This window comes from Nerophis ophidion, linkage group LG22 (genome assembly GCF_033978795.1).
Source record: "Nerophis ophidion isolate RoL-2023_Sa linkage group LG22, RoL_Noph_v1.0, whole genome shotgun sequence".
Taxonomy (NCBI): domain Eukaryota; kingdom Metazoa; phylum Chordata; class Actinopteri; order Syngnathiformes; family Syngnathidae; genus Nerophis; species Nerophis ophidion.
In genome coordinates this window covers 38,417,408-38,561,586 of record NC_084632.1, presented here as the reverse complement: position 1 = coordinate 38,561,586, position 144,179 = coordinate 38,417,408, and positions in this window count along the sequence as shown.

Genomic DNA, 144,179 nt, shown 5'->3' with positions numbered 1-144,179 from the left:
TTTGCAAAAAAAAAAGATGTTTATCAGTTTGAACATCAAATATGTTGTCTTTGTAGCATATTCAACTGAATATCAATCAATCAATCAATCAATGTTTATTTATATAGCCCCAAATCACAAATGTCTCAAAGGACTGCACAAATCATTACGACTACAACATCCTCGGAAGAACCCACAAAAGGGCAAGGAAAACTCACACCCCAAATATGTGTTGAAAATGATTTGTCAATCATTGTATTCCGTTTATATTTACATCTAACACAATTTCCCATCTCATATGGAAACGGGTTTGTATATAAATCCCTAATGGAAGTGTTTGGATGTTTTTTAAGCGTTTTTAGGCAGAATAAAACAACTCCTGTAGGCTCCATTGTAAGCAACTTTTGATCACGTTTGTTTTACTAGTAAACAAACAAGTGTATGTCTATTTTAAAAATTCCCCTTTAAATGTGGGCAATCCCAGTCAAATGTGTGTTTACGCAAATTTTCCCATTGACTTAAATTCTTCTGCTTATACGCGCCTATGAGGAAGGTAAAACATTACATTGCACTTGAAGTTTTGGATGCAGTGTACGCCACACATAGTAAAACAATCACGTAAACCTCAGAAAACAATCACATCTATTCTGATTGCATCAATTTGAGACGCCTGGTAAAATCCTTTGAGATGAGTATAAAAAGGACCATATTGCCACTCTGAATTAGCTATCAGAATGCACATGTGTTGTCATGGCTGCTGGAGGGAAGAAGAGTGTGATCACATCAGAAAGGGTCCGGGCGTATGGGCCATGTTTGTGTGGTGTTCGGGTCTGTGGGACCCGTTTTTCATTTTTTATTAAAATAAAACTGATACAATGAATTAATTTTTCAAACATACTCACTGACTTTGGCTCATTTTCTGTGAAGAACATGTATCACAATACATATTTAATGACCACACACAATACACAAAACATCAGAGGGTCAAATGTGCGAGAAATAGAGAGCAGACAGTGTTGACAAACAATGTTGCAACTTTGTGTGGGAACCGCAGGTGCAGAAAAACAAAAGAATAATTCCTGTGGGATGTAGAAACTGGCAGATAAATTTTCCGTGCAAGGTTCATATTGTTGTTACTCAGCCAGCGTTTGCGGGTCGGATGGACCCGTCAAATTTTGTGGCTTTTAATGCCTCACAATCAAACACTTTTATGTTAAAATACCGAATAGAGGTTTATTGGGATAAGGTAAAACGTTTGTTCAGTATTTTAACATATATGTAGTACAGGCCTAGACAGGAGGAGGACAGAGTGTAGGTACATAGAACATCAGAGGATCAAATGTGCGAGAAATAGAGAGCAGACAGTGTTGAAAAACAATGTTGCGACCTTGTGTGGGAACCGCAGGTGCAGATACACAAAAGAAGAATCCCTGTGGGATGCAGAAAACTGGCAGGGAAATTTTCCCTGCAACGTTCATATTGTTGTTACTCAGCCAGTGTTTGTGGGTCGGATGGACCCGTCGCATTTTGTGGCTTTTAATGCCTTACTATCAAACACTTTTATGTTCAAATACTGAATAGAGGTTTATTGGGATAAGGTAAACGTCTGTTCAGTATTTTAACATAAAAGTATTACAGGCCTAGACAGAAGGAGGACAGAGTTTAGGTACACAGAACACCAGGAGGTCAAATGTGCGAGAAATAGAGAGCAGACAGTGTTGACAAACAATGTTGCGACCTTGTGTGGGAACCACAGGTGCAGAAACACAAAAGAATCATTGCTGTGGGATGCAGAAACTGGTAGATAAATTTTCCGTGCAAGGTTCATATTGTTGTTATTCAGCAAGCGTTTGCGGGTCGGATGGACCCGTCGCATTTTGTGGCTTTTAATGCCTTACAATCAAACACTTTTATGTTAAAATACTGAATAGAGGTTTATTGGGATAAGGTAAACGTCTGTTCAGTATTTTAACATACAGGTAGTATAGGCCTAGACAGGAGGAGGACAGAGTGTAGGTACATAGAACATCAGAGGATGAAATGTGCGAGAAATAGAGAGCATACAGTGTTGAAAAACAATGTTGTGACCTTGTGTGGGAACCGCAGGTGCAGAAACACAAAAGAATAATTCCTGTGGGATGCAGAAACTGGCAGAGAAATTTTCCGTGTAAGGTTCATATTGTTGTTACTCAGCCAGCATTTGCGGGTCGGATGGACCCGTCAAATTTTGTGGCTTTTAATGCCTCACAATCAAACACTTTTCTGTTAAAATACTGAATAGAGGTTTATTGGGATAAGGTAAACGTTTGTTCAGTTTTTTAACATAAAAGCAGTACAGGCCTAGACAGGAGGAGGACAGAGTTTAAGTACACAGAACATCAGAAGGTCAAATGTGCGAGAAATAGAGAGCAGACAGTGTTGGCAAACAATGTTGCGACCTTGTGTGGGAACCGCAGGTGCAGAAACAATATGAACATTACACAAGGATTAACGGACTTTCAATACAAACAAAGATTTCATCCATCACACTGAACTACCTGACAATTTCATTGAAAATGCTTGAAAAATGAAACATCTATCCGTCGATTCCTTTTGTCTTTGACTGACAAAAAAGCTGCAGGCACACGCAAGATCGCCATGACACTTGTGCACATGACAAGTGTTGCCTGGATTGATGCAACCTTTTCACATTATCATTGGATTTCAATGACATTCTCAAGGGTTCGTCTTGAGTCCCCCCTTCATTCCAGACTTATGCACTTAAGCCTCACTCATGTACTGTAGGGTGGGCTGCATAGGAGAATATGAATAAGAGAGTGCGTAAAGGAGAAATATTTAGGCAAAACCATTTTTTTTTACCTGTTTTTGTGTACCGTATTTATATATGCGCCACGCTGTGAACCCACACCAAACAAGAATGAAAAAACACATTTCGGGAGAACATCCACACCGTAACACAACATAAACACATACCTAGAACCCCTTGCAGCACTAATTATTCAGGGACGCCACAATATACAACCCCGCTACCACCAAACCCTGCGCCCCCCAACCCTGTCCGCCTCAACCCCGCCCTCCCATCTCCCAAATTCATAGGTCTCTAGGTTAGCAAGTATGCCATAGGGCTTACAGGATTATAAGGCGCAATGTCTATGTTTTATCTGTTTTCATATATTAGACGCACCGGATTAAAGGAGTTGTATTATTATCCATCCATCCATTTTCTAACGCTTATTCCCTTTTGGGGTCGCGGGGGGCGCTGGCGCCTATCTCAGCTGCAATCGGGCGGAAGGCGGGGTACACCCTGGACAAGTTGCCACCTTATTATTATTATTATTATTATTATTTGATTAAAGGAGTCATGTTATCATTATTATTATTATTATTATCTTTATCTTTATCTTTCTGTCTTGCCTCTGGTGAGGGCAGTCACATTTTTGTCCGCACCCTCCTTTCCCAGCTTGCTCTCTTCATTTTTGTCTCGTCTGAACTATTTTGAAGCCTCTTTCTTTGTGCTGTCCTCAAATCTAAACATCAGACATGGATATGATCAGCCGGACTCTCGATGCAATCGAGAAAGTATTTTCTACGAGGAACCATTGCTACGTGAGAGACTCTTGGGATAAATGGAGAATCCTGTGCCTCTCAGTCCTTTCCATCGAGGACTTGGAAGACATCTACCTATTTGGAAACGTGATCGCGGGGCACCTGCTGATTGGGCTGGGCATTGCTCTGGTGTATCGTCAAATTTGTAGGACGATGGCAGCCACTCTAGGAGTCCAAAGGCTGTGGGTTTGGGCAGGGCTGTGGGACCTCACACTGTGGTGATTTCTGAACTAAATCGCAAGATGGATCACGTCATGGAGAAGTTTGATGAGAAGGAAGATTGTATTGAATTTGAGAGAGCCGGCATGGACTAAGAACAGACAAGCCAATGTTTTGTATGTTCGTGAAAAACCAACATCCTGAGCTACGATTTGATTCCTTCGAATGGCCTTGAGGACCAGGCTGTTCTAAAAAAAACCCCCCGAGGACACCTCAATGATGGACGCTTCTGACATCCCTCCCTTTTCAACGACACCTGGAGTCGAACTTTTTCATTTTGGCCTTAGTCTACAACAACATTACACCATCACACCCAAGACAATTGGGCACACACACACACACCTCCCCTCCCCCACCCCATGCCTTCACCACCACTTGTTTTTCCCCTCCGGGCCTTCCAGGGCTCCAACTTCCTCCCCACCCCCCTGTGCGAGTTGTCGTGATTAAATGTAATGTGTTTTTGTGTGCATTGCAAATGAGTTTTTTTTCCCTTGGCCCCCCCTCCCGAGGGTCCAGCCTTTGACTGATATATTTGTACTCTTCCCCCCTTTCCCGATATCATCTTTTTCCCACCTTTTTTAAGGAGCGCCGTAAAAATGGCTGATCCGTTGGCGGTCCCGTCTTGTCTCCCTGTAACGTATGTCTGCTCTTAGTGGGACTGTGCCGAAAATTTACTTTTCAGTTCTTAAGTGTCTTGTGCATGTGAAGAATTGACAATAAATCATTTCTATTTCCATTCCATTTTCCAATTTTATTTAACTGTTTTAATATCGTTCATGTCAGGTTCAAACGCCGATGACATCTTTTAAACAAGACAAAAGACAAGGAATCAAACAGAGACAGACTTAAATTTGGACTCAGATTCGACGAGAGACATGGCCTCTGTAGACGCTGTACAGGTTCTAACGCTGATGACATTTTTTAAACACGACAAAAGGCAAGGAATCAAACAGAGACAGACTTAAATTTGGACTCAGATCTGAGGAGAGACATAGCCTCTGTACAGTCCTGCACCAAGCTCTGACGAAAAGGGTTTACGTCTCCTCTTTTATTTAGATATTCAAAGTTTACGCAACAACACATGTCAAAACAGAAATGGGGTGTATGTAAACAGTCATTGTTTTCGGTCACATTGAAGACAAAAGAAGAAGATGCCTCAGGCTTGGGCTTGTCCTGGATTCAGCTTCGGCAGGTGTTTGAGGACAAAAGAAAACCCCTCCCGTGTAATTCCAACGTATACAGCGGAACTAGGACAGCTCTCATCTGATCAATGGAAACTCAGAGAGGAAATTTTTTTTTTGATGATTTACACACAATTTTTCTAACAATTCAGACTATACTTCAATTAATAACGGAGCAGCGTCTCCTCATCCGTAAACAACCACAACGGAAATGTGTCCTGTGGAAAAAACATTCGACAGGAACGTTCTAATAGGATAGGATAGGTCCTTTTTGTCATTGCACAAGTACAATAAAACTTTGTTTTCAGCACAAACCTGTTCAAGATTAGACAAACAAACAGTTTACAGGGTTACAGAACAGGAACGCTGATGGGTCGCCACAGTCGTAAAAAATGGGGAAAAAGGTTAAAGTGCATTTTAAAAATCCATCCGGCGCCATGTCTTTTACAACGATTGTGGACGATTATTATAAAAGACGTTCCCCATAACTTGCAGTTCCCTTCTAAGTTATGACGCATAATCTCTGTTTTGGTTCATATTTCCTAACATACTGCTTGCAATGATGTGATGAAACATTCTAAATCGTTAACTTTGTTTAGTGCAGACACATAGGAGAGGAGACGGAATGAAGAGAAAGCCTTCAAAAGATCCTTTGAGATGCCCGCGAATGGGAAAATAAAGAAGAGGATGTTGAATTGTGTTTGTATTGATCAATGCACCTAGTCTTTTATTTGGTGATGCTGTATGGGCACTATTTCAAAAAGTGAATCTTGTCCATTAAAAGTAATAAGGGAAATGGCACACACACACACACACACACACACACACACACACACACACTGGTTATCATCTGTAATGGGGACCAACTTGTTGATCATGACTTGTGGGGACCACCCTTTCTACAGGTTTGGAGGCATTAAAAAATGAGGTAACATTTCCACTGCCCAGTTATCTCATACACGTCTTTAAATCTCTGGATTGATGAAGTAGTGAGCTGATCATTCTTACTGGGGACCCTGGGGAAAAAGAGTTAATATGGTTCATGGAGACAAAATTTAAATAATGTTGCATAATTCACACAAATTTGTACGGGCCTGCAGTACCAACTACAGCCCCATGAGGGGGATCCTGTGCAAATGTCTCACACGCAAACTAACCAGTAAACATGTTTTATGGGCCAAAGCTTAAAAATCTCTTAGGCATCTTCAGAATGGATCTGTCTATCATTTAAAATGATTTTCCATTAGGGGACCATTTTTTTTTTGTCCCCATACCGTCAGAGGTACTCTAAAGGCATACTTGCCAACCCTCCCGATTTTCTCGGGAGACTACCGAATTTCAGTGCCCCTCCGGAAAATCTCCCCGGGAAACCATTCTCCCGAATTTCTCCCGATTTCCAACCGAACAACAATTTCGGGGGCGCACCTTAAAGGGGAACATTATCACAATTTGAAAAAGGGTTAAAAACAATAAAAATCAGTTCCAAGTGGCTTGTTTTATTTTTCCAAGTTTTTTTCAAAATTTTACTCCTCCCGGAATATCCCTAAAAAAAGCTTTAAAGTTCTTGATTTTCGCTATTTGCGATGCGACTATCCATTTCCCTGTGACGTCATACAGGGCTGCCAATACAAACAACATGGCGGTTACCACAGCAAAATATAGCGACATTAGCTCGGATTCAGACTCGGATTTTAGCGGCTTAAGCGATTCAACAGAATACGCATGTATTGAAACAGATGGTCGGAGTATGGAGGCAGATAGCGAAAACGAAATTGAAGAAGAAATTGAAGCTATTGAGCGAATAGCTGTTGACGCTATACGGCCATAGCATGGGTGTACCTAATGAAGTGGCCCATAGCATGGCTGCCTTATTAGCATCGCCGGTAAAATGTGCGGACCAAACGATCAGGACTTTCACAACTTGTGACACTGGAGCAACTTAAATCCGTCGATTGGTAAGTGTTTGTTTCGCATTAAATGTGGGTATCTAGTTTCAAATGTACATACAGCTAGCGTGAATAGCATGTTAACATCGATTAGCGTAGCATGTTAGCATCGATTAGCTGGCAGTCATGCCGTGACCAAATATGTCTGATTAGCACATAAGTCAACAATATCAACAAAACTCACCTTTGTGATTTAGTTGACTTAATCGTTGCAAATGCACCTGCAGGTTATCCATACATCTCTGTGCCATGTCTGTCTTAGCATCGCCGGAAAAATGTGAAGACACTCTGGCACGTTCAATGGGGGTCTGGCGACAGATTTCTTGCCAGTGGTGCAACTTGAATCCCTCCCTGCTAGTGTTGTTACACCCTCCGACAACACACCGACGAGGCATGATGTCTCCAAAGTTCCAAAAAATAGTCGAAAAGACGGAAAATAACAGAGCTGAGACCCGGTGTTTGTAATGTGAAAATAAAAATGGCGGCTGTATTACCTCGGTGACGTCACATTCTGACGTCATCGCTAAAAGAGCCATAAACAGAAAGGCGTTTAATTTGCCAAAATTCACCCATTTAGATTTCGGAAATCGGTTAAAAAAATATATGGTCTTTTTTCTGCACCATCAAGGTATATATTGACGTTTGCATAGGTTTGGTGATAATGTTCCCCTCTAAAGGCACTGCCTTTAGCGTCCTCGACAACCTATAGTCACATCCGCTTTTCCTCCATTCAAACAGCGTGCCGAGCCCATCACATAATATATGCGGCTTTAACACACACACACATGTGAGAGCATTTTATACTTGATCAACAGCCGTAGAGGTCACAACGAGGGTGGCCGTGTAAACAACTTTAACACTGTTACAAATATGCGCCACACTGTGAACCCACACCAAACAGGAACGACAAACAAGTTCTGGGAGAACATCCACCCCACAAAACAACATAAACACAACAGAACAAACTCTTCCAGGACGCTACAATATACAACACACGCTACCACCCAACCCCGCCAACCTCACCCCCCTCACCCCCCACACACACACCTCAAATCCCCCCCATCTCCCGAATTCGAAGGTCTCATGTTTGACAAGTATGCCTAAAGGTGACGGTGTAAACTGAGCGATGTCCCCATTAAGTCAGAACACTCACACACACACACTGGTTATATTTTTGAATGGGAACCAAGTTGTTGATCATGACTTGTGGGGACCACCCTTTCTACAGGTTGTGGAGGCATAAAACAAAATTGGTATAATGTCCACAGCCCAGTTAGCTCATACACATCTTTAAATCGCTGGATTGATGAAGTAATGTGCTAATCATACTTACTGAGGACCCTGGGGAAGAAGAGTCCTCAGTAAAAAAACAGCATGCCGGCCTAATCACATAATATATGCGAATTTAACACACACACACATGCGAATGCAATGCATACTTGATTAGGGTGGCCGTATAAACAACTTTAACACTTTTACAAATATGCGCCACACTGTGAACCCACACCAAACAAGAAACGACAAACACATTTTGGGAGAACATCCACACCATAACACGACATGAACACAACAGAAAAAATACCCGGAACCCCTTGCAGCACTAACTATTCCGGGACGCTACAATATAAACCCTCCGCCCCCACATACACACCATAACCCCCCTCCACCCGTCTCTCAAATTCAAAGGTCTCAAGGTTGGTAAGTATGCCTGAATGTGACTGTGTAAACAGAACGATGTCCCCATTAAGTCAGAGCACACACACACACACACACACACACACACACACACACACACACACACACACACACACACACACACACACAGGTTATCATTTGGAATGGGAACCAAGTTGTTGATTATGACTTGTGGGGACCACCCTTTCTACAGGTTGTGGAGGCATAACAAAAAATTGGTAAAATGTCCACTCCCCAGTTAGCTCAATACACTGTCTTTAAATCTCTGGATTGATGAAGTAATGATATCGTGTGCAACCCCATTGATCGTATAGTACTGCAAAAGCTAAAAAAGGGCCCCTAAAAGTTCTACTTACTTGTTTACAGAAGCAACCAAAGCTCTTAAACTATCAGGTAGAAACCTGGAACACAAATGGCATGCAAATCAAGCATGAAGTGATAGTTTAATAACTTATAAACATGCGCTTACCTTTGCTAAAACTAATTACTACTCCAATCGTATCTGCCTCAATAAAAACAATCCTAAATATTTGTTTAGTACAGTAGCATAGCAAACCCAACACGGGACTCACCCGAGTAGCTCCATCCACTCGGCTGATGACCTTATGAAATTCTTTACTAAGAAAAATGAACTCATTAGAAAGGAGATTAAAGATAATGTGTCCCAGCTCCAACTGGGTTCTATCAACGCAGATACAAATATATGTACGACGGATATTGCCCTCCAAAAAAATCTCTCTCTTGTTGATGAAATAACATTAAAAGGGACTCCTGCGACATGTAAATGGGACAAAAAAAACAATATGTTTACTTGACTCACTTCCTGGGAAACTTATCAAGGAGCTGTATGTAATATTAGGACCATCTGTGATAAATATTATAAACTTATCACCTTCCTCTGGCACTGTTCCCCGATCATTCAAAGAAGCGATTATTCATCCTCTGCTCAAAAGACCTAACCCCATATCATCCCATTTTGTCCACCAGCGACACTGAGATCATTATTCATGCGTTTGTTACGCCTCATCTTGATTCCTGTAACCTATTATTTTCAGGTCTCCCTATGTCTAGCATTATATGATTAGAGTTGGTACAAAATGTGGCTGCTAGATGTTAGACAAGAACAGACAAAGTTTGATCATATTAGGCCTATACTGGCTCACCTGCACTGGCTTCCTGCGCACTTAAGATTCGACTTTAAGGTTTTACTACTTACGTATAAAATACTACACAGTTTAACTACATCCTATATTGCTTATTGTATTGTACAATATGTCCCGGCAAGAAATCTGCATTCAAAGCACTCCAGCTTATTAGTGATACCCAGAGCCCAAAAAAAGTCTACGTGCTTCAGAGTGTTTTCTATTCGGGCTCCAGTGCTCTGGAATGCCACACCGGTAACAGTTTAAAATGCTGCATCAGTAGAAACATTCAAGTCCCATCTTAAAACTCATTTGTATACTCTAGCCTTTAAATAGAGCCCATTTTTAGACCGGTTGATCTGCTGTCTCTCGTTTCTGCTCTGCCCCCTTCTCCTGGGTGGAGAAAGTATTAGGTGACCACAGATCACCCACCACGGAGGACGCGCTAGCTGTTCCAAGTCGTAACCCGGGATAGACCAATCCTCTTTGCATCAATTGGTGTCCTCTCTGTGCTGCTGACTTGTCTCCATTCAAGATGATCCACTGCTGGCTTCTCAATGGACTGGACTTTCACAGCATGAAGTCAGGACCAAAGGTGGATCACTCCTTATGCATCAGTCGTATCCACTCGGCATCAATTGCACCGGTCACCCAGGGTTAGGGTCCCCACATCTGCGGCCCCTTCCAAGGTTTCTTGTTGTTCCCATTGATTTGACTTTTTTCTAGCTCTGATGTGGGATCTTAGGGTTTGGAGGAGCAGCGGCTTTACTCTGAGCTCCTCCCGGTTGACAGAGCTCTATCTCTAAGGGAGTGACCTTCCTCCCGGCGGAGGAAACTAATTTCGGCCGCTTGTACCCCTGATCTTGTCCTTTCGGTCATAACCCAAAACTTATGACCATAGGTGAGGATGGAAAAGTAAATCGACCGGTAAATTGAGAGCCTGGCCTTCCGGCTCTTCACTACAACGGATCGATACAGCGTCCGCATTACTGAAGACGCCGCACCGATCCGCCTGTCTATGTCACGATCCAGTCTTTCCCCACTCGTGAGCAAGACTCTGAGGTACGTGAACTCCTCCACTTGCGGCGAGATCTCCTCCCCAACTTGGAGATGGCACTCCACCCTTTCCCGGGTGAGAACCATGGACTCCGACTTGGAGGTGCCGATTTCAATCCCAGTCGCTTCACACTCGGCTGCAAACGGATCCTGTGAAAGCTGAAGATCTTGGCCAGATGAAGCCGCACCCACTCGTGATCAAGACACCTAGGTACTTGAACTCCTCCACTTGGGGCGAAAGCTCCTCCACAACTTGGAGATGGCACTCCACCCTTTCCCAGGCGAGAACCATGGACTCAGACTTTGAGGCGCTGATTCTCATCCCTGTCGCTTCACACTCTGCTGCGAGCAGATCCAGTGAGAGCTGAAGATCTTGGCAGGATGAAGCCGCACCCACTCGTGAGCAAGACTTCTAGGTACTTGAACTCCTCCACTTGGGGAAAGATCTCCTTCCCAACTTGGAGATGGCACTCCACCCTTTCCTTGGGATAGAACCATGGACTTGGACTTGGAGGCGCTGATTCCCATTCCAGTCGCTTCACACTCGGTTGCAAACAGATCCTGTGAGAACTGAAGAGCTTGGCCAGATGAAGCCGCAACCACTCATGAGCAAGACGCCTAGATACTTGAACTCCTCCACTTGGGGCGAGATCTCCTCCCCAACTTGGAGATGGCACTCCACCCTTTCCCGGGTGAGAACCTTGGACTCGGACTTGGAGGCACTGATTCTCATCCCTGTCGCTTCACACTCTGCTGCGAGCAGATCCAGTGAGAGCTGAAGATCTTGGCCGGAAGACGCCGCACCCACTCGTGAGCAAGACTCCTAGGTACTTGAACTCCTCCACTTGATGCAAGATCTCCTGCCCAACTTTGAGTTGGCACTCCACCCTTTCCCGGACGAGAACCATGGACTCAGACTTGGAGGCACTGATTCTCATCTGTGTCGCTTCACACTCGGCTGCGAGCAGATCCAGTGAGAGCTGAAGATCTTGGCCGGATGAAGCCGCACCCACTCGTGAGCAAGACTCCTAGGTACTTGAACTCCTCCACTTGGGGCGAGATCTCCTCCCCAACTTGGAGATGGCACTCCACCCTTTCCCGGGTGAGAACCATTGACTCGGACTTGGAGGCACTGATTCCCATTCCAGTCGCTTCACACTCGGCTGCGAGCAGATCCAGTGAGAGCTGAAGATCTTGGCCGGATGAAGCCGCACCCACTCGTGAGCAAGACTCCTAGGTACTTGAACTCCTCCACTTGATGCAAGATCTCCTGCCCAACTTTGAGTTGGCACTCCACCCTTTCCCGGACAAGAACCATGGACTCAGACTTGGAGGCACTGATTCTCATCTGTGTCGCTTCACACTCGGCTGCGAGCAGATCCAGTGAGAGCTGAAGATCTTGGCCGGATGAAGCCGCACCCACTCGTGAGCAAGACTCCTAGGTACGTGAACTCCTCCACTTGATACAAGATCTCCTGCCCAACTTGGAGATGGCACTCCACCCTTTCCCGAGTGAGAACCATGGACTCGGACTTGGAGGCACTGATTCTCATCCCTGTCGCTTCACACTCTGCTGCGAGCAGATCCAGTGAGAGCTGAAGATCTTGGCCGGATGAAGCCGCACCCACTCGTGAGCAAGACTCCTAGGTACTTGAACTCCTCCACTTGATGCAAGATCTCCTGCCCAACTTTGAGTTGGCACTCCACCCTTTCCCGGACGAGAACCATGGACTCAGACTTGGAGGCACTGATTCTCATCTGTGTCGCTTCACACTCGGCTGCGAGCAGATCCAGTGAGAGCTGAAGATCTTGGCCGGATGAAGCCGCACCCACTCGTGAGCAAGACTCCTAGGTACGTGAACTCCTCCACTTGATACAAGATCTCCTGCCCAACTTGGAGATGGCACTCCACCCTTTCCCGAGTGAGAACCATGGACTCGGACTTGGAGGCACTGATTCTCATCCCTGTCGCTTCACACTCTGCTGCGAGCAGATCCAGTGAGAGCTGAAGATCTTGGCCGGATGAAGCCGCACCCACTCGTGAGCAAGACTCCTGGGTACTTGAACTCCTCCATTTGATGCAAGATCTCCTGCCCAACTTTGAGTTGGCACTCCACCCTTTCCCGGACGAGAACCATGGACTCGGATGTGCCAAATTTTGCTGCAAACAGATCCAGTGAGAACTGAAGATCTTGGCCAGATAAATCCGAACCGATCCGCCTGTCGATCTCACGATCCACTCTTCCCTCACTCGTGAACAAGACTCTGAGGTACTTGGGGCGAGATCTCCTCCCCAACTTTGAGATGGCACTACACCCTTCCCCGGGGGAGGGGAACCATGGACTCGGACATGCATGAGCCCGTTTCATTTGAATCCAATGTTCTTATTTTGTATTTCCTGTTAATTTTTGCTTCAGGTGAACTTATTAAAGTTGTTTAAAAGTCATCCATCTAGAGGTACACACAGCAAGTCTTTCCCAGTACTACATATGGAGAAGAGATAGGATTTATAGATTTATACTTTATAATCAGGACATTTTTCCGTAATTTAAGTTGTTAATAAGGATGTCAGAGACATGACTGTGATAATAGTTTTATTTTTACCCAAAGAATGTGCCAGTTTTTGGATTCCTCTTTCGTAATACCCATTAGGCAAACACTGCGTACAGCTGGTGGTACTCCAGGGGGTTTGTCTTCACCTTAAGCACAGCATGCTCGCTGCCTGCTACAAATGAGGCAGCCACACAGGAATATTCCCTGACATCCTTAAGACCGGGGTAAACAAACAACCTGCATACATTATGGCACCGGCATCTTCTTTTCAGTGCAGCAATTTTGCCCGGTATAGGCTTGTTCGCAGACCGCAATAAAACTCATGTTTATTGCAATAAAGATTACATACTGTGTATTATTAATGTGGGCCTCTTGTCAAGATATACAAGTCATAAATAGTAATGAATTCCATCTCGACCTAAATGGATATAAGTACGTAATTTCAGACGAATGAGGACTCTGACCTTTTGTTGAATAACTGCAGATCCAGTCGTCGATCCATTTTCTAGAGCAGACATTCACAAGGAATCCTGGCTTACGTTTCTGACTTGGGTCTCTTTTCTGAGGTAAATTCACGAGCTTGAGAATACATTTTTTTCGGTTACCATGTACTGCTTGTCTGTGTATCGGTTGGGGGCATCTCTGCGCTGCTGATCCGCCTCCGCTTGGGATGGTTTCCTGCTGGCTCCGCTGTGAACGGGACTCTCGTTGCTGTGTTGGATCCCCGCTTTGGACTGGACTCTCGCGGCTGTGTTGGATCCATTATGGATTGAACTTTCACAGTATTATGTTAGACCCGCTAGACATCCATTGCTTTCGTCCTCTCCAAGGTTCTCATAGTAATCATTGTCACCGACGTCCCACTGGGTGTGAGTTTTCCTTGCCCTTATGTGGGCCTACCGAGGATGTCGTAGTGGTTTGTGTTGTGGTTTGTGCAGCCCTTTGAGACACTAGTGATTTAGGGCTATATGAGTAAACATTGATTGATTGATACACTATATTGCCGAAAGTATTTGGCCACCTATCCATAAAATCAGAATCAGGTGTCCTAATCACTTGGCCCGGCCACAGGTGTATAAAATCAAGCACTTAAGCATGGAGACTGTTTCTACAAACATTTGTGAATGAATGGGCCGCTCTCAGTGATTTCCAGCATGGAACTATCATAGGATGCCACCTGTGCAACAAATCCAGTCATGAAATTCCCTCATTCCTATATATACCAAAGTCACCTGTTGGCTTTATTATAACAACATTTTGGGAACAACAGCAACTCAGCCACAAAGTAGTAGGCCACTGTAAAAGTCCCACGCTGCCGCGTGGGTTCCCAGGACCACCAAGGAAGGACATGTCTTTGAGCAGTTTGACTTTGTTTATTTTTTCAATAAAAACCTCCTATTCTCCGCTCGCTCGTCGTCTGTCTTCGGCTCTCATCCTCTCTCGCTCTGCGTCAGCTGCACTCTTGCTCCTTCCAGTCTCTCCGCCTCTCTCTCTGACATTCACAGCTTTCGCCCTTTTAAACAGTTTGGGAGCATTATTGGATTGTCCCCAGGTGCGCGATCCACGCACCTGATCTTGACTGAAGCTTCGCTCCCGGTGTGCCCCGCCTTGCCACTCGCTCCCCGTCGCCGCCTCCTTGCCGCCATCTTGGGCAGGGCTCCGGGGTGCCCTGCCTCTCTGTCGGACTGCCGGCTCCACCTCTCCACACTCACGTAAACTGAAAAAGAGTTCGCCGACTTTCTGCACAGTCAGTTGCTACAGAGCTCCAAACTTCATGTGACCTTCCAATTAGCCCACGAACAGTACGCAGAGAGCTTCATGGAATGGGTTTCCATGGCCGGGCAGCTGAATCTAAGCCATACATTACCAAGTCCAATGCAAAGCGTCGAATGCAGCGGCGTAAAGCACGACGCCACTGGACTCTAGAGTAGTGGAGACACGTTCACTGTGGTGATGAATCCCGCTTTTCCATCTAACGAATCTGGGTTTGGAGGTTACCACGAGAACGGAACATTTCGGACTACATTGTGCCGAGTGTGAAATTTGGTGGAAGAAGGATCCATTTTTATATTATATTCCAAAGTCAACTGTTGGCTTTATTATAAGAACATTTTGGGAACAACAGCAACTCAGCCACAAAGTGGGAGGCCACGCAAACTGACAAAAAGGAGTCAGCTGAGGAATTATGGTGTGGGGTTTTTTTTTTTCAGGAGTCGGGCTCGGCCCCTTCGTTCCAGTGTAAGGACTTTGAATGCTCCAGGATACCTAAACATTTTGGACAATTCCATGCTCCCAAACTTGTGGGAACCGTTTGGAGCGGGCCCTTTTCTCTTCCAACATGACTGTGCACCAGTGCACAAAGCAAGGTCCATGAAGACATGGATGACAGAGTCTGGTGTGAATGAACTTGACTGGCCTGCACAGAGTCCTGACCTGAACCCGATAGAACACCTTTGGGATGAATTAGAACGGAAACTGAGAGCCAGGCAGATGTGCTTCTGGAAGAATGGTGGAAAATTCCCAAAAACACACTTCACAACCTTGTGGACAGCCTTTTCCAGAAGAGTTGAAGCTGTAATTGCTGTAAAAGGTGGACTCGCATCATGTTGGAAATGGGATGGCACTTCAAGTTCAAGGCAGGGGGCCAAATACTTTTGTTAATATAGTGTATGTTAACAATTATGGTTTAAAAGACCAAATTTAACAGTTTAAACTTTTTAAACATTCCCAATCCTTATGTCAGACAAAAACACAGAGTTTACATTTATATGACTTCTAAATCGTAAATAAACATTAGCAAGAGGTGGCCCACAATCCAGGTAATGGTGATTCAATCTATTTTACAAAACCTTATATTTGTGAGTCTGGATATGAGAATGAGTTACAAGAATCGATACGATTTTTTTTAAGCTCCTATTCCACTTTTTGATTCTGCTTTAACGATCCAGTTTCTTAATGGGTCTCTTATTATTATATTTTATTTGGAGGAAAAAAAAGGTGGATTGATTTGGTTTGGTTTAGAGGTAACATGACCTTACAAAGTCTACAGCGAGGCTTTAAGACACATGCGTAGTTGTGAAAGTCGCAGATTTAACAAAGTTTTAATGTTTTTCCACAAGACATTTCAAAAATGTCTTTCAGCATGCCGTGACTTGTCCGTCACTCCCAATCTTCTCTCCTGGCCGCTTCCTGTTAAAGACAACAGATGATTAGATTAACACGTACAACCTGTGAAATCTAATCACCCGCCAGCTGTGTCTCGCCGTCAGCTCATGCCCAGCCCCTGCTCGCTGGTGCTCGTCCTCAGTACCATGGACAGCGGCGGTGACTTTTCCTCCTACAGGCAGTCCTGACTATACTTTCCCTCCACAGTAGTATGGATCCATCCATCCATTTTCTACCGCTTATTCCCTCTCGGGGACTCAGGGGGCGCTGGCGCCTATCTCAGCTACAATCGGCCGGAAGGCGAGGTACACCCTGGACAAGTCGCCATCTCATCGCAGGGCCCAGTAGTATGGACGAAAACAAAAAAAAGTGGATTAAACGAAATTAATATTCTTCTGTAGAATTTAATTGTGTGCAAATTACACAAGGATGCAACATTTAGTAACATGTCATATTAAATATTTACATGCAAACTGATATAGGTCAAGTCTTTATTGGTTACCATTTTGATGATTTATGTCTGTGTCTCCTCTACTGAACAGCCATCAAAAGATTTGAAACTGTCAGGCTTGCCCCTGACAGTTTGTGTGTGTTTTAGTTTCTCCTCTGTGTGTAGTGTTTCCTGCCAGCGCTCTTATTTTGTCTGTTTCCTGTTTTTTTTTCTTCCCCTGAGCGCTGTTTCCCCTCAGCTGCGGCTGATCGGTACCTGGCCACACCTGGTGTCAATCAGCCCGCTCGTATATGAACCTGTTTTGTCCTCCAGTCGAGTGTTGGATTATTGTCATGTATTGTCGCTTCTTGTCGTGTCGTACCGTGTCGTGTCGTCGCAGCGTAGCGGTAAACTATATTCGTTGGATGTTTGTAACTTACTGTTTTTTGTTCCCTGCTTCCAGTTTGTTTTCTTATTACATGTATGACTTATCCGCGATGAGGTGGCCACTTGTCCAGGGTGTACGCCGCCTTCCGCCCGATTGTAGCTGAGATAGGCGCCATCGCCCCCCGCGACCCCAAAAGGGAATAGTGAAGTGAAGTGAATTATATTTATATAGCGCTTTTCTCTAGTGACTCAAAGCGCTTTATATATCTAAGTTACATTTAAAACCAGTGTGGGTGGCACTGGGAGCAGGTGGGTAAAGTGTCTTGCCCAAGGACACAACGGCAGTGACTAGGATGGCGGTAGCGGGAATCGAACCTGCAACCCTCGCTCGGTAATAAGCGGTAGAAAATGGATGGATGGAAGTACGACTTATGTTTTCCTGCTCGCTACCCGCTAGCTTCCATGCTAGGCCCTTTGTGTTCATGCTAGCCTCCATGCTAAGCCCTATTTGTTTTCTAGCTCTCATGCTAGCTAATTAGTTTGTTATCCAACTCGTGTGCGCCTTTGGTAGTACCCCTTTGTTTTATTCTCGTTTCTGTATCTTTATTAAATTATGCTTTCCTATCCAATGCCTGCCTCCATCTCTGCATCTTGGGGTTTGTCACAAACTAACTGACAGAAATCTCCCAAAAATATTACATTATTTATATATCAGTGACTTGTGGTGAGGTTTATGGCTGGTGAGGCACCGACGTACTCAGAGTCAGATTTACAAAAATACAGTATGCGCTCTGCGCAGGTTATTTGCCATTTGATTGGCAGCAGTTTACGGGTTATGTTTTATTTCTGCATTCTTTACTCATACAAAATGTCGCCCACAAAATGTGTGTTTCATTAAAAAACTAAACAAAAATAATATTATCGCCATCTTACCTTAAAAATGAAGTCCATGCGCCGGTCCTTCTGGAGAGCGAGTAACTTTCTGCTGATTGAAACAAACCATTCAGCCCCGGCTTTGGTTTTCTTTTAGTAATTATCTCCTGCTTCGCTTGAAAGTCCACTTTAGAAAACGGTATAAGTGCGGAATCGTTGCAGGTCGGGGTGCACGAGAAGGAAAAAAATCAGTCGTATGTCCGGGATCATGAGCGCACCGCCCCTATCGTGAGGCAGGAGAACTGTTTGCCTCACCTCAGCCTTTTTTCTCTGCCGTTTTGATGGCTCAACCAACGCACAAAACATGTTACTCACTGCGGCACTTGACTCGCTTACGCCACCGTAAGTCTCTGATCATAAGCACCTCCGACTTTTTTCTCTGCCGTTTTGAAGGCTCAGCAACACACCGGACAAGAACGCGCTTTGGCCGCACGGTGTCACCACCTGCTGCCACCTAGTGGTTTGTATTCAGTTTTCCTTTGTTTGATGCAGTTCTCTTTCCCCTGCAGTTCCTGTCTTTCTCTCGTGGGTGGAGCTGCGAGACGTGCACAGCTGTTTCCAATTCTGTTTGAGGATATTCAACCTGCACCTGGGCAGCTGGATGGCACTCGGAGATTCAACCCTTTGTCCACACTCCGAGATCTTCCATGTACTTTGCTACGCGTATTCCCGATTGCTCCTGGTGCCATCCAGCCTGCGTCTTAGTTTAATAGTTGCACGTCTTGCAAACGCCAGCCTAAGTTCAGTTCGAATTTGATGGCTTTTTGTTGTTCTTGTCACGAAGCCCTTTTCGAGTTTACCTTTTGCTTCGTCGTCCTTAGTTCTCTCCTTTATGGAGCACCCTTAGTTGTAGGTACGTTCTGCTGAGTAAAGAGACTGTTCTACTCACCTTTTGTTTGTCTGCATCCTTGGGTTCCTCGCAATATTTATTGCACCAAGCCGTGACACACGGCAAACAGAGAAGTTTAGAAGGGATTGCGAAAATTCAGCGATTTTGAATAAAAAAAAAAGATCCAAATTAAATTAAAGCTGCAAGCAGCGTTGGTCGGGTCCGCCGTTGGCCGCCGCCGCCGTGTCCCGGGTCCCGATCTTAGTCAAACCAACATAGAGGTTTTTATTTCATGTCTCTTCGACGTTTCTAACAGAAGTTACATGCAGTTTTGTCTGGGTTTTTTCCTAGGGGGCGCTAAGCGCAATTTAGATTTTTGGGGTTTGGTTTTTTATTAGATGGCAGTTTTTGCCAGTCCTGATATGTGTGCAAAATTTGGTGAGTTTTGAAGCATGTTAAGGGGGTGAAATTACAGATCGGCGATTCTGGATGTTGTTGATAAATGGCTTTCGGTCTGCATAACAGAGCTTTAACTTGCACTTTGAAGCATTTTAAGTGGGTCAAATTACAGCTCAAAGAGGCAAAAACGTCTTTTTTTAGGAAAATTTGCGCAGGGGTTTTTTGAAGGCGCGTAAAATCAAAACCTGAAAACTTATCAAAACTTTGATCTATACTTTTAATCAGAAGGGTTCAAACTCTCTCCTGTGCGAGCACTGGGAGAAGTGTCGATTTGAAAAAGGTGACGGGTTTTTACAAAACTTTTATTTTGAAGGGGTAATTGCCAACTTCCTGTTGATTTTTTCTGCTAGCTGTCAATTATTAAAATGTAGGTCTAAGTGAGACCTACATAGAAGTTTTTGTTTCATGTCTTTCCGGCATTCCTACCGGAAGTTACAAGCAGTTTTGTCCGTGGTTTCTTCCTGGAAGCAGTTTTTTCTGTGTTTTATTGAAAAATTGCGCTGGAGCGCAATTTTGAGTTTTATTTTTTTTTTTTTCATTAGATTGCAATTTCTGCCAGTCCTGATGTGTCCGCCAAGTTTGGTGAGTTTTGAAGCATTTTAAGGGGGTCAAATTACAGCTCAAAGAGGCAAAAATTGCATTTTTGTGAAAATTTTGCTTTGAATGGGTTTTTGCAAAATGTCCGTAAATTTTTGCCCCAGAAGATACGATTATGAAATTTAGGTCGAAGTCAGACCTACATAGAGGTTTTTGTTTCATGTCTCTACGACATTCCTAACGGAAGTTACAAGCAGTCTCTTTTTTTTTTCTTCCTAGGGGGCGCTATTGCGCAATTTTTATTTTTATGATTTGGCTGCCTAATATGTTGGGAAGGCATGAAAGACCGACGTGTGTGTCAAATTTGGTGAGTTTTGAAATATGTTAAGAGGGTGAAATTGGGGCGCGACGGTGCGGAAGAAAGAAAGAAAGAAAGAATAAAACGCAGCAGATTCAATAGGGTCCTTGCCTATGGCAAAGGACTCCTGTGGAGTCCTTTGCCATAGGCAGGGCGGACCCTAATGAAAATTGAAAACTAACAATTACAATTATTTTATCATTATATATACATTTTTTTTGCATGATAACAGGTGAGGCACTGCCTTCCCTGCCTCCTTTGACTGTACATCACTGCTATATATACAGATCCATTCATACATTATAATACTTTAATTCATTTAAGGTTTTACTACTTACGTATAAAATACTATACGGTCTAGCTCCATCCTATCTTGCCGATTGTATTGTACCATATGTCCCGGCAAGAAATCTGCGTTCAAAAGACTCCGGCTTATTAGTGATTCCTAAAGCCCAAAAAAAGTCTGCGGGCAAAAGAGCGTTTTCCGTTCGGGCTCCAGTACTCTGGAATATCCTCCCGATAACAGTTCCAGATGCTACCTCAGTAGAAGCATTCAAGTCTCACCTTAAAACTCATCTCTATACTCTAGCCTTTAAATAGACCTCCTTTTTAGACCAATTGATCTGCCGCTTCTTTTCTTTTTTCTCCTATATCCCCCCCTCCCTTGTGGAGGGGGTCCGCTCCGATGACCATGGATAAAGTATTGGCTGTCCAGAGTCGAGACCCAGGATGGACCGCTCGTTGGGACCCAGGATGGACCGCTCGCCTGTGTATCGGTTGGGGACATCTCTACGATGCCGATCCGCCTCCGCTTGGGATGGTTTCCTCTGGACGGGACTCTCGCTCTTGTCTTGGATCCACTTGGAACTGAACTCTCGCGGCTGTGTTGTAGCCACTATGGATTGAACTTTCACAGTATCATGTTAGACCCGCCCGACATCCATTGCTTTCGGTCCCCTAGAGGAGGGGGGGTCGCCCACATCTGAGGTCCTCTCCAAGGTTTCTCATAGTCAGCATTGTCACTGGCGTCCCACTGGATGTGAATTCTCCCTGCCCACTGGGTGTGAGTTTTCCTTGCCCTTTTGTGGGTTCTTCCGAGGATGTCGTAGTCGTAATGGTTTGTACAGTCCTTTGAGACATTTGTGATTTAGGGCTATATAAATAAACATTGATTGATTGATTGATTTTCACCTAAAAAAAACAACCAATTTTTAAGGTCTGGCGACTTTTATTTTAATTAATAGTAGCAGAGACTTCCTCCCGGTCCACTTCCTTTGTTTTCACTTTATCGCACTGGGCATGCAGTCGAGGCCACGTTGGCGCCTGTGCGCGTTTACACTGGCGTCCGATAAAAATCACATTTTACTGGCGGAGTAAACAGTCGGCTGGGAAAAAAAAAAATTCTGATTCGGGGCCACTTTGGCCTGCAGTGTAAACATCATTTTAGAGCGGCCAAGGAGCCCTTCCCCAGGTGCATGTCTTTGGAGGTCAGAGGAAGCCGGAGAAAACCCACGCAGACATGGGCATCAAATGCAAACTCCACATAAAAAAACCTTGAGCCGTCATACATTTTTACAGCACCGCATTTAGAGATGTCCGATAATATCGGACTGCCGCCGATAAATGCTTTAAAATGTGATTTCGGAAATTATCGGTATCTGTTCCAAAAAGTAAAATTTATTTTTAAACTGCCTCTGTACGGAGTGGTACACGGACGTAGGGAGAAGTACAGAGCACCAATAAACCTTAAAGGCACTGCCCAGTCACATAATATCTACGGTTTCTCACACACACAAGTGAATGCAAAGCATACTTGGTTAACAGCCATACAGGTCACACTGAGGGTGGCCATATAAAAACGTTCTCAGCGTTGCTACGCAGCCTTACGTATAAGTTTATGTGTAGTCTGAAATTACCAACCGTATTTCCTCGAATTGCCGCCAGGTATATAGTATGCGCCTGCTTAGAATTACTGCCGGGTCAAATTCGTTTGGCAAAATAATTAGCGCATACTTAGCATTACCTTAAACTCGTTTCGCAAAATATTATTTTTATTAGCGCATGTCTAGAATTTCCACCGGGTCAAACTCGTTCCGCCAAATAATTAGCATATGCCTAGAATTTCCACTGGGTCAAACTCGTCACGTCAAAAGTGACACTTCACCCGTCATCATTTTCAAAATGGAGGAGGCTGATGTCAATAATTTGAAATCGCATAAAGGGAAGAAGATTAAGAGCTATTCAGTAGGATTTAAGGTCCGAGCTATTGAATATGCTAAAAAGAACAGTAAGCGGCTATGTTTTATTAATATACCGTAGCTGCGTGTGTCAAATATGAGTCATTAAATGACTCCCGCCTCCTGGTGGTAGAGGGCGCTAGTGATCCTTCTTGCGACTAGTCGGCTGCAGAAGAAGTGACAACAAGCAGCAAGAGTGAGCAGCGTGTGTTTATTTGTTCCTCTCGCTTGCACTTTTAACATGGAGGATTACATATCTAAAATAAAACCGTTTTCTAAACTGGACTTTCAATCGAAGCAGGAGGTAATAAAGAGACGGAGAGACTTTTAAAACTGAAGAAAGATAAGGAAGACTTCTATAAACAAGGTATCGATGCTTTTGATCAGACGGAGCTGCGCATGGACTTCATTTATAAGTAAAGGTAAGACCATAATAACGTTTTTTTTAATTAAATGTGCTTTTCGTGATGGTATCCTTACATCACACTCAAATTTTTAAGGGCAGGCCTAAATTTACCGCATGCCTTTGGTAAGCGCCGGAGTGAGAATATGTTTTAAATTAATTAGCGCCCCGGCAGCAATTCAAGGAAATACGGTAATCACTGTGTCAACGAACCCTGGCCGCAGTTCTGTTAGGTACTTATCTGGACCCTGGAACCATTGGCACACATAATTGTACGTCAGGAATTGACATTTGGGCTTCATGTTTTATTGTTTTTATTTTTAATGTTTTGTATTGTGTTTGTATATGGCTCATGGATCTTAAGGTCTGCAATAAAGATTGATGATGATTAAACAAACTACTTTTTAGCAGAAATAGTAACAGTGGAGACTGAATGACCATAACAAGAAGATAGAGAAAAAGACAAAGATCATCGATGACGGACTACAAAGACGGAAGAGCGTAATTTTTCAGGATTCACGCAGATCCCATATACACACCATCAGGCACAAGAAGGTAGGCAAAGTTTCTTTTGAAAATTTTCTGAAACAAAACGCCAAACATTATGTCTTACCTTGCACACACCCCATTATAATACTCGTATGTTTAATGCGCCGACAATCCATTAAGCGGTGCGGCTTCATAGCTTACCAAAGTCGTACTAGAACATTTTCATAGATTTTTTTACCCCCTTGTGTAATGTTCTATATTTTTAAAGGAACATTTAAAATGTTGGTGTTGTTTACTTGAGACCCATCATAGTGAAGTCTCCACGTATCTCTTGTGTTTGACTGCCATCTACTGATCACACTTATCGTTACACTATGGACCAAATAAAATAGCCTCGAGGTGGGTAAGCTCAACCAAAATGATTCCTCACATTAGGCACACCGGGTTATGAGGCGCACTGTCGAGTTTTGAGAAAAAAAATAGATTTAAGCGTGGCTTATAGTCTGGAAAATATGGTATATTTGCAAAAAGTATCAGATCCGTATTGGTGATGTGAAGTGAAGTGAATTATATTCCTATAGCGCTTTTTCTCTCGTGACTCAAAGCGCTTTTACATTATATAATTTTTACATTTAAACCAGTGTGGGTGGCACTGAGAGCAGGTGGGTAAAGTGTCTTGCCCAAGGACACAACGGCAGTGACTAGGATGGCGCGAACGGGGATCGAACCAGCAAACCTCAAGTTGCTATCACGACCGCTCTACCAACCGAGCTATACCGCCCCATTGATAGCTTTTTGAGCGCTGTGTGTAATGTTCTATATTCTCAACGGAACATGTATATGTTGTCCGTCAATCTGTGTTGACCCTGTGATGAGTGGCGACTTGTCCAGGGTGTATCCCGCCTTCTGAGATAGGCTCCAGTACGCCCCGCAACCCCAAAAAGGACACGCGGTAGAAACAAAATGAATGGATATAAAATGTTGGTGTTCTTTACTTCAGTCATATCGCCATCATAGTTCATCCTACGCTTATCTCTTATGTTTGACTGCCATCTACTGGTCACACTTATAATTACACCATGTAGCAAATAAAATAGCCTCGAGGTGGGTAAGCTCAACCAAAATGATTCCTTACATTAGGCGCACCGGGTTATGAGGCGCACTGTCGAGTTTTGAGAAAAAAAATAGATTTAAGTGTGCCTTATAGTCTGGAAAATACGGGATATTTGCACATAGTATCAGATCCATATCGGTGATGTGAATTATATTTATATAGCGCTTTTTCTCTCGTAACTCAAAGCGATTTTACATAGTGAAACCCAATATGTAATTTTTACATTTAAACCAGTGTGGGTGGCACTGAGAGCAGGTGGGTAAAGTGTCTTGCCCAAGGACAAAACGGCAGTGACTAGGATGGCGCAAACGGGGATCGGACCTACAACCCTCAAGTTGCTATCACGACCGCTCTACCAACCGAGCTATACCGCCCCATTGATAGCTTTTTGAGCGCTGTGTGTAATGTTTTATATTCTCAACGGAACATGTATATGTTGTCCGTCAACCTGTGTTGACCGTGTGATCAGGGGGCGACTTGTCCAGGGTGTATCCCGCCTTCCGCCCGAATACATCTGAGATAGGCTCCAGTACGCCCCGCTACCCCAAAAAGGACACGCGGTAGAAACAAAATGAATGGATATAAAATGTTGGTGTTCTTTACTTCAGTCATATCGCCATCATAGTTCATCCTACGCTTATCTCTTATGTTTGACTGCCATCTACTGGTCACACTTATAATTACACCATGTAGCAAATAAAATAGCCTCGAGGTGGGTAAGCTCAACCAAAATGATTCCTTACATTAGGCGCACCGGGTTATGAGGCGCACTGTCGAGTTTTGAGAAAAAAAATAGATTTAAGTGTGCCTTATAGTCTGGAAAATACGTGATATTTGCACATAGTATCAGATCCATATCGGTGATGTGAATTATATTTATATAGCGCTTTTTCTCTCGTAACTCAAAGCGATTTTACATAGTGAAACCCAATATCTAATTGTTATAATTAAACCAGTGTGGGTGGCACTGAGAGCAGGTGGGTAAAGTGTCTTGCCCAAGGACACAGCGGCAGTGAATAGGATAGCGCAAGCGAGGATCAAACCTGCAACCCTCAAGTTGCTATCACGACCGCTCTACCAACCGAGCTATACCGCCCCATTGACAGATTTTTGAGCACCGTGTGGATTGTTCTATACCCTCAATGAAACATGTATAAGTTGTCCGTCAATCTGTGTTGACCCTGCGATCAGGGGGCGACTTGTCCAGGGTGCATCCCGCCTTCCGCCTGAATGCATCTGAAATAGGCTCCAGTACGCCCCGCAACCCCAAAAAGGACACGCGGTAGACAATAAATGAATGGATATAGAATGTTGGTGTTGTTTACTTCAGTCATATCGCCATCATAGTGCAGTGTACACTTATCTCTTATGTTTGACTGCCATCTACTGACACTATGGTTCAAATGAAATAGCTTCGAGGTGGGTAAGCTCAAGTAAAATGTTTTATTAAATTAGGCACACCGGGTTATAGGGCGCACTGTCGAGTTTTGAGGGGAGGAAAAAGGATTTTAAGTGCGCTTTATAGTCCGGAAAATACGGTACTCCAGTTACATTGAAATTCAAAATATCATAGAGCATTCAGCTGATATGGTTAAACCGGGAAGAAGGCGGGTTATAATGGCTCGTTTTTTGTTCAAACGCGAGCACTGAACACCTACTCAGTGGCCGAGTGGTTGGAGTGTAGGTTGTGAGTTCGACACTCCGGCCGAGTAACCCCAAAGTCTATAAAAATGGGACCCGTGACCTCCTTGTTCGTCACTCAGCAACAAGGGTTGGAATTGGGGGTTACATCACCAAAAAAGACTCCCAGGCGTGGCCACCGCTGCTGCTCACTGCTCCCCTCACCTCCCAGGGCTGTGATCAAGGGTGATAGATCGAATGCAGAGAATAATTTCGCCACACCTAATGTGTGTGCGACATTTATCGGTACTTTAACTTTTCAACTTCAACTGCAGCAACTAAACAAGTTGAAAAACACTCTTAATTTGCATTCCAAGAGAGAAACCACAGGGATGTGCACCAGCTGCGTGTCCAGGAGCACATTTTCAAAACACAACATGCTGCATATTTTGGTGGGGAATTGGAGATATTCTCAGGTCACTTAATGTAGATCACATTAAGAAGGCTACAATCATATTAAAAAAAAATAGTAAAGTATCCATCTGTTAAATGCCCCACTCATAAAGGTACAAATCCTGCATCTAGCTGTTTAATTGTTGTGTTTGAGGTGTTGTACGATAATATCGACACACCACACCACACCACGGACATAACAACTCTGCCCCGACTACTTAGCCAGTCCAGTTTTGGACTCATTGGGCACTCTTGTTTGTTTTTGTCACCATGACTACCAAATTAGTTTTCACCTGTCATGTCACGCACCTGGTTCATTTGGACTCATGCACCTGTTAATCACCACAGCATTATTTAAAGGCCTACTGAGATGAGATGTTCTTATTTAAACGGGGATAGCAGGTCTTTTCTGTGTGTCATACTTGATAAATTCGCGATATTGCCATATTTTTGCTGAAAAGATTTAGTAGAGAACATCGACGATAAAGTTTGCAACTTTTGATCGCTAATAAAAAAGCCTTGCCTGTACCGGAAGTAGCAGACGATGTGCGCGTGACGTCACGGGTTGTGGAGCGCTTCACATCCGCACATTGTTTACAATCATGGCCACCAGCAGCGAGAGCGATTCGGACCGAGAAAGCGACGATTTCCCCATTAATTTGAGCGAGGATGAAAGATTCGTAGATGAGGAAAGTGAGAGTGAAGGACTAGAACAAAAAGAAATAAAAAGACGAGGGCAGTGGGAACGATTCAGATGTTATCAGACAAATTTACTGGGATAATTCTGGACAGTGGTTTTCTGAAGTGTTCCTGAGCCCATGTGGTGATATCATTTAGAGATTGATGTCGCTTTTTGAGGGATCAAAGGTCACGGTCAGTCAATGTTGGTTTCCGGCCATGCCGCTTACATGGAGTGATTCCTCCAGATTCTCTGAACCTTTTGATGATATTATGGACCGTAGATGTTGAAATTCCTAAATTTCTTGCAATTGCACTTTGAGAAACGTTGTTCTTAAACTGTTTGACTATTTACTCACACAGTTGTGGACAAAGGGGTGTACCTCGCTCCATCCTTTCTTGTGAAAGACTGAGCATTTTTTAGGGAAGCTATTTTTATACCCAATCATGGCACCCACCTGTTCCCAATTAGCCTGCACACCTGTGGGATGTTCCAAATAAGTGTTTAATGAGCATTGTTTAACTTTATCAGTATTTATTGCCACCTTTCCCAACTTTTTTTCACGTGTTGCTGGCATCAAATTCTAAAGTTAATGATTATTTGCACAAAAAAAAAAATGTTTATCAGTTCGAACATCAAATATGTTGTTTTTGTAGCATATTCAACTGAATATGGGTTGAAAATGATTTGCAAATCATTGTATTCCGTTTATATTTACATGTAACACAATTTCCCAACTCATATGGAAACGGGGTTTGTAAGTCTATTTTTGATCGGATTAAGGAGAAACAATTAGAAGCTTTTATCGTCATTGTACAACAATAAAACACAATTGCTTTTATAGTTTCTTGATTTTACGCTGCCCTGCCCAAGGTGGCGGCAAGGAGGCGGAGTATGCGGTGGAGCGGAGAGGCGGGGCTTGCTGGGAGCAATGCCTCCACAATCTAAATCAGGTGCGTGGCACACACACCTGCACACAATTAACTCATCTCCTCCTGCTGTATAAAAGGGGGAGAAGGAGGAGAGATCAGGGAAGGAGTTGGAGTGTCCGCAGCAGATGCAGTGCGTGAAGAGCAAGACGACGACAACGATCACGGCGGCTGAAAAGCGACCGGCGAACGAGCAGTGGAGGAAGGAGCTGAAAAGCGACCCAGACTGCAGCCAAGCTTTATTGCAAAATAAAGAAGCCAAACCTGCTAAAGAGATGCCCTTCCTTGGTGGTCTACTGAACCCGAGCGACGACAGTAAGAGACTGTCCCAGTGACTTTTTGGTGCTTTTAGACTACCGACCACTCCCTTGGCTTGTTCCCTAAATCCAACCATCCTTGCGTCTATGTGTTCTTCACAAGCAGATAATAGGTCCTTGTGTGTTAATATTTTACAACGGCTGTCTTTCAAAACTGACAGACGGCGGGAATAACATTTTACAACCCTATCAACAACACTTTGACCAGTTGATCTGCCGCTTCTTTTCTTTTTTCTCCTATGTCCCCCCCCTCCCTTGTGGAGGGGGTCCGGTCCGATGACCATGGATGAAGTACTGGCTGTCCAGAATCGAGACCCAGGATGGACCGCTCGCCTGTATCGGTTGGGGACATCTCTACGCTGCTGATCCGCCTCCGCTTGAGATGGTTTCCTGTGGACAGGATCCGTTCTGAACTGAACTCTCGCGGCTGTGTTGGAGCCACTATGGATTGAACTTTTCACAGTATCATGTTAGACCCGCTCGACATCCATTGCGTTCGGTACCTTAGAGGGGGGGGGGGTTGCCCACTTCTGAGGTCCTCTCCAAGGTTTCTCATAGTCAGCATTGTCACTGGCGTCCCACTGGATGTGAATTCTCCCTGCCCACTGGGTGTGAGTTTTCCTTGCCCTTTTGTGGGTTCTTCCGAGAATATGTCGTAGCCGTAGTGGTTTGTACAGTCCTTTGAGACATTTGTGATTGAGGGCTATATAAATAAACATTGATTGATTGACTTTCAAATAATTTCCGTTGTATGAAGTTCTTCCTCAGAGAGCTGCCTGGACGTCAAGGCTCAGCTATTTTGACGGAAACAAAATATGATGACACGGAGGTATTGATTCGCAACATATCTGCATATTAATTCAACCCACACCTCATCCATTATGTCCAGTTGTCAAAATCAAAAAAAGAAAATACAAATGCTGACCTTGCAATAATAAAATCAGACGTGCTTGTAAATCTCTAGTCCAGAGTGCATTTTATGAAAAGGCTTTTTGCCCTCAAATCATAAATGTTTACGTTATTTCAGCCATAAAAAGGTGCAATCATGATAAAAAAGACTACAATTTTGCCAAAGGGTGGAGAGCTTCACTGATTGCTCTAACAGCCAAACTGCCATTTTTTGCTCTCAAGCATTGTTCTGTCAAGGATCTACAAAATGTTGGTGCTGACGACAAATAGCTTCAGTCGACACAGGAAGTGCAGTCTTTTGGCCGGACGAGAAAAGACATACCCAGCTAATAACCCACCGCATATTCCGCATATTATAAAGCGCACGTAAAATCCAATTTTTTTCACAAAACTTGACAATGCGCCTTATTAACTGGTGCGCGCGCCTATGTGAAGAGGCGGAGCCGGTGAAATAGCAGCGGGGCAGGACACCCTGTAGCCCGGCCCAAGATGGCGGCAAGGAGGCGGAAACAACGACCGAGCGGGAGCGACGCGGTGCGTGGCTCGCACACCGGTACACAATTAACTCATCTCCTCCCGCTGTATGAAAGGGGAGAAGGAGGAAATATCAGGGCAAAAGGAGCAAGAGAGTCCGCAGTAGCGACTGTAGAGCAAGAGCAACCAAGAGCAGACGAGGACGACGACGATGACGACGGCAGCTGAAAAGCAGACCGTGAACGAGCAAGTGCACTGCAAAAAGTCAGTGTTCAAAAACAAGAAAAAAAAATTACAAAAATGAGATGGATTCTACTTGAATTAAGCAAAATTATCTGCCAATAGAACAAGAAAACTTGGCTTGTCAAGACTTTCCAAAACAAATAAAATGAGCTAACCTCAATGAACCCAAATTACCTTAAAATAAGTATATTATCACTAATAACAAGTGCAATTTTATTGGTAGAAAAAAAACCTGAGACTTTTTTGCCCAATATGTTGAAAAATATTCTCAAATTAACCTCCTTAAGGCTCCTAAGTGCCGGGAGCGAAATTACAAGCGAGATCAGGTGCGTGGCTCGCACTTCGGTACACAATTAACTCATCTCCTCCCGCTGTATGAAAGGGGAGAAGGAGGAGAGATCAGGTCAAAAGGAGCAAGAGAGTCCGCAGTAGCGACTGAAGAGCAAGAGCAACCAAGAGCAGACGAGGACGACGGCAGCTGAAAAGCAGACCGTGAACGAGCAGTGCACTGCAAAAAGTCAGTGTTCAAAAACAAGACAAAAAAATTACAAAAATGAGACGGATTCTACTTGAACTAAGCAAAATTATCTGCCAATAGAACAAGAAAACTAGGCTTGTCAAGACTTTCCAAAACAAGTAAAATGAGCTAACCTCAATGAACCCAAAATACCTTCAAATAAGTATATTATCACTAATAACAAGTGCAGTTCTATTGGTAGAAAAAAAAACCTGAGACTTTTTTGCTCAATATGTTGAAAAGTATTCTCAAATTAACCTCCTTAAGGCTCCTAAGTGCCGGGAGCGACATTACAAGCGAGATCAGGTGCAACTTATCTTCTCACAGTGTACAAAAAGGGGAGAAGGAGGAGAGATCGGGGTGGAATTAAGAAGCAAGAGCACCCAAAAGCAGACGAGGACGATGACAAAGGTGGCTGAAAAGCAGACCGTGAACGAGCAGTGGAGGAAGGTGCTGAAAAGCAACCCGACCTACAATAAAGATTTATTGAAAAATGAAGAAGTCAAACCTGTGTAAAATAGATGTCCTTCCTGGGTGGTCAGTGGAACCTGAGCGGCAAAAGGGAAAGTCATCCACGGCCTGATTTAAAGAATAGGTTTGGTTGAGCTTACCCACTTCGTTGCAATTTTATTTGGTACATGGTGTAATGATAAGTGTTTTTTTTATTTTTTATTTATTTATCTACTTATTTGTTATGATAAGTGTGACCAGTAGATGGCAGACGAACATAAGAGATAGGTTTAGGCTGCAAGGTTCGATGTGCTTCTACATAAACGTATTATTATGGTGTGTGTATAAGGTAAGACATACTATCTGGCGTGTTGTTTCTCAATATGCAAAAGCAACGTTTCTTACCTTTTCTTACCTGCTGATCTGTATTTGAGATCTGCATTAAGCCTGAAAAAGTTTCGAGCGTGTAACTGCCATAGGATGCCACCTGTGCAACAAATCCAGTCATGCAATTTCCTCGCTCCTAAATATTCCAAAGTCAACTGTCGGCTTTATTATGAGTAAAGTGAAGAATTTGGGAACAACAGCAACTCAGCCAAGTGGTATGCCAGGTAAACTGACACAGAGGAATCAGTGGATGCTGAAGCGCATAGTTGCTACAAAACTTCATGTGACCTTCCAATTAGCCCACGTACAGTACGCAGAGAGCTTCGTGGAATGGGTTTTCATGGCCGAGCAGCTGCATCTAAGCCAAACATCACCAAGTCCAATGCAAAGCGTCTGATGCAGTGGTGTAAAGCACGTTGCCAATGGACTCTAGAGTGATGAATCACGATTTCCCATCTGGCAATCTGATGGACGAGTCTGGGTTTGGAGGTTGCCAGGAAAACGGTACATTTCGGACTGCATTGTGCCGAGTGTAAATTTTGGAGGAGGAATTATGGTGTGGGGTGTTTTTTCTGGAGTTGGGCTTGGCCCCTTAGTTCCAGTGAAAGTAACTGTGGCAGTGTTCTGCCATGGGTTCCCCTGACCACCGCACACTGGCACCAGAGCCCGGTATTCCGTTTACAATAATGTTTTTTATTGAGTCCACTCTGCGGCAACCGCACCCGACTTTTCGATCTTCGTCTCTCTTGCTCTTCGTCGTGCTCTCCAGCGTGTGTGTTTCTCTCTCTCTCTAGCTCCCACTGTCTCATGCCGGCTGCTGCTAATAAGGGCGACAGGTGATTTTACAAGATAGATAAATAAATAAATGGGTTGTACTTGTATAGCGCTTTTCTACCTTCAAGGTACTCAAAGCGCTTTGACACTACTTCCACATTTACCCATTAACACACTTATGGAGGGAGCCGCCATGCAAGGCGCTAACCAGCACCCATCAGGAGCAAGGGTGAAGTGTCCTGCTCAGGACACAACGGACGTGACAAGGTTGGTACTAGGTGGGGATTTGAACCAGGGACCCTCGGGTTGCTCACGGCCACTCTCCCACTGCGCCACGCCATCTCAGCTTGGTAATCTACTCACCTGCCGCTGTCTCCGTGGCCGGTCCTTACACACCCCGCTCTGCGGCAGGCCCACAGACCACGCCCCCCTCCACAGCAACTTTGAATGCCCCAGGTTATCAAAACATTTTGGACAATTCCTTGCTCCCAATCTTGTGGGGACAGTTTGGAGCGGGCCCCTTCCTCTTCCAACGAGACTGTGCACCAGTGCACAAAGCGAGGTCCATAAAGACATGGATGACATGAGTCTGGTGGGGATGAACTTGACTGGCCTGCACAGAGTCCTGACCAGAACCAGATAGAACATCTTTGGATTGAATTGGAACGGAGACTGAGAACTAGGCTTTCTCGACCAACATCACTAATGCGATTTTGGAAGAATGGTTGAAAATTCCGATAAAGATACCCTGCAACCTTGTGGACAGCCTTATCAGAAGAGCTGAGGCTGTAATAGCTGCAAAAGGGGGACCGGCATCGTATTTAACCCTATGGGTCAAGAATGGGATGGCACTTCAAGTTAATATGTGAGTCATATATTTTTTTGCAAAATAGTGTTAGTCAAAAGGTTTTAAAAAAGGCACCACAAAATATTAATGGTGCAGAGGTAAAATCGGGTTTCTAAAAGCTACAAAAGAACATAAAGTCAAGTCAACTTTAAACACAACGAAACCCCTAAAAATAAACTCTAAACCAAAAACAGTAGCAGGCTCAAACCTCAACATTGCAATAAAACAAAGGGGGAAATTAGCTGCCACCGGAGTTTTAAAAAAAAGCTCTTAAAGCAGAAAGATAGGTTAAACAGACCAAAATGCTAAAATCAAGGGAGAGGTTAAAAACACACCTGCCAGCAGCAGCATTCAAGCCTGATCGCCAGGCACGGGGGGGACATTTAAAGGGGCTACTTTTCTTTTTTATTTTATGATGATCTCGGGCCCAGAGAAGCCGGCGGCGTTTCTGGATGTTGTTGATAAATGGCTTTCGCCTTGCATAGTTAAGCTCTAATTTGCACTTACAGATGTAGCGACGAACTGTATTTAGTGACCGTGGTTTTCTGAAGTGCTCCCGAGCCACCTGTTCCCAATTAGCCTGCACACCTGTGGGATGTTCCAATTAAGTGTTTGATGAGCATTCCTCAACTTTATCAGTATTTATTGCCACCTTCCCCAACTTCTTTGCCACGTGTTGCTGGCATCAAATTCTATGATTATTTGCAAATATATATATATATATATATATATATATATATATATATATATATATATATATATATATATATATATATATATATATATATATCAGTTTGAACATCAAATATGTTGTCTTTGTAGCATATTCAACTGAATATGGGTTGAAAATGATTTGCAAATCATTGTATTCCGTTTATATTTATATCTAACACAATTTACCCATGCCTTGGGCACTAATGCACCCCCATACCATCACAGATGCTGGCTTTTGAACTTTGCGTCGATAACAGTCTGGATGGTTCGCTTCCCCTTTGGTCCGGATGACACAATGTCGAATATTTCCAAAAACAATTTGAAATGTGGACACGTCAGTCCACAGAACACTTTTCCACTTTGCATCAGTCCATCTTAGATGATCTCGGGCCCCGAGAAGCCGCCGGCGTTTCTGGATGTTGTTGATAAATGGCTTTCGCTTTGCATAGTTAAGCTCTAATTTGCACTTACAGATGTAGCGACGAACTGTATTTAGTGACGGTGGTTTTCTGAAGTGTTCCTGAGCCACCTGTTCCCAATTAGCCTGCACACCTGTGGGATGTTCCAATTAAGTGTTTGATGAGCATTCCTCAACTTTATCAGTATTTATTGCCACCTTCCCCAACTTCTTTGCCACGTGTTGCTGGTATCAAATTCTATGATTATTTGCAAATATATATATATATCAGTTTGAACATCAAATATGTTGTCTTTGTAGCATATTCAACTGAATATGGGTTGAATATGATTTGCAAATCATTGTATTCCGTTTATATTTACATCTAACAAAATTTACCCATGCCTTGGGCACTAATGCACCCCCATACCATCACAGATGCTGGCTTTTGAACGTTGCGTCGATAACAGTCTGGATGGTTCGCTTACCCTTTGGTCCGGATGACACGATGTCGAATATTTCCAAAAACAATCTGAAAAGTGGACTCGTCAGTCCACAGAACACTTTTCCACTTTGCATCAGTACATCTTGGGCCCAGAGAAGCCGGCGGCGTTTCTGGATGTTGTTGATAAATGGCTTTCGCCTTGCATAGTTAAGCTCTAATTTGCACTTACAGATGTATCGACCAATTGTATTTAGTGACCGTGGTTTTCTGAAGTGTTCCTGAGCCACCTGTTTCCAATTAGCCTGCACACCTGTGGGATGTTCCAATTAAGTGTTTGATGAGCATTCCTCAACTTTATCAGTATTTATTGCCACCTTCCCCAACTTCTTTGCCACGTGTTGCTGGCATCAAATTCTATGATTATTTGCAAATATATATATATATATATATATCAGTTTGAACATCAAATATGTTGTCTTTGTAGCATATTCAACTGAATATGGGTTGAAAATGATTTGCAAATCATTGTATTCCGTTTATATTTATATCTAACACAATTTACCCATGCCTTGGGCACTAATGCACCCCCACACCATCACAGATGCCGGCTTTTGAACGTTGCGTCGATAACAGTCTGGATGGTTCGCTTCCCCGATGTCGAATATTTCCAAAAACAATTTGAAATGTGGACACGTCAGTCCACAGAACAGTTTTCCACTTTGCATCAGTCCATCTTGGATGATCTCGGGCCCAGAGAAGCCGGCGGCGTTTCTGGATGTTGTTGATAAAAATGCTTTCGCTTTGCATAGTTAAGCTCTAATTTGCACTTACAGATGTAGCGACGAACTGTATTTAGTGACCGTGGTTTTCTGAAGTGCTCCTGAGCCACCTGTTCCCAATTAGCCTGCACACCTGTGGGATGTTCCAATTAAGTGTTTGATGAGCATTCCTCAACTTTATCAGTATTTATTGCCACCTTCCCCAACTTCTTTGCCACGTGTTGCTGGCATCAAATTCTATGATTATTTGCAAATATATATATATATATCAGTTTGAACATCAAATATGTTGTCTTTGTAGCATATTCAACTGAATATGGGTTGAAAATGATTTGCAAATCATTGTATTCTGTTTATATTTACATCTAACACAATTTACCCATACCTTGGGCACTAATGCACCCCCACACCATCACAGGTGCCGGCGTTTGAACGTTGCGTCGATAACAGTCTGGATGGTTCGCTTCCCCTTTGGTCAGGATGACACGATGTCGAATATTTCCAAAAACAATCTGAAAAGTGGACTCGTCAGTCCACAGAACAGTTTTCCACTTTGCATCAGTCCATCTTAGATGATCTCGGGCCCAGAGAAGCCGGCGACGTTTCTGGATGTTGTTGATAAATGGCTTTCGCCTTGCATAGTTAAGCTCTAATTTGCACTTACAGATGTAGCGATGAACTGTATTTAGTGACCGTGGTTTTCTGAAGTGCTCCTGAGCCACCTGTTCCCAATTAGCCTGCACACCTGTGGGATGTTCCAATTAAGTGTTTGATGAGTATTCCTCAACTTATTGCCACCTTCCCCAACTTCTTTGCCACGTGTTGCTGGCATCAAATTCTATGATTATTTGCAAAAATATATATATATATCAGTTTGAACATCAAATATGTTGTCTTTGTAGCATATTCAACTGAATATGGGTTGAAAATGATTTGCAAATCATCGTATTCCGTTTATATTTACATCAAACACAATTTCCCAACTCATATGGAAACGGGGTTTGTATAATAAATATAAGTAGGGGGTTAGTTATTAATGTGTTTAAAATGTTAACATTGAATATTAACATTGTCTGAAGCTTTTTAGGGGTTTTGATATACTGGCAAGCATGGATAGTTAAGTATTGTTTTAGTTTTACGGTACAAGGAGATTCAAAGATGTATTAAAAGACCATGTGAGGAATGAAACCATACCCGTTGAACCCAATGCTGCTTATTGATACCAAGGGCTGCAACATTAAGTATCACTGCCAGGGAAGATCCTGGAAAAGAGGATGTAGTCACTACGGCACACCGGTGTTTGCCTTGCTCTTTCCCAAAGCCAGGACCACCTTGCATCATCACTCCTAAAAGACATGAAGGACGATAGATTACTGGGTATTCCGTCCATATGTCCTCATCGAGGCTGCTCTGGGGGCCACGAAGGCAGATGGCGTCTGGCGTTCTCAGTTCCTCGATAAGGATTTGATGGAAGAAGAGGAGGAGGGCTCACTCTACTTCTACCCGTCTAACCATTCAGGCCATTCCTCAAAGGGACAACATTCTGGATTTGTCATTTACTGGCCTCCTACATGAAATGCAGAAGGGGCAATGAGAAACCTGTATGACATCAGAAGGTTACCATCAGCCCAGTTACCGAGAACACAATAAATTCCGGACAATAAGCCGTTACTTTTCCTATGCTTTGATCTCTGTGTTGGATACAATCGTGAATTTGCTGAGTCACAAGCTTCACATTCCGCCAATAAATTAATCATCGTCACATCAAACCAATGAAATGGCAGAACGGTTCAGTCGACCGATGAAATCGTTAACGTTAAAAATCAAACGCACTAACACAATCATTCAGTCAGCCATTTAGCGGGTTATGAACTCACCGTCGGCAAGGAAGTACACGCGACCCAGCCGCAAAGGAAACCGGAATCCGTCACCAGTAACTGGCTCCAAAAGACCGGACCACTGCGCAGGAGGAGGATTAAGACCGCGCTCAACATCCTTTACAGTAGGCTAATGTACAAACCCCGTTTCCATATGAGTTGGGAAATTGTGTTAGATGTAAACATAAACGGAATACAATGATTTGCAAATCCTTTTCAACCCATATTCAGTTGAATGCACTACAAAGACAAGATATTTGCATTACGTGCCAAAGTAGTTGGGAAAGGGCATGTTCACCACTGTGTTACATCACCTTTTCTTTTAACAACACTCAAAAAACGTTTGGGAACTGAGGAAACTAATTGTTGAAGCTTTGAAAGTGGATTTCTTTCCCATTCTTGTTTTATGTAGAGCTTCAGTCGTTCAACAGTCCGGGGTCTCCGCTGTCGTATTTTACGCTTCATAATGCGCCACACATTTTCTATGGGAGACAGATCTGGACTGCAGGCGGGCCAGGAAAGTACTCTTTTTTTTTTAACGAAGCCACGCTGTTGCAACACGTGGTGAAAGTGGCTTGGCACTGTCTTGCTGAAATAAGCAGGGGCGTCCATGAAAAAGACGGCGCTTAGATGGCAGCATATGTTGTTCCAAAACCTGTATGTACCTTTCATTATTAATGGTGCCTTCACAGATGTGTAAGTTACCCATGCCTTGGACGCTAATGAACGCTTTTGAACTTTGCGTCGATAGCAGTCTAGATGGTTCGTTTCCCTATTTGGTCCGGATGACATGATGTCGAATATATCCCCCCAAAAATTGAAATATGGACTCGTCAGTCCACAGAACACTTTTCCACTTTGCATCAGTCCATCTTAGATGATCTCGGGCCCCGAGAAGCCGGCGGCGTTTCTGGATGTTGTTGATAAATGGCTTTCGCTTTGCATAGTTAAGCTTTAATTTGCACTTACAGATGTAGTGATGAAGTGTATTAAGGGACAGTGGTTTTCTGACGTGTTTCTGAGCCAACTGTTCCCAATTAGCCTGCACACCTGTGGGATGTTTCAATTAAGTGTTTGATGAGCATTCCTCAACTTTATCAGTATTTATATATATATGTATCAGTTTGAACATCAAATATGTTGTCTTTGTAGCAAATTCAACTGAATATGGGTTGAAAATGATTCGCAAATCATTGTATTCCGTTTATATTTACATCTAACACAATTTCCCAACTTATATGGAAATTGGGTTTGTATGTCATGTTATAGGCACGGTCTTTTGTTAAATTTGTAAATAAAAACAAGTGTCTGTGCAAATATGTTTTGTTTCAATGGGTACACCTGCGGCTTATCTACGGCCAATACGTGTGCAAAATAAAAATGTGTCCAAAAATGTGTTAGTCGCGGCTAATATTTTGTTTCACTCTATAGCCTGGAAATTTTGGTACTTATATTAAGAACACAGGCTGATACTGGACAGGCTCGTAAAAGAGTAAACTCCCCACCAGCGGTTGAAAATCCACAAGATGGGTGAATTGGGTCCGGCCCCCACATTTCCCTTACTTTACCGTAAATTAAGCGAAATTATTTTTCATTATGTCTATGTCCGTTTTTAACAAGATAATTGTTGCCCTAGATTGTTTTCATTATGGTCTTCAACCAGTCTCAAATTTGACTTGTGGAAACCTTTAGGTACCCTGACTAGAAAACGAGTAATACAAGTATGTATTTTAGTTAGGATATTATCAAATTGTTATCATTATTGGCCAATACAAGCTAAGGAGCTACATCGTGACCGTAATAACAGATTATATCACAAAAATGTACTGAGCCAATAAAATTTGTTTTTAGGAAAATCCTTCCTTATTTTGTGATACTATTAGACCATCCATTTACAGTCAATCAATCAATCAATGTTTATTTATGTAGCCCCAAATCACAAATGTCTCAAAGGACTGCACAAATTATTACGACTACAACATCCTCGGAAGAACCCACAAAAGGGCAAGGAAAACTCACACCCAGTGGGCAGGGAGAATTCACATCCAGTGGGACGCCAGTGACAATGTTGACTATGAGAAACCTTGGAGAGGACCTCAGATGTGGGCAACCCCCCCCCCTCTCGGGGACCGAAAGCAATGGATGTCGAGCGGGTCTAACATGATACTGGGAAAGTTCAATCCATAGTGGCTCCAACACAGCCGCGAGAGTTCAGTTCAGAACGGATCCAAGACAGCAGCGAGAGTCCCGTCCACAGGAAACCATCTCAAGCGGAGGCGGATCAGCAGCGTAGAGATGTCCCCAACCGATACAGGCGAGCGGTCCATCCTGGGTCCCGACGAGCGGTCCATCCTGGGTCTCGACTCTGGACAGCCAGTACTTCATCCATGGTCATCGGGCCGGACCCTGAATTGATTAACGTGGACGCCGACTTAAAAAAGTTGAAAAACTTATTCGGGTGTTACCATTTAGTGGTCAATTGTACGGAATATGTACTGAACTTTGCAATCTACTAATAAAAGTATCAATCAATCAATCAATCAAGACAACAGCTCCACTGTAGAAGGCTAAGCTAGCTACACAACAACTCGATTTAGCATGACTATCGTATCGTTCGCACATTTTAACTTACTGTTATTACTTACTGTTTCATTGTCTCCTCCATTGGCATAAATTATCAATCAATCAATCAATCAATCAATGTTTACTTACATATAGCCCTAAATCCCGAGTGTCTCAAAGGGCTGCACAAGCCACAACGACATCTTCGGCTCGGATTCCACATCAGGGCAAGGAAAAACTCAACCCAATGTGACAATGACAGACCCTGGACGGGACCGCAGATGTGGGGACGCCCCCACTGGGCGACCGGTGCAATGGAATTCGAGTGAATCTAGCATAAAATTGTGGGAGTCCAGTCCGTAGTGGATCTAACATAATAGTGGGCCCAGCAGGAGACCATCCCGAGCGGGGACAGGTCAACAGCGCAGAGACGTCCCCAACCGATGCACAGACGAGAGTAGTCCACCCCTGGTCCCGACTTTGGACAGCCACCCCCACTCCCACTCCACAAAGGAGAGGGGGGCAGAGGAGAAAAGAAACGGCAGATCAACTGGTCTAAAACGGAGGTCTATTTAAAAGCTAGAGTATACGAATAAGTTTTAAGATGGGACTTAAAAGTAGTTTTTCGAAAAAAAACGTCTTCATTTTGCCATAAGAGGCCTTTAAGGTTTTACTACTATTTACGTATAAAATACTACACGGTCTAGCTCCAGCCTATCTTGCCGATTGTATTGTACCATATGTCCCGGCAAGAAATCTGCGTTCAAAAGACTCCGGCTTAATAGTGATTCCTAGAGCCCAAAAAAAGTCTGCGGGCTATAGAGCGTTTTCCGTTCGGGCTCCAGTACTCTGGAATGCCCTCCCGGTAACAGTTCGAGATGCTACCTCAGTAGTAGCATTTAAGTCTCACCTTAAAACTCATCTGTATACTCTAGCCTTTAAATAGACCTCCTTTTTAGACCAGTTGATCCGCCGCTTCTTTTCTTTCTCGTATGTCCCGCCCTCCCTTGTGGAGGGGGTCCGGTCCGATGACCAGGGATGAAGTACTGGCTGTCCAGAGTCGAGACCCAGGATGGACCACTCGTCGGGACCCAGGATGGACCGCTCGCCTGTATCGGTTGGGGACATCTCTACGCTGCTGATCCGCCTCCGCTTGAGATGGTTTCCTGTGGACAGGATCCGTTCTGAACTGAACTCTCGCGGCTGTGTTGGAGCCACTATGGATTGAACTTTTCACAGCATCATGTTAGACCCGCTCGACATCCATTGCTTTCGGTACCTTAGAGGGGGGAGGGGGGGTTGCCCACATCTGAGGTCCTCTCCAAGGTTTCTCATAGTCAGCATTGTCACTGGCGTCCCACTGGATGTGAATTCTCCCTGCCCACTGGGTGTGAGTTTTCCTTGCCCTTTTGTGGGTTCTTCCGAGGATGTCGTAGTCGTAATGATTTGTGCAGTCCTTTGAGATATTTGTGATTTGGGGCTATATAAATAAACATTGATTGATTGATTGATTGATATTGTCTTACAGTAAAAGGCTAAGCTAGCTACACAACAAATCGAGCTATACCATTAACAGGTTTCTAACTTATTGTTATTTCTTACCGTTTCATTGCCATAAATAGTAGTCACCGAGCACACCATTAAAAGTAGTTTTTCAAGTTTGAGTACTGACTAATGAAGTGAAATATATTTATATAGCGCTTTTCTCTAGTGACTCAAAGCGCTTTACATAGCGAAACCCAATATCTAAGTTACATTTAAACCAGTGGGTAAAGTGTCTTGCCCAAGGACACAACGAGAGCGACTAGGATGGCGGAAACGGGAATCGAACCTGGAACCCTCAACCACTCTACCAACCGAGCTATGTCTCCCCTGCTGGTTGAAGCAAACCAACAACAACGCATCGTCTTTATTGGTTTTTATTGTGGTAAATTTACATAAAATAAAATAAAATAGGCTTGTGAGTGTGACTGTTGTCTGTCTATCTGTGTTGGCCCTGCGATGAGGTGGCGACTTGTCCAGGGTGTACCCCGCCTTCTGACCGATTGTAGCTGAGATAGGCGCCAGCGCCCCCCGCGACCCCAAAAGGGAATAAGCGGTAGAAAATGGATGGATGGAAGGCTGACTCGCGCAAGGCTGTTGGGGTAAATATTGACCAGCGCCCCCCGCGACCCCGAAAGGCAATAAGCGGTAGAAAATGGATGGATGGATGGATATATGGATAATCCTCATAAAAACACACTTGAATAAAATGGTCACTTTCATTAAACTGAAATAAACTTTGTTTGTATAGCAGTCTGGTGGAAATGATTCACTGTATTTTACATTTTTATAAACCTACTAATGTAACATTTGAAATGTTTTATAAAACGGTCAAAAATGGTCACTTGTCAGCTTTGTTTGTTTTGTTTTGTGCAAAATTCGCCAAAACATGGCTGAAACTGAACAGCAGCTAATCAAAAAAGGGATGAAAGGGTATATTTGCATTTTAAATTCCCTGAACATATTTTCTTTCCAGAAGACAATTAAAAAAAAAAAAGCCTCGAACCTTGAAACATTTCAAACCGTCAACTATTCTACATCAGCTCCTGGATTTTGTTTTAATGAAACGCAATTAACCTTTACTCACTCCTTCAAACTTATTTCACAGCATGTCTGTTTGAAAACGAACACGTTCGACTTCAGTGCAATTTGCCAGCACTCTGCCAGATGGACGGATGAGTCTACAATAACAACAATAAAGGAGATGATTCTGTTAGTATTTAGTGGCTGCAGAGAGAACCTTTTTTTTTTTTTTGCACCGAGCAGCCTCTCAAACCTGGGCTTTAAACTTGATGTTGCTGCTCTTAACTCTTGCTCAATGTTAAGCTGGGATCTGTACTTTCGAGATTGGATGTTGCAGAGGGTATCCGAAATGGCACTTAAAACCTCCAACGGAGAATCCAAAGGCTATGTGTGTTTCATTGTACTTTTTTCCGGTTATTGTCATTTGTTTTCTTTGTTTTTCTTTTTATTCCACAACTTCTAATTAACATTGTGGATGAAGAAGTCCTCCTCACATTCCCCTTCCCATAAGAAAGTGGTCAGTTTCATTTTCCAGCTCCCATGCTTGTTTATACACCCATCCATCCATCATTCTTCTTCCGCTTAGGTCACGGGGGCAGCAGCCTAAGCAGGGAAGCCCAGACTTCCCTCTCCCCAGGCACTTCGTCCAGTCCCTCCCAGGGGGATCCTGAGACGTTCTCAGGCCAGCCGGGTGACCTAGTCGTCCCAACATGTTCTGAGTCTTCCTCCTACCAGTCGGACGGAGGCGTTCCGGTGGCATCCGAACCAGATTTTCCTTCGATGAAATGGCAACCAAGGTGATCAAAAAGGTCAACCAAAGAACGAGATTCCTCTACAGAATCTCCTATCTGGTCAACAAAAGCACCTTGAGGATTCTAGCGGGAACTCTCATTCAACCCTTCTTCGATTACGCTTGCACCTCCTGGTACCCCAGCACCTCCAAAACCCTCAAATCTAGACTCCAAACATCCCAGAATAAGCTAATCCGGTTACTTTTGGACCTCCACCCCAGATCACACCTCAATCCAACCCACTTCTCCAAAGTGGGCTGGCTCAGGGTGGAGGACAGAGTAAAACAACTTGCACTGAGCCTGGTCTATAAAATCCGCTACACCTCCTTGATACCGAAGTACATGTCAAACTACTTCCTTAACGTAAATGACCGCCATAACCACAACACCAGGGGGAGCTCCACAAACCACGTTAAACCCAGATTTTGATCTAACAAAGGTCTTAACTCATTCTCTTTCTATGCCACATCAATGTGGAATGCACTCCCAACAGGTATAAAAGTAAGTGCATCTCTATATTCCTCACCTTAAAACTCATCTGTATACTTTAGCCTTTAAATAGACCTCCTTTTTAGACCAGTTGATCTGCCGCTTCTTTTCTTTCTCCTATGTCCCCCCCTCCCTTGTGGAGGGGGTCCGGTCCGATAACCATGGATGAAGTACTGTCTGTCCAGAGTCGAGACCCAGGATGGACCGCTCGTCGGGACCCAGGATGGACCGCTCGCCTGTATCGGTTGGGGACATCTCTACGCTGCTGATCCGCTTGAGATGGTTTCCTGTGGACGGGACTCTCGCTGCTGTCTTGGAGCCACTATGGATTGAACTTTCACAGTATCATGTTAGACCCGCTCGACATCCATTGCTTTCGGTCCCCTAGAGGGCGGGGGTTGCCCACATCTGAGGTCCTCTCCAAGGTTTCTCATAGTCAGCATTGTCACTGGCGTCCCACTGGATGTGAATTCTCCCTGCCCACTGGGTGTGAGTTTTCCTTCCCCTTTTGTGGGTTCTTCCGAGGATGTTGTAGTCGTAATGATTTGTGCAGTCCTTTGAGACATTTTGTGATGTGGGGCTATATAAATAAACATTGATTGATTGATTGATTCAAAACCGCTCTAAAACAACACCTCCAGGCAACTTCAACACTTTACTAATACCCTCCTCCATTCACATCCCATCTCCCCGGATTATAAACAACTCAAATGTTCTTCTAATGTATTTACTTGTTCTTATGCTATGTGAACTCACTATGTTCTCTGCTGGCTGTACATATCCTACTAAATAAGACCTACACTGTTTCAATGTCCACATTTCTCTGTTGATGCAATTGTTGATGACTGAAGTTCTGATATCAACCAAAGCTCCTCATCCCACCCCCCGGATTGTAAATAATGTAAATAATTCAATGTACAAACTATGATGATTAACTTGTGTGATGACTGTATTATGTTGATAGTTTATATTTGTACCATGAATTGATTAAACAAGTTGAAAAACTTATTGGGGTGTTACCATTTAGTGGTCAATTGTACGGAATATGTACTGAACTGTGCAATCTACTAATAAAAGTATCAATCAATCAATCAATCAATGCCCGAACCACCTCATCTGGCTCCTCTCGATGTGGAGGAGCAGCGGCTTTACTTTGAGTTCCCCCCCGGATGACAGAGTTTCTCACCCTATCTCTAAGGGAGAGACCTTCTCTTAGACCCTCATTTCAGCCAGTTGTACCCGTGATCTTGTCCATCCATTTCCTACCGCTTATTCCCTTTTGGGGTCGCGGGGGGCGCTGGCGCCTATCTCAGCTACAATCGGACGGAAGGCGGGGTACACCCTGGACAAGTCGCCACCTCATCGCAGGGCCAACACAGATAGACAGACAGCATTCAGGCTCACATTCACACACTAGGGCCAATTTAGTGTTGCCAATCAACCTATCCCCAGGTGCATGTCTTTGGAAGTGGGAGGAAGCCGGAGTACCCGGAGGGAACCCACGCGGGGAGAACATGCAAACTCCACACAGAAAGATCCTGAGCCTGGATTTGAACCCAGGACTGCAGGAACTTCGTATTGTGAGGCAGACGCACTAACCCCTCTGCCACCGTGAAGCCGTGATCTTGTCCTTTCGGTCATGACCCAAAGCTCATGACCATGGGTGAGGAAGGGAACGTAGATCGACCGGTAAATTGAGAGCTTTTCCTTCCGGCTCAGCTACTTCTTCACTATATGGATCGATACAGTGTCCGCATTACTGAAGACGCCGCACCGATCCGCCTGTCGATCTCGCGATCCACTCTTCTCTTACTTGTGAACAAGACTCCGAGGTACTTGAACTCCTCCACTTGGGGAAAAATCTCCTCCCCAACCCGGAGATGGCAATCCATGGACTCGGACTTGGAGGTGCTGATTCTCATTCCAGTCGCTTCACACTCGGTTGCCAAACCAATCCAGTGGGAGCTGAATATCTTGGCCAGATAAAGCCATCAGGACCACATCATCTGCAGAAATCAGAGACCTAATCCTGCAGCCACCAAACCAGATACCCTCAACGCCCTGACTGTGCCTAGAAATTCGGTCCATAAAAGTTATGAACAGAATCGGTGACAAAGGACAGCCTCGGCGGAGTACAACCCTTACTGGAAACAGGTCCGACTTACTGCCGGCAATGCGAACCAAGCTCTGACACTGATCGTACAGAGAGCTTACTGCCACAATCAAAATAGTCCGGTACCCCATACTCTCTAAGTACTCCCCTCAGGACTTCCCGGGGGACACGGTCGAAAGCCTTCTCCAAGTCCACAAAGCACATGTAGACTGGTTGGGCAAACTCCCATGCACCCTCAAGGACCCTGCCGAGAGTATAGATATACATATAAACATACATATACATATATGTTTTTACACCCTTTAGAATAAGTACATTGGGGGCTAAATCCGTAGCTTGATAGTTCATGGGAGTTTGAGGCCCTCATTTTGGTTGCAAATAATGGATCCAGCAGCACTTTTATCGTAAAGACAGGAAATGTGGGTTTGGTGGGCGTGTCCAGAGGGCATGTGAGGCGGCAGGGGCCTGAGCCGTAACAAAACCAGTACCGACAGGTAAGAAAAGTTAGCCTTGCACAATCGGACCCCTTTAAAATTGGGGCAAACTAGCAAACAACAAGGGTATGGTCTATATCAGGGGTAGGGAACCTATGGCTTTAGAGCCAGATGTGGATCTTTTGATGACCGCATCCGGCTCTCAGGTAAACCCGAGCTGACATTGCTTAAAACGATAAGTAATGAATAATTCCACTTGTGTTAAAAATAATGTTCAAAATATAAAACATTCTCGTGCATTTATAATCCATCCATCCTTTTTCTACCGCACCTGTTCAAAAAGTTGTGTTAATAAGAAGTTATTTATTTATTATTGGTTAGTGAGGGGTTTGCCCTCCTGGGGGGTTCTTCAGACCCCCAAGCACCGACATGAGACCCTGTTTCAGGGTTACAATATTGTTTTATTTTTCAATAAGTCTCTTAGTTGCTTTCCAGCAATTGTCTTTTTCTCTTTCGTTCTTGCTCGCCTCTCTTCCTGGCTGCTGCTTATAACAAAGCGATAGGTGATTAGATAACAAGGCCCAGGTGGGCCATCTACTCTCCTGTCGCTGATTTCGAAGACGGTCATGGCACACCCTGCTTCGCTGCAGGCTCGCAGGCCACGCCCCCTCCACAGTTAGCTTCAGACTAACAATGTTATTACAAAGAATAAGAGACCTATTATTCACTAGAAATGTTGGTATTACTTAAAAATGCACGCGTTCGGTTTTAAAAAAATATTATATGGCTCTTACGGGAATACATTTTAAAATATTTGGCTTCTTGGTTCTCTCTGCCAAAAAAGGTTCCCGACCCCTGGTCTATGTGGTCATTACACAAGTACAACAAAACGTGTACTTGTGCAATGACAATAAACCCTGCAGGGGTTATGATACTAATTCTAAGATACTGCTGAGCAGGGTTATCAAAATATAAACAAACAGCCAATTTCAACAGTTATTTCACAGATATTTAAAAGAAGAAGTGTAACGGTACAGTGGGAGAGGGAGACAGCGCAGACTTAGGGTTGGGTATCGAGTATCGATACCCAAAAAAGATTACAGTTGGTACAAAATGCGGCTGCTAGACTTTTGACAAGAACAAGAAAGTTTGATCATATTACGCCTGTACTGGCTCACCTGCACTGGCTTCCTGTGCACTTAAGATGTGACTTTAAGGTTTTACTACTTACGTATAAAATACTACACGGTCTAGCTCCATCCTATCTTGCCGATTGTATTGTACCATATGTCCCGGCAAGAAATCTGCGTTCAAAAGACTCCGGCTTATTAGTGATTCCTAGAGCCCAAAAAAAGTCTGCGGGCTATAGAGCGTTTTCCGTTCGGGCTCCAGTACTCTGGAATGCCCTCCCGGTAACAGTTCGAGATGCTACCTCAGTAGAAGCATTTAAGTCTCACCTTAAAACTCATCTGTATACTCTAGCCTTTAAATAGACCTCCTTTTTAGACCAGTTGATCTGCCGCTTCTTTTCTTTTCCTATGTCCCCCCCTCCCTTGTGGAGGGGGTCCGGTCCGATGACCATGGATGAAATACTGGCTGTCCAGAGTCGAGACCAAGGATGGACAGCTCGTCGGGACCCAGGATGGACCGCTCGCCTGTATCGGTTGGGGACATCTCTACGCTGCTGATCCGCCTCCGCTTGAGATGGTCTCCTGTGGACGGGACTCTCGCTGCTGTCTTGGATCCGCTTTGAACTGAACTCTCGCGGCTGTGTTGGAGCCACTATGGATTGAACTTTCACAGTATCATGTTAGACCCGCTCGACATCCATTGCTTTCGGTCCCCTAGATGGGGGGGTGTTTCCCACATCTGAGGTCCTCTCCAAGGTTTCTCATAGTCAGCATTGTCACTGGCGTCCCACTGGATGTGAATTCTCCCTGCCCACAGGGTGTGAGTTTTCCTTGCCCTTTTGTGGGTTCTTCCGAGGATGTTGTAGTCGTTATGATTTGTGCAGTCCTTTGAGACATTTGTGATTTGGGGCTATATAAATAAACATTGATTGATTGATTGATTGGAAACGGGACTAACTTTCCGATTCTCCTGAAATCGTTCAAAAGTTTAAATTACGATTCCTAGTTTCGATACCCGGTCCGCCGACCGTAAAAAAAGAATAAGTCCGCCGACCGGAAGAAGAAGCGCCCACCGCCGGAAGTGTTAGCATAGCCGAGCCTATGTAGCCGAGTGAGTCAGTCAAGCATGGATAGCGGGCGTCGGCGGTCGAAAGTGGGGCTTTATTTTACTAAAAAAAATGAAATATTGGCGAAATGTAACACGTTCGACAGGACTTTTTCATGCTTAAGAGGGTGCACGTCGAACATGATGAAGCACCTCCGAGTTCATGGAGTACAAATAAATGCGTGTCCTGTCTTCGACGCACTCTGCCGACCGTCCTCCTCTGCCTCTCCCTCTGGCTCCGGCTCCGACGCCCACCCTGGCATCTCGGTGACTGCGCTGCAGTCCGAATCCGGTAAGTAAAACAATATATATGCAATAAATAATGTGTTTCGTGCCAACGTTGAGGCAGCTAACAAATTAGCCTGTATATTTTTTCATAGACAATTTACAACCTTCTAGCCAGGCTCCGCGATGTGCTCAGCGTGTTCCGTTCACCGTAGCGGCAATGGGGAATATGTCGGTGCCACAGACGGAAGAGTTCCACAGAAAAGTCACTGCACACATCGTCAAAAGACTGCATCCCTTTTCAGAGGTGGAATCTCCGGTATTTAGGTTAGTTAAGCAATAACGTTAGAGCTAAGCTAATTGATACTGGGCTAAACAGTAACAGCAACATTACATATTTGTTTATGTTTGCAGGGATATGGTGAAAATTCTCTACCCAAAATATATACCACCTTCCAGGGAGTACCTGGCAAACACATTGATGGTACAAGAAGAATCGGAATCGAGAATCGTCAGGAATCGGAATCGAAACAAAGAATCGGAATCATTCCAATTCAAACGATACCCAACCCTAGTCGGACTGGAAGTCTCTCCAGAGAGTGGTTAAGACCGCGGACAAGATCCTATCCTATCCAGGAGATGGCAAAAAGCCGCTGCCTGACCAGGGTTCAAAAAAATCTGCAGAGACTCCTCCCACCCCCCACCAAGGACTGTTTTCACGGCTGGATTCTAGAAAAAGGTTCCGTAGCCTCCGTAGCAGAACCTCCAGGTTCTGTAACAGCTTTTTCCCTCAGGTCGTAAGACTCTTAAACTCTCGCCCGCTCACCTGCTACCCGAGCACTAATCAGAGACATTATTTAAGCCTGCCTTGTCACGTGTGGGTCGCATTTTACTGCGGGATCATCCCTCCAGTGCAAACATGGACACTCCGGACAACAACGTAAAGGTAAGATGATTTAATTACAAAAACACTGGTACAAAAACAGACGAAATACACAAAAGAAACGCGTGCCGATCGCACGGAAGCTAATGCTAACACTAGCATAGGTTCAGGAAACAAGAATAGCATACGTGATTGTTGCTTACCGCAAATAAGGGACCAAGACCGACTGACGGGACAAGGCAGGCTTAAATAGGAAAGTAATTAACAAAAACAGGTGTGCGTCTGGTGACCAAACTAACTCACAAAGTGCACAAACAACAAAGGGAGTCCAAACTAACAGAAAATAACTAAACTAAACATGATCCAGACCACGGATCATGACATGCCTTTACCGGTTAGTCAGCCTGGCGTCATTATTTGCTGTATGCACCTGTTACGTGAGTTTTGCCTTGTCTCTGGTTGTTTGCTTCATGCCTTGCTACGTAAGTCTTGTTTCTTTCATGCCACAGTTTCATGAATATTCCTTGTCCATAGTCTATGCAAAGTGATAGTGATAGCTCAAAGTGCGATTAGCTTGTTGTGCCTTCAGCTTGTTTTTCTTTTTTTTTTTGTAGTCCTCGATTTCTTGAGAAATTTAAAATGTTTTTACCTGCACGTCTTGTAGTCCATCTGCATTCCTGGAAGAACGACCCCGCAGTAAGCTGCGGAAAAAACCCAGGTGACAATAAAAAAGAAGTCTAAGTCCAGAAGGGGCAAGGCACGATCGGAATTCTAGGGACAGGCAGGAGGTCAGGCTGTGGAGCGAGGCGTCGTGGTCCAAAGACAGGCGTGAGGTGGAGATCCAGGAAGGCGGCAAAGAGTCCAGAGGGGATCCAGGGAGGTGAGACACACAACTCGAAACCAGGGGATGACGAAGAGTTGCTGGATGAGGACACACGACAAGACACAGGGAGCATGACAGAGGGGAAGCATATGGGCAAAGAAGCGTGAGTACAAGTAGCTACGTTCTGGCACTAGAATGCAGAATGAGCTGGCTTATAAGGGCAGGATTCTCATCAGCCTCAGGTGTGTTGATTGCAGAGCGACTAGGTAGTAGGTATTTGTATCAGTTTTCATTTAATAAAATAATGAAAGCGGCCCCACAGACCCAAACACCACACAAGGGGTCAACTGGATTCAATCAATCAATGTTTATTTATAGAGCCCTAAATCCAAGTGTCTCAAAGGGCTGAAAAAGCCACAGCAACATCCTCGGTTCAGATCCCACATCAGGGCAAAGAAAAACTCACAACCCAGTGGGATTTCAATGTGAATGACTATGACAAACCTTGGAGAGGATCGCAGAGGGGGAGACCGGATGCAATGGATGTCGAGTGGGTCTAACATAATAGTGTGAGAGTGCAGTCCATAGTGGATCTAACATAATAGTGGGAGTCCAGTCCATAGTGGATCTAACATAATAGTGGGAGTCCAGTCCATAGTGGCTCTAACATAATAGTGTGAGAGTGCAGTCCATAGTGGATCTAACATAATAGTGGGAGTCCAGTCCATAGTGGATCTAACATAATAGTGGGAGTCCAGTCCATAGTGGATCTAACATAATAGTGGGAGTCCAGTCCATAGTGGATCTAACAGAATATTGTGAGAGTCCAGTCCATAGTGCATCTAACATATTAGTAAAAGTCCAGTCCATTGTGGATCTAACATAATAGTGAGAGTCCAGTCCATAGTGGATCCAACATAATAGTGAGAGTCCAGTCCATAGTGGGTCCTTTCAACGTTTTGGGTTGCCGACTCCTGTTTTAGTGCGTTGGTGTAGTCCGTATTCACGCTTGTCTCACTCAGACTCAAGTTAAGCCTTTAAATATCAAATACATCTCATCAGTTATAATCAAAAATAAATACAGTAAAACTCTTTAGTAAAAACATATTTTCCAGCCCTGCATGTATCGTACATCAATTATTGCAATTGATACATCAACAAAATAAACATGCCTAACGAGACATTTGAACACATAACTACAACCCCACACCTAAAAAGCAGATTAAGCGAGAGTTCTCAGGCTGGATGTTGTCCAAATATGTATCTGTACTCCTGAAGCAATTTTGGTAATCGATACGACTGCACTGAAATGAACTCAAGATCAATTTGAGCATTTATCTGGCAATCAGGGAGTCAGACAGAGTTCAAGGAGACTTAGTCATCAGTTTGTCACTGACTGAATGCAAAGAAGATTTAGTAGGCACAAGTAGTCCATCACACCTCAACACGTGTCTGTGTTGTGGATCTAACATAATAGTGAGAGAGTCCAGTCCATAGTGGATTCAACATAATAGTGAGAGTCCAGTCCTTAGTGGATTTAACGTAATAATGTGAGAGTCCAGTCCATAGTGGTTCTAACATGATAGTGAGAGTCCAGTCCATAGTGGATCTAACATAATAGTGAGAGTCCAGTCCATAGTGGATCTAACATAATAGTGTGAGAGTCCAGTCCATAGTGGAGCTAACATAATAGTGTGAGAGTCCAGTCCATAGTGGATCTAACATAATAATGTGAGAGTCCAGTCCATAGTGGATCTAACATAATAGTGTGAGAGTCCAGTCCATAGTAGATCTAACATAATAGTGAGAGTCCAGTCCATAGTGGATCTAACATAATAGTGAGAGAGTGCAGTCCATAGTGGATTTAATGTAATATTGTGAGAGTCCAGTCCATAGTAGAGCTAACATAATAGTGAGAATCCAGTCCATAGTGGATCTAACATAATAGTGTGAGAGTCCAGTCCATAGTGGTTCTAACATGATAGTGAGAGTCCAGTCCATAGTGGAACCAACATAATAGTGAGAGTCCAGTCCATAGTGGATATAACATAATAGTGTGAGAGTCCAGTCCATAGTGGTTCTAACATGATAGGGAGAGTCCAGTCCATAGTGGAACCAACATAATAGTGAGAGTCCAGTCCATAGTGGATATAACATAATAGTGTGGGAGTCCAGTCCATAGTGGATCTAACATAATAGTGAGAGTCCAGTCCATAGTGGATCTAACATAATAGTGAGAGTGCAGTCCATAGTGGATCTAACATAATATTAAGAGTCCAGTTCATAATAAATCTAACATAATAGTGAGAGTCCAGTCCATAGTGGAACCAACATAATAGTGAGAGTCCAGTCCATAGTGGATCTAACATAATAGTGTGAGAGTCCAGTCCATAGTGGATCTAACAAAATAGTGAGAGTCCAGTCCATAGTGGATTCAACGTAATAGTGTGAGAGTGCAGTCCATAGTGGATCTAACATAATATTAAGAGTCCAGTTCATAATAAATCTAACATAATAGTGAGAGTCCAGTCCATAGTGCAAGTAACATAATAGTGAGAAAGTCCAGTCCATAGTGGATCCAACATAATAGTGAGAATCCAGTCCTTAGTGGATCCAACATAATAGTGAGAGTCCAGTCCATAGTGGATCCAACATAATAGTAAGAGAGTCCAGTCCATAGTGGTGATTATATTATAAAAAGGGCTCAACTGGATTAGTGTGTTATATGAAATAATTAAGGATAGAAATCAGAATGGGACAAATCCCAACAAATTCCCTGGCAGTAGTGAAGGAGAAACAGTTTGTGTTTATAAAAAGAAGTCTCGGGTACTGATCACCACAAGCCGGGCACATTGCACTTACGGCATTTATTTGTACCAAGAAAGAAAATCCTCTTAGTACAAGGACAAAAGCCCGTGATTGATGGGTTTCTCTGCCTTCTCCAAGGCCTGAGCATCACTTTTTTTTTTTTGTCCGGGTCCTGCCTTTATTCAAAACCATGCAAAGTAAAAAAAAAAAAAAAAAAGAGCCCCATGCTTTTAATATAATGGGATGCAAAATGCACTTCTCTCGCTCCGCAAGACTCGCATTTTTTCGGTGTTCCCTTTTATGACATTCATCGCGGGAGCCCTGAATTCATTAGAGCCCGGTTTTGCATAACTGTCATAGCCCGGAGTCACTCCATCTGTGAAACTCGTGCAGAACAAAAGACAGGGGGGGGGGGGAGAGCGATGGGCGAGGGAACGATTGAAATGGATTGGGGAAGAGAAAAGGGTGAGCGATAAACAGGAGGGGAATGAAAAAGACATATGGAGAAAGGAATCAAAAGGCAAAGGTCACATTATGTCAAGTAGAAAAATAGTCATTCCGGGGCGCTATTTGTTAACCAAACACCATTCAAGTGGAACTGATTTTTTTTTTTTTTTGGGCCCCGGTGTTAAGTGTGACAGAGTTATATGTGACTGCACGAATGTAATTGAATTCTCTGTTAAAAAACGCTCCCAACAAATTGTCAGAAACTTGGGTGACCTTGTTAGACCACCGTCCTGTGACCGACTCACCACTCTCGTTTCTACAGTAATGTACTGATTGTCGGAGCTGCACCACCGACGCACAGATGTTTAATCATCTCTTAATGAAAGCTCCTATGTTGCAATGCGTTGGATGGAGGGTTTGCATACCTTGCAAGCTGTCGTGTCTCCAAATAACTTCCCTAGATCACCGCATTGGCACTCAATAAAATATCGGGTGTTGTGATACTATTCAGCTTAAATTCAAACCCCGTTCCCATATGAGTTGGGAAATTGTGTTTGATGTAAATATAAACAGAATACAATGATTTGCAAATCCTTTTCAGTCCATATTCAGTTGAATGCACTACAAAGACAACATATTTGATGTTCAAACTCCTAAACTTTATTTATTTTTTTTTGCAAATAATAATTAACTTAGAATTTCATGGTTGCAACACGTGCCAAAGTAGTTGGGAAAGGGCATGTTCACCACTGTGTTACATCACCTTTTCTTTTAAAAACACTCAATAAACGTTTGGGAACTGAGGAAACCCAGTTACCAAGAACTCAATAAATTCCGGACCATACATTGCTGCATTTAATTTATGGATTTTTCTGGATCACAAGCTTCACATGCCACCAATAAATTCAGCATCGTCACATCAAACCAATGAAATGGCAGAACAGGTCACAGTCGACCGATGAAATCGTTCGTATTAAAAATCAAATGTACTAACACAATCGTTCAGTCAGCCATTTAGCACGTTATGGACTCACCGTCGGCAAGGAAAGCTGAAGACGATCGACCCGGCCATAGGAAAAGGAAAGAGTCGCTGCACGTAACCCGAATCCATCACCAGTAACTGGCTCCAAAAGAGCGGACCGCTGCGCTGGAGGAGAATGAAGACAGCGCTCAACATCCTTTAAAGTAGGCTAATGTGCAAACCCCGTTTCCATATGAGTTGGGAAATTGTGTTCGATGTAAATATAAACGGAATACAATGATTTGCAAATCCTTTTCAGCCCATATTCAGTTGGATGCACTACAAAGACAAGATATTTGATGTTCAAACTCATAAACTTTATTTTTCTTTTTGCAAATAATAATAAACTTAGAATTTAATGGCTGCAAAACGTGGCAAAGTAGTTGGGAAAGGGCATGTTCACCACTGTGTTACATCACCTTTTCTTTTAAAAACACTCAATTAAACGTTTGGGAACTGAGGAAACTAATTGTTGAAGCTTTTAAAGTGGAATTCTTTCCCATTCTTGTTTTATGTAGAGCTTCAGTCGTTCAAGAGTCCGGGGTCTCCGCTGTCGTATTTTACGCTTCATAATGCGCCACACATTTTCGATGGGAGACAGGTCTGGACTGCAGGCGGGCCAGGAAAATACCCGCAATCTTTTTTGAAAAAGCCACGCTGTTGTAACACGTGCTGAATGTGGCTTGGCATTGTCTTGCTGAAATAAGCAGGGGCGTCCATGAAAAAGACATCACTTAGACGGCAGCATATGTTGTTCCAAAACCTGTATGTACCTTTCAGCATTAATGGTGCCTTCACAGATGTGTAAGTTAACCATGCCTTGGGCACTAATGCACCCCCATACCATCACAGATGCTGGCTTTTCAACTTTGCGTCGATAAGAGTCTGGATGGTTCGCTTCTCCTTTGGTCCAGATGACACGTCAAATATTTCCAAAAACAATTGGAATTGTGGACTCATCAGATCACAGAACACTTTTCCACATTACATCAGTCCATCTTAGACGATCTTGAGCCCAGAGAACCCGGCAGGGTTTCTGGATGTTGTTGATAAAAGGCTTCCGCTTTGCATAGTAGCGTTTTAACCTGCACTTACAGATGTAACAACAAACTGTGTTTAGTGACAGTGGTTTTCTGAAGTGCTTATCCGAGGTCGGGTCTCGGGGGCAGCAGCCTAAGCAGGGAAGCCCAGACTTTCCTCTCCCCAACCACTTCGTCCAGGTCTTCCCGGGGGATCTTGAGGTGTTCCCAGGCCAGCCGGGAGACATAGTCTTCCCAACGTGTCCTGGGTCTTCCCCGTGGCCTCCTATCGGTCGGACATGCCCTAAACACCTCCCTAGGGAGGTGTTCGGGTGGCATCCTGACCAGATGCCCGAACCACCTCATTTGGCTCCTCTCCATGTGAAGGAGCAGCGGCTTTACTTTGAGTTCCTCCCGGATGGCGGAGTTTCTCGCCCTATCTCTAAGGGAGAGACCCTCCACCCGGCGGAGTATACTTATTTCGGCCGCTTGTACCCGTGATCTTGTCCGTTCGGTCATAACCCAAAGCTCATGACCATAGATGAGGATGGGAACGTAGATTGACCGGTTAAATTGAGATCTTTTCCTTCCGGCTCAGCTCCTTCTTCACCACCACGGATCGATACGGTGTCTGCATTACTGAAGACGCCGCACCGATCCACTCTCAATCCACTGGGTTCAGATTGAATAAAACCAATTAATGATCAATTAATCAATGATTTATATTGGGATCCTCGGCGGCATTTTATCTGAAATGCACAAGCCAAAGTGGATTGCCACAATTCCATTTCAGAAACGTTGTTGATGTGCATTCAATAACCTGGAAATGCCCCCGTCTACCTCAAAGAACTCCACACGACACCGCCGCTCCAAACAGGCTAACCTCCTCCAAACTCTAAAGACAAAGCTGCGAACTATGGGAGACCGGGCTTTCTGCTCCGCTGCTCCCAGTCTGTGGAACGCTCTCCCTGACCACCTGAGGGGACCTCAGACTGTGAATGCTTTTAAAAAGGCTTAAACACCCTTATTTAAAAAAAAAAAAGCATTTTTATAGATATGCATGCTGGTTTCTAATGTTATATTTGATTTATTTTTATTAACTATTTATTATTATTATTATTAATAGGTTTTTTACACTGTGGCACTTTGAGGTTGTTTGCTCAACGTAAAGTGTTTTTTTTACGAATAAAATCGATTATTATTATTTTTTAATGAGAATGATGTGGAGTCTGTTGCCTTTCTAAGGCAACCTTTTGTACGAGGTAAGTGGGACCTTGGGTGCACTTTGGACGTTATTGTGGTTTACTGTGCTGTGAAATTACATACGCAACCTTGAGATGGTTTCCACAATGGCAAATAGTCTCATGAAAAGACGAATATGAAGAAATTGGAAATAAATAAACATAAAAAAATATAAACACATTTTGTTGTGACATTTGGATACGCAAGTTCAGATACATCCATCCATCTTCTTCCGCTTATCCCAGGTCGGGTCGCGGGGGCAACAGCCTAAGCAGGGAAACCCAGACTTCCCTCTCCCCAGCCACTTCGTCTAGCTCTTCCCGGGGGATCCCGAGGCGTTCCCAGGCCAGCCGGGAGACATAGTCTTCCCAACGTGTCCTGGGTCTTCCCTGGACGTGCCCTAAACACCTCCCTAGGGAGGCGTTCGAGTGGCATCCTCACCTTATTTATGTAACAAAAGGACCTAGAGAACCAAAATACTGGAGAGCAAACAAAGGACGCTAGCATGAAAGCTAGGAAATACAAATAGACGAACTAAACTGGCACGAAGGCACACAAAAGGGAAAAAACAATTCTTCAGCTGAGACCTGGAATAATACAAGAGCATAGCGTGAAAGCTAGCATGAATAAACATATAGGAATGATCAGAAAAAACTGGTTGAGTGTAAGCAAACCAGAAATGCAGACGTACTGTTGTGTGAAAACACACTTGGGTCCCAGGCCGAACAACAAAAGAGGCAGGAATATATAAGGCAGGTGTGCAGGACCAAGAGTAGCAGGTGAAACTCAATGAGAAACCATGGAAACGGACCAAACAGGAACCAAGCAGGTGAAACAACTGAGTGATACAACAACTGGAACAATAAACAAAAATATGTGGAGAACCGAAAAGCGGATCCCAACACAAACAATGCATATACTTACGTATAAAATACTACACGGTCTAGCTCCATCCTATCTTGCCGATTGTTTTGTACCATATGTCCCGGCAAGAAATCCGCCTTCAAAAGACTCCGGCTTATTAGTGATTCCCAAAGCCCAAAAAAAGTCTGCGGGCTATAGAGCGTTTTCCGTTCGGGCTCCAGTACTCTGGAATGCCCTCCCGGTAACAGTTCGAGATGCTACCTCAGTAGAAGCATTTAAGTCTCACCTTAAAACTCATTTGTATGCTCTAGCCTTTAAATAGACTCCCTTTTTAGACCAGTTGATCTGCCGTTTCTTTTCTTTTTCTTCTATGTCCCACTCTCCCTTGTGGAGGGGGTCCGGTCCGATCCGGTGGCCATGTACTGCTTGCCTGTGTATCGGCTGGGGACATCTCTGCGCTGCTGATCCGCCTCCGCTTGGGATGGTTTCCTGCTGGCTCCGCTGTGAACGGGAGTCTCGCTGCTGTGTTGGATCCGCTTTGGACTGGACTCTCGCGACTGTGTTGGATCCATTATGGATTGAACTTTCACAGTATCATGTTGGACCCGCTCGACATCCATTGCTTTCCTCCTCTCCAAGGTTTCTCATAGTCATCATTGTCACCGACGTCCCACTGGGTGTGAGTTTTCCTTGCCCTTATGTGGGCCTACCGAGGATGTTGTAGTGGTTTGTGCAGCCCTTTGAGACACTAGTGATTTAGGGCTATATAAGTAAACATTGATTGATTGATAAAGAAAAAAGAAAAAAAAATATATAACACGTAAAATAATGTTTTTTCAGTATTAACAAAGTGAAAGCTGTTTCAGCACCAAGGAGAGCGCCTGACTGTTTTTTTTTTTAAGTTTTGTGCATTAAAAGTGTTTCACAGAGTGGTTGACACTAGTTAGTTCAGCTGCAGGTACTCCATCTGCGTTTCAATGGTGTTTGTGTTTTACAAGGAAGGACGCAACACATTTTGTGTGACCCTCGCAGCGTCTTTGTCGTCTTACATGTCGAGTGGAAACTTTATCAGACTGGCCTTGCACTGGTTTTTCGCCCAAGGACACATGCTTTCCTAGTAGCTGCATTTTACTTTTTTATAGCTTTTTAATGCAAGGGCTAAAAGTCCAGTGGCCCCCACCCAATCAGGGGCCCCTGATTTTGACAGCGGAATGCAAGGATTGGTGTTCATAACTGTCAATTGCAGACAACTCTGCTTTGTGTAGCGATTGTGTAGTCTCTCTCTGTCTCTCTATCTCGGCTGCATTGTTCTTTCCTACTGCCCGCAGTGGTGGTGCCAAACCAGGTTGCTGGTGTGAGAGGCAAGCGTCCTGACTACTGAGCTAAAAGCATAGGCAATCTACTGGACCGCCAGCACTATTCTTGAAGTTGACTTTTTTTTTAAATGGATGATGTATTTGCATTGTTGCTGTTCAGTAAAATTATGATTTTGTTTTTTCAAACTGTGTTTTCAGGGCGAGGCGATGGGGTGTGACGTTTCGGTTCATATATATATATATATATATATATATATATATATATATATATATACATACATATACACACACATATATATATATCTATCTATATATATATATATATATATATATATATATATATATATACACATAAGTGTGTATGTATATATATATATATATATATATATATATGTATATATATATATATATATATGTGTATATGTATATATATATACATATATATATATTTATATATATGTATATATATATATATACATACACACATATGTGTATATGTATATATATATACATATATATATATTTATATATATATATATATATATATATACATATGTGTATATGTATATATATATACATATATATATATTTATATATATATATATATATATATACATACACACATATGTGTATATATATATATATATATATATATATATATATATATATATATATATATATATGTGTGTGTGTATATGTTGCTTTAATGTCTTTAATGTCCTCTGTGTTCTTTGATGTTTGATGTTTCCCTCTTACACACATGTAAGAGGGATGTGTACTATGGCTATGCGTTGTTCTTTTCCCTTGGCCTCAGTCTGCACCCCCACTCCAGGGCCTAGGCTAAGACCGATTTTTTATTTTTATTTTTTTATTTTATTTTAATCTTCTACCCCCCCCCCCCCCCCCTGTTTACCTGTATGTCATCGTTTTTGTAAGGGGCGCTGGAAGCCGGCAGACCCGTCAGCGATCCTGTTCTGTCTCCCTGTAATGTTTGTCTGATCTTGAACGGGATTGTGCTGAAAATTGTAATTTTCCTGAAGGAACTCTCCTGACGGAATAAATAAAGTACTATCTAATCCATCTAATCTAATCTAATATATATATATATATATATATATATATATATATATTGTTTTGCCACCTGCCTTGACTCACATATGAACTTGAAGTGTCATCCCGTTAATAATTGGAAGGTCACATAAAGTTTGGAGCTCTGTAGCAACTGACTCTGCAGAAAGTTGTTCCCAAACTCTTCCATTTTCTTATAACAAAGCCGACAGTTGACTTTGGAATATTTAGGAGCGAGGACAATTCACAACTGGATTTGTTGCACGGGTGGCGTCCCACGCTGGAAATCACATCCATCCATCCATTTTCTACCGCTTATTCCCTTTTTTGGGGTGGCGGGGGGCGCTGGCACCTATCTCAGCTCCAATCGGGCGGAAGGCGGGGTACACCCTGGACAAGTCGCCACCTCATCGCAGGGCCAACACAGATAGACAGACAACATTCACTCTCACATTCACACACTAGGCCCATTTTTTCCCAAATGTTTGTAGAAACAGTCTCCATGCCTGAGTGCTTGATTGTATACACCTGTGGCCAAGTGATCAGGACACCTGATTCTGATCATTCGGATGGGTGGCCAAAAATAAACATTTGATTCGCTCTGTATTGTGTTTCTGTTAACTGTGTGTCAAACATTTTAAATAAACACATGTTTATAAAACAAATACATTGAAAATCCAAATATGTATTGTACAGGCAAAAAAAAAAAAATACAGTTTAAATATGAATATCCCTTGACTCATCCAGAAGCACATTAAAAAAAAGATGCTGATTCATTCGGAAAAAAAAAAAAAAAGGTTGCGGCTGGTGCTTAAACCCACATGATTAGTGACTGCAATGAATCATGAGGGAAATTCAGATGGAACCGTTTTGCCATCAAGATGGACAATGCACAAGCAACCTTCTCTCTTTCTGCTTCGGGAGCCCGGTGCCGAATGATTGATGGTGATGCTGATGTGCTTGATTCACGAAACCATGCCCGATCGAAACCGCAGTCACGTGATAATTGTTATTCACGGCTTTTAGGGGTCGTTGGAGCAATAATAGTTATTTGCTTGTCAAATACAATAAGCTGTTATTAAATCATTGTTATGAATAATTCATTAAATTACAATGAAAAATATAAATGATCTGTTCATTATTACACTACTCATTTTAGTCAAATATTATATTATATTATATGTTATAATATAAGTGAAGTGAAGTATATTTATATAGCGCTTTTCTCTAGTGACTCAAAGCGCTTTACATAGTGAAACCCAATATCTAAGTTACATTTTTTAAACCAGTGTGGGTGGCGCTGGGAGCAGGTGGGTAAAGTGTCTTGCCCAAGGACACAACGGCATTGACTAGGATGACGGAAGCGGGAATCGAACCTGCAACCCTCTAGTCGCTGGCACGGCCACTCTACCAACCGAGCTAAACCGCATATACATATTATATTAAAAATAAAACAAAGTTCCTATGATATTTTTTTTATAAAAATTATACATATATGTTACATATGTTTGACCAAGTATGCGGTGCATTCAATTTTTTTGTGTAAAAAAGCGTAGATATTCCGTGATTGGGCCGGCACGTAAAGGCAGTGCCTTTAAGGTTTTTTACCCCTCCATACAGCGGCGTTTTAAAAAGTCATAAATTTTACTTTTTGAAACCGATACTGATCATTTCCGATATTACATTTTAAAGCATTTATCGGCCGATAATATCAGCCGATAATGTGCTGGCTGGGAGTTAGTGGGCGGCCGAGGGTCTCTTGGTTGCTTTGTTGGGTCTGCTCCTCTCTCTGGCCTTGCTCCCCCCCCCCCCACCCCATCAGACGATGGCGTGGAACACCGCAGAGGCCACCGCAGTGTATATGTTTTTGTTTTGTTTTTTTGTTTATTATGTTTTACTTTTGTAGCTGTATGTAGAAATGTCTGGTTGCATCATCTCTACTCTATTAATGTCCTTTGTGTTTAATCAATCAATGATTATCTGTCATGCCTGCTAATCTGGTTTTATGTTTGATCATGTTTTGTTTTGTTTTTGGACTCTTGTTTCACGTTTTGCATTTCCTGGTTTTGTCTGTTTCCATGCCAACCCATACATATTTTTTATTATTATTATTGTCTATTGTGAGCGAACTGTGGTGCTGAATTTCCCCCCGAGGATCAATAAAGTACTTTCTATTTTATTTTATTCTATTCTATCAACATATTAGTTATGTCACACATGTCAATCCTCCCCTTTTTTCCACTTATTTTGTGTTTGTAGAAACAGAAAAAAAAATAAATCAATCAGTCTAAGCTTGGGCTACTGGAGAGATGGTCTAGATTTAGGCCAAGGAATAAAAAAAACGCCATAGCCATAGCACACATAAGCATGTGCGTGAGAGGGGAAAATAAAACATTAAAGATGTGGTTTGTGCAGCCATTTGAGACACTAGTGATTTAGGGCTATATAAATAATGTCAAGCCTGGACCGTGGTTATTTGTGCTTCCTCGATGCAGAGAGGATACGGAACGAGCCAGACGAGAGTGTAAGTACGTGGTTGTTTATTTGACAGCTAAATACAAAAATAAACGAACTAAGGGCGCTCACAAAGAGGTACAAAACTTGGCTACAAAAATACAAACAGGAAAACAAAACACCTGCTCGATGGCATGAAACACGATAAACTATAAACTTAAACGTGCACTGTGGCAGAACTGTGAACAACAAAAACAAAAACACTTACTGTGACCGAAACGAGGGGCATGGATAGCAGGGTGCGGAGCAGGTAATCGTGAAGGCATGAAGGCAAGCACATGCAAAAATCCCAGACTGAAGGACAGAAAGTAAAATCCTTAAATAATAGCAGTGGTAATGAGAAACAGGTGTGAGAGCTGAGGGACGGGGCGTGACTAGGATGGCAAGGTGAAAATCAATGGGTTTGTTCAAAAAGAGTTCGTAAAATACTTCAAAAAGAGTTCCATAACATAGTTCAAAGAGAGTCCCATAAATTAGTTCAAAGAGAGTCCCACAAAACAGTTTAAAAAGAGTTCCATAAGATAGTTATAAGAGAGTCCCATAAAATAGTTCAAAGAGAGTCCCCTTAAAATAGTTCAACAGGCGTTCCATAAAATAGTTCAAAAAGAGTTCGTAAAATACTTCAAAAAGAGTTCTTCTGGAAGTTGGGCAGATCCTGCCATCTGTCCGCTTGGAATTTCCAGTATTTTCTTGTCAGGAATACAAAGTTTTTGGTGATAATTTTGTGGGTTCTTCCGTGGATGTTTTAGTCGTAATGGTTTGTACAGTCCTTTGAGACATTTGTGATTTAGGGCTACATAAATAAACATTGATTGATTGATTGATTGAAACAATTATTCCAACACAAAGAAAACACAAACCAGAAACCAGGAAACAGCAAACAAGGACAGGGGTCGGGATCCAGGAAATAGCTCTCAGCTTCCCAAAAAAAAAAAGGCAGTCCACAGCATACAGCAAACAATACTCCTGACAGGTTTAAATAATGCCTCTGATTATCAATCAATCAATCAATCAATCAATGCTTACTTATATAGCCCTAAATCACTAGTGTCTCAAAGGGCTGCACAAACCACCACGACATCCTCGGTAGGCCCACATTAGGGCAAGGAAAACTCACACCCAGTGGGACATCGGTGACAGTGATGACTATGAGAACCTTGGAGAGGAGGAAAGCAATGGATGTCGAGCGGGTCTAACATGATACTGTGTAAGTTCAATCCATAATGGATCCAACACAGTCGCGAGAGTCCAGTCCAAAGCGGATCCAACATAGCAGCGAGAGTCCCGTTCACAGCGGAGCCAGCAGGAAACCATCCCAAGCGGAGGCGGATCAGCAGCGCAGAGATGTCCCCAGCCGATACACAGGCAAGCAGTACATGGCCACCGGATCGGACCGGACCCCCTCCACAAGGGAGAGTGGGACATAGGAGAAAAAGAAAAGAAACGGCAGATCAACTGGTCTAAAAAGGGAGTCTATTTAAAGGCTAGAGTATACAAATGAGTTTTAAGGTGAGACTTAAATGCTTCTACTGAGGTGGCATCTCGAACTGTTACCGGGAGGGCATTCCAGAGTACTGGAGCCCGAACGGAAAACGCTCTATAGCCCGCAGACTTTTTTTGGGCTTTGGGAATCAATAACAAGCCGGAGTCCTTTGAACGCAGATTTCTTGCCGGGACATATGGTACAATACAATCGGCAAGATAGGATGGAGCTAGACCGTGTAGTATTTTATACGTAAGTAGTAAATAATAATAAGTACGTAGATTAGTGCTCAGGCAGCAGGTGAGCGGGTGAACACTAATCAGAGGCAGGTGAAAATAATAAGTAACCGAAGGAGTCTTAGACTGAAAATAAAAAAAAACATGATCCAGACCACAGATCATGACGGATTTTGCTTTTAATCCTTTATTATCTTTAATGAAGGAACGCTGCCATTACATCTCCGTTTGTTTTTCCCTGACATGAGTGAGGCGATGCCACATGGAAAAAAAAAAAATATATATATATGTATATTTTATTTGTATTTATTCATGTGTTTATGCAAATGAGTTACAAATGGATCCTTATATAAACCCAGGCACCCGATAACAAGGCAGTGGGAGCAAAAATGTTTTGGGGACGTTGCCTCAAGGTCAGTTTATGCTAAATGCTACATCCATCACGTCACAGCAGGAGCCGGAGCCCTAAATTGCCCACGGATGTGAATGTGAGCGTAAAGTTGTTTGTCGATACCGTGCTGTGACTGGAGTGGCGAACAGTCCAAGAAGGTCGAATTCCTCCGATCTATTATTATCCATACATCAACACTGCTTGTCCTCATTAGGGTCACGGGTGAGCTGGAGCCTATGCCACTAAACTCCGACATGCACTAAACCACTTGTCTACCGTGCTGCTTAACCTTCCTCCTGTGTTAGCTTTCTGGTTCCATCTTTTATGTTAACGGGTCGGTTTTGACCCATGTCTTAAATCAGCTGTAAAATACCCTAAAAACAATTATCTATCATCCAATTTGTTTCTCATCTCTTGGTTACCTCGTTAGGCTTCCTTATCCTTGAAAATATTGGTTTTAATATTTTTTGTTTGGGCCATCGGGCCTTTTTTTGTCAGTATACCCCTCGATTTAAATTTTTAAAAATGGTAAAACGAACCTCAAGAGAATCATATAAATACAAAAAAAGGTTGTTGTGTTACCTAACTATTACTAAGGGGTGTTAAAACACATCTCTTAAATAAATGTGTTTTATTTATGTTTTCATTTTAAGAATTTTAACTATAGTAACATTCATGGTGTTACGGGTCAATTTCGACCCATGTATATTTACTTCAAGAAAAAGGCTAAAAAGTATTTTTTTCAGCAACAGAAATCCAACATCAAACAAACAACCAATCAAGCAAATGAAACCAAGAGAAATAGATTAGTAGTTCCAAAACTAATTAAAAAAAAAAAATGAGAGTGGCAAAAAGTGAGACTTTTAGTGTCCGTCTTTTGTTTGTTTTTGTACAGGATAACAAGGTAAAATGAGAATCCGCTAAAGCTCACATGATTGGGAGAGGAGCTGGCTGTCAGTGTGTTCAGTTTTGGCTCTCATCATTGCTTTATCATCTTATTTTTATACCCGGGTCAAAACCAACCCTAACAACACCAACGGCATAATTTCTACCAGAGCATTTTATAATTTAGTGAAAAAAATTAAAATGTTTTATTTTGTTGGCAAAGAGGTTCCTGACTAACTCAAAAAGCTTTGATGCAAAAAAATAAATGTATGTGGTGTTTGTATGCATTTAAAAACTAAAACAAGACAAAGGTTAGAGGTTTACAGGTTCTATCCTGTAAAGAAATGTAAGGAGGTTTATTTCATGCCATTGTCTCATTAGCATTAATTGTGAATATTATTCACATATTTCTACTGACTACAAAAGCGGCCGTTCCCCTTGACCTTTTACACCGCGACACTTACCGCACGCTATGGAAATGATGCTACTTTTGCTGACACTCCAGATACCACCTGCTTAGGTCTGCGGTAATATTCTATATGGGGGTCATAATGTGTTTCTCTGGGTGGTAGTTAGTTCCGCCACTGTGCAGCGCAAGTACATAAATACTGGGGTTTTTGGAGCAACAACCAAAAAAAAAAAAAAAAACTGCAGTGCTATGCCAAAATATGTGTATAAATTATCCTGACAAACACCCACCCAGCAGTGCAGGGTTGTTACATTTTTATACAACTTTATTTTTATAGAGATAGGCGTTTCAAAAATTGTGAGAGTGAACCCAAAGTTTTTGTGCCAATAATTCTGTCATCAGTGATCTTTATTTCACATCCCCAGAAGAAAAGTAAGGTTTAAATGTTTTTACTTTGGACATTACGAAATAAAAGTGGTGCAGGGGGTTCTTTAGTTCTAGGGCTCCAAACGGCACGTGGTGTTGGTGAGCATTGTGAGAGCCGGGTTGACATGTCTGCTGGACGTAGATTTTGTTTAAATTAGCCGCGGTCATGTGAGAGAAAGCAATAAACTGGATTAAAATAAAAGTAAATTAAAAAAATCAAGGAACAGACTGATTCTAAAGGCTCACTGTGAGGAGGCGTGGCCGGCGGACCTGCAGCGAGGCGGTGCACGCCGGGGCCGGCCCCAAAATGGGAGTGAGATGGGCGTCAGGTGCGTAGATTAACCACCTGGGCGCATTTCTGTACTCACCTGTCATACTTAAAAAGGGCGTGCCGGGTTGGCATTTTTGCCGGATGTAGATTTTGTTCACATTAGCCGCGCTAATGTGAGAGAAAGCAACAAACTGGATTAAAATAAAATAAAATTAAAAAAAATCAAGGAACAAACTGATTCTAAAGGCTCACTGTGAGGAGGCGTGGCCGGCGGACCTTCAGCGAGGCGGTGCACGCCAGGGCCGGCCCCAAAATGGGAGTGAGATGGGCGTCAGGTGTGTAAATTGCCCACCTGGGCGCATTTCTATACTCACCTGTCACACTTAAAAACGGCGTGCCGGGTTGGCATTTTTGCCGGATGTAGATTTTGTTTACATTAGCCGCGGTAATGTGAGAGAAAGCAACAAACTGGATTAAAATAAAACTAAATTAAAAAAATCGAGGAACAAACTATACCCCGATGCTTAAGGCTCACTGGGAGGAGGCGTGGCCGGCGGACCTGCAGCGAGGCGGTGCGCGCCGGGGCCAGCTCCGAGATGGGCGTCAGGTGCGTAGACTGCCCACCTGGGCGCATTTCTGTACTCACCTGTCACACTTAAAAAGCGCAGCAAGAGAGGCGGAAGGAGCTGGAAAAACAGAAGTGAATGAGGAGTACGTAAGACAAAGAGCGAGACACAGACGACGCCGGGGACAGCTGAAAAGCGACCGGAAGAGCGAGCGTTTTGACAGGCGAGAGCTGGAAAGCGACCCGACCTGAACTGAGTGTTTATTGAAGGAATAAACAAGATGACAAAACTGCTCGCAGTCATGTCCCTCATTGGTGGTCCAAAGAACCCGGAGGCAAGACATCTTCCACACTCACTATCTCGAAAAAACTGTCGTTTTGGTTGGCTGGTCGAGAGTCGGCCTAGGGCTTGCCTTTGTGCTCTGGCGCACCGTCCTTCACGCCCGGTATCGTGCTGTCGTCTGGGGGCGGACTTGTCGGAGTTGTCCCTGGAGAGCGGGGATGCGTGGCCGGACCGGTGGGGGGTCCGGAGGGGGTAGGGAGGGGTTGGGTGGCGACCGGCTGGTTCTTAGTGGGCGGTAGATCCATAATACATTCACACATATATATCCGTCCATACACATACACACAGGCATACACATATAAACCAACAAATCTATACACAGGCCGGCAGGGTGAGGCCTTTAATCCCAGGAACACCAGACCTACCGTAAAGCATGGTGGTGGTAGTATATTGCTCTGGGCCGCTTTTGCTGCCAATGGAACTGAGGGGTTTACAGAGAGTAAATTTGACGATGAAAAAAGGAGGATTACCTCCAAATTTATCCGGAAAACCTCAAATCCTCAGCCCGGAGGTTGGGTCTTGGGCGGGGGTGGGTTTTGCCACAAGACAATGACCCCAAACACACGTCGAAAGTGGAAAAGGAATGGCTAAATCAGGCTAGAATTAAAGGTTTTAGAATGGCCTTCCCAGAGTCATGATTGTGGACAATGCTGAAGAAACAAGTCCATGTCGGAAAACTAACACATTTAGCTGAACTGCACCAATTTTGTCAAGATGGTTTACAGAGAGTAAATTTGACGACGAAAAAAGGAGGATTACCTCCAAATTCTTCCGGAAAACCTAAAATCATCAGCCCAGAGGTTGGGTCTTGGGCGGGGGTGGGTGTTCCAACAGGACAATGACCCCAAACACACGTCCAAAGTTGTAAAGAAATGGCTAAATCAGGCTAAAATTAAAGGTTTTAGAATGGCTTTCCCAGGGTCATGATTTAAATGTGTGGACAATGCTGAAGAAACAAGTCCATGTCGGAAAACTAACACATTTAGCTGAACTGCACCAATTTCGTCAAGATGGTTTACAGAGAGTAAAATCGACGACGAAAAAAGGAGGATTACCTCCAAATTCTTCCGGAAAACCTAAAATCCTCAGCCCAGAGGTTGGGTCTTGGGCGGGGGTGGGTTTTGCCACAACACAATGACCCCAAACACACGTCGAAAGTGGAAAAGGAATGGCTAAATCAGGCTAGAATTAAAGGTTTTAGAATGGCCTTCCCAGAGTCATGATTTAAATGTGTGGACAATGCTGAAGAAACAAGTCCATGTCGGAAAACTAACACATTTAGCTGAACTGCACCAATTTTGTCAAGTGTGTTTACAGAGAGTAAATTCGACGACGAAAAAAGGAGGATTACCTCCAAATTCTTCCGGACAACCTAAAATCCTCAGCCCAGAGGTTGGGTCTTGGGCGGGGGTGGGTTTTGCAACAAGACATTGACCGCAAACACACGTCAAAAGTGGAAAAGGAATGGCTAAATCAGGCTAGAATTAAGGTTTTAGAATGGCCTTCCCAGAGTCATGATTTAAATATGTGGACAATGATGAAGAAACAAGTTCATATCAGAAAACTAACACATTTACCTGAACTGCACCAATTTTGTCAAGACGGTTTACAGAGAGTAAATTCGACAACGAAAAAAGGATGATTACCTCCAAACTCTTCCGGAAAACCTAAAATCATCAGCCCAGAGGTTGGGTCTTGGCCGGGGGTGGGTTTTGGAACAAGACAATGACCCCAAACACACGTCGAAGTGGAAAAGGAATGGTTAAATCAGGCTAGGATTAAAGGTTTTAGAATGGCCTTCCCAGAGTCATGATTTAAATGTGTGGACAATGCTGAAGAAACAAGTCCATGTCAGAAAACTAACACATTTAGCTGAACTGCAACAATTTTGTCAAGATGGTTAACAGAGAGTAAATTTGACGAGGAAAAAAGGAGGATTACCTCCAAATTCTTCCGGACAACCTACAATCATCAGCCCAGAGGTTGGGTCTTGGGCGGGGGTGGGTGTTGCAACAGGACAATGACCCCAAACACAGTCGAAAGTGGAAAAGGAATGGCTAAATCAGGCTAGAATTAAGGTTTTAAAATGGCCTTCCCAAAGTCATGATTTAAATGTGTGGACAATGCTGAAGAAACAAGTCCATGTCAGAAAACTAACACATTTAGCTGAACTGCACCAATTTTGTCAAGATGGTTTACAGAGAGTAAATTCGACGACGAAAAAGGAGGATTACCTCCAAATTCTTCCGGACAACCTAAAATCCTCAGCCCAGAGGTTGGGTCTTGGGCGGGGGTGGGTGTTCCAACAGGACAATGACCCCAAACACACGTCAAAAGTGGTAAAGGAATGGCTAAATCAGGCTAGAATTAAAGGTTTTAGAATGGCCTTCCCAGAGTCATGATTGTGGACAATGCTGAAGAAACAAGTCCATGTCGGAAAACTAACACATTTAGCTGAACTGCACCAAATTTGTCAAGAAGGTTTACAGAGAGTAAATTCGACGACGAAAAAAGGAGGATTACCTCCAAATTCTTCCGGACAAGCTAAAATCCTCAGCCCAGAGGTTGGGTCTTGGGCGGGGGTGGGTGTTCCAACAGGACAATGACCCCAAACACATGTCGAAAGTGGTAAAGGAATGGCTAAATCAGGCTAGAATTAAAGGTTTTAGAATGGCCTTCCCAGAGTCATGATTTAAATGTGTGGACAATGCTGAAGAAACAAGTCCATGTCAGAAAACTAACACATTAAGCTGAACTGCACCAAATTTGTCAAGAAGGTTTACAGAGAGTAAATTCGACGAGGAAAAAAGGAGGATTACCTCCAAATTCTTCCGGACAACCTAAAATCCTCAGCCCAGAGGTTGGGTCTTGGGCGGGGGTGGGTGTTCCAACAGGACAATGACCCCAAACACACGTCAAAAGTGGAAAAGGAATGGCTAAATCAGGCTAGAATTAAAGGTTTTAGAATGTCTTTCCCAGAGTCATGATTTAAATGTGTGGACATTGCTGAAGAAACAAGTCCATGTCGGAAAACTAACACATTTAGCTGAACTGCACCAATTTTGTCAAGATGGTTTACAGAGAGTAAATTCGACGACGAAAAAAGGAGGATTACCTCCAAATTCTTCCGGACAACCTAAAATCCTCAGCCCAGAGGTTGGGTCTTGGGCGGGGGTGGGTGTTCCAACAGGACAATGACCCCAAACACACGTCAAAAGGGGTAAAGGAATGGCTAAATCAGGTTAGAATTAAATGTTTTAGAATGGCTTTCCCAGAGTCATGATTTAAATGTGTGGACATTGCTGAAGAAACAAGTCCATGTCGGAAAACTAACACATTTAGCTGAACTGCACCAATTTTGTCAAGATGGTTTACAGAGAGTAAATTCGACGACGAAAAAAGGAGGATTACCTCCAAATTCTTCCGGACAACCTAAAATCCTCAGCCCAGAGGTTGGGTCTTGGGCGGGGGTGGGTGTTCCAACAGGACAATGACCCCAAACACACGTCAAAAGGGGTAAAGGAATGGCTAAATCAGGTTAGAATTAAATGTTTTAGAATGGCTTTCCCAGAGTCATGATTTAAATGTGTGGACAATGCTGAAGAAACAAGTCCATGTCAGAAAACTAACACATTTAGCTGAACCGCACCAATTTTGTCAAGTGTGTTTACAGAGAGTAAATTCGACGACGAAAAAAGGAGGATTACCTCCAAATTCTTCCGGAAAACCTAAAATCCTCAGCCCGGAGGTTGGGTCTTGGGCGGGGGTGGGTGTTCCAACAAGACAATGACCCCAAACACACGTCAAAAGTTGTAAAGAAATGGCTAAATCAGGCTAGAATTAAAGGTTTTAGAATGGCCTTCCCAGAGTCATGATTTAAATGTGTGGACAATGCTGAAGAAACAAGTCCATGTCGGAAACCTAACACATTTAGATGAACTGCAACGATTTTGTCAAGAAGGTTTACAGAGAGTAAATTCGACGAGGAAAAAAGGAGGATTACCTCCAAATTCTTCCGGACAACCTAAAATCCTCAGCCCAGAGGTTGGGTCTTGGGCGGGGGTGGGTGTTCCAACAGGACAATGACCCCAAACACACGTCAAAAGTGGAAAAGGAATGGCTAAATCAGGCTAGAATTAAAGGTTTTAGAATGTCTTTCCCAGAGTCATGATTTAAATGTGTGGACATTGCTGAAGAAACAAGTCCATGTCGGAAAACTAACACATTTAGCTGAACTGCACCAATTTTGTCAAGATGGTTTACAGAGAGTAAATTCGACGACGAAAAAAGGAGGATTACCTCCAAATTATTCCGGACAACCTAAAATCATCAGCCCAGGGGTTGGGTCTTGGGCGGGGGTGGGTTTTGCCACAAGACAATGACCCCAAACACACGTCGAAAGTGGAAAAGGAATGGCTAAATCAGGCTAGAATTAAAGGTTTTAGGAGGGCCTTCCCAGAGTCATGATTTAAATGTGTGGACAATGCTGAAGAAACAAGTCCATGTCGGAAAACTAACACATTTAGCTGAACTGCACCAATTTTGTCAAGAGGAGTGGTCAAAAATGTAACCAGAAGCTTGTGGATGGCTACCAAAAGCGCTTTATTGCAGTGAAATTTGCGTACATTGCTCTACGTAAACTTTTGACCTAGCAGATTTGCCCAATTTTCATTGGACCCATAATAAATTTATAAAAGAACCAAACTTCATGAATGTTTTTTGTGACCAATAAGTATGTGCGCCAATCACATCCACTGTAATGATACCAAGTACAGTAGTGTATCAAGTCGATACTACTATGATTTTCCAAATATATATTATGTTTATAAACTCAGTAAATACGTCCCTGGACACATGAGGACTTTGAATATGAGCAATGTATGATCCTGTAACGATTTGGTATCGGATGGATACCCGAATTTGTGGTATCATCCAAAACTAATGTAAAGTATCAAACAATATACGAATAAGTGATTATTGCATTTTAACAGAAGTGTAGATAGAACATGTTAAAAGAGAAAGTAAGCAGATATTAACAGTAAATGAACAAGTTGATTGATAATACATTTTCTACCGCTTGTCCTTTGTAAAGTTGACAAAATAATAGGTGTATAAATGACACAATATGTTACTGCATATGTCAGCAGCTAAATTAGGAGACGTTGTTTGTTTACTTACTACTAAAAGACACGTTGTTTTGTATGTTTACTATTTTATTTAAGGACAATCTTGCAATAAGAAACATATGTTTAGTGTACCTTAAGATCTGTTGTTAATAATGCCATTTTTTGTGGTCCCTTTTACTTATTAAATATTTTAGCACCAGTCCCGGTACCAAAATATTGTTATCGGGACAACACTAGTTAATTGTGGTATCCCACAGGGGACAGTCCTCAGTCCCATCTTCTTCCTTGAGCCCTTTGGTCACGGTTTTATCTCCATTGCTCTGCCGATGGCACACAACTTGTGTCAATACCACAGCTAAAGCATCACTTTCATCATCCATCCATCCATTTTCTTCCGCTTATCCGAGGTCTGGTCGCTGGGGCAGCAGCCTCAGCAGGGAAACCCAGACTTCCCTCTCCCCAGCCACTTCGTCCAGCTCTTCCCGGGGGATCCCGAGGCGTTCCCAGGCCAGCCGGGAGACATAGTCTTCCCAACGTGTCCTGGGTCTTCCCCGTGGCCTCCTACCGGTTGGACGTGTTGCGATCTGTGACTCAGATCTTCACATGTTTATTTTTCCATCTTTGTTTCATTCTCTTCTGACCCACTTACTTCCTGTTTAGTCCGTTACCATGGTTACACATTGATTTCACCTGCTCCTCGTTTTCTACACACCTGGTTCTCCTTGATTTCTCCCTATATAAGCTTTCCTCTTTTCTTTGTTCAGTCTCGGATCCTAATTTGCCCACGCGCAACAGTGACGACTCTCGACCTGCATCTTTGTATGTATATTCTCGCTAGCTTTTACGCTAAGCCATTTGTTGATTCCAGCTCACATGCTGAGGAATTGTTTTTCTGTTTTTGGTTTGCCTTCTCTTTACAGCAGTGTTTTTGTTCCTAGCCATTTGTTTATTTAATAAATCCATTTATAACTTACCTTGTTGTGTTCATCGCTTCGACGCATCCACGGGAAAACCACACCGGCATTACAATGCCGAAGAAGAGTCATCACAGTAGGATCCGAGCATCAAAATGTTTTTCCGCGTCGAAACCACGGGAGGAACCCTTCGACTTGGGTTTGTGGTTGGAGCTCGTGGCTTGGGAGCAGGAAAGACTTGACTGTGGGCCTGAAGTCCCCTCCGAAGCCGTTCGCGCTGCCCCGAAGAGGCGGGGGGTCCAGTGGAGAGGTCCCCCGCACGGCAGTAATTATCCAGCACCACTTCATCCTTCCTACGAACACAGCAAAATTCACCCCGACCAGGATTCACCTTCCACTACCGGTAATCCAGCTTGTTTTTTTTCCCCTGACTCTAGCAGTCACGACATTTGGGGTACGCCCACCGGTGACGCAACACCGCCCCCTGTTGTTGACATTTTTTCAGAAGATTTTTATATTGTGGACAGTACTTTTCATTCCCAACCTTTTTCGAATACCAATAACATTTATGATAAAATACGTAATTATCAGGATATTTTTTCTCATTATTCTAGTCAACCTCAGTCACCTAGTTTTTCTTCTACCCCACCATTTAAACCTCTTTCACCGCCCAAGTATAGTGTTTTTTCGCCTTCTAATAATTGTGTACAAGTTAGAGGGGAGGAGTCTGCCCGCCTCCAAACCTCCCACCACCCTCCCTTATGGTCAGTCCCTGACCACAGGGAACGGGTCTGGGATTCCCGTCTGGAGGGGGGGGCTATGGCCTATAGCTGTGTTGCGGAGGTAGCGCAGACGCTACCATTTCTTAAAACTGTCAAACCGCAACCTCCTATGAGGCCACCCTTACCTGTTTTTCGGCCCGTTAAACCGCTAGCTCCTCCTAGGCCGCCGCCACCTGTATTCCGCTTAGCTCTTCCTCGTAGACCTCCTCCACCTGTGTTTCCCCCGGCCAAGTCTCAACGGCCTTGTAGACCTCCTCCACCTGTGTTTCCCCCGGCCAAGTCTCAACGGCCTTGTAGACCTCCTCCACCTGTGTTTCCCCCGGTCAAATCACAACGACCAAGTAGACCTCCTCCACCGGTGTTCAGACTCGCGAGGTCATTACCTCAAGCACATCCTCCACCACCGGTGTTCTGCATTTCTCCCAGTTTGGTTCTCACACCAGCACTTAACTGTAGTCTGGTTCTCGCACCAGAAACTGATGTTTCTAGCCTGGTTCTCAAGCCAGCACTAGACTCCCACCTGGTTCTCACACCAGCCTCCGACCCAGAACTGGTTCTCATACCAGTTACAGACTTTAGCCTAGAGCCCACTCCAGTACCAGCTCCAGAGCTGGAGCCTACTCCAGTACCAGCTCCACGCCGCCAAGCGCCGGTACCAGCTCCGCGCCGCCAAGCACCGCCGACGACGGGGCTGGAGCCCACACCAGCGTCGACGACGGGGCTGGAGCCCACACCAGCGTCGACGACGGGGCTGGAACCTTCACCTATGTCGACAGGGCTGGAGCCCACTCCAGTGCCAGCTCCTCGACAAGCGCCGGTACCAGCTCCACGCCGCCAAGCACTGCCGACGAAGAAGCTGGAGCCCACACCGGCGCCGACGATGAGGCTGGAGCTCACACCAGTCACGACTCCTGCGGCTCCCAGGCCGCCTCCGACGACTCCTGCGGCTCCCAGGCCGCCTCCGACGACTCCTGCGGCTCCCAGGCCGCCTCCGACGACTCCTGCGGCTCCCAGGCCGCCTCCGACGCCTTCTTCGGCTGCAGCACCCGCATCATCCTCGCCAGCTGCACTCGGGCCTGCTTTGGCTGCAGTCCCCGCACCCTCGTCTGCTGCTTCCAAGCCTGCTGGGATTTCGGTGCTGAGGCGTCGTCCACCACGTCGATCACGGGCGTGGCCTCTGCGAGGTCATCCTCCTCGCCAGACACTCCCTCCTCCATGTCGGCCACGGATGTGGCCGTGCCCGGGTCGTCCGCCTCGCCGGGCACCTCATCCTGCGATGCGGCCACTAATGTGGCCTTTTCGAGGTCGCCCGCCAAAACTTTTTCGGCAGCGGCGTTCCATCCGCCGCCGCCACTTGACTTGTCCTCGGTGGATTCGGGGACACACGACTTGGCGACCCTCCACCGTGGCCTCCCTCCGCCCTCCCTTCGTTTGTGGACTCTGTTTTTGGGGAGGGGGTTCAAGTTGTTTCTTATTTGTTTTTGGTTTTCTTTGAGACATCTGGAATCTGTCTTTTTGGGGGGGGGAATACTGTTGCGATCTGTGACTCAGATCTTCACATGTTTATTTTTCCATCTTTGTTTCATTCTCTTCTGACCCACTTACTTCCTGTTTAGTCCGTTACCATGGTTACACATTGATTTCACCTGCTCCTCGTTTTCTACACACCTGGTTCTCCTTGATTTCTCCCTATATAAGCTTTCCTCTTTTCTTTGTTCAGTCTCGGATCCTAATTTGCCCACGCGCAACAGTGACGACTCTCGACCTGCATCTTTGTATGTATATTCTCGCTAGCTTTTACGCTAAGCCATTTGTTGATTCCAGCTCACATGCTGAGGAATTGTTTTTCTGTTTTTGGTTTGCCTTCTCTTTACAGCAGTGTTTTTGTTCCTAGCCATTTGTTTATTTAATAAATCCATTTATAACTTACCTTGTTGTGTTCATCGCTTCGACGCATCCACGGGAAAACCACACCGGCATTACAATGCCGAAGAAGAGTCATCACAGGACGTGCCCTAAACACCTCCCTAGGGAGGCGTTCGGGTGGCATCCTGACCAGATGCCCGAACCACCTCATCTGGCTCCTCTAGCAAACTCTCATGCACCGTCAAGCACCATGCTTTGAGTGTCTAGAAAAGCGCGATATAAATCTAAGTTATTTTTATTTAATTTTTTTTATTTTACTAAATTACAATTTCAAATTTCCCGGGAGTTTCGTCTTGAAAACTTTGTGTAATGATGACGTGTACGCAAAACGTCACAGGTTTTTAGGAAATATGAGCGCTGAGCACACACAGCTAAAAGTCGTCTGCTTTAACCGCATAATCCATCCATCTTCCTCCGCTTATCTGAGGTCGGGTCGCGGGGGCAACAGCCTAAGAAGGGAAACCCAGACTTCCCTCTCCCCAGCCACTTCGTCCCGAGGCGTTCCCAGGCCAGCCGGGAGACATAGTCTTCCCAACGGGTCCTGGGTCTTCCCCGTGGCCTCCTACCGGTTGGACGTGCCTTAAACACCTCCCTAGGGAGGCGTTCGGGTGGCATTCTGACCAGATGCCCGAACCACCTCATCTGGCTCCTCTCGATGTGAAAGAGCAGCGGCTTTACTTTGAGTTCCTCCCGGATGGCAGAGCTTCTCACCCTATCTCTAAGGGAGAGCCCCGCCACCCGGCGGAGGAAACTCATTTCGGCTGCTTGTAGCCGTGATCTTATCCTTTCGGTCATGACCCAAAGCTAATGACCATAGGTGAGGATGGGAACGTAGATCGACCGGTAAATTGAGACTTTTGCCTTCCTGCTCAGCTCCTTCTTCACCATAACGGATCGGTACAACGTCTGTATTACTGAAGACGCCGCACCGATCCGCCTGTCGATCTCACGATCCACTCTTCCCTCACTCGTGAACAAGACTCCTAGGTACTTGAACTCCTCCACCTGGAGCAGGGGCTCCTCCCCAACCCAGAGATGGCATTCCACCCTTTTCCGGGCGAGAACCATGGACTCTTACTTGGAGGTGCTGATTCTCATTCCGGTTGCTTTACAGTTGAGTGCGAACCGATCCAGTGAGAGCTGAAGATCCCGGTCAGATGAAGCCATCAGGACCACATCATCTGCAAAAAGCAGAGACCTTATCCTGCGGTCACCAAACCTGAACCCCTCAACGCCTTGACTGCGCCTAGAAATTCTGTCCATAAAAGTTATGAACAGAATCGGTGACAAAGGACAGTCTTGGCGGAGTCCAACCCTCACTGGAAACGGGTCCGACTTACTGCCGGCAATGCGGACCAAGCTCTGACACTGATCGTACAGGGAGCGGACCGCCACAATAAGACAGTCCGATACCCCATACTCTCTGAGCACTCCCCAAAGGACTTCCCGAGGGACATGGTCGAATGCCTTCTCCAAGTCCACAAAGCACATGTAGACTGGTTGGGAAAACTCCCATGCACCCTCAAGAACCCTGCCGAGAGTATAGAGCTGGTCCACAGTTCCACAACCAGGACGAAAACCACACTGTTCCTCCTGAATCCGAGGTTCGACTATCCGGCGTAGCCTCCTCTCCAGTCCAACTGAATAAACCTTACCGGGAAGGCTGAGGAGTGTGATTCCACGATAGTTGGAAAAAACCCTCAGGTTCCCCTTCTTAAAGAGATGAACCACCACGCCGGTCTGCCAAGCCAGAGGTACCCCCCCATGTCCACACGATGCTGCAGAGTCTTGTCAACCAAGACAGCCCCATAGCATCCAGAGCCTTAAGGAACCCCGGTCGGATCTCATCTACACCCGGCTCCTGGCGGGACTTTTTAACTACCTTACCAACTTCAGCCCCAGAAATAGGAGAGCCCTCCACAGATTCCCCAAGCACTGCTTCCTCATGTTGGTGGGATTGAGGAGGTCTTCGAAGTATTCCCTCCACCGATCCACAACATCCGCAGTCGAGGTCAGCAGAACACCATCCCCACCAAACACGGTGTTGACAGTGCACTGCTTCCCCTTCCTGAGGCGGCGGACGGTGGTCCAGAATCGCTTCCGAGGCCGTCCGGAAGACGTTTTCTATGGCTTCCCCAAACTCCCCCCATGTCCGAGTTTTTGCCTTCGCGACCGCTGAAGCCGCACACCGCTTGGCCTGTCGGTACCTGTCCGCTGCTTCCGGAGTCCTATGAGCCAAAAGAACCCGATAGGACTCCTTCAGCTTGACGGCATCCCTCACCGCCGGTGAAAATCATCCTTGGAAAAAAAATTAATCAGCTGTATGAACCTCCTCTCAGTTGCGATGTTGCCTGCTTGACGACTTTATAATGTCTTCCGTCCCGAGCGTGATTCCCTTGAGCAATATATCTCCACCGCTGTCGGGCTCCGTATCATCTCCTTCGGGTGCAGGGTTTTTTTCTCTCATTCAGATGAAGGATACATCACTTCACCCCTGCATTGACTACTGTGCTCTGAATGTGCTTTGCATGATATTACCACCTGTTGAACCCAGCTGGATGAAAGGAAACTGAAAACGGAGTTTTCCACCAGGCAATGGAAGACAGCTTTTAACACCCTGCGGTGATCTTGTTTGGCTTGCAAAGCTTTGTTAAAGACTTTGCTTGGCAACATGTTAGGTTGTTTGGTGTTTGTCTACTTGGTTGATATTTGTCATGTCTTGCCATCATGTTTTGTTTAGTTATGTGTTTTTTTTTGACTCCATTAGTGTCAAACCGTGGACTTTGGGGTTTGGATTGTTTTTCCGAGGCAAAGGAAAGTTGGCACGAGCAAGACGTGAGTCCATCCATCCATCCATCATCTTCCGCTTATCCGAGGTCGGGTCGCGGGGGCAGCAGCCTAAGCAGGGAAGCCCAGACTTCCCTATCTCCAGCCACTTCGTCTAGCTCTTCCCGGGGGATCCCGAGGCGTTCCCAGGACAGCCGGAAGACATAGTCTTCCCAACGTGTCCTTGGTCTTCCCCGTGGCCTCCTACCAGCTGGACGTGCCCTAAACACATCCCTAGGGAGGCATTCGGGTGGCATCCTGACCAGATGCCCGAACCACTTCATCCGGCTCCTCTCGATGTGGAGGAGCAGCGGCTTTACGTTGAGCTCCTCCCGGATGGCAGAGCTTCTCACCCTATCTCTAAGGGAGAGCCCCGCCACCCGGCGGAGGAAACTCATTTCGGCCGCTTGTACTCGTGATCTTATCCTTTCGGTCATGACCCAAAGCTCATGACCATAGGTGAGGATGGGAACGTAGATCGACCGGTAAATTGAGAGCTTTGCCTTCTGGCTCAGCTCCTTCTTCACCACAACGGATCGATACAACGTCCGCATTACTGAAGACGCCGCACCGATCCGCCTGTCGATCTCAAAGACGTGAGTGTAAGTAAATATTTATTTTTAATACTATAACAAAAAAAGGCAAAAAACAAACTTGGTTAGAAAACAAAACTAACACTATGGCATGACTATAGACCATGGGCGTCAAACTCTGGCCCGCCATGTAATTTAAGGTGGCCCTTGAGGCAATATCAAATTAACATTAGATGTCTGATTAGCACATAAGTCAACAACGTCAACAAAACTCACCTTTGTGATTTCGTTGACTTTATTGTTGCAAATGCATCTGCAGGTTATCCATACATCTCTGTGCCATGTCTGTCTTAGCATCGCCGGTCAAATGTGAAGACACTCTGGCACATTCAATGGGGGTCTGGCGGGAGATTTCTTGCCGGTGGTGCAACTTGAATCCCTCCCTGTTAGTGTTGTTACACCCTCCGACAACACACCGACGAAGCATGATGTCTCCAAGGTTCCGAAAATTAGTTGAAAAAACGGAAAATAACAGAGCTGAGACCCGGTGTTTGGAATGTGAAAATGAATATGGCGGGTGTGTTACCTCGGTGACGTCATCGCTAAAAGACCGATAAACAGAAAGGCGTTTGATTTGCCAAAATTCCCCCATTTAGAGTTCGGAAATCGGTTAAAAAAATATGTGGTCTTTTTTCCTACAACTTCAAGGTATATATTGACGCTTGCATAGGTTTGGTGATAATGTTCCCCTTTAATAGCTGCAAAAGGCGGACCGACATCATATTGAACCCGACGGGTAAGAATGGGATAGCACTTCAATTCAAGTTCATATATGAGTTTTGACAGGTGGCCAAATACTTTTGGCAATATAGTGTATGTAGGAATTAACAAAACATTCACAAAACTTTATGTCTCATGAACTAACTTTCTGATATTTAAAAACGCACACATAACTTTTATTATCAATTTAAAACAAAACAGTTTTCGTGTGGTTTTCGTCCTGGTCGTGGAACTGTGGACCAGCTCTATACTCTCGGCAGGGTTCTTGAGGGTGCATGGGAGTTTGCCCAACCAGTCTACATGTGCTTTGTGGACTTGGAGAAGGCATTCGACCGTGTCCCCCGGGAAGTCCTGTGGGGAGTGCTCAGAGAGTATGGGGTATCGGACTGTCTTATTGTGGCGGTCCGCTCCCTGTATGATCAGTGTCAGAGCTTGGTCCGCATTGCCGGCAGTAGGTCGAACACATTTCCAGTGAGGGTTGGACTCCGCCAAGGCTGTCCTTTGTCACCGATTCTGTTCATAACTTTTATGGACAGAATTTCTAGGCGCAGTCAAGGCGTTGAGGGGTTCCGGTTTGGTGACCGCAGGATTGGGTCTCTGCTTTTTGCAAATTATGTGGTCCTGATGGCTTCATCTGACCGGGATCTTCAGCTCTCGCTGGATCGGTTCGCAGCCGAGTGTGAAGCGACCGGAATGAGAATCAGCACCTCCAAGTCCGAGTCCATGGTTCTCGCCCGGAAAAGGGTGGAATGCCATCTCCGGGTTGGGGAGGAGACCCTGCCCCAAGTGGAGGAGTTCAAGTACCTAGGAGTCTTGTTCACGAGTGAGGGAAGAGTGGATCGTGAGATCGACAGGCGGATCGGTGCGGCGTCTTCAGTAATGTGTACGTTGTATCGATCCGTTGTGGTGAAGAAGGAGCTGAGCCGGAAGGCAAAGCTCTCAATTTACCGGTCGATCTACGTTCCCATCCTCACCTATGGTCATGAGCTTTGGGTCATGACCGAAAGGATAAGATCACGGGTACAAGCGGCCGAAATGAGTTTCCTCCGCCGTGTGGCGGGGCTCTCCCTTAGAGATAGGGTGAGAAGCTCTGCCATCCGGGAGGAACTCAAAGTAAAGCCGCTGCTCCTTCACATCGAGAGGAGCCAGATGAAGTGGTTCGGGCATCTGGTCAGGATGCCACCCGAACGCCTCCCTAGGGAGGTGTTTAGGGCACGTCCAACCGGTAGGAGCCCACGGGGAAGACCCAGGACACGTTGGGAAGACTATGTCTCCCGGCTGGCCTGGGAACGCCTCGGGATCCCCCAGGAAGAGCTAGACGAAGTGGCTGGGGAGAGGGAAGTCTGGGTTTCCCTGCTTAGGCTGTTGCCCCCGCGACCCGACCTCGGATAAGCGGAAGATGATGGATGGATGGATGGACAAAACAGTTCGACCAAGGAAGAAAACGTCGAATACACAATATCTGTTCTTCTCCGACAACACCATGAGGATCAATGCAACAGTTTGCCTCTCACATTTAATACACACGCTTTGTGCCTGGCGTTGAATTGACCGAGACGACAAAACATTTCAGCAAGCGCTGATGATGTTGGGAACGCTGACAAAATCAACAATGAAATAATGGGCGGGTAACCATCCTGGAAAACAAACAGCAAGGCGTTATGAACAAGGGGGAGGCGACGGTTCGTACGCATCATTTAACACATCGCATGCTGCACGATTCCTTTCTTCCATAACACTCTCAGGGTCAGAGCAGGTAAGTGATGGGGTGACCAGACACCATGCTGTGTCGCGCTTTCGAAATGAAAGGAAAATCAAATATATTTCTCCTGCGCAGTATAATTTTTGCTTGGGACAATTGCGTTTTTCTCAATCAATCAATGTTTATTTATATAGCCCTAAATCACAAAATGTCTCAAAGGACTGTACAAACCACTACGACTACGACATCCTCGGAAGAACCCACAAAAGGGCAAGGAAAACTCACACCCAGTGGGCAGGGAGAATTCACCTCCAGTGGGACGCCAGTGACAATGCTGACGATGAGAAACCTTGGAGAGGACCTCAGAAGTGGGCAAGCCCCCCCCCCCTCTAGGGGACCCGAAAGCAATGGATGTCGAGCGGGTCTAACATGATACTGTGAAAGTTCAATCCATAGTGGCTCCAACACAGCCGCGAGAGTTCAGTTCAGAACGGATCCAAGACAGCAGCGAGAGTCCTGTCCACAGGAAACCATCTCAAGCGGAGGCGGATCAGCAGCGTAGAGATGTCCCCAACCGATACACAGGCGAGCTGTCCATCCTGGGTCCCGACGAGCGGTCCATCCTGGGTCTCGACTCTGGACAGCCAGTACTTCATCCATGGTCATCGGACCTGACCCCCTCCACAAGGGAGGGGGGGGGATATAGGAGAAAAAGAAAAGAAGCGGCAATTTTGTCCACATCTAATGACAGCAGTACGGTTTTAAACGCACACTGAAACTCCAGAAAACCGAAGCGAGTGAAATGAAGTGATACAAAGCGATCGGCTCGAGCAACCGCGGGAAAAGTTGGTTATATTCGGAATGCTGATGGGGGTTAATGCTCACACATGGACATCAGTGTGTGAATGGATGAATGTGAAAATTACTGTCAAAGTGCTGTGGGCTCTTTATAAAAGGGTAAAAAAGCGCTATACAAGTACAACCATTTACCATTACCAATTAATACATAATTGTTCCTCCCTGGTGTCTGTTGCCGTCATCTCCCTCTGTTAAACCACAACACAGGCCTTCTCGACCAACATCAGGGTGTGACCTCACCGATGCGCTTTTGGAATGGTCAAAAATTCCTATAAACGCACTCCGCAACCTTGTGGACAGCTTTTCTAGAATAATTGAAGCTTTAAAGGGGAACATTATCACAATTTCAAAAGGGTTAAAAACAATAAAAATCAGTTCCCAGTGGCTTGTTGTATTTTTTAATGTTTTTTTCAAAATTTTACCGGTCCCGAAATATCCCTAAATAAAGCTTTAAAGTGCCTTATTTTCGCTATCTTCGAAACCACTATTCATTTCCCTGTGACGTCATACAGGGCTGCCAATACAAACAACATGGCGGTTACCACAGCAAGATATAGCGGCATTAGCTCGGATTCAGACTCGGATTTCAGCGGTTTAAGCGATTCAACGCATGTATTGAAACAGATGGTCGGAGTATGGAGGCGGATAGCGAAAACGAAATTGAAGAAAACCCCGGGTGTCTGTTGCCGTCATCTCTCTCTTTTGGCATGGACCAACGCACTCTTCATGGGGCGTTTTTTTTGTCGCCGAGGTTGTAGGGTCCCAAAGAACGACTGCCCTTCAAGATAAAAAAAAAAAAGTTAAAAGTTAAAAAATAAAAAGTTAAAGTTACAAAAAAAAAAGTTAAAAAGTTAAAGTACCAATGATTGTCACACACATACTAAATGTGGCAAAATTATTCTCTGCATTTGACCCATCACCCTTGATCACCCCCTGGGAGGTGAGGGGAGCAGTGGGCAGCAACGGTGCCGCGCCCGGGAATCATTTATGGTGATTTAACCCCCAATTCCCACCCTTAATGCTGAGTGCCAAGTAGGGAGGAAATGGGTCCCATTTATACAGTCTTTGGTATGATTCGGCCGGGATATGAACTCACGACCTACCGATCTCAGGGCGGATACTCTAACCAATAGGATTAATGTGTTGGTGACCCCTGTTCTGGACTATAAATCATGCCTCTCACCTGTGTAGTAAAAGGTGGCGGCCATGAACCGAGAAGTGGTCAACTTTGACATCCAACTTACCCCGGAGATGGCGAGAAAGATACGAGAAAAGACACTTCCATGCGGTAAAAAAACATTTTTATGACCGATTCTTCATCTAAACTGAAAGATATGAAAATCCCATCAGTCAGCATCCCACTGAGAGCAGACATTGTACAGTAAGGAATTGTTTTATTATGTTCGTAGTTTGTCGATCTTTTTCAGCACTTAAGTCAAGACTAAAAAGCGATTGATTCTTGAACTTACAATAAATCAATCAAGTCTATTTTTATAGCCTTAAATCACAGGTGTCTCAAAGGGCTGCATAAGCCACAGCGGCATCCTCAGCTCAGATCCCAACCCAATGGGATACAATGAGAAACCTTGGAGGGGACCGCAGATGTGGCAACCGGTGCAACGTACGTCAAGTGGATCAAGTTAATAATGTGAGAGTTCAGTCCATATTGGGGCCAGCAGGGGATCATCTTGAGTGGAGTGTCATGACGTGGAGTCGAACCCAAGTTTCCTGTGCAGCTGGAGTTGCCGGCACCTCCGGTGGCAGCGCGCTCACCCACGCCCCTGCTCGCCCACACAGCAACAAGCCTGCAGTTAATCACTAATCTGCGCACTTGGCTTTGATGAAAGAGAGCGGCATAAAGACCAGCGGACCCGAGGAATCTTTGCCAGAACGTCGCTCATCTTCCCAGTAAGCATCACACCTGGCATTCCCTCCCCTGTGCTTTGCTCGCCTTCTCTTTGCTCTCTCCGTGTCTCCCTTGTTTATGTCCCTTGTGTCTTCCGCAGTGACTTCCCTGTCTTCCGTGATCGTGTTTTGCTTCTCCACATAACTCCGGATTCCTGACTGCCTTCCTCGATCCTCGATCCTCGATCCTCGATCCCTGCTCGGACACGGACTATGCTGCCTCGCTCCTACCCTCGACTTCTTGCCTGTTCTTGGATGAAGGATACATCCAATTCACAGAAAACAACTCCTGGTAACATTTGCACTATTAATTATACAAGTTGTCTACATCCATTCCCTTGGAGTAGCATACACACACCACGTAATCATCAAATGTTTTAATAAAGCTTGTGAACCGCAGTTCTGCCTTGGTTGTCGCCTCCTTCCCTTCTCTTTACATAACATGGAGACAAGTTAGAAGCGCAGAGACGTTCCCAACTGATGCACAGATGAGTGGTCCACCCTTGGTCTCGACTTTGAACAGCTAGCACTTCATCTGTGGTCACCTAATAACATCTCTACACAGGAGAGGAGTGCATAGCAGAAAAGAGATGGCAGATCAACTAGTCTAAAAGAGGGGTCTATTTAAAGGCTAGAGTATACAAATGAGTTTTAAGATGGGAATTAAATGTTTCTACTGAGGTAACATCTGTAACTTGTTACCGGGAGGGCATTCCAGAGTACTGAAACCTGAATAGAAAACGCTCTTTAGCCCGCAGACTTTTTTTGGGCTCTGGGAATCACTAATAAACCGGAGTTCTTTGAACGCAGATTTCTTGCCGGGACATATGGTACAATACAATCGGCAAGATAGGATGGAGCTAGACCGTGTAGTATTTTATACGTAAGTAGTAAAACCTTAAAGTCACATCTTAAGTGCACAGGAAGCCAGTGCATGGGGAGACAATTTAGGCCTAATATGATCAAAATAGTTCAAGTTCCATTTGAAAGATTAATCCAAGGTCCTTGCAATGGTGTGCGTTGAAATAATATGCATTTGAAAAGTTTTTTTTTACATACCTAAATTTTACTCATAGTAAGCTAACATTTAGTAAACCAGGAGAATAAGGTCCAACATGTTTTATATAACAGTCACAAACCTGAATCTTTACCTGATTTGTCTTTACACGTTCAGAAAGACTGCAGTAAAGTTTTTTCTTCCTAGGTAGGCTGTATGCAGGTACTGTACAAGTTACAAGTTACTATACAAGTATTAACCAGTACTGGATGTTACTTTTAAGAGTAACATGCAAAAGTGTCACGGCACATGCACAATCCCTCATACCATCTGCGGCAAGAGCCGCCGGCAGCTCTGCTAGGAGCGCCTCGAGACAGGCCCGTGCTCGAGCTTCCCACATCGCGGCCATGCAATCAGCAATCAGCACACCTGGAACTGATAGAGTCAGACGGCATAAGGACCAGCAGACCTGAAGATCCAGTGCCGGAATGTAGTTCACTCCTACTATTAAGCATCCCGTCTCTGGCTTCTATCCTCGTACCTGCTCTCTGTGCTTTTCCCTCTGCCCGTTTCTTATGTCCTCTATGTTCCCCACAGTGTTCCCTCCGTCTCCACCAATCGAGCTGTGCGCCTCGCTTCATGTACTGTTCTTCCAACCGGACTCCGGACTGCTTCCCTTGATCCTCGACCCCCACTCAAACACGGACCTCGACGCTTCTCTCCAGCCCCCAACCTCTCGCTTGCCCACGGACTTCTGTTTAGCCTAACCCCTCTGGACATCTGAACGATTCATCCAACACGCACGTACAACAACCTCCGGGAATATTTACATTGTTAATACTTTACATCGTCCTGCACCCTACACTTTTAGTAGCATACACACCCCAGTACATCGTCCGCTTCAATAAACCTATTGAACCGATTCCTGCCGTTGTGTCGTCTCCTTTACCCGCCCCGCCGTACGTAACAAAAAGTACGATTTCAGATTCAGAGCTGTCCAGAAAACATCTTGTGCCCAAGTTTTCGTCGGCGATCACTCGAAACGAGTATGATTGTCCTCCTGTTGGTGGGACTGCCTTCAGGAAAACGCCTGTACGTGGAATCTTTTAAAGTGGGGAGACCGGTGCACAGACAGCCACCACACTGTCTTTGGCAAAGAGAAGGCCAGGGTCCAATGGCATGGAGACCATGACAATTGGGGGCCCATTTTTGCTGCAGCCTTCCTCCCCCTTTGTGACCGTTGTGGAGATTCTATGCAACCATCCTCCGTCCGTTGAGGTCTTTTATGACAAAGGAGATGCGGGGACTCCAACGTCACTTCTTGGCTGTGGGGAGCTGTATCCGATGGCAAGAAAGACCGCCTATGGTGCGCCTACCAGCACTTGCTTTTCTCTCGGGGTGTGCTCCCCTAGCCTTTTGTCTTCCCAGACTAACCCACAAGGCAGCGGGGCAGTAGTTGGGGGATGCCAGGGCGTGTCCACAATGTATACCCAAGAAATGGTTCAGGATAAAATTAAGGTAGCCCGGCCGTCTTTACAAAAAGGAGAGTTTTGAGTCTGCTCTAAAATATCAAGACGGTGTCTTCCTCTTGGGTCAAGACCGCAAGATAATTCCACAGGAGACGAGCCTCAACTACACGTACTTCAACCTGTACACTCTTGGTCAGGGCGAATGCGTGAATAGTGAATAGGAGTAGTGCATATCCGCGTATGATCTCAGTGCATACTTTGATTTAACCCGTTGAGGTTTAATTAATTTTGTTCTGTAAAAAGTGGATACATCTAATTTTCCCCCATAGGACTGACCTCTCTGTTCATTAAGAGTAACATCAGAGAGACTCATTAATCAGTGTCTGTTTAGCCAAAAAGGTACTATAAAACATGTCAGGTATGCGGTTTTAATTGCTTTTTACAAACTGAAATATTTAAATATTGTTTGAACATACACTATATTGCCAAAGGTATTTTGCCACCCATTCAAATGATAGGAATCAGGTGTCCTGGTATAAAATCCAGCACTTAGGCATAGAGACAGTTTCTATAAACATGGGTTAAAGAATGGGCCACAGTCAGGACCTCAGTGATTTCCAGCGTGGAACTGTCACCTGTGCAATAAATCCATTCGTGAATTGCCCTTGCTCACAAATATTCCAAAGTCAACTGTCGGATTTATTATAAGGAAATGGAAGAGTTTGGGAACAACAGCAACTCAGCCACCAAGTGGTAGGTCATGTAAATCGACAGAGAGCGCATAGTACAAAGAGGTCGCCGACTTTCTGCACACTCAGTTGCTACAGAGCTCCAAACTTCATGTGACCTTCCAATTAGCCCACGTACAGTACGCAGAGAGGTTCATGGAATGGGTTTGCATGGCCGGGCAGCTGCATCTAAGCCCTAAATTACCAAGTCTAATGCAAAGCGTCGGATGCAGTGGTGTAAACCACTAGGCCACTGAGCAGGAAGAACGAAGAAGGATAGTTTGATTAATTTGGTCTGGGATCTTATTCTTAAAAGCACAAAAGAAAGAGGACAGTTTTTGTTTTGTTTTTAGGAACAACCTTGGATGCATTGAAGGATTTGTGTGGGGAACTTTGCTATTGTCTCCATGAGGATGAGACCATGACTTTAATGGCGCATTCAGGCTCATGTCTGGATCATTTGCCACCAACCAACAAATTCAGCCTATCCCAGCTGCACTCGGGTGGATGGCGGTGTACACCATGGACAAGTCGCCACTTCATCGCAGGGCCAACACAGATAGACAACATTCACACTCACAATCAAACACTAGGACCAATTTAGTGTTTCCAATCAACCTATCCCCAGGTGCATTTATTTGGAGGTTGAGGGATTTTAGAATCATAAATACTTTATTAATCCTCGAGGGGAAATTCTGATTTTCAGCACAATCCCATTCAAGAGCAGACAAACATTACAGGGAGACAGAACAGGATCGCTGACGGATCTGCCAACGTCCGGCGCCCCTTACAAATAGGTGAGAAACAGGTAAAGACTGGGCCAAGGAAGAAAAAAACCCATAGCAATAGCACACATAAACATGTGTGTAATAATAATAATAATAATAATAATAATAATGGATTAGATTTATATCGTGCTTTTCTATTGTTAGATACTCAAAGCGCTCACAGTGAAGTGGGAACCCATCATTCATTCACACCCTGGTGGTGGTAAGCTACATCAGTAGCCACAGCTGTCCTGGGGTAGACTGACGGGAGGGTGGCTGCCAGTTTGCGCCTACGGCCCCTCCGACCACCACCAATCATTCATTTATCATTCATTCACCAGTGTGGGCGGCACCGGGGGCAAAGGGTGAAGTGTCCTGCCCAAGGACACAACGGCAGCGATTTTTTGGGATGTCAATAGGTGGGAAGCAAACCTGCAACCCTCAGGTTTCTGGCCCGCCCGCTCCACCCACTATGCCATACCGTGTAAGAGGGTGTGGAGGAGGGCGCGGAAGGACCGGCCTCCAAGCCCAGCTGGTAGGTGATTGGATTACCCAGCTGGAATTAATCATCCAATCACCTGCCATGCTTATTAGCAGCAGCCGTACCGAGACACTCTTTCTTGAGTTCGAGCGAGACACTCACATGCGCCCGAGACCATGCCAAGTAAAAACATTGTTACACCAGACTACCGGGCTCACGAGAAGATCTATTACGGTCAGGAGAACCCACGAGGGAAACCTCCACAGAGGGAAACAAAGAACGGACATTAAAGACATTAAAAGAGCAGAGATGATACAACCAGCCACTTCTAGACACAGCCACAAAAGTGAAACAACAAAAATTAACTATCGTCTTCTGGGGTCGGGGGAGCATGGCCAGAAACAGGAGCAGACCCAACAAAGCAAACGAAAAAGCCGACTCTCACCAACTCTCGGCCAGTGTGTAGTCCGCATGGATAAGCGAAAATACATCCAAGGAGACCGAGGTGTCCGATACCAGCTCATTCAGCCAAGCCGGAGTCCCCCGCAGGGAACTCACAGAGTCTCGGGAAAAACATTCAAAACCCCACACAGAAGGACCCCGAGCCCGGGAATGAAACCCCCAACTTTCTTGCTGTCCGGCATGAGCATGTATTTAAAATATATTTTTAAAAGGTCTTTTTGAAAGGGATGGTGGATACTTTCACAGGAGTCATGAGCATCAGTGTCTATTTGAGATTTGGGATTCCAGAAAATCCTCCAGTCCAGAAAGAGTGTTCAAAGAGTGTTTTTCCTGTACTTAACACAAATCTGATAGATCTATAGTTTTTTACTTACAATTACATTTAAAGGCCTACTCAAACCCACTACTACCAACCACGCAGTCTGATAGTTTTTATATCAATATTGAAATCTTAACATTGCAAACCATGCCAATACGGCCGGTTTAGTTTACTAAATCTCAATTTAAAATTTGGCGCGGAAGTATTATGCTAAAACGTCACGGTATTGTAGAGGACATCTTGTTCCAACACCGTTCCCAGCTATACGTCGTCTGTTTTCATCGCATAATTCCACAGTATTATGGACCTCTGTGTTGCTGAATCTTTTGCAATTTGTTCAATGAATAATGGAGACGTCAAAGAAGAAAGCTGTTGGTGGGGAGCTGTGTATTTCGGCCGCCTTTAGCAACACAAACACAGCCGATGTTTCATTGTTTACATTCCCGAAAAATGACGGTGAAGCTTTACCATGGAACAGAGCGGTCAAGCGAACACGGTTGGATTGGACCACACACACAAAGTATAGTGTAATATGCAGGGATCATTTCGAAAGATCGTGTTTTGAAGTAAGGGCAGAGATGGGCATCACCACCACCTGTCGACTGGTGCTGAAGAAAGGTGCGGTGCCGACGTTCAGGTTGTACAGGTACGACCATATACTCTCACTAAAACACTAGTAACACAATTAGCAGATAAGGGATTTTACAGAATTAGTAAATTTGTCTAGGGCTTCACGGTGGCAGAGGGGTTAGTGCGTCTGCCTCACAATACGAAGGTCCTGCAGTCCTGGGTTCAAATCCAGGCTCGGGATCTTTCTGTGTGGAGTTTTCATGTTCTCCCCGTGAATGCGTGGGTTCCCTCCGGGTACTCCGGCTTCCTCCCACCTCCAAAGACATGCACCTGGGGATAGGTTGATTGGCAACGCTAAATTGGCCCTAGTGTGTGAATGTGAGTGTGAATGTTGTCTGTCTATCTGTGTTGGCCCTGCGATGAGGTGGCGACTTGTCCAGGGTGTACCCCGCCTTCCGCCCGATTGTAGCTGAGATAGGCGCCAGCGCCCCCCGTGACCCTGAAAGGGAGTAAGCGGTAGAAAATGGATGGATGGATGGAAATTTGTCTAATAACATCTGAATCGCTCCCACTGTATAGTCTTTTTTTTTTATAGTCCTTCACTCTCACTTTCCTCATCCACAAATCTTTCATCTTCGCTCAAATTAATGAGGAAATTGTCGCTTACTCGGTCCGAATCGCTCTCGCTGCTGGTGGCCATGATTGTAAACAATGTTCAGATGTGAGGAGCTCCACAAACCGTGACGTCACGCGCACATCGTCTGCTACTTCCGGTACAGGCAAGGCTTTTTTATTAGCGACCAAAAGTTGCGAACTTTATCGTCGATGTTCTCTGCTAAATCCTTTCAGCAAAAATATGGCAATATCGCGAAATGATCAAGTATGACACATAGAATGGACCTGCTATCCCCAATTTAAATAAGAAAATCTCATTTTAGTAGGCCTTTAAATAAATGCAATTTTGTCTTGTTTAACATATTGTGAGTTTGAGTCCGCAAAATTGTAATTTAACATCCACCTCACCATGAAGTACAATCAATTACAGAATCTACTGTAGCACTTTGGTAGTCGGCATCTGAACTGTGTCTGCAACGCAAAGAAATTGCTCAGCTATGAAATTAAAATGCCATTCACAGAGGGAGGGTCATTGTAGCCCAGTTGCAGGCGGTGCACCTGGCAACCGCACATCCAGTTAAGGCCAGCAAGGCCTAAACTTTATCAGAAAACGCATTGACCTACATTAACAACTTTTAAGTTTGACTAAAATGTAACTTTTTGAAAAGAGGTTATTTTCTTGTTACGCCGTGTCGGAAAATGGCCCAGAAATACAGAGGCGGAGTATGCTTTTCAAAAATAGTCTTTTCACAAAAAAAGCACAAGAGGGATAAAAACACAAAACAATGGCCCGGGAAGGAAGAGCCGAGACCACAAAGAAAATCCAAGGGTGTGTGTGTGGTCAGTGATTGCCAACTTGTTGCAAGTCCTTGCAATTGAGGGCAAAGAGAGAGGACAACAAAGAAAACAGAAAGAAGAAACTGTTATCTCTAGAAAATCATCATTGTGGAGGCGGGGGCGTGGCCTGCGGACCTGCAGCGAAACAGGGCATGCCAGGATCGTCTTTGAAATCAGCGACAGGTGCGTAGATGGCCAAGCTGGGCATGATTACTTAATCACCTGTCGCTCTGTTAAAAGGCAGCAGCCGGGGAGGAGAGAGGAGTTGGAGGTGGAGCTGGAGCACGAGCAAGAGAGAGAGACAGAAGAAAAGACACTTCCTGAAAAGCCCGAACAAAAAGACTGTATTGGAAAAATAAAACGGTGTTCTAAAACCCTGAAAAGGAGCTGTCATGTCGGTGATTGGCGATCCGAGCAACTTGTTGCAAGTCGTTGCAACTGAAAGGAAAGAGGGAAGACAACAAGGAAAACAGAAACATTAAAACTGTCATCTCTAGAATATCATCATTGTGGAAGGGGAGGGGGGGGCGTGGCATGCGGACCTGCAGCAAAACGGGGCGTGCCAGGACCGGCTTCGAGATCAGTGACAGGTGCGTTGATGGCCCAGCTGGGCATGATTATCTCATCACCTGTCGCTCTGTTAAAAGGCAGCAGTTGGGGAGGAGAGAGGAGTTGAAGGTGGAGCTGCAAGAGAAAGAGACAGAAGAAAAGACACTTCCTGAAAAGCCCGAACAAAAAGACTGTATTGGAAAAATAAACAGTGTTCTAAAACCCTGAAAAAGAGCTGTCATGTCGGTGATTGGCGATCCGAGGAACTTGTTGCAAGTTGTTGCAACTGAAGGGAAAGAGGGAAGACAACAGGGAAAACAGAATCAATAAAACTATCATCTCTAGAATATCATCATTGTGGAGGGGGGTTGTGGCCTGCGGACTTGCAGCGAAACGGGGCGTGCCAGGACCGGTTTCGAGATCAGCGACAGGTGCATAGATGGCCCAGCTGGACTTGATTATCTTATTACCTGTTACTCTGTTAAAAGGCAGCAGTCGGGGAGGAGAGAGGAGTTGAAGGTGGAGGTGGAGGTGGAACTGGAGCGCGAGCAAGAAATAGAGACAGAAGAAAAGACACTTCCTGAAAAGCCCGAACAAAAAGACTGTATTGGAAAAATAAAACGGTGTTCTAAAACCCTGAAAAAGAGCTGTCATGTCGGTGATTGGCGATCCGAGGAACTTGTTGCAAGTCGTTGCAACTGAAGGGAAAGAGGGAGGACAACAAGGAAAACAGAAACAATAAAACTATCATCTCTAGAATATCATCATTGTGGATGGGGTGTGTGGCCTGCGGACCTGCAGCGAAACGGGGCATGCCAGGACCGGTTTCGAGATCAGCGACAGGTGCATAGATGGCCCAGCTGGGCCAGATTATCTTATTACCTGTCGCTCTGTTAAAAGGCAGCAGCCAGGGAGGAGAGAGGAGTTGAAGGTGGAGGTGGAGCTGGAGGGCGAGCAAGAGAGAGAGACGGAAGAAAAGACACTTCCTGAAAAGCCAGAACAAAAAGACTGTGTTGGAAAAATAAAACGGTGTTCTAAAACCCAGAAAAGGAGCTGTCATGTCGGTGATTGGTGATCGAAGAAACTCGTTGCAAGTCGTTGCAACTGAAGGCAAAGAGGGCGGACAACAAGGAAAAACAGAAACAAGAAACTATCATCATTGTAGAGGGGGGGCGTGGCATGCAGACCTGCAGCGAAACGGGGCGTGCCAGGACCGGTTTCGAGATCAGCGACAGGTGCATAGATGGCCCAGATGGGCCTGATTATCTAATCCCCTGTCGATTTCTGTCTGTTTACTAAAACCCTGAAAAGGAGCTGTCATGTCGGTGATTAGTGGTCAGAAGAACCCGGAAGAAAGAAACTTCCACAATTATCTTGAAAACTCACGTCATCCCTCCCAATCATCCTTTTGATTGAAGATTTAATGACAGCCGCTTTTACTGGTCTCAAACTGAGCTTTATGCTTTATCAGTATCATGCAGTTTCGCACCCTGAATCTCACTTTATAAAGCCGTGCCCCACAAAACATGCTCTTTGTAGCATTTTGGTTTAAAACAAAACCAACACAAATTATATCATTCATGTTTGTTTTGTAGTTGAATATGTTTTAAAAACTAAGCTCCTGAGTTAATATTGATGATCAGTTTGCATGTAACATTATATGGGGCGGTTTATCTCGGGTGGTTGAGGGGCCGTGTCAGCAACTTGAGGGTTCAGGGTTCGATCCCCGCCTCTGTCATCCTAGTCATTGCCGTTGTGTCCTTGGGGCAAGACACTTTACCCCTGTGCCACCCACAGTGGTTTAAATGTAACTTAGATATTGGGTTTCAGTATGTAAAAGCGGTTTGAGTCACTAGAGAAAAGCGCTATATAAATATACATGTAGTTCACTTCACTTCACAATATGTGAGTTCATTTCATTTTTTTTCAGCATCAAAAGGCTCAAGTCAGTTTAAAATGTATATATATATATATATATATATATATATATATATATATATATATATATATCTATATATATATATATATATAGATATATATATATATATATATATATTTTTTATTTTATTTTTTATTTTATTTTATTATTGTTTTTTTAATTATTTTTTTTTTTTACAGGCAAATTGGTGCACTTTAAACCCATTCCAGTTACGGACTAAAAAATGTTACTAAACTCATTATTTTTTGAAGCTGATTTACTGTATACATGTTTTTCTTTGTGTTGCAGAGGTGAAGTGAAGTGAATTATATTTATATAGCGCTTTTCTCTAGTGACTCAAAGCGCTTTACATAGTGAAACCCAATATCTAAGTTACATTTAAACCAGTGTGGGTGGCACTGGGAGCAGGTGGGTAAAGTGTCTTGCCCAAGGACACAACGGCAGTGACCAGGATGACGGAAGCGGGAATCGAACCTGCAACCCTCAAGTTGCTGGCACGCCCACTCTACCAACCGAGCTATGCCCGTATGGGGGTGCATTAGTGCCCAAGGCATGGGTAACTTACACATCTGTGAAGGCACCATTAATGCTGAATGGTCCATACAGGCTGCGATGAGGTGGCGACTTGTCCAGGGTGTACCCCGCCTTCCGTCCGATTGTAGCTGAGATAGGCGCCAGCGCCCCCCGCGACGCCAAAAGGGAATAAGCGGTAGAAAATGGATGAAGAAATGGTCCGTACAGGTTTTGGAACAACATATGCTGCCATCTAAGCGCCGTATTTTTCATAGACGCCCCTGCTTATTTCAGCAAGACAATGCCAAGCCACATTCAGCACGTGTTACAACAGCGTGGCTTCGTAAAAAAAGAGTGCAGCCACTTTCCTGGCCCGCCTGCAGTCCAGACCTGTCTCCCATGGAAAATGTCTGGCGCATTATGAAGCGTAAAATACGACAGCGGAGACCCCGGACTGTTGAACGACTGAAGCTCTACATAAAACAAGAATGGGAAAGAATTCCACTTTCAAAGCTTCAACATGTGCTTATAACAATTTTATGGACACTTATTAAATAATTCAGAGGCTTAGCCTTAGCCCATTGGTACCTTGTGTGGTGTTCAGGTCTGTGGGACCCGTTTTCCCTTTTCTGCACCTGTGTTATCAGTGTTTCATCCACGGCAAGGGGCGGACCTTGTGGCGCACCTGCTCTCAATTAACCTGGCAGTATTTAGGTCCGTCACTGACAGCTTGTACGTTTTCTCTACTTTGTCCTGAATTCCCTTACCTCTTGTGTGTTTATTTTCGAGTCTCCCTGAGGGGAAAGGTTTTCTTGTTTTGGTCTCTTGCCTTGCTCAGTGTGCCCTGGCCCTTTCACCCGTCGATGTCAGGCTTGGGCTGTGGATGTGTTTGTGCTTCCTCGATGCAAGGATGATGTGGGACGAGTCAGGCATGAATGTAAGTACATGGTTTATGTAATAAACACATAAACAACAAAAAATCGCTCACAATGGAGGAAGAAACTTGGCTAAACAGTACAAACGTGAAACAAAAACACCTGCTCGTTGGCATGAAAGACAATTTAACAATAAACTTAAACAGCACGATGGCAAGACTAAAGACATGAAACAAAAGAATGCACTGTGGCATAAACACATAAACTTACACGGCATGGAACTGTGGACGAAGACGTGAAAGTTTGAACAGCATGGATAGTTGACAGTCGACCTCTGAGGAACCTAATTCGTCCTGATTACATGGTGTGCGTTTCTGCCCCATTGGCCTTATTATCCCTTTTTGTCTAAATTAAATGTTTTAATTTTTTTATAATCCCTCCTTGTCTCCCGTCTCTGCATCCTGGGGTCACCCCCACTTGACCAAGAACTTAACGGGAACGAGCATAATATGACAAGAAGAGAATATGAATACTTTTAGATGTTTAGGGAAAGTAAATGAACAAATAATTATATCTTTATTTCTGATCATGCTTTCTGGTTATGTTAGGGCAGCAGAAAAGGCCCTGATGGAACTCAATTTGTGGGGATGGCTCCAAGCCAAATGGGGGAAGTGCAACACAGCAGCTTGGTCCTCTGCAATAATATTATATTTATGTAATGAAATAAACCAAATAGACCACAGTGGTATTATCATTAAATATCAATTATATCATTTCAGGAATTATTCCTGTGGGTGTCACTTTTTCACGGCCACTGAAACGACACCAATGAACTAAAACGAGTTTGGGTAGAGAGCGGCACAGCAAGCTAGGTTGTTGTTGAGGTGTACCCGAAAACTGCAGAATAAAACACAAACCCTTTTAAATTATGAAATTATGAAAAATAAAACGTTCCTACAATCACAATTCACTCCAGCAAATGTACTTGGAAGCATAAACGCCGATCACTTATGTGGGACGGATGGCAAAATATTTCTCACCATCAAGCAAAAACCGTGCATTGCTCAGGACCCCCTTCTATACGGCGAAGTAATCCAGGGTAAATCCAACCTAACCTTATCCTTGTCCACACAGACACACACTGGTCGTTTAAAGGGGAACATTATCACAATTTCAAAAGGGTTAAAAACAATAAAAATCAGTTCCCAGTGGCTTGTTGTGTTTTTTGAATTTTTTTTCTAAATTTTACCGGTCCCAGAATATCCCTAAAAAAAAAAAAGTTGGGAAAGGTAGCAATAAATACTGATACAGTTGAGAAATGCTCATCAAACAGTTATGTGGAACATCCCACAGGTGTGCGGGCTAATTGGGAACAGGTGGGTGCCATGATTGGGTATAAAAACAGCTTAACAAAAAATGCTCAGTCTTGCACAAGAAAGGATGGGGCGAGGTACACCCCTTTGTCCACAACTGCGTGAGCAAATAGTCAAACAGTTTAAGAACAACTTTTATCAAAGTGCAATTGCAATAAAATTGTGTTAGATGTAAATATAAACAAAACATGCATAATATCATCAAAAGATCCACGTAAGCGGCATGGCCAGAAATGTGGCATGGGGGTGCATTAGTGCCCAAGGCATGGGTAACTTACACATCTGTGAAGGCACCATTAATGCTGAAAGGTACATGCAGGTTTTGGAACAACATATGCTGCCATCTGTCACGTGCGGGTCGCATTTTAATGTGGGGTCGTTCCTCCAACGCAAACATAGACACTCCGGACAACAACGTAAAGGTAAGAATGATTTAATAACAAAACACTGGTACAAAAACGGACGAAAAGAAACGCGTGGCGAAAGCACAGAAGCTAATGCTAACACTAGCACAGGATCAGGTAACAAGAAATCTAGTCATTACCAACGAAACAGTTGCATACCGCAAACAAGGGACCAAGACCGACTGACGGGACGAGGCAGGCTTAAATAAGGAAGTCATTAACAAAAACAGGTGTGCGTCTGGAACCCTCAGCAGGTGAAATTAATATGTTACCATGGTGACCAAACTGACTCACAAAAGGTACACAAACAACAAAGGGAGTCCAAACTAACAGAAAATAACTAAACTAAACATGATCCAGACTACGGATCATGACACCATCTAAGCGCCCCTGCTTATTTCAGCAAGACAATGCCAAGCCACATTCAGCACGTGTTACAACAGCGTGGCTCGGTAAAAAAAAAAGTGCGGGTACTTTCCTGGCCCGCCTGCAGTCCAGACCTGTCTCCCATGGAAAATGTGTGGCGCATTATGAAGCGTAAAATACGACAGCGGAGACCCCGGACTGTTGAACGACTGAAGCTCTACATAAAAAAAGCTTCAACAATTAGTTTCCTCAGTTCCCAAACGTTTATTGAGTGTTGTTAAAAGAAAAGGTGATGTAACACAGTGGTGAACATGCCCTTTCTGTCATAACTTGGCTTGGACATGGATGATGTGTGCTCCTTCGACGCAGCGGGATTACAGGACGAGCCAGGCGTGAAATCAGGTACATGTTTTTTTTATTTAAACACTATAATCAAAAATAATCAAACTAAGGGCGCTCACAAGCAGGTATAAAACTTGGCTACAAAATATAAACAGGAAACAAAAACACTTGCTCGATTGGCATGAATGAACTATGAACAGAAACAGCACGATGGCATGACTATATACAAACAAAATAAAACTAGCACAATGGCATGAATACAAAAACTTACTCGGCATGAAACCGTGGACGAGGACGCGAAGGTCTGAACAGCATGGGTAGGGTGCGTGCGAGTGTGAGAAGATCCCAGGACGAAGACAAGAAAAAGAGTGACTAAAATAGCTATGATCATTAGTGAAAACAGGTGTGAGGCTGAAAACAGGGACGTGAAAGGTGAAAACTAATGAGTTGACATGGAAACAAACAAAACCAGGAAGTGCAAAACCTGACTGAATGTCCAAAAACTAAACATAAGCATGACCAAAAACCAAAACATAACTTACTTTGGTACGTGTTGCAGCCACGAAATTCTAAGTTAATTAATATTTGCAAAAAAAAAAATAAAGTTTATGAGTTTGAACATCATAAAAAAATCTGGGTATTATCTTCGACCCAACTCTCTCCTTTGAGTCACACATTAAAAGCGTTACTAAAACGGCCTTCTTTCATCTCCGTAATATCGCTAAAATTCGCTCCATTTTGTCCACTAAAGACGCCGAGATCATTATCCATGCGTTTGTTACGCCTCGTCTCGATTACTGTAACGTATTATTTTCGGGTCCCCCCATGTCTAGCATTAAAAGATTACAGTTGGTACAAAATGCGGCTGCTAGACTTTTGACAAGAACAAGAAAGTTTGATCACATTACGCCTGTACTGGCTCACCTGCACTGGCTTCCTGTGTACTTAAGATGTGACTTTAAGGTTTTACTACTTACGTATAAAATACTACACGGTCTAGCTCCAGCCTATCTTGCCGATTGTATTGTACCGTATGTCCCGGCAAGAAATCTGCGTTCAAAAGACTCCGGCTTATTAGTGATTCCTAGAGCCCAAAAAAAGTCTGCGGGCTATAGAGCGTTTTCCGTTCGGGCTCCAGTACTCTGGAATGCCCTCCAGTTCGAGATGCCACCTCAGTAGAAGCATTTAAGTCTCACCTTAAAACTCATCTGTATACTCTAGCCTTTAAATAGACCTCCTTTTTAGACCAGTTGATCTGCCGCTTCTTTTCTTTCTCCTATGTCCCCCCCTCCCTTGTGGAGGGGGTCCGGTCCGATGACCATGGATGAAGTACTGGCTGTCCAGAGTCGAGACCCAGGATGGACCGCTCGTCGGGACCCAGGATGGACCGCTCGCCTGTACCGTTGGGGACGTCTCTACGCTGCTGATCCGCTTGAGATGGTTTCCTGTGGACGGGACTCTCGCTGCTGTCTTGGATCCGCTTGAACTGAACTCTGTTGGAGCCACTATGGATTGAACTTTCACAGTATCATGTTAGACCCGCTCGACATCCATTGCTTTCGGTCCCCTAGAGGAGCCGGGGGGGTTGCCCACATCTGAGGTCCTCTCCAAGGTTTCTCATAGTCAGCATTGTCACTGGCGTCCCACTGGATGTGAATTCTCCCTGCCCACTGGGTGTGAGTTTTCCTTGCCCTTTTGTGGGTTCTTCCGAGGATGTTGTAGTCGTAATGATTTGTGCAGTCCTTTGAGACATTTGTGATTTGGGGCTATATAAATAAACATTGATTGATTGATTGAAATATGTTGTCTTTTTAGCATATTCAACTGAATATGGGTTGAAAAGGAATTGCAAATCCTTGTATTCCGTTTATATTTACATCTAACATACGGAAACAGGGTTTGTAGATGGGCGCCTATGCTTGAAAGTGGTGTTTCAAGAAAGTGTGTTTTTTTTTTAAGAAAACATTCAGTGTCAGTTGTGTACTACAAAAGGAGCACATTTTGGTCGGGGAGGCACAAACATAAAAATTGAAGTAGCAACGTTAATAGAAGCGCAAAATATAAGTCACTCTGTAACGACGGAGCTGAGTGGCCTTCTAGCAGAATCCTTCCAGCGGTGCGTAGAAGCTTGGCAGGGAAGGAATAAAAGTGCAGACTTGAGGGGGATTACTTTGAAGGTGAAGTCATTAAATGTTTTTTTTTGGAATTGAAATAAATTGTGACACCGGTCCTGTTTTTCAGACGGTCTGTGAAGAGACATATGACATGTATTATGCAGTAAAAGTTGCACCAGGTAGCCCGTAAGGACCAGATGAGTCGCCCGCTGGTCTGTTCTAAAAAATAGCTCAAATAGCAGCACTTACCAGTGAGCTGCCTCCATTTTTCAAATTTTATTTATTTACTAGCAAACTGGTCTCGCTTTGCTCAACATTTTAATTCTAAGAGAGACAAAACTCAAATAGAATTCGAAAATCCAAGAAAATATTTTAAAGACTTAGTCTTCACTTGTTTAAATAAATTATTTTATTTTTTTACTTTGCTTCTTGTAACGTTCAGAAAGACAATTTTAGAGAAAAATTACAACCTTAGAAATGATTTTAGGATTTTTAAACACATAAATTCATACCTCTTCTCCTCTTCTTTCCTGACAATTTAAATCAATTTTCATTTTTTATTATTATTGTAAAGAATAATAAATACATTTTAATTTAATTCTTCATTTTAGCTTCTATTTTTTCAACGAATGATATTTGTGAAATATTTCTTCAAACTTATTATGATTAAAATTCCAAAAAATAATTCTGGCAAATCTACAAAATCTGTAGAATCAAATTTAAATCTTATTTCAAAGTCTTTTGAATTTCTTTTAAAATTTTTGTTCTGGAAAATCTAGAAGAAATAATAATTTGTCTTTGTTAAAAATATAGCTTGGTCCAATTTGTTGTATATCCTAACAAAGTGCAGATTGGATTTTAACCTATTTTAAAACATGTCATCAAAATTCTAAAATGATTCATAAATTCTTTTTTTTATTTCTTTCAAAAATATTCAAATGAGCTAGTTTTACACTTCATTTTTTTCGGTTGAATTTTGAATTTTAAAGAGTCGAAATTGAAGTCAAACTGTGTTTCAAAATTAAATTTTCAATTAAGTGTTTTTTTCATTATTTATTCTCCACAAAAAAAACTTCCGTAAAAGGAAAAAAAATGTACGACGGAATACCCATTTTTATAAATATATAGATTTATTTGGGGCGGCATAGCTCGGTTGGTAGAGTGGCCGTGCCAGCAACTTGAGGGTTGCAGGTTCGATCCCCGCTTCTGCCACCCTAGTCACTGCCGTTGTGTCCTTGGGCAAGACACTTTACCCATCTGCTCCCAGTGCCACCCACACTGCTTTAAATGTAACTTAGATATTGGGTTTCACTATGTAAAGCGCTTTGAGTCACTAGAGAAAAGTGCTATATAAATAAAATTCACTTCATTTCATTTATTAAAGTTAAATTGAGCAAATTGGCCATTTCTGGCAATTTATTTAAGTGTGTATCAAACTGGTAGCCCTTCGCATTAATCAGTACCCAAGAAGTAGCTCTTGGTTTCAAAAAGGTTGGTGACCCCTGCTCCAACTTATCAAGCTACGTATCACTTATCAAATGACCAAGTGGAGGTGATGGCAAATTAAATCGTCAACACACCAACTTCTTGTCAAAGCACCTTCTTTAACTCTCTCTCACACACAAACAAAATGTAAAATGGCTTACACCGCCCGAAAAGGGTGGTTGGGGAGGAGACCCTGCCCCAAGTGGAGTAGTTTGAGAACCCCTGAGTCTTGTTCACGAGTGGGGGAAGAGTGGATCGTGAGATCCACAGGCGGATCGGTGCGGCGTCTTCAGTAATGCGGACGTTGTATCGATCCGTTGTTGTGAAGACGGAGCTGAGCCGGAAGGCAAAGCTCTCAATTTACTGGTCGATCTACGTTCCCATCCTCACCTATGGTCATGAGCTCTGGGTTATGACCGAAAGGACAAAATCACGGGTACAAGCGATATATCTATTTTTAGGAACGCTAATACAAAACCTCACAATAATGTCTGAATGCTTAAAAATATTATGACAGACCGCCTTAAAAAAAACGTAATGGAATTTGACATTTTTCTATGACTGATAAAACACTGAATATTGACAAAATATGAACGCCACACCCCCTTTCGATCAACATATTTTAGAATCAAGTGCAATGCAACAGAAACGCCTCACTACATGACTGTGGAGAGGCGGTGCCGACGGTCCGACAGAGAGGGCAGGGCACGCTGTAGCCTGGCCCAAGATGGCGACGAAGAGGCGGAGATGGCGAGCAAACAAACGAGATCAGGTGTGTGGATCGCGCACCTGTACACGATTAATGTATCTCCTCTGGGTGTATAAAAGGGGAAAAGGAGGAAAGAACGAGGCTGGTGATGGTGCGGAGCGAGAGCAACCCATACGAGGAAGGAACAAGAGGGAAAGACAACAACACGAGCAGTAGCGCGGCAACCCGGAAGAAAGCGAGAGAAAGAGGCAGACGCAGACAACGGGAAGGCTGAAAATCAACACGCAAAATACTTTTGTTTATTGGAAAATAAGGCATGTCTTTCCTTGGTGGTCCATGGACTCCGCAAGACAACGGCTTGAGTCCCTCACATTTGGCGCCCAACCTGGCTGGACCACCGGAGGCGGGGAGGACGACCTCCTGTGGGATCTCGAAGGCGCACTGGCCGGCCTCGCAGGAAGCAGCAAAGATGTCGGCTCCTGCAGGTGCTGGCGGACAAGATGGGGACGACAACGAGGGGGCCCCCAAAAGAAGAAGTTGAAGAAGTTGTTGAAGTTGAAGAAGTTGTTTAAGTTGAAAAAGTTGTTGAAGTTGTTGAAGTTGAAAAAGAAGAAGAGGAAGAAGTTCAAGAAAATGATACAGAAGAAGAAGAAGAACTTGAAGAAGATGAAGAAGAAGAAGTTCAAATAAATGATACAGAAGTTGAAGAAGTGCAAGAAAAGTATACAGAAGTTGAAGAAATTAAAAAAAATGACAAAGACGAAGTAGAAGACAAAGACGAAATTGAATAAGACAAAGATGAAATGGAAGAAGACAAAGATGAAATGAAAGAAAATGAAGAGGAAGAAAAAGAAGAACAAAGGAAAAATGAAGAGAAGACCGGGAGCACAGGTGGCTGGTGATGGTGTGGAGCGAGAGCATCCCATACGAGGAAGGAACAAGAGAGAAAGACGACTACACGAGCAGTAGCGCGTGCAACCCGGAAGAAAGCGAGAGCGAGAGGCAGACGCAGACAACAGGAAGGCTGAAAATCAACACGCAAAAGACTTTTGTTTATTGGAAAATAAAGAAGTCCACACCTACTCAGAGGCATGTCCTTCCTTGGTGGTCCCTGGAACCGGCAAGACGGCACGAGTCGTTCACAATGACCATAGTAACTAATTAGATTACCATAGTAACTGGTACATCATCCAAAAGCGCAGATTCCAACCATTGAAGTACTTTGTATAGTTCAAGACTTACGGTTGTTAGAAAACATCACCACACATCATAATGGCAGCTACATTTTCCATCTTAAAGATCTAAACAAAATTATTTGGGAATGTCCGGCGGGCCGGATTCAAAAGCTTAACGGGCCGCATGTGGCTTTAATTTGCCCAGGTATGCAGTACGAGTATGAGGGTTGGACTCCGCCAAGGCTGTCCTTTGTCACCGATTCTGTTAATAATTTTTATGGACAGAATTTCTAGGCACAGTCAAGGCGTTGAGGGGTTCCGGTTTGGTGACCGCAGGATTAGGTCTCTGCTTTTTGCAGATGATGTGGTCCTGATGGCTTCATCTGGCCGGGATCTTCAGCTCTCACTGGATCGGTTCGCAGCCGAGTGTGAAGCGACCGGAATGAGAATCAGCACCTCCATGTCCGAGTCCATGGTTCTACCCCGGAAAAGGGTGGAATGCCATCTCCGGGTTGGGGAGGAGACCCTGCCCCAAGTGGAGGAGTTCAAGTACCTAGGAGTCTTGTTCACGAGTGAGGGAAGAGTGGATCGTGAGATCGACAGGCGGATCGGTGCGGCGTCTTCAGTAATGCGGACGTTGTACCGATCCGTTGTGGTGAAGAAGGAGCTGAGCCGGAAGGCAAAGCTCTCAATTTACCGGTCGATCTACATTCCCATCCTCACCTATGGTCATGAGCTTTGGGTCATGACCGAAAGGATAAGATCACGGGTACAAGCGGCCGAAAGAGTTTCCTCCGCCTTAGAGATAGGGTGAGAAGCTCTGCCATCCGGGAGGAACTCAAAGTAAAGCCGCTGCTCCTCCACATCGAGAGGAGCCAGATGAAGTGGTTCGGGCATCTGGTCAGGATGCCACCCGAACGCCTCCCTAGGGAGGTGTTTAGGGCACGTCCAACCGGTAGGAGGCCACGGGGAAGACCCAGGACACGTTGGGAAGACTATGTCCCCCGGCTGGCCTGGGAACGCCTCGGGATCCCCCGGGAAGAGCTAGACGAAGTGGTTGGGGAGAGGGAAGTCTGGGTTTCCCTGCTTAGGCTGTTGCCCCCGCGACCTGACCTCAGATAAGCGGAAGAAGATGGATGGATGGATTCTCCCGCTACAATAGCACACAGGCGAAACAAAATAATTGGTCGGGCATCTGGAGAAAGAAAGAAGAAGATGGATGTATTTGGAATCGGCAAAACAGACGAGCGTTTGAAAAGAAAATCCCTGCAACTGTTCCCTTCCTTTGTTGCAAATGTGTCCTTCCCACTGTACCCCCTCGTGTTCATAGGTCTCTGATGGCCCACATCAATCAGTCAGACGAGCAAAAGTTGGAACTTTTTTTCAGTGAACTGTTACCCAGCATCGCTTTTGTGAGTTGCTAAAATATCCACATTCTGTACAAATGTCCACTACGCCATGCGGACATTTCCCCATTAATGTCAGTTTTGATACATCTCAATTTTGCCGTGAAAAAAGGTACATGAGGCTCCAGACCTTTAGCAATTTAATAGGTACAATCCCTGTATGAGTCAGAGCTTTGTTCCCCATGTCTAGCATTAAAAGATTACAGTTGGTACAAAATGCGGCTGCTAGACTTTTGACAAGAACAAGAAAATTTGATCATATATACCTGTACTGGCTCACCTGCACTGGCTTCCTGTGCACTTAAGATGTGACTTTAAGGTTTTACTACTTACGTATAAAATACTACACGGTCTAGCTCCAGCCTATCTTGCCGATTGTATTGTACCATATGTCCCGGCAAGAAATCTGTGTTCAAAAGACTCCGGCTTATTAGTGATTCCTAGACAAAAAAAGTCTGCGGGCTATAGAGCGTTTTTTGTTCGGGCTCCAGTACTCTGGAATGCCCTCCCGGTAACAGTTCGAGATGCCACCTCAGTAGAAGCATTTAAGTCTCACCTTAAAACTAATTTGTATACTCTAGCCTTTAAATAGACTCCCTTTTTAGACCAGTTGATCTGCCGTTTCTTTTCTTTTTCTTCTATGTCCCACTCTCCCTTGTGGAGGGGGTCCGGTCCGATCCGGTGGCCATGTACTGCTTGCCTGTGTATCGGCTGGGGACATCTCTGCGCTGCTGATCCGCCTCCGCTTGGGATGGTTTCCTGCTGGCTCCGCTGTGAACGGGACTCTCGCTGCTGTGTTGGATCCGCTTTGGACTGGACTCTCGCGACTGTGTTGGATCCATTGTGGATTGAACTTTCACAGTATCATGTTAGACCCGCTCGACATCCATTGCTTTCCTCCTCTCCAAGGTTCTCATAGTCATCATTGTCACCGACGTCCCACTGGGTGTGAGTTTTTCCTTGCCCTTATGTGGGCCTACCGAGGATGTCGTAGTGGTTTGTGCAGCCCTTTGAGACACTAGTGATTTAGGTCTATATAAGTAAACATTGATTGATTGATTGATTGATTTGTTCATAGCCAAGTTTGTTGTCCGCCTCGTGCGCGCTTTTCGTTTGTACCCTTTTAGTTTTGTTCTTGTTTCAGTATTCAAAGATTAAATCATGTTTACCTGCAAAATGCCTGCCTCCTTCTCTGCATCTTGGGGTTCGTCAACAACAAATTCTGTCAGAGTTTGTTGTTGACGAACCCCAAGATGCATGCGACGAACCTGACAAGGTGTTTATTTTAGTTCCGGTAAATTAAGCGAGAAATTTAAGTCGTTTTGTTATTTTGCACAAAAAGTTTAACAGTTTTTTTTTTTTTTTTTTTCTAATGTATTTATATTCCTCCAATACCTACGTGTATAATTAAATTCTGGTTGGAGTCGAAGTGTAAAAATAAGTTTTTAACAAAAAAAAACTTTTGTAGATAGTATCACACGAACAAAGGGCAATAAAATTCCATGTAAGGTGTCCACTATTTTTTTAGGAGTTGACATGAATTGATTAACGTGGACCCCGACTTTAACAAGTTGAAAAAGTTATTCGGGTGTTACCATTTAGTGGTCAATTGTACGGAATATGTACTATACTGTGCAATCTACTAATAAAAGTTTCAATCAATCAATCAATCAGACAACCGTAAGCATGTCAATGACGTAACACATACCGTCATGGCAACAAAGGAGTGACAAAAAATAGGTTCCCTTAACATGCAATAATTTTTTAATGGAGTTAACCTACAAAATAGGCAGGATATCAAACACCGTTTTGTTCGGACTATAATCTAATGACAAGTGTGCCTTATAACCCTTTGCGCCTAATGTGCGGAATACTTTTGGTAGTGCTTAACGACCTTGAAATTATTTTATTTGGTACGTGGTGTAACGATAAGTGTGACCAGCAGATGGCAGTCACACATAAGAGATACGTGTCGACTGAAAGATGACGTCAGCATACAACACCAACACTCTAAATGTTCTATTGAGAATATAAAACATTACACACAGGGCTCAAAAATATTTTAAAATGTTTTACGACGACATTATAAATAAATGATAAATGGGTTGTACTTGTATAGCGCTTTTCTACCTTCAAAGTACTCAAAGCGCTTTGACATTTCTTCCACATTTACCCATTCACACACACATTCACACACTGATGGAGGGAGCTGCCATGCAAGGCGCCAACCAGCACCAATCAGGAACAAGGGTGAAGTGTCTTGCTCAGGACACAACGGACGTGACGAGGTTGGTACTAGGTGGGATTTGAACCAGGGACGCTCGGGTTGCGCACGGCCACTCTCCCACTGCGCCACGCCGTCCCTATATTGGTATAGCTCGGTTGGTAGAGCGGCCGTGGCAGCACCTTGAGGGTTGCAGGTTCGATCCCAGCTTGCACCATCCGAGTCACTGCCGTTGTGTCCTTGGGCAAGACACTTTACCCACCAGCTCCCAGTGCCACCCACACTGGTTTTAAATGTAACTTAGATATTGGGTTTCACAATGTGAAGCACTTTGAGTCACTTGAGAAAAGCGCTGTATAAATATAATTCACTTCGCTATGAAGCTGATGGTCGGCGCATTATGGCTACCATATTCAGAAGCACTGTGCTTCACCATACGGTATTATTATGGTGTGTGTATAAAGACCGCAAAATGGCACCTATTAGTAGAATATTATCTAGTATTTTACTTTGCAATGTTATGCAAAACAAACTTATTGCACCTGCTGATGTGTATTTGGGATCTGCATGAGTCCTGAAAATTTGCGCGCGTCTGCCATTGTAGTCCGTGGGGACGACGTAGTTGATATTGTTATGGGGCATTCATAATAATAATAATAATAATAATAATGATAGATTAAAAAAAACACTTTACATTGAGCAAACAACCTCAAAGTGCTACAGTGTATTAAAAAAAACCTGATAAATAAATAATAATAATAATAAAAATAATAAAAGTAAACACAAATTAAAAAACTAGAACAGCCTAATAGTTAAAATTAGTATGCATACATCTGAAAAAAATGCTTTTTTTAAAGAAAGGATTTCAAGCATTTTGTAAAAGCATCCACAGTCTGAGGTGCCCCCAGGTGGTCAGGGAGAGCGTTCCACAGACTGGGAGCAGCAGAGCAGAAAGCCCAGTCTCCCATAGTTCGTAGATTTTTCCTTGAAGGTTGGAGGAGGTTAGCCTGTTTGGAGCGGAGGTATCGTGTGGAGGATTTGGGGGTGAGTAGTTATTTGAGGTAGAGGGGGGCATTTCTATGGAGGTACTGGTAAGTTAGTACGGAGACTTTGTATTCAATCCTGAGTGGAACAGGAAGCCAACTCATTACACCGGTATGTTTTAACGCTTTCATGGCGAGTTTACTGACAGAAATGTCAGAACGTGGATTATTTTGCAACTTTGCTGCGTGGATTGTTCTCCCGGGATGCAAACAAACTGGCTTTGAGGTGAATACATGATTTCATTTTAACTCAAAAGCTGCAAAAGGGTATAAACAAAAGGCGCTCACAGCCGAGGCAAACAACTTGGCGCAGGAAACAAAAAACGTCAACACATAAACTGAACTATGGTCATAAACAAAAACACTTATAGTGACGTGAGCAGAGCAGCATGAACTATGGACAAGCATTGACAGTCAGTCACCATGGCATGAAGTGAGCAATGTCGCCAGACCGACTAACTAAAAATGACAGGCTTAAATAATAGTCTCTGATTAGCGACAGGTAAGTGAATCCAGACAAATGAGGCAGGTGAAACTAATCAGTTGTCGTGGTGACCAAACAAGGGAGCGTAAAACAGGAACTAATGGAGTTTTAAACAAACAAAACATGACCACACAACATAACAAGATATAAGTAGGAACTTTCGGCTACTTTATATTAGAAATGGCAACATAACAAGAAGATAGAGAAAAAGAATAAGCTTATCGACTACAAAGGCGGAGACACGCAATTTTATGCAGATCCCAAATACAGATCAGCAGGTAACAGAAGGTAAAAAAATTTGCTTTTGCATAATATTGCGAAACAAAACGCCAGATAATGTCTTACCTTATACACCATATTATTACCCGTATGTTGAATCAGATCAAACGGTGCAGTCGACATGCATCTCTTATGTGTGACTGCCATCTACAGCTCACACTTAAATAAAATTACTTCGAGGTGGGTAAGCTCAACCAAACGTATTCGTTACATTAAGCACACCGGATCTGTCGAGTTTTGAGGGGGAAGAAAATATTTAAAGTGTGCCTTATAGTACGGAAAATATGGTTGTAGCGGTTGCCCTCTAGTGGGTTCTTCAGACCACCCCACACTGCAAGGAGAGGCTGGAATTCTGGGTTTAACACTGTTTTATTTTCTTCAAATCTTGCAAAGTCTTTTCTGCGTCTGTGTCTCTAAGCAGCACCTCCAACTCCAACTACTCGTCTCGTCACAGCTGCTGCTAATAAAGGCGACAGGTGATTAGATAACAAAGCCCACCTGGGCCATCTACGCCCCTGTCCCTGTGTTCGAGGCCGGTCCTGGCACACACCGTTCCGCTGCAGGCCCAGAGGCTACCAAATTTATGGAAAAGAAAACTGACATGTGATGAGTAGATTGTTGCACTTGGAGAGATAATAGTTCTCATAATGTCTGCAATCTTTCAAAGTATAAGAGTTTCTGACGAACAAATTGTGTGCCCCGCTATTCCACTGCCATTACACAGCATGCAGAAGAAAGAAAATGGGCTGTTTTTCTGTTTGAATCATTCAAAAAAAAACAAAAAAATAGCGGTGGACTAGTGGATCCTTTTGTTTTCAAGGTGAACTTATGTGTACCTTCTTCTATTTGTGTGACTTTTATACTATTTGTACTTAGCTCGATTCTAATTAGATGCATGTTTTGATTAGTCTAATGTCGTGCTCTAAGCTCGCCTCATGGAAGCCGTGCTTATCCTTTGCACATTTGCAGAGAATGTCATCCCCTTGAGCACATCGAGCTGCAGCTTGAAAGCTGTGGTTAAAGGCCGCTATCACTGGAGACATAGCCAGGTCTTCAAATCCATTGCTGAGGCGATCAACTAGGGACCAAAAAAACGGGCCCGTTTCAAGGTCTTTGGGGGCAGGTAATATGTAATCAGCAAACCTGGACCAAAGGAGAACTGACTGTATCAGAACCAGCTGACCCGAAGATCCTGTGTCGGAACGTAGTTCACTCCTCATAGTAAGCATCCCATCTCTGGCTTCCCTCCCCTAGGCAAAAGGGGCACCTGGGTCCCACCGTCCACCTAAAAAAAAATCCCTAAAAATCAGTCCTAAACATTTACAAATAAAAAAGGAATAAATTCATACACTAGGGCTAATTCAGTGTTGTCAATCAACCTATTCCCAGGTGCATGTCTTTGGAGGTGGGAGATAGCGAAGAAACCCACACAGTCACGGGGAGAACATTGAAACTCTACACAGAAATACCCTGAGCCCGGGAATTGAACCTTCTTATTGTGAGGTATAAGCACTAGCCGCTAATTGTGCTGCCAAATAAAACATTAATACAAACCAGAAAATGTACCTAACTTGAATAAATATAAATAAGTTGTGGAGGGAAAGTATAGTCAGCGCTGCCTGTAGGAGGAAAAGTCACCGCCGCTGTCCATGGTACTGAGAACGAGCACCAGCGGGCATGTGCCGACAGCGAGACACAGCTGGCAGGTGATTAGATTTCGCAGCCGGTACGTGTTAATCTAATCATCTGTTATCTTTAACAGTAAGCGGCCGGGAGCAGAACAATAGAGAGGATCGGGAGTGACGGCAATGTCACGAGATGCTGAAAGGTTTTTAGAATGATCTTGTGAAAAAACATTAGAACTTTGTTAAAAGCCTACTTAAACCCACTACTACCGACCACGCAGTCTGATAGTTTATACATCAATGATGAAATCTTAACATTGCAACACATGCCAATATGACCAGTTTAGTTTACTAAATTGCAATTTTAAATTTCGCGCGGAAGTATCATGCTAAAACGTTGCGGTATGATGATGCGTGCGCGTGCCGTCACGCTTTGTAGAGGACATTTTGTTCCAGCACCGTTTCCAGCTGTTAAGTCGTCTCTTTTCATCGCATAATTCCACAGTATTCTGGACAACTGTGTTGCTGAATCTTTTGCAATTTGTTCAATGAAAAATGGAGACATCAAAGAAGAAAGCTGTAGGTGGGAAGCGGTGTATTGCAGTCGCCTTTAGCAACACAAACAAAGCCGGTGTTTCATTGTTTACATTCCCGAAAGAGGACGGTGAAGCTTTACTATGGAACAGAGCGGTCAAGCGAACACGGTTGGATTGGACCACACACACAAAGTACCATGTGTTATGCAGCGATCGTTTCAAAAGATTGTGTTTTGAAGAGAGTCCCTTGCGAAGGGCAGAGATAGGCATGGCCACCACTCGTCGACTGGTGCTGAAGAAAGGTGCGGGGCCGACCTTCAGGTTGTACAGGTACGACCATATAATCGCACTAAAACACTAGTAACACAATAAACAGATAAGGGATTTTCCAGAATTATCCTAGTAAATGTGTCTAATAACATCTGAATCATCTGAATTTTTTTTTGTTTTTATTACTATGATTTTTATTCAGCAAAATTTTTACTTTTTATCCGACCCCTTTTACCGTATTGCTTTTTGCACTATTTTGTTCAGCTCATTCTTTGTTTATGTTCTTTGTTTGTTTACTGTTTCTGTTGCTCTATGCTTTTTTTAACCTGTAAAGCACTTTGGTTCAATTTAAAAGTTGTTGTAAATGTGCTTATATAAATAAAATTGACTTGACTTGACTTGGGGTTGAGGAAAAATCACTCTCCTGGTTTGTACAGTCCTTTGAGAAATTTGTGATTTAGGGCTATATAAATAAACATTGATTGATCCTGAGACGGCCCTCGCAAAATCGACTAACGACTTGTTGTTAACTGATGCGTCATTTAGGTTGCTGCTAATTGCTTTCAATACCGTCGATCATAACATTCAATTAGTAAAGCATCCAATCACGTATCGGTATGTCAGACTTCGCTTTTTCTTGGTTTAACTCTTATCTTACTATAGAATGCAGTGTGTCTCCTAAAAGAATGTGGCATAAACGTATGCTAATGCGGAGTCCCACAGAATTCGGTTCTTAGCCCTGCACCCTTCAGCATATTTCTGCTGTCCTCATGTGTCCAGGGACATATTTCCTGAGTTTATAAACATCCTTTCATCCATGTTCTACCGTTTGTCCCGTTCGGGGTCGCGGTATAACAAAAAAAGAGAAAAAAATAAAGAAGATTTTGTAATGCTAAAAAATATCGATGCAGCCCTCAGTGGAAAAAGTTTACACACCCCTGATCGAGAATATTAGACGTTCTCAGGTGTTCCCCGCCTTCCGCCCGATTGTAGCTGAGATAAGCGGTAGAAAATGGATGGAAGGAAAATATAAAAAAATTATACTAAATACATCAACAAAGGTTAAACTAGTTAGTTAGTAATACAAAACAACACTAACTTGTGAATTCATTTGAACAATATTAGGAGTTCTAAATATAAAAATAGAATATACCTAAAACATAAAAAAAGTTTAGTTAGTTGGTCAATTTAAAATAAATACTAACTCACTAATTCATTTGAAAAATTACAACACTGTTAAATGAATAACTGAACATTATCATTTTCATACAGGCAGCATTTTCTACGTATAATTAATTGTATTTTTGTTATGATCCGCCGCCCGGATCATAAGTTGTTTGGGTTTTTGAGTTTGTTTGTGCACTTCCTTGTTTGATCCTTGTTACCATGGTTGCGTATTTGTTTCATCTGCTCCTTGTTTCCGGACTCACATCTGTTTGTTGATTACCATCCTTATTTAAGCCTGCCCTTTCAGTGACTCGTTCTCGCCTCGTAAAAGTTTTGCTGCATGCAACTTGCGACTACGTTAAATCCCTACTCTGGTAAACTTGCTTTGTTTTTGTTAGCTCCCACGCTATCTTCCATTGTTTCCAAGCTCCCATGCTAGCGCTTTGTTTTGACGTTTGTGCCTATTGCAAGTTTTTCTGTTTATAGTCTGTTCTTTAGTTTTAATAAATCATTACTTCTTACCTTACTCTGTGTCCGAGCCCGATCTGCATCTTGGAAGAGCACCACCCGCATCACGTTGCCCTGTAGTCGTAACAATTTTATTCTTACATGGGGGGGGGGGGAAACAACAGTAAAAATGTAAGAACAAGAGCACAAAAATCCTATTGTATTTATAAAAAGCTGAAATGTTCAAATAATTAATAATAATAAAACATTACCTATAATAAAAAGCTGATACAATATATGTGTTTAGATTTTTCTTTTTAATAGAGAAAATATCAATATGGGCCCCGCCTACTTTAAATTTTCAGTATTCTGCCCTTGGTGGAAAAGTTTGGAAACCCCTGAACTAAAGTATCAAAAGTGTCGACATTTTGATTCAAGAATAGATATCAGAGTATTTAAGTCCCATCTTAAAATTCATCTGTATACCGTAGCCTTTAAATAAAGACCCCCTTTAGACCAGTTGATCTGCCGTTTCTTTTTTGCTCTGCAACCTTCTCTTTCGTGGAAGGGGGGCACATGTTCGGTGGCCAGGGATGAAGCGCTGGCTGTCCAAAGTCCGGACCCGGGTTGGACCTCTCAAGGATGGGTTGCTGACAAAGCGCTGGTACAATGACTGCACCAAATGGTCGAAGGAAGACAAAGTCCAGGTCCAAGTGAGACCTGCAAACACTAGGAAGTACATTAAAAACTTGGGTGATGTGGGCATCCGTGACTTCATGCCAAGCTTCTATCCGATGGCAAGCAGAACCAAGAAATAGACCTTGAATTTGATTGCTCATTTCATGCCTGACAGCATAATTTTGAACCCATCAGCAAAGATCACTACCCAGTTCCTGGACTCCAAACTGCATCTGGCAAATAACCTGCTGAACTAGACCACCTCACCAAATTGGCAAGAGAGTGAAGAAGTGTATGAGCCACCCATAAAAAAAAATCCGCAACTAGAAACATGGTTGGGAAAATATGCGGCCACAAGCTCCTTGCTGAACCTCTGCATGGCTCCAGTGTTACGGTACATGTTTGATCCTTCATGCCTTCTACTGCAAACCCGGCTGGAACCACGCCGGGACACGGCCCTTCTTGTTCTGGCCGCAGTCAATATGTAATCAGCTAACCTGGGACTAATGAGGACAGACAGTATAAAGACCAGCGGACCCGAAGATTCTGTGCCGGAACATAGTTCACTCCTCGTAGCAAACATCCTATCTCTGGCTTCCCTCCTGCGTACTTGCTCTCTCTGTGACTTCCCAGTTCCCGTGTCTTATGTCTTTTGTGTTCCCCGCAATGCCTTTCCTATTCCCCGTGATCAAGCTCTGTGCCTCGAGTCCTTTCAGAATTTTGGACGACCTCCCTCGATCCTCGACATCTGCTTGGACACGGACCTAATTTGCTTCTCTCCAGCCCCAATCACTTGCTTTGCCCCTCTAGTCTGACGAAAGATTAATTCAACACGCAAATATAACAAACTCTGGTAACATTTACATTGTTAATTTTACACTTTGTTTTGCACCAAACACATAGGGTAGCATACACCTGCCATACACTCATCAAGAGGTTCAATAAACCTATTGAACGGATCATTGCTTTGGTGTCAACTCCTTCCCCTGCCGTACATAACATGCAGTCTACCAAGGTTGCACGAAGTGAAGTAAAAGTGATATCCATAGAGGCAGTTTATATTTATTAATCATAAATTGGAGAAATGTACATCATACTGGGAGAACTGGGACAATTATGTCACGCCCCATAAGCCTGACTTACATTTTTCGAAAAAGTGTACTGCTTTAAAAAAAAAAAAGATTACTCCCAATATGTGTATGCATGTATATATGTATATGTGTGTATGTGGATTAAAAAAAAAATATATATATATATATATACATATATATATATATATATATATAGATATATATATATATATATATATATATATATATATATATATATATATATATATATATATATATATATATATATATCTGCTTGTATTTATGTTATTTCTGCTCATTATTATAGTCAATGTATTATTATTATTTTTTTATTTAATTGATGTATTTGTATATTCTATTTTTTTATTTTTTTGTTTTGTTTTGTTTTGTTTTTTATTTTTTTTGCTTTTTTGGGAGGGGGGATATAAACAAAAATAATAATTTTGACATTTAGGGCAGACAACAGCTATATGATGTATGTGAATGTGATGTAATGCAGTGGTCCCCAACCACTGGGCCGTGGCCCGATTGGTACCGGGCCGCAGAATAATTTTTAATTCATTGTTATTAAAAAAAAATAATAATACAAAAAATAAATATTTATTTATTATTATTATTTTATTTTTTTTAATTAAATCGACATTAAAAACACAATATACACTAACAATTAGTGCACCAACCACAAAAACCTCCCCTATTCATGACAAAAACGTCCCTTTTAATGACAAAAAATCATCCAACCAGCCATCCATCAATAAAAACAAAAAAACAAACAAAAAAATGTCCCCGTCCTCCCCCCCCCGGGCCGCGGGACAAATTATTAAGCGTTGACCGGTCCGCGGATACAAAAAGGTTGCGGACCACTGATGTAATGGATAGAAATGTCTGATGCTGAATGTCAATAAAAATTAAATAAATAAAAAAATGATATCCATTTGTTTCATGACAAAGAATTACAATAAAATGTCTGTTAGTAAGGGCCTATACCAAAGGGTCGGCAACCCAAAACGTTGAAAGAGCCATATTGGACAAAAATACAAAAAAATAAGCCTTCCTGGACTGCAAACAATTAAAAGTCTTTTATGAGTGTTATGATGAAGACAACACGTGGTGTAAGTGTCTATATTAGTGTGGATAGGCGGAGCCGACGGTCCTACAGACAGGCAAGGCATGCTGGCGGCGAGGAGGCGGGGGTGGCAAGCGAGTGGCGAGGCGGGGCGTGCCGGGAGCGACGCCACAAACGATATCAGGTGTGTGGATCGCCCACCTGTCCACGATTAATATATCTCTTCTCGATGTATAAAAGGGGAGAAAGAGGAGAGAACGGGGTTGGTGATGGTGCGGAGGAAGGAAAACAGACAACGACAGAGACGGAGCGCAAGTATCTGACGGAGGTACGGGCGGCTGAAAAGCAGACGGCGGAGCGAGCAGCAGAGGGAGACGAGAGACGCAGCGGAAGAGCTACCCGACCGCAGACAAGCTTGTGTTGAAATATAAAGCGAGTCAAACCTGTTCAAAATTATGTCCTTACTTGGTGGTCCATGGAACCCGCAAGACGACGGCTTGAGACCGTCGTAATTAGCTATTAACTATCAAAATGACACAAATATTTGTTGATAAAAATGTTGAAAAGTAATATTTATTCTTCCGGTGTTTGTAACATTGGAAAACATTAGAAAAACAGAGGATTCTCGGAGGGTTAGATAACTTCTTAAATTGGCCAAAGCTATAGATGTGTGTGTCCGATTTAAAGTAAAGGGCAGGCTGTCTTTTAGTGGATTTATCACAATGGAAAATATGGTAGAAAAATATAATTTATGTTTTAACATTGTTTCTATAAGAGAGCAAACATGGCATAAACTTTTTTAATTGTTAGAAAGTCCACTGTTTATAATAACATGCTTCATCAATTGTTCAACATGGACCCCGACTTAAACAAGTTGAAAAACGTATTCGGGTGTTACAATTTAGTAGTTAGTTGTACGGAATATGTACTTAAATGTGCAATCCATTAATAAAAGTTTCGATCAATCAATCACTGATGAAAGGATTCGTTTTTTGTTTTATATACACACACTGATGTCGGTCGAAAAGGCCTGACTCTCAGTCTCCGTTCTAATTCATCCCAAAGGTGTTCTGTCAGGTTCGGGTCAGGACTTTGTGCAGGCCAGTCAAGTTCATCCACACCAGACACTGTCATCCATGTCTTTATGGACCTTGCTTTGTGCGCTGGTGCACAGTCATGTCGGAAGAGTAAAGGGCCCGCTCCAAACTGGGAGCATGGACTTGTCCAACATGTTTTGGTAACCTGGACCATTCAAACGTCCTTTCTCTAGAACTAAGGGGGCAAACCCAACTCCTGAAAAACGACGCCACACCATAATTCCTCCTCCACCAAATTTCACACTCAGCACAATGCTGTCTAAAATGTACCTTTCTCCTGGCAACAGACCAAACCTAGACTCGTCCATTAGAGTGCCAGATGGAAAAGCGTGATTAGTCAATCCAGAAAACGTTTCTCAACTGCTCTAGAGTGCAGTGCCGACGTGCTTTACACCACTAAATCTGACGCTTTGCATTGGACTTGGTGATGTTCGGCTTAGATCCAGCTGCTCGGCCATGGAAACCCATTCCATGAAGCTCTCTGCGTACTGTACGTGGGCTAATTGGAAGGTCACATGAAGTTCGGAGCTCTGTAGCAACGTTGCACTATGCGCTTCGGCATCCACTGACCCCTCTATATCGCTAAAATTCGCTCCATTTTGTCCACTAAATACGCCGAGATCATTATCCATGCGTTTGTTACGTCTCGTCTCGATTACTGTAACGTATTATTTTCGGGTCTCCCCATGTCTAGCATTAAAAGATTACAATTGGTACAAAATGCGGCTGCTAGACTTTAGACAAGAACAAGAAAGTTTGATCATATTACACCTGTACTGGCTCACCTGCACTGGCTTCCTGTGCACTTAAGATGTGACTTTAAGGTTTTACTACTTACGTATAAAATACTACACGGTCTAGCTCCAGCCTATCTTGCCAATTGTATTGTACCATATGTCCCGGCAAGAAATCTGCGTTCAAAAGACTCCGGCTTATTAGTGATTCCTAGAGCCCAAAAAAAGTCTGCGGGCTATAGAGCGTTTTCCGTTCGGGCTCCAGTACTCTGGAATGCCCTCCCGGTAACAGTTCGAGATGCTACCTCAGTAGAAGCATTTAAGTCTCACCTTAAAACTCATCTGTATACTCTAGCCTTTAAATAGAGCTCCTTTTTAGACCAGTTGATCTGCCGCTTCTTTTCTTTCTCCTATGTCCCCCCCTCCCTTGTGGAGGGGGTCCGGTCCGATGACCATGGATGAAGTACTGGCTGTCCAGAGTCGAGACCCAGGATGGACCGCTCGTCGGGACCCAGGATGGACCGCTCGCCTGTATCGGTTGGGGACATCTCTACGCTGCTGATCCGCTTGAGATGGTTTCCTGTGGACGGGACTCTTGCTGCTGTCTTGGATCCGCTTGAACTGAACTCTCGCGGCTGTGTTGGAGCCACTATGGATTGAACTTTCACAGTATCATGTTAGACCCGCTCGACATCCATTGCTTTCGGTCCCCTAGAGGGGGGGGTTGCCCACATCTGAGGTCCTCTCCAAGGTTTCTCATAGTCAGCATTGTCACTGGCGTCCCACTGGATGTGAATTCTCCCTGCCCACTGGGTGTGAGTTTTCCTTGCCCTTTTGTGGGTTCTTCCGAGGATGTTGTAGTCGTAATGATTTGTGCAGTCCTTTGAGACATTTGTGATTTGGGGCTATATAAATAAACATTGATTGATTGATTGATATCATTTTACGTGGTCTACCGCTTCGTGGCTTGGTTGCTGTTGTTCCCAAACTCATCCAATTAGTTATAATAAAGCGGACAGTTGATTTTGGAACATTTAGGAGCGAGGGAATTTCATGACTGGATTTGTTGCAAAGGTGGCTGTAAACAACTTCCTGCCGTCATCGTGCGGGTTGCATGGACCATCAAGGAAAGACATCGCTGAGCAGGTTTGACTCTCGTTTATTATTTCGATAAACACAGCATCTGCTTCGATCGGGGCCGCTTTTCAGCGCCTCCTCCTACTCTGCTCGTCTCGGCCGGCTTTTCGGCTGCCGGTGACGTCGTCTTCCCCTGGGGCTCATTCTTCACTCCACCTCCTTTCCTGCTCTTTCCTCCTTCTCCGCTCTTAAAGGCTGCGAGGAGATAAGCAGATTGAGAACCGGTGTGTGTGTCACGCACCTGATCTTGTTTGTGGCGGCGTCGCTCCAGGCAGGCCCCGCCTCTTTGTTCCGCTGCATACTCCGCCTCCTGGCCACCATCTTGAGCCGGGCCGTCTCTCCACAGTGGCATCTTATGATAATTCCACGCTGGAAATCACTGAGAGTGGCATATTCTTTCGGAAATGTTTGTAGAAACGTTCTCCATGTTTAGTGCTTGATTGTACACACCTGTGGGCCAAGAGACCAGGACACCTGATTGTGATCATTTGGATGGGTGGTCAAATACTTTTGGCCCTATAGTGGCCTAGTGGTTAGACCAGGGGTCGGGAACCTTTTTTGGCAGAGAGAGCCAAGAAGTCAAATATTTTAAAACGTATTTCTGTAAGAGCCATGTAATATTTTTTTTTAACACTGAACACAACTAAACGCTTGCTTTTTTTAAGTAAGACCAACATTTCTAGAAATATAATAAGTAAATAAATAAATGAATAAAATTGTTATTCTGAAGCTAACTGTGGAGGGGGCGTGGCCTGCGGGCCTGCAGCGAAACGGGGTGTTGCCAGGATCGGCCTCGAAATCAGCGACAAGTGCGTGGATGTCCCACCTGGGCCTTGTTATCTAATCACCTGTCGCTCTGTTATAAGCAGCAGTTAGGAGGAGAGACGGGGTTGGGGCTGGAGCCAGAGTGCGAGCGAGGATAAAAGAGAAAAAGACAATAGCTGGAAAGCAACTGAGGGACTTATTGAAAAATAAAACAATATTGTAACCCTGAAACAGGCTCTCATGTCGGTGCTGGGTGGTCTGAAGAACCCCCAGGAGGGCAAGCCCCACACTAATCAATAATAAATAAATAACTTCTTACCATTAACGCAACTTCTTGAACAGGTGTGGTAGAAAACGGATGGATGGATTAAGAAAGCACAAGAATGTTTTATTTTTAGCACTGTGATTACAAGTCGAATTATTCATTACTTATCGTGTTAAGGATTGTCAGCTCAGATTGACCTGAGAGCCAGATGCAGTCATCAAAAGAGCCACATCTGGCTCTAGAGCCATAGGTTCCCTACCTCTGGGTTAGAGTGTCCGCTTTGAGATCTGTAGGTTGGGAGTTCAAACCCCAGCCAAGTCATACCGAAGACTATAAAAATGGGACCCATTACTTCCCTGCTTGGGACTCAGCATCAAGGGTTGGAATGGGGGGTTAGATCACCACAAATGATTCCTGGGCGGGGCACCGCTGCTGCCCACTGCTCCCCTCACCTCTCAGAGGGTGATCAAGGGGATGGGTCAAATGCAGAGGACAAATTTTGCCAGATTTCGTGTGTGTGTGAGACAATCATTGGTACTTAATATTGTGGAGGGGGTACCGCTTGCCTGTGTATCGGCTGGGGACATCTCTGCGCTGCTGATCCGCCTCCGCTTGGGATGGTTTCCTGCTGGCTCCGCTGTGAACGGGACTCTTGCTGCTGTGTTGGATCCGCTTTGGACTGGACTCTCGCGACTGTGTTGGATCCATTGTGGATTGCACTTTCACAGTATCATGTTAGACCCGCTCGACATCCATTGCTTTCCTCCTCTCCAAGGTTCTCATAGTCATCATTGTCACCGACGTCCCACTGGGTGTGAGTTTTCCTTGCCCTTATGTGGGCCTACCGAGGATGTCGTAGTGGTTTGTGCAGCCCTTTGAGACACTAGTGATTTAGGGCTATATAAGTAAACATTGATTGATTGATTGATACTTCAACTTTCCAATTAGCAGCATTCTGTCAACAAGACATGTCACTGAATAATTTAACCATTAAAAACTTAGCTGCAGTATTCGTGCACAGAACGTTTCAAATAAAGTCTTTCCGTCTCACATCAATCAATCAATCAATGTTTATTTATATAGCCCCAAATCACAAATGTCTCAAAGGGCTGCACAAATCATTACGACTACAACATCCTCGGAAGAACCCACAAAAGGGCAAGGAAAACTCACACCCAGTGGGCAGGGAGAATTCACATCCAGTGGGACGCCAGTGACAATGCTGACTATGAGAAACCTTGGAGAGGACCTCAGATGTGGGCAACCCCCCCCCCTCTAGGGGACCGAAAGCAATGGATGTCGAGCGGGTCTAACATGATACTGTGAAAGTTCAATCCATAGTGGCTCCAACACAGCCGCGAGAGTTCAGTTCAAGCGGATCCAAGACAGCAGCGAGAGTCCCGTCCACAGGAAACCATCTCAAGCGGATCAGCAGCGTAGAGACGTCCCCAACCGATACAGGCGAGCGGTCCATCCTGGGTCTCGACTCTGGACAGCCAGTACTTCATCCATGGTCATCGGAGGGGGGGACATAGGAGAAAGAAAAGAAGCGGCAGATCAACTGGTCTAAAAAGGAGGTCTATTTAAAGGCTAGAGTATACAGATGAGTTTTAAGGTGAGACTTAAATGCTTCTACTGAGGTAGCATCTCGAACTGTTACCGGGAGGGCATTCCAGTGTACTGGAGCCCGAACGGAAAACGCTCTATAGCCCGCAGACTTTTTTTGGGCTCTAGGAATCACTAATAAGCCGGAGTCTTTTGAACGCAGATTTCATCAACACGGGCAATTCCGATTAACTTTAAGACCCCTCGGGCTGACGACGTGCCTCGATTTGGGTTTTTGTTGTTTCCTCAGTGCAAGGTTTGAAAAGACCAACAGCGTTCTCATTACTTTCCCGGCGAGTCACATGAAGACGCGGAGGAGGACCCTGGCGGTGCAGCGGTGGTACACCTCCGCCATTATGTACCACCGGCATGGCAGCAATTTAGTCCCAATCGGTCCTCAGGGATGCTGACCTATTCTCTACTCAGCTGGAAAGGATTTGCTTCGATCTGGAAATAATTGCCGGAACATTTCCATGAGATGGAACGTCATTTAACTCTTTTCATATGGATGTGTCCACAAGCTGATAACATACAGAAGTCTAATGTTATACAGGAGAAAGTTAAAATTCAGGGTTTTTAAAGGTTTCAGCACATTTAATTGAATGCCCTTTTTAAGGCCACTTTAAAAAAATGTAAAGCCCTCGTAGTATATGTGTGTTAGCTGAAGGTTGAAATATACGTCAGGTAGGTTGCGCTTTACTCCTCTCCTTTCATACCCTCTCGCGGATCATTATTTGAAGAAAAAACCTGTGCAGCACTGACTCAGATTTTCTTAATTTTTATTTTTGGGACCGGGGCAGACGCACACAGTAACAGTAACCTGTTACCATCTTTTTTTCATATAAAAATCGCACCGGATTATAGGGCGCATTAAAGGAGTCTTTTTTTTTTTTTTTTTTCTATATGTAAAACACTTCTTTGTGGTCTAAATAACATGTAATAGTGGTTCTTTGGTCAAAATGTTGCAGAGATTATGTTTTACAGATCATCTTCAAGCCGCTTTCTGACATTCGCTTCCGGATTCGCCGTTTTGTGGGTGGTCTTATTGACGTGGCTCACCTTTGGCAGCGTCTTCTGCCCGTCATTGTTGTTGTAGCGGTGTAGCGTGCAAGGACGGGAGTGGAAAAAGTGTCAAAAGATGGAGTTAACTGTCTTCATCCGGAAACAACAACACCGGAAATGTGTCCTGTAAAAAACCATCCGACCGGAACTCTCTAATAATTAAAGTATCTTGGTTGTAAAATTTTACTCACAACACCGGTATGTTTTAGCGCTTTCATGGCGAGTTTACTGACGGATATAAGTAAGAAATTTACTCTACTTTATATTAAAAATGGCAACGGCGGAGAATGAACGTTCCATAACAAGAAGATAGATAAAAAGAAGATGCTTACGGACTACGGCGTCGCCACGGACTACAAAGGCGGAGGCGCGCAATTTTTAAGGATTTATGCAGATCCCAAATACACATCAGTAAGTACCAGTAGATAATAAAAGTTGCTTTTGCATAATATTGCAAAACAAAATGCCAGATAATGTCTTACCTTATACACACACCATAATAATACTCGTATGTTGAAGCACATCAAGCGGTGCACCTTCATAGCTTATGAAAGTCGTACTAAAATATTTTGATACGTTTTTGAGCGCCTTTTGTCATTTTCGATATTTTCAATGGAACCAAATATTAACATTGCTGTATTTGCTCACATTTTCAGTAGACCCAGTGATGTGCAGTCAGGGGATACAGGGGAGGCGGGGCCTCACGTGCCATCATGGAAAGAAAAAAAAATGCAAAAAGAACAGTGTATTTTGTCAACAACTGCATGTGTGCAACGTATTTCTTGAGCTGAGCAATCATAAAACGGCTGCAAAGACGCACTGTGTGAGTCTCGCAGTAATCCCACCTCCTGGTGGTAGAGGGCGCTAGTGATCCCAGGGATCATTCTTGCGACTACTCGGCTGCAGAAGAAGTGACAACAAGCAGCAACAGTTTGCAGCGATCGTTTATTTTTTCCACTCGCCTGGCATTTTAACCTGGAGGATTACATATCTAAAATACAACGGTTTCCTAAACTGGACTTTCAATCGAAGCATGAAGTAATAATTAAAAGAAGATCTCCATCGAGACAGAGAGACTTTTAAAACTGAAGAAAGATAAGGAAGACTTCTATGAACATGTTTTCGATGCTTTTGTTCAAAAGGAGCGGCACATGAACTTCATTTATAAGTAAAGGTAAGACCATAATAATGTTTTTTTTTTTGTTAAATGTGCTTTTTTGTGTGCTACAGTTTGTATGTTTAAAGTTTACTTGAGTCATATTGCAGTCTACATGTATGTGTGACTGCCATCTATTGTTTACAATTATCATTACATCATGTACCAAATAAAGTTAAAGTACCAATGATTGTCACACACACACTAGGTGTGGTGAAATGTGTCCTCTGCATTCGGCCCATCCCCTTGTTCACCCCCTGGGAGGTGAGGGGAGCAGTGGGCAGCAGCGGCACCGCGCCCGGGAATCATTTTTGGTGATTTAACCCCCAATTCCAACCCTTGATGCTGAGTGCCAAGCAGGGAAGAATGCTGGTATGAGCTTTTAAACATAACCTGTTAACTGCTGCCAATCAAATGGTGAATAAGATACTCTATAGCATGGGTGTCAAACTCTGGCCCGCGAGCCAAATTCGGCCGCCGTTCATTTTCATTTGGCCCTTGAGGCAATATCAAATTAACATTAGAGCTGGCCCGCCGGTAACACCACATTCCCCGCTAATACTCATACTTGCCAACCCTCCCGATTTTCCCAGGAGACTCCCGAGGTTTAGTGCCTGTCCCGAAAATCTCCCTGGGCAACCATTTTCCCGATTTCCACCCAGACAACAATATTGGGAGCGTGCCTTAAAGGCACTGTCCTCTAAAACATGCCGTCACGTCCTCTTTTCCTCCATATAAACAGCGTGCTAGCCAATTCACAAACACATACTTGGTCAACAGCCATACAGGTCACACTGAGGGTGGCCGTATAAAAAACTTTACCATATGCGCCGCACTGTGAACCCACACCAAACAAGAATGACAAGACACATTTCGGGAGAACACCCGCACCGTAACACAGTATAAACACAACACAACAAATACCCAGATCCCCTTGCAGCACTAACTCTTCTGGAACGCTACAATATAAACCCCCCCTACTACCAAACCCCGCCCACCTGATTTTTATTTTATTATTGAATTATCAGCCTGTTTATTTATTTAATATACCACTGATGTTTTTTGAAAGTTGATTTTGCACTATTACGTTATATAAGCTCTGCCTGTTCCATGGGAGGAAGCCCAAATACCCGGAAGGAACCCACGCAGTCCCGGGGAGAACATGCAAACTCCACACAGAAAGATCCCGGGCCCGGGATTGAACCCAGGATTACTCAGGACCTTCGTATTGTGAGGCAGATGCACCAACCCCTGTTCCACCGTGCTTCCCTATCTAAGCCTTGCTTGTTCAATATTCATTGCAAAACTTGTTTGGGTCCCTATTAAAAGGTTCATTTGTTCAACCTTGGCCCGCCGCTTTGTTCAGTTTTTAATTTTGGCCCACTCTGTATTTGAGTTTGACACCCCTGCTCTATAGGGTTCCTATGTTTGTAAATCTGACTGTGATGAAGTCAGTGCCTCACCAGCCATGAAACTCACCACACGTCTCTGAGTAGACCCATAATAAATTCATAAAAGAACCAAACTTCATGAATATTTTTTTTGTGACCAACAAGTATGTGCTCCAATCATTCTATCACAAAAATAAGAGTTTTTGAAAAATTATTGGGAACTCAAGACATCTATGACAGAATGTTCTTTACAGGTGGATGTGAACTTTTGACCACGACTGTAAACTGCAAATATAATTTATATAAATATAGTGTATTTAAATGCAATGTTCCTAAGGTTTTTCTCATAAGAAAAATAGTAAGCATACCTCTTCTAACTTTTAACATAGATTAACTATTTGCATCAGTAAATGATCTGTTGGGAACTGTTTTAGCGGCCCCAAGATGCAGGAACCAGGAGAACAACGACAAGGTAAGATGGATCGAACATATTCAAACCGAGAAGGAAGCAGTCGTGCACGTAAACGGTTCTCAACATGAGCATTCCTCCAGCGCTGAGGAGCAGCCGAGGCAGGCATGATTAGCAGCCTGCTGATTAGCAGCAGGTGTGGCCAGGCTGCCAATCAGCAGCAGGTGAGGCGAAACAGCGCTCAGGGAGAAAAGCAGGAAGGGGAACGAAAAAAAGAGCGCCCACGGTAAACAAGGAACCAACACCAGACGTGAAATGATAGATCGTCACATGATTTAGGGACAACACAACCCTGGTTAAAAAATTAGACACTACATAAAATAATATATAAAACCTGAATTACAAATCAAAACTGGCCGGGAAAAAATAATAATAATAATAATAATTATATATATATATATAAACAAAATAATGTTTTTTTCAGTGGCATCCATATTAAAACAATTAAAGCTGTTTCAGCACCAAGGACAGCACCAGGCAGCTATTTTTGTTAGGTTTTAGAGCAGGGGTCACCAACGTAGTGCCCGCGGGCACCAGGTCGCCCGTAAGGACCAGATGAGTCGCCCGCTGGCCTGTTCTAAAAATAGCTCGAATAGCAGCACTTACCAGTGAGCTGCCTCTAATTTTTTAAATTGTATTGATTTACTAGCAAGCTGGTCTCGCTTTGCTCGACATTTTTTATTTCTAAGAGAGACAAAACTCAAATAGAATTTGAAAATCCAAGAAAATATTTTAAAGACTTGGTCTTCACTTGTTTAAATAAATGTATTTCTTTTTTTATTTTGCTTCTTATAACTTTCAGAAAGACAATTTTAAAGAAAAAATACAACCTTAAAAATGATTTTAGGATTTTTAAACACATATACCTTTTTACCTTTTAAAATGTTTTCCCTTCTTTCCTGACAATATAAATCAATGATCAAATATATATATATATATATATATATATATATATATATATATATATATATATATATATATATATATTATTATTGTAAAGAATAATAAATAAATTTTAATTTAATTTTTCATTTTAGCTTCTGTTTTTTCGACGAAGAATATTAGTGAAATATTTCTTCAAACGTATTATGATTAAAATTCAAAAAAAATATTCTGGCAAATCTACAAAATATGTAGATTCAAATTTAAATTTTATTTCAAAGTCTTTTGAATTTCTTTTAAAATTTTTGTTCTGGAAAATTTAGAAGAAAAAATGATTTGTCTTTTTTAGAAATATAGCTTGGTCCAATTTGTTATATATTGTTACAAAGTGCAGATTGGAGTTTAACCTATTTAAAACATGTTATCAAAATTATAAAATTAATCTTAATCAGGAAAAATTACAAATGATGTTTCTTAATTTTATTTACTTTTTTTTTTAACGGTTTGAATTAGTTTTAGTAATCATTTTTTTTGGTTGAATTTTGAATTTTAAAGACTCGAAATTGAAGATAAACTATGTTTCAAAGATTTATTTTCATTTTTTTTCTGTTTTCTCCTCTTTTAAAATATTCAATTAAGTGTTATTTTCATCATTTATTCTTTACAAAAAACCTTCCGTAAAAGAAAAAAAAATGTACGACGGAATGACAGACAGAAATACCCATTTTTTTTATATATATAGATTTATTTATTAAAGGTAAATTGAGCAAATTGGCTATTTCTGGCAATTTATTTAAGTGTGTATCAAACTGGTAGCCCTTCGCATTGAGCACTACTGTTGCGTTTGGACCCGGTTTTCTGCCGGTCCCCTCCCAGGTTGGTTCGATGACACATAAGCTGGTTATAAATGAATCCCTGCTCATTTGGATATTTTATTACCAAAGCTTTGGGAGATCAATCCAGATACAACCTTTCAATCGCATTGCCCAAATTGATCTAATTCTACTTCCCAAGTCTCGCCTCTTACTCCCTCTCACCGGCCCCCCTTCTTCTCCTTCCCCCCTCCTCCTTGCCTCGGACAGTTGAGATAAGAAAAGAGTGTTATGACCTCCCGCTACATTCCAACTACCAAGGTCTACGCATGACCCACACTTAGCTATTCTAAAATATAACTTGGATTTAAAAAGATATCTATCTCCGTCAGTACCAAAGAAGTAGCTCTTGGTTTCAAAACGGTTGGTGACCCCTGTTTTAGAGAGACTTAGACTTCCTTTTATTGTCAATCAAATTTGAACTTCACAGTACAGATAAGAACGCAATTTGGATGGATTAGCTCGTTGTAATGCAGGATAAAAGAGCAATAAGGTGCAGGTATAAATAAATAAATGACTGTACAGATAAATATATTGCACTTGTGCATATGCATCCACGTTTATGGATGTATGTTATATTGTCTTCATATTCTAGTGAGTTAATCCGTTTTTGGGGGGAATTGAGGGTATTATTATAATGTGTTCAAGAGCCTCATGGCCTGAGGGAAGAAGCTGTTACAGAACCTGAAGGTTCTGCTACCTAGGCTGTGGAACCTCTTTCTAGAGTCCAGCAGTGAAAACAGTCATGTTGGGGGTGGGAGGAGTGTCTACAGATTTTCTGAACCCTGGTCAGGCAGCGGCTTTTTGCGATATCCCGGATAGGATGAAGAGGAGTCCTGATGATCTTTTCTGCTGTCCTAACTAGAGATGTCCTTTTTTGCCGATATCCGATATTCCGCTATTGTTCAACTCTTAATTACCGATTCCGTCAACACCCGATACCGTTATATACAGTCGTGGAATTAATACATTATTATGCCTAATTCTGTTGTGACGCCCCGCTGGATGCATTAAACAATGTAACAAGGTTTTTTCCAAAAATGTATCTACTCAAATCTACGAACAGCCTTTGGGCTCCTTGAGTGGCTGCCATCGTCTTACGAATTTGACGATACACCTGAGCAATGCCCAGCCCAACCAGCAGGTGCCCCGCGACCACGGTTCCAAATAGGAACATGTTTTTGACATTCGCAGAAACTGTGTCAATTCACGTCACAGTCAAGTCTGTGTAAAATGGGAAGATGACCTGAGAAAATTCCACGCAGAACTTAACTAGTTTCGACTCGCACTTGTTTCACCCAGGTACAGACGGTTTGCCGGCCTTTGTTGTTCTCCTGCATCTGTTATTTTTAGCTGTATAGGTTGTGATTTTCAAACCATTTTCTCCATGTCGGACTTACTTGATTTGCATTGTTTCTTGTCGGTTGGTAGGGCCGTCTCGTCTCAGTTTGATGGACGTGACCTAACAGCCTGCTCCACACTGCTTTCCCCACAAAGCCCCTTTCGCCGGATAAGTGTCAGATTACTCTTCCAAAAACACGCATTTCAAACCGAGAGGCTGACTGTCGGGACGTTTAAAAAGTAATGAAAATGCATGACCGTCCCACACAAAGCGGGACATCTACCGCACCACCTGTAATTGGCCAACAAGTGAAAAAAGGTAAAACGGTCTAATGCTTAAACCCCAAAAACAATAAAAGGTGAGAGTCCGTAAGAAAAGGCATTGAAGTTTAGGGAAGGCTATGCCGAACGAAACTAAAACTGGCTACAAAGTAAACAAAAACAGAATGCTGGACGACAGCAAAGACTTACTGTGGAGCAAACACGGCGTCCACAATGTACATCCGAACATGACAGACAATCAAGAATGTGCCCACAAAGAATGATAAAAACAACTGCAATATTCTTGATTGCTAAAACAAAGTAGAGCTGGGCAGAGTATAACCATGTAATACTCTTCCATATCAGTAGGTGGCAGCCGGTGGCTATTTGCTTTGTAGATGTCGGAAACAGCGGGCGGCAGGGTGCATGTAAAAAGGTATCTAATGCTTAAACCAAAAATAAATAAAAGGTGAGTGTCCCTTCGAAAAGGCATTGAAGCTCAGAGAAGCCTATGCCGAACAAACTTAAAACTGAACTGGCTAGAAAGTAAACAGAAAACGGAATGCTGGACGACAGCAAAGACTTACTGTGGAGCAAAGACAATGTACATCCAAACATGACATGACAATCAACAAAGTCCCCACAAAGAAGGATAAAAACAACTGAAATATTTTTGATTGCTAAAACAAAGTAGAGCTGGGCAGAGTAACCGTGTAATACTCTTCCATATCAGTAGGTGGCAGCCGGTAGCTATTTGATTTATAGATGTCGAAAACAGCGGGAGGCAGTGTGCAGGTAAAATAATGTCTGATTCTTAAACCAAAAATAAATGAACGGTGAGTGTCCCTAAGAAAAGACATTGAAGCTTAGGGAAGCCTATGCCGAACAAAACTAAAACTGAACTGGCTAGAAAGTAAACAAAAACGGAATGCTGGACGACAGCAAAGACTTACTGTGGAGCGGTACATCCAAACATGACATGACAATAAACAATGTACCCACAAAGAAGGATAAAAACAACTGAAATAAACACTTTCCAGCCAAGGGTGGGCACGGCTTTTGATTGATTGAGAGATTGATTGAGAAGTTTATTGACATCTTAAAGCAGTGTGTGACACGTCTCCTGCCGATCGTTAGAGGACGCATCATAGCAGGTTTGACTCTTGTTCATTCTTTCAACAAACATCGTTTCTTGCTAGTCTGTCGTGCCAATTTCTGACTCGCTGGCTCTTCCTGCTCGTTGCGCCGCACCTTTCGGTGTCCGGTGGGCTGCGTCTGCTGCGGGGGCCCATCTGGATCTGTGTCTCGCTCGTCGTGCTCGTAGTCGTTGTTTGCCGTCGTCTTCCCGTCTACTTCTGCATCGAGTGTTCTCCCTTCACCCCTTTTATGCTGGAGCAGAAGATGCAGAGATTGAGCATAGGTGTGTCGCTTACGCACCTGACTCGGCTGGCTGCCGGGTCGCTCCGAGTGCGCCCCGCCTCTACTCTCCGCCGCATGCCCCGCCTCCTGGCCGCCATCTCGGGTAGGACGCCGTCTGTCGGCTGGTCGGCTCCGCCTCTCCACACAGTGTTTTTCAACCGCAGTGTGCCGTGAGAGATTATCTAATTTCACCTATTTGGATCAAAAATATTTTTTGCAAACCAGTAATTTTTAGTATGCAAATGATGTGTTGTTGTTGAGTGTCGGTGCTGTCTAGAGCTTCGACAAAGTAACTATGTAATACTCTTACATATCGGCAGCCAGTAGCTAATTGTTTTGTAGATGTCGAAAACAGCGGGAGGCAGTGTGCAGGTAAAAAGGTATCTAATGTTTAAACAGAAAATAAATAAAAGGTGAGTGTCCCTAAGAAAAGGCATTGAAGCTTAGGGAAGGCTATGCAGAACAAAACTAAAACTGAACTGGCTACAAAGTAAACAAAAACGGAATGCTGGACGACAGCAAAGACTTGCTGTGGAGCAAAGATAACTAAAACTGCTCCAGGAAAATACCCAAAAAAAGGGAAAAAGCCACCAAAATAGGAGCGCAAGACAAGAACTAAAACACTACACACAGGAAATTAGTCCAAATAAGTCAGGGAGGTATGTGACAGGTGGTGACAGTACACCTACTTTGAGACAAGAGCTATAGTCATGCATGCTTGGTTATGGTTACAAAAATTGCGACAATGGCTTTTTACTGTCAACTGAGTTTCGTTTTTTAATGATTTCTGCTGGTGGTGTGCCTCCGCATTTTTTCAAGGCAAAAAATGTGCCTTGGCTCAAAAAAGGTTGAAAAATTCAGTCTTAAAGAATTGAATTCTTGTAGTGCTTTAAAAAGGCAAATGGATTGCACAAAAAGCCAAAAGGCGTGTTTACATTGTGGTCCATTAATTATTCATAACATTTGATACATTCAATCATAAAAAATATATAACTTGTAACATGTTGGCCCTGCGATGAGGTGGCAACTTGTCCAGGGTGTACACCGCCTTCCGCCCGATTGTAGCTGAGATAGGCACCAGCGCCCCCCGCGACCGCAGAGGGAATAAGCGGTAGAAAATGGATGGATGGATGGATGTTGTGGAAAGGCGGAGCCTATGGTCCGACACAGAGATGGCGGCGAGGAGGCGGAGAAAACGAGCGAGCGGCGAGGCGGGGCGTGCCGGGAGCGATGCCACAAACAAGATCAGATGTGTGGATCACGCACCTGTACACGATTAATGTATCTCCTCTCGCTGTATAAAAGGGGAGAAGGAGGAGAGAAGGGGGCTGGTGATGCTGCCGAGCGAGAGCAACCCAAACAAGGAAGGAATGAGAAAGAGAGAAAATACGAGCAGCAACGCGTGCAACCCGGAAGAGAGCGAGACGCAGACAACGGGGAAGGCTGAAAAGCAACACCCAAAAGACTTTTGTTTAATGAAAAATAAAGAAGTCTACACCTGCTAAAAAGGCATGTCCTCCCTTGGTGGCCCATGGAACCCGCAAGACGACGGCTTGAGACCGTCACACATGTATATAAAAAAATGTTAAACATTTTTTATAAATTTCTGTGGTCAGGCACGACCCATACTGATGGGACTGCCCCGTTTTCAGGTGTGTTGGGAAGATTAAACGATTGCTTCCATCTTTAAATATAAGAACACGTTCTTGTGTGCAGACAAATGTTTTTTAGAGTGTAAGAGATGACGCTTACCTACTTAAAATTTCAGCTGTCACTTTAAATTTCCCCTGAGCAGTTTATGATTGCTGAAGTGGCTTATCTAAAAACAGCTGGTTGTTTATGTCTTGCCCTGCGATGAGGTGGCGACTTGTCCAGGGTGTAACCCGCCTTCCGCTCGATTGTAGCTGAGGTAGGCACCAGCACCCCCCCCCCCCCCCCCGCAACCCCAAATGGAATAAGCGGTAGAAAATGGATGGATGTTTATGTCTTCTCTTATCGAAAATAAATATTTGTCTGCATAAGTGTTGTCCTGATACCAATATTTTACCAAAATGTATTTCGACAATTTTCTTTACTTTTCTAAATACAGGGGACCACAAAAAATTGCATTATTGGGTTATTTTACTGCACGATATCAAAACCATTTACAGTGTGTTTAAGGTAGATCTGGGCAAATTAAAGCCCGGGGGCCACTTGCGGCCCGTTGAGATTTTTAATCTGGCCCGCCGGACATTCCCAAATTATTTTTTTAGCTCTTTAAGATGGAAAGTGTAACTGCTATTAGGATGTGCAGTCATGTTTTCTAACGACCGTAAGTCTTGAAATATGCAAATTATTTATGGATGATATTCTAATTAGTTACTATGGTCATCTAATTAGTTACTATGGTCATCTAATTAGTTACTATGGTAATGTAGGTTACAGCAGCACAGACGAGGCACCATGCAGTGTGGGTGCGGAGCGTTTCCACAGACGCGTAAGAAGATTTTCACAACAAAGTTCTAAAGCTTAGTGATGTTTCTGTCGGATGTATTTGTTGTTGATGAACCCCAAGATGCAGAGACGGAGGCAGGCATAGAAAATGAAAACATTATTTAATTAAAACTAAACAAGAACAAACAAAAAGCACGCAGGTGGGCGGGATAACAAACTAAGGGAGCTAGCACTGGAAGCTAGAAAAACAAAAAGGAACTTTAGCATGGAGACTAGTGGATAGCAAACAGAAAAACTGGAACTAACTAACAGAAACAGCTTACCGCTACGACGACCAGGACAAAATGTAGCATGACAGGTAGTAGCTGTAACAAAACGACACGAGAGTGACATGTGGCAACGACAATACAACGATCCAGCAACTGACACAAGACAAAGCAGGTACAAATAGGAGCGGGCTGATTGGCAACAGGTGTGGCCAGGTGCCAATCAGCCGCAGCTGAGGAGGAACACAGCACTCAGGGAACAGGACAGGAAGCTGACAAAATAAAAGCACTAGACAGGGACTAAAGACAGGAGATACCAAACAGAGGAAACAGGCAAATGCAGAGGAAAAAACTAAAACATAGACAAACTGTCAGGGGAAAGCCTGACAGTATCAGTTGTATCAAATTGTAGGTGGGTTTATTTTGTACCCACTGTTTGGGGCATTTTTGTTGCGTTTCACTTTTTTGTCAATAGTCAGTGTTTTATCCTTCATAGAAAAATGTAAAATTCCATTATGTTTTTTTTAAGACAGTCTGTCATAACATTTTTAGCATTCAATCAGACATTATTGTGAGGTTTTGTATTAGTTTTCATAACATTTTGTTCTCTAAATGTTGAACCCAATTCAAAATAATTGCCCAGGGATGGTTTAAGGGTTATATTATTACTTTTAAATTATCAATATATATGCTAAATTCAGCCATTAGGACGCACATAAATATGCTGAAATAATTTGTATCGCCTTCTAAAATCATTGTGATGAATTAAATGAGTTCAAATTCACAAGTTTTGTTGTCGACGATAACACATGATAATACATCAGTTTAGGAAAATTAGTAAATTACATTAATAACATTTTTTATCATTTTTATTTTATTTATTGATGGATAAATAAAAACACCAGTGGGAGCCGGGCCCTATTTGACTTATAAATATCACACCATTTTTTCAGAAAGTATAAATAGGGAAAAATGAAAATGGAATACTATTAACTGCAAAATCAAATTATATAAAAAAATATATATATATTACGATTTGTACAAACCTCATTTCTATACAAGTTGGGAAATTGTGTTAGATGTAAATATAAACGGAAACAAATGATTTGAAAATCCCTTTCAACCAATATTCAGTTGAATATGCTACAAAGACAACATATTTGATGTTCAAACTGATAAACTTTTATTTTTTTTGCAAATAATCATTAACTTTAGAATTTGATGGCAGCAACATGTGACAAAGAAGTTGAGAAAGGTGGCAATAAATACTAATAAAGTTGAGGAATGCTCATCAAACACTTATTTGGAACATCCCACTGGTGCGCAGGCTAATTGGGAACAGGTGGGTGCCATGATTGGGTATAAAAACAGCTTCCCCAAAAAAATGCTCAGTCTTTCACAAGAAAGGATGGGGCGAGGTACACCCCTTTGTCCACAACTGCGTGAGCAAATAGTCAAACAGTTTAAGAACAACGTTTCTCAAAGTGCAATTGCAAGAAATTTAGGGATTTCAACATCTACGGTCCATAATATCATCAAAAGGTTCAGAGGATCTGGAGAAATCACTCCACGTAAGCGGCATGGCCGGAAACCAACATTGAATGACCGTGACTTTCGATCCCTCAGACAACATTGTATCAAAAACCGACATCAATCTCTAAAGGATATCACCACATGGGCTCAGGAACACTTCAAAAAACCACTGTCACTAAATACAGTTTGTCGCTTCATCTGTAAGTGCAAGTTAAGGCTCTACTATGCAAAGCGAAAGCTATTTATCAACAACGTCCAGAAACGCCCCTAGCTTCTCTGGGGCCGAGATCATCAAAGATGGACTGATGCAAATTGGAAAAGTGTTCTGTGGTCTGACGAGTCCACATTTCAAATTGTTTTTGGAAATATTTGACATCGTGTCATCCGGACCAAAGGGGAAGCGAACCATCCAGACTGTTATCGACGCAAAGTTCAAAAGCCAGCATCTGTGATGGTATGGGGGTGCATTAGTGCCCAAGGCATGGGTAACTTACACATCTGTGAAGGCACCATTAATGCTGAAAGGTACATACAGGTTTTGGACCCACATATGCTGCCATCTAAGTGCTGTCTTTTTCATGGACGCCCCCGTTTATTTCAGCAAGACAATGCCAAGCCACATTCAGCACGTGTTACAACAGTGTGGCTTCGTAAAAAAAAGAGTTTGGGTACTTTCCTGGCCCGCCTGCAGTCCAGACCTGTCTCCCATAGAAAATGTGTGGCGCATTATGATGAGTAAAATACGACAGCGGAGACCCCGGACTGTTGAACGACTGAAGCTCTACATAAAACAAGAATGGGAAAGAATTCCACTTTCAAAGCTTCAACAATTAGTTTCCTCAGTTCCCAAACGTTTATTGAGTGTTGTTAAAAGAAAAGGTGATGTAACACAGTGGTGAACATGCCCTTTCCCAACTACTTTGGCATGTGTTGCAGCCATGAAATTCGAAGTGAATTATTATTTGCAAAAAAAAATAAAGTTTATGAGTTTGAACATCAAATATCTTGTCTTTGTAGTGCATTCAATTGAATATGGGTTGAAAATGATTTGCAAATCATTGTATTCCGTTTATATTTACATCTAACACAATTTCCCAATTCATGTGGAAACGGGGTTCGTACATTTTTTAAAATGTGCTTGCTCTATTTCTGAACAAAGAAAACAATCTGAAGTTGTCTTTTTTGGTTTTAAGTTATCACGTCATGATTTTAGCAGTCCGGTCCCACTTGGGAATAGATTTTCCTCCATGTGGCCCCTGAGCTAAAGTGAGTTTGACACCCCTGGCTTAAATGATCAAAAGCGTAGTCGGTTGAGATAGTGGCCTGTTCAAAGTAATTATGTTGAAAAAACATTTAAGGGCACATTTAAATATTAGGCCCAAATATATTTAAATGCATTTTGACCTCTCCACTGAATTTGATGGCAGCTAAGGTTTTTGCCGAACAACAGTATCCCAATGCCTCTTTCTTTAGGTCTGTGCTTTTAGCTCATGTGTTGACAGAGGCCACTGACTTTGACCAGGGGACCCCTTACATAAAACAAAACATACACTTAAAGAACACTTACCGTATTTCCTCGAATTGCCGCCGGGGTGCTAATTAATTAAAAATCTCTTCTCACTCCGGCGCTTACCAAAAGCATGCGGTAAATTTAGGCCTGCGCTCAAAAATTTGAGTGTGATGTAAGGATACCATCATGAAAAGCACATTTAATAAAATAAACGTTATTATGGTCTTACCTTTACTTATAAATGAAGTCCATGCGCGGCTCCTTCTGATCAAAAGCATCGATAACTTGTTTATAGAAGTCTTCCTTATCTTTCTTCAGTTTTAAAAGTCTCTCTGTCTCGATGGAGATGGTCCTTTTTTACCTCCTGCTTCGATTGAAAGTCCAGTTTAGAAAACGGTTTTATTTTAGATATGTAATCCTCCATGTTAAAAGTGCAAGCGAGAGGAAAAACCCTGTTTCTTCTGCAGCCGAGTAGTCGCAAGAAGGATCACTAGTGCCCTCTGCCACCAGGGGGCGGGAGTCATAATGACTCATATTTGACACACACAGCTACGGTATACTAATAAAACGTAGCTGCTTACTGTTCTTTTTAACATATTCAATAGCTTGGACCTTAAATCCTACTGAAAAGCTCTTAATCTTCTTCCCTTTATGGGATTTCAAATTATTGAAATAAGCCTCCTCCATTTTGAAAATGATGACAGGTGAAGTCTCACTCGTGACGTGACGAGTTTGACCCAGTGGAAATTCTAGGCATATGATAATTATTTGGCGAAAAGAGTTTGACCCGGCGGAAATTCTAGACATGCGCTAATGAGAATAATATTTAGCGAAAAAAGTTTGACCCTGCAGTAATTGTAGGATATACGGTACCCTTAGTTAATTCCAAGAAAACCATAGAAGGATGTTCGTAACGCTGACTCCCAGCATTCATCCAAGCTGCATATCACTGCCTGTCACGACTCCAATTAGTACAAGACTAATGTGTAGCCATGCGTAGCCTATCCAAGGTTACACATCCCCAGAGAGTATAGAAGAGTTGTTAACATGTAGCCTCTGAGTGGCGTATTTCTTTCTGTGGCCTTTCTTTTCCTGCCCATTAACTGTTCAGCTGGACTGGCAACTCCCTCATCTCGGCTGAAGCTAACTGAGGGCCATTATAGTTCACTAACACATCTGAGATACCGTGGCATGAAAAGGTAGCGTTTAGCCTTGACACTTGCAGTGGTAGGTAGATGTAACACCTCAACACTAGAGAAGTATTTAGATACTGTAAGTCTACTGCAACTTTCTGCCATTGCCTGGATTGCAATTAGTTGGTATTGAAGTCTATTTTATGTGCGGCTTCCTATTTGCCATGCTAAAAGATCACAGTTAAATTTCAGTTCTTTTCATGGCCCGTGCGCATTCCAATGAATTTTTGAGCACAGCTGCAATCAATCAGTACTCATCACACTTGTCGTTGATAAGCGTCCGCTGCTTCTTAAGCCAGTGCAGATCTGTGTTCCGGGCCAGAACGTAGCTACCTGTCGTGCGCAGTAATCCAAACTTGTCTAGCTTTATGCATTCGTTTCTCCTTCTGTGTTTTCTCCCCCGTCGTGTTTATTTGCCTCGAGCAGTGTGTCTCGGCTCTTCGCGTTCCCTGACTGCATCTTGGATCTCGAACTTCCGCCTGGACACAGACTTTTGACGCCTCTCTATTGCCTCGACCTCCTGCCTGTGCTCACGGACCTACAAGCCTGCCTCGCCCCTATTGGACTTCAGCGCCTCTAGTTCAACACTACCTGTAAAAATAACAATAATAATGGATTAAGATTTATTGTTAGATACTCAAAGCGCTCACAGAGAAGTGGGAACCCATCATTCATTCACACCTGGTGGTGGTAAGCTACATCTGTATCCACAGCTGCCCTGGGGTAGACTGACGGATGCGTGGCTGCCAGTTTGCGCCTACAACTCCTCCGACCACCACCAATCATTCATTCATCATTCATTCATCATTCATTCACCATTGTGAGCGGCACCGGGGGCAAGGGTGAAGTGTCCTGCCCAAGGACACAACGGCAGCGATTTGGATTTCAATAGATGGGAAGCGAACTTGCAACCCTTTAGGTTTCTGGCACGGCCGGTCTACCCACTACACCATGCCGCCCCGCAACAACACCATCCATCTACCCATCTTCTTCTTCTTATCCGACGTCGGGTCCCGAGGGCAGCACCCTAAGTAGGGAAGCCCAGATTTCCCTCTCCCCAGCCACTTCGTCTAGCTCTTCCCGGGGGATCCCGAGGCGTTCCCAGGCCAGCAGGGAGACATAGTCTTCCTAATGTGACCTGGGTCTTCCCAGTGGCCTCCTACCGGTCGGACGTGCCCAAATAACCTCCTTAGGGAGGCGTTCTGGTGGCATCCTGACCAGATGCCCGAACCACCTCATCTGGCTCTTCTCGATGTGAAGGAGCAGCAGCTTTACTTTAAGCTGCTTCCGGATGGCAGAACTTCTCACCCTATCTCTAAGGGAGAGCCCCGCCACTCGGCGATGCTCGTTTTCGGCAGCTTGTACCCGTGATCTTGTCCTTTCGGTCATGACCCAAAGCTCATGACCATAGGTGAGGATGGGAACGTAGATCGACCGGTAAATTGAGTGCTTTGCCTTCCGGCTCAGCTCCTTCTTCACCACAACGGATCAATTTAGCGTCCGCATTACTGAAGACGCCACACGGATCAGCCTGTCGATCTCACGATCCACTCTTCCCTCACTTGTAAACAAGTCTCCGAGGTTCTTGAACTCATCCACTTGGGGCAGGGTCTCCTCCCCAACCCGGAGTTGAAACGCCGCCCTTTTCCGGGCGAGAGTAACACACTAACCGGTAACTAACCTGTAAGACACTACAGCTAATCTATACACAAGGTCACACACCACACACCTTTTGGGGGTGGCAGGGGGGTGCTGGAGCCTATCTCAGCTGCATTCGGGTGGAAGGCAGGGAAACCCTGGACAAGTCACCACCTCATCGCAGGGCCAACACAGATAGACAGACAACATCCACACTCACGTTCACACACTAGGACAAATTTAGTGTTGCCAATCTACATACCATCCATCCATTTTCTACTGCTTATTCCCTTTGAGGTCACTGGGGGCACTAGTGCCTATCTCATCTAGAATCGGGCGGAAGGCGGGGTACACCCTGGACAAGTCGCCACCTCATCGCAGATATATGTTAAGTATATATAATAATAAGCATAGAGTTAAACGACATCCCTCCTGTCTGTGCCGTCTCCTTCCTCCTGTACAGATAACAGTTCTGATGCCATGTTTAATTCTGGCTACCAAATTGACTGAGGTGCCCACTCATAATTGTTTAGACTTTGGTGACCATTGTGAATTCTATCCAGAATCATGTCATCTGCAGGAATAACTACACGGTTTCCCTTCAAACCTAAGCCGTCTAGCTCTCCTCTGACCTGGTAAAAATCCCTCACGAATCCCGGGACTTTGCCTTTGTACTCGGGCCACCCTGACCTAGTAAAGTTGCCAACTGTCCGTAGCTGTGGATAATTAACTGTGCTGTACTTTATCTGTCTGATCCTCTGAGCCCCTGTGCGGCTATATCATCTTAAAAAACACTGTCACCGTAACAGTGCTTCGAGCCTCTTGACAAAGCGTGTGCCACTGCTAGGGTTTTACCTGCTTCATACTTAGATAGCTGGACCGCTAGACCTCATCAATAGTCCCTGACACCTAATGGTAATTTTGTCTTACTATTTGCTGTTAATAAGGGGAACTAAGGGCTCGTGGTCAGTTACCAGTCTGAATTTGTCAACCTGACTTGAAAATGTCGCTGACTCTGCCTCTAAGGACACACACTTCCAAGGAACTAAGGGCTCGTGGTCAGTTACCCGTCTGAATTTGTCAACCTGACTTGAAAATGTCGCTGACTCTGCCTCTAAGGACACACACTTCCAAGGAACTAAGGGCTCGTGGTCAGTTACCAGTCTGAATTTGTCAACCTGACTTGAAAATGTCGCTGACTCTTCCTCTAAGGACACACACTTTCAAGGAACTAAGGGCTTGTGGTCAGCTACCAGTCTGAATTTGTCAACCTGACTTGAAAATGTCGCTGACTCTGCCTCTAAGGACACACACTTTCAAGGAACTAAGGGCTTGTGGTCAGTTACCAGTCTGAATTTGTCAACCTGACTTGAAAATGTCGCTGACTCTGCCTCTAAGGACACACACTTTCAAGGAACTAAGGGCTCGTGGTCAGTTACCAGTCTGAATTTGTGAACCTGACTTGAAAATGTCGCTGACTCTGCCTCTAAGGACACACACTTCCAAGGAACTAAGGGCTCGTGGTCAGTTACCAGTCTGAATTTGTCATCCTGACTTGAAAATGTTGCTGACTCTGCCTCTAAGGACACACACTTCCAAGGAACTAAGGGCTTGTGGTCAGTTACCAGTCTGAATTTGTAATCCTGACTTGAAAATGTCGCTGACTCTGCCTCTAAGGACACACACTTCCAAGGAACTAAGGGCTTGTGGTCAGCTACCAGTCTGAATTTGTCAACCTGACTTGAAAATGTCGCTGACTCTGCCTCTAAGGACACACACTTCCAAGGAACTAAGGGCTTGTGGTCAGCTACCAGTCTGAATTTGTCAACCTGACTTGAAAATGTCGCTGACTCTGCCTCTAAGGACACACACTTCCAAGGAACTAAGGGTTCGTGGTCAGCTACCAGTCGGAATTTGTCAACCTGACTTGAAAATGTCGCTGACTCTGCCTCTAAGGACACACACTTCCAAGGAACTAAGGGCTCGTGGTCAGTTACCAGTCTGAATTTGTCATCCTGACTTGAAAATGTTGCTGACTCTGCCTCTAAGGACACACACTTCCAAGGAACTAAGGGCTCGTGGTCAGTTACCAGTCTGAATTTGTAATCCTGACTTGAAAATGTCGCTGACTCTGCCTCTAAGGACACACACTTCCAAGGAACTAAGGGCTCGTGGTCAGTTACCAGTCTGAATTTGTAATCCTGACTTGAAAATGTTGCTGACTCTGCCTCTAAGGACACACACTTCCAAGGAACTAAGGGCTTGTGGTCAGTTACCAGTCTGAATTTGTCAACCTGACTTGAAAATGTCGCTGACTCTGCCTCTAAGGACACACACTTCCAAGGAACTAAGGGCTCGTGGTCAGCTGCCAGTCTGAATTTGTCAACCTGACTCAAAAATGTCGCTGATTCTGCCTCTAAGGACACACACTTCCAAGGAACTAAGGGCTTGTGGTCAGTTACCAGTCTGAATTTGTCAACCTGACTCGAAAATGTCGCTGATTCTGCCTCTAAGGACACACACTTCCAAGGAACTAAGGGCTTGTGGTCAGTTACCAGTCTGAATTTGTCAACCTGACTTGAAAATGTCGCTGATTCTGCCACTAAGGACACACACTTCCAAGGAACTAAGGGCTTGTGGTCAGTTACCCGTCTGAATTTGTCAACCTGACTTGAAAATGTCGCTGACTCTGCCTCTAAGGACACACACTTTCAAGGAACTAAGGGCTTGTGGTCAGTTACCAGTCTGAATTTGTCAACCTGACTTGAAAATGTCGCTGATTCTGCCACTAAGGACACACACTTCCAAAGAACTAAGGGCTTGTGGTCAGTTACCCGTCTGAATTTGTCAACCTGACTTGAAAATGTCGCTGACTCTGCCTCTAAGGACACACACTTCCAAGGAACTAAGGGCTTGTGGTCAGTTACCAGTCTGAATTTGTCAACCTGACTTGAAAATGTCGCTGACTCTGCCTCTAAGGACACACACTTCCAAGGAGTACTGCTTTCCCTTATGCATCATACGAGCCTGAAACAACTCCATGCAGCTGAGTCCTCCCACCAGGCTAACAAACCCGGTGTCAGGAGGATCAAGTCTAATTCTAAGTTTCAGTCTTTCAAAAGTCTGTGGCATCTGCACCACTGTCTATTTTAAAATCAATTGTGACATTACTCACTTTCAGGTTAACAGTCCAGTCATCCTGACGCCTGGTCTTGCTGCCAATCTCCACGAGGAAATCCAGCTGCTTCATTTCCTTTTCTCAGTTGTCTTGAATGTCTTGAACTTCCAGTGAATTGGACTGAAGGATAGCTTTTTTTGTGGTGTCTTTTGCCTGCCGCTTCGATTGATTGATCGATTGATTGAAACTTTTATTAGTAGATTGCACAGTACAGTACATATTCCGTACAATTGACCACTAAATGGTAACACCCGAATATTTTTTTCAACTTGTTTAAGTCGGGGTCCACGTTAATCAATTCATGCTTTTGCTCGATAACTTCAACCAGCGTCAAGTCCGCTTTGATTTGGAACTTAAGTGACATTTCTTCATCCTGAATGCCCACAACTAGGCGGTCAATGTGCCTGTCCTGCTTGTTCCCAAACTCGCAGTCCTTGGCCAACTCGTACAGCACTTGTATGTAAACGGGTTAAAAGTGTCAGGACGTGGATTATGGGGTGGTTGTTGTCCCGAGATGCAAGTGAACTTGGACCGGACATGGCGTGAAGGTAATGACATCTTTATTTTAACACTAATAAAAGGAATAAACAAAAGGCGCGCACAAGGGCGGAAGTACAAAACTTGGCTATCCATCCATCCATCCATCTTCTTCCGCTTATCCGAGGTCGGGTCAGGGGGGCAACCACCTAAGCAGGAAAACCCAGACTTCCCTCTCCCCAGCCACTTCGTCCAGCTCTTCCCGGGGGATCCCGAGGCGTTCCCAGGCCAGCAGGGAGACATAGTCTTCCCAACGTGTCCTGGGTCTACCGGTTGGACGTTCCCTAAACACCTCCCTAGGGAGGCGTTCGGGTGGCATCCTGACCAGATGCCCGAACCACCTCATCTGGCTCCTCTCCATGTGAAGGAGCAGCGGCTTTACTTTGAGTTCCTCCCGGATGACAGAGCTTCTCACCCTATCTCTAAGGGAGAGCCCCGCCACACGGTGGAGGAAACTCATTTCGGCCGCTTGTACGCGTGATTTTATCCTTTCGGTCATGACCCAAAGCTCATGACCATAGGTGAGGATGGGTACGTAGATCGACCGGTAAATTGAGAGCTTTGCCTTCCGGCTCAGCTCCTTCTTCACCACAACGGATCGGTACAGCGTCCGCATGACTGAAGACACCGCACCGATCCGCCTGTCGATCTCACGATCCACTCTTCCCTCACCCGTGAACAAGACTCCTAGGTACTTGAACTCCTCCACTTGGGGCAGGGT